Source organism: Canis lupus, chromosome 1 (assembly GCF_011100685.1).
Source record: "Canis lupus familiaris isolate Mischka breed German Shepherd chromosome 1, alternate assembly UU_Cfam_GSD_1.0, whole genome shotgun sequence".
Classification (NCBI taxonomy): domain Eukaryota; kingdom Metazoa; phylum Chordata; class Mammalia; order Carnivora; family Canidae; genus Canis; species Canis lupus.
The window spans coordinates 29,911,428-30,055,606 of NC_049222.1; the positions used below are offsets into that span (position 1 = coordinate 29,911,428).

Here is a 144,179-nt window from a genome sequence, read left to right on the forward strand (position 1 = left end):
TGAAATGTGGATAATAGTCATACCTCAACAGGGCAAATATGGGAATCCAGTGAATGTGTGTGACAAGGTAGCATGGCACTTGGCCCAGAGACAGTGTATGAGACATCACGGCCCACCTTTCTCTTTTCCCAACATCAACAATTTTCCTCCTCTTTTTCCTGGCCCCCAGTTCCAGTACACTCTGTGCACTAGCCCACTCCATCCCGACATTCCTGATGTTAGCTTTGGCTTTGTAATGGGGCAGAAGCTGAGACACTGGCTGGTAGTGGTAGATGAAGCCACATGCTACAGTTCCTCAGAGTGTATGAAACAGACAAGCTGAGGATGGTCATGCCATATAGGGGGCTTGCTGGCTGTCATGAAATGTTGAGGAACCTTAAATGGGTGCTGAGCTCCATCTCTGATTTACGTAGGACTTGGAACCTTTTGATGATCTTGAGCCCTGCCTGAAATTGGGACTAGGAAACATAGACACTGATGTGAGGTGCTCCAGGAGAAAATCGCCCTGAAAGGGAAGTATGGCAGGGGTGGGACCCATGATAAGAAGCAGGGCCGGGCCATTAGTAAGAGCCTCATTCAATTAGTGGCAAGTCGTCATAGAACAATGCAAGAAGGAATTCTGCTAGCAGATGGCCTTTGGACTTACTGCAACATCAGTTCTTCTTCAGGACTCCAGGCTGCCAGTCCACCCTGCAGAGTTTAGACTTGCCAGCCTCTATAGTCATGTGAGCCAATTTCTTAAAATAAATCTCCCTTTCCCCCATATATACATAATATGTATATGAATATATTAGATATAGATATATTATGTATACACACATGCACATAAGCACACACATGTCTTACTGGTTTTGTTTTACTGGAGAATCCTGATTTATACAATCATACTCAGTGTTTCCCAAGCTTAGTTTGCAATTCATAGAGTATACTGCTAGCCTTTCTGACCAAGCTCAGGAAAGTATGAGTGAATCTTATGATTGTCTCTTGCAACATCCATAGTGGACCTCCTCTGCTGCATAGCATTCATGAGCTTTGGGTAGAGTAGAGTCTACTCCTCATTCTAGGCCCACCTACATTACACAGGGTAATATTCATTACTCAAATTCACCAGTTTAAATGGAAATCTTATCCCAAAACACTCTCCCAGAAACATCCAGAATAATGTTTAACCAATTATCTGACCACTGTGGCCCAAACAACTTAATACATCAAATTAACAATTTCAACTACTCTATTTGTTCTGCAAAAGGGAAAAGATGCCCATTTTTTGACAAGATAGATACTGAGATAAGATAGACCTAACACTCTCTCAGGATAATGCCATCCACTGGGACGTAGGTTTTCCCCACCCATTCAGTTGTCGGCTTAATATGGGCAGAACTGGGTCGTGCGTCCTATTGGCATTTGAGGGTACTTGTCTCTGAGTGGGCTAAAGAAAGAAGTAGGGTCTGGCACAAAACCATATTCCCAGAAGCAGGCCTGGGAGAGTAAGAAGAGCCCTAACTATGCAGTCAGGTAGTTAAACTTGGCTCCAACTACCTCTGGGAAGCAAAACATCCAGGAAAAGGCAAATTAGCAAAATCCACTCAGGAAGAAGGCAGTTAATATCTGGCACAGTTTTTGCACACATTCTAGGCACAGGAAAACTGGAACTCAGATGTGACATTCAGGAGATGAATGGGCTCCATTTCTGACTGAGTGAGGATGAAGACAAAGTGCCCAGTCCTTAGCCCCTTGGTGGTGGTACTCAAACTCATGGGAAGCAGATTTCGAATGTATCTCTTACCAGTGCCTCAAAATTTCAGCAACTCAGTAGTTTCATTATAAAATGGGTATTGTAATGATGATAGTATTAAATTTATTTTCATATTTCTTTCAGGAAAAGGAATGAGAATACATAAATAACAATCTTTTGATGGTAAAAATGGTTCTCATTTTCTCTGTGGAAAAAATTGGGGAGGTTTTAAATCAGAGCATGGAAGTTTAAACAGCTAGTAGCGATGAGTTTCCTTTTTAGAAGGTGTTAAATTCTAATCATTACTTGATCATCACTTGAAAGGATTTGTTTTCTCAACTCTGTGGTTTAAAATGTGTGTGTTAATTAGTCAGCAGTGATGAGGAGCTGGGGAGTTTGCTTAACCATAATTGTAGTTTTTAGCTACAATACTCGATAGAAAACTCACATTGCTTTAGTCCAGATTACTGTCAACAGACTATTCTAGGTGGAAGAGTCTGGAAAAAAAAAGTGGACTGGATATATGATCTATTTTTAAAAGATGAAGATTTGGATTTAAAAAAATCTGTAAACCCAGTCCAGTTTTGAAGCAATGAAACGAAATAAAGATTAAAACCTCAAAAGATGTCTTAGAAGTCTAGACTTGCCAATAGCTGCATGTGGCTACCAAGCACTTTTAATGTGGCTCATCCAAACAGAGAGGTGCTGGAGGAGGAAATCCACTCTGGATGTGGAAGACTCAGTACAAAAGAAAAAAATAAAACATATCATTAATATTTTTAAAGTATTGATTACATGTTGAAGATCATATTTTGAATGTATTGAGTTACATAAAATGTTATCAAAATTAATTACACCTGTTCGTACCTTTTCATACTTACTTAATGTTGGAAAGCTTAAAATCACATATGTGGCTCCCATTAATATCCACAGGACTAAACAGTGATGTCATTCAATCCTGGCATCTTCTCTGCATAGGTGGGGTCACCATGTTGGTCTCAGAGCCTTCTGCTGGGATCCTGCAACAGGCTGCCACCCGCTGCCCAGTCCCTCCTCGCTCACCCTGTCAGCTGTCTTCCCGCTCAGATCCTCCTGGATCAGCGCGTCCGCTGCGCTGCCTGCCTGGGTTCCTCTGCAACACCATGAAGCTTTGACATCATCCATTGTTTTAGTCCAAAAATAGAGTTTGGTGGGAAGGATACCAGGGCATCTCAGGAGGTCCAAAGACTGGGCCTTGGGAAACGAGGCAGGGACGAGGACAGCCCCGTGGGCTACTCGGGACGGTTATTTCATTGTTTTAACATTTCCACGCACGTGGTGAAAGAAGCCACTGGATGGCTTCTGATTTTTACCCATGAGGCAGTTCAGAGACACATTCTGATTCTAAGGGGGAGGGATCCCTGAGTGGCTGGGTGGTTGAGGGTCTGCCTTTGGCTCAGGGTGTGATCCGGGTCCCCAGATCCCCAGATCAAGTCCCACATCTGGCTCCCCAGGGGGAGCTTGCCTCTCTCTCTGTGTCTCTCATGAATAAATAAATAAAATCTTTAAAAAAAACAAAAAACAAACACAAGTCCTAAAGGGGGGAGGTCTAGCTTGGGGCCCTGGTCTAGTACTGTATCTAAGAATCCTTTTAATTTTTCACGTTGCAGTTGGCCTGAGCATAGGGTCATCTCACAAAACTGACTGACAACAATAGTAACAGGAACTTGTTTATCTTAAAGTTTAGGAAGTACTTTTAAACAGCCATTTTAGGGGATCCCCAGGTGGCTCAGCGGTTTGGCACCTGCCTTTGACCCAGGGCGTGATCCTGGAGTCCCGGGATCAAGTCTCAGGTCTGGCTCCCTGTAGGGAGCCTGCTTCTCCCTCTACCTGTGTCTCTGCCTCTCTCTCTCTCTCTGTCTCTCATGAATAAATAAAAATCTTTAAAAATAAACAGCCATTTTATTACTGAATTCTCCCAACTACCAGCTGTAGGTAGTACCAATACTGTTTGTTCTCATTCTATAGACATGGAAACAGAAGTGCAGACCAACTGACTTTCCGAAAGTCCCAAGCCAGGTGATCTGGTTGACTCACCCTGAAGGCTGGGCTCTTGATCATGTGTCTAGGACGCTTTGCACTCTTGCATGTTTCTGACTAGTCTCTCTTCCCAGAAAAACCCCTTTAGCTCTAATCTTGCAGAAAGCATGTCTTTAAAAGTTGTCAAATAATCTTGTCTGCTTTTCATCAAAGGGGCTTTGGACACAGGAGGAGGAAAGTGGTGAGTCATACTAAAGAGATGAGTCATTGTTTCAAGATTGAGGAAGCAAAGATTTGTATCTTGGGGACTTTTCAGGAGGATGATGAGTGTCTTGATATTAAAAACAAATAAGTGAAGGAAGGGAGGAAACGAATTTTTATTCTGAAACTAAACAGTTCAAGTTTTTATTTTCCCTTCTTCCTTCTGATGCACATTCTTCTTACTACATTTCCCACTTGCCACATTTCTTACTAATTTTAACGATTTCTTATTAAAAATGCCCGAAGTTGTAGTTTACTTTCCATACCACCCCCTCCACTAACTAGCTCTCGAGAGGTGCTTGCACATGTGCTTTACAAGGCAGTTTTTTGAGTCTTTTCCAACTAACCTTCAGGTCTGGTCTTAACTAAATAAACCTCACTCAGGTTTATCATTTTTGTCTTCCTTTTCTGTTTGGCTCTTCTTCAGTATTCTACCCACTTGCAAGAAAGAGTTCTAAAAGGCATCGTTATCTACTGGCCAGGAAGGAAAGAATGATGAATTTTCCCACCAGTAGACGCACATTGATGAGTCAAATTCATAGCCTACTCTTCTGTGTGTGTATGCCTCTTAAACATTTTCTTGACAGCCTTTCAATGTTTGGGGAGGGGGTCGTATTTAGTACTATCTGTGAGAATCTGGAGAACTAGTTAGTATTAAGGTCTTGTTAGGTAAGAAGTGGATATTAGCAGTAGAAGGACCACCACAGGCAGAATCTCACGTGCTCAGAGGGGAATGATGGAGACATGAGCTAGAGGCAAGGACCTAGATAAATGTGCTACACATTAAAAGCTCTGGAGCACAATGTCCTGACCTTGTGGCTTCCAAGACCTTGGACCTGGCAGATCAAGGAGTCACAGGAGCAGAATATGCATTCTCTTTATTCACCTCTTCCCCAGAGTAACCCTTAGACTCATTAAAATGCATTTGCATTGCAGTACAGCCCTCCCTTCCCTCATTGAGAAAGGCTGCCATAATGATTCCAGTACAAATATTATAGAGTCAATACAAACTCCTTCCCAATCTGTGGGAGGAGTTTCCCAAATGTTTGGAAGCAGCCTCCAGTAGAGACTACTCCACTGTTCCTCCCAGCTCCTCCCAACTCAGAGACCCAATAACATCCAATCCCAAAACAACCAGAGGCTGGTTCTACCTCTGAACCTACCTGCTCTTCCACCTTAAGAGGATAGGTTTGCTTTGATAAACTGCTTTGTGCTTGCTACTTTGCTTCTGGCTCTCTTTATTGGAGTAAAGATCCCAACATAAATCTCCTGGGAAATCCAAGGATGGAGACCTCCAGACAGTCTGAACTGTTCATGTTTTACTTGGTTGCTTGCTGTAGTGGGATGAATTAAGATCTCTATTGAGAAAATAGATTAATTGGACAATATTATGTTTGGCCATAGTTTTATGAAGATTTCTAGGATCTTTAAAATATCCAATTTGTCTCTTTCTGGAAGAAAGCTATAATACTTAAAAAAAAAAACTTTCAATGAATTATACACACAGAAAAGCATACAGAAGAAAACATTATTCATTTCAAAAACTGAATATACTAAGTAACCAAGACCCAGAAGAAAAAGAACATTACAGTACCCTAGAATTCCCCTCATGCTACCTGCCTGAAAGAGAAAGAAAAAAAAAAATGGTTTAGAAATTAGCTTAAATATGGTAGCTTCCAAAATGTAGGTTATATCACTATAGATTAAATCTTTGATTTAAAACTGTATTCACTTCCCGGATTGACTTATCTTCCAGATATTTTAGGTATCTTGGAATTTCTAAATGATCAATCTTACAATCTCTTGTTATTACCAGCCTTAGTTTTAAAATGTCAGCTATAGATGGGGTGCATGGGTGGCTCAGTCAGTAAAGCATCTAACTTTGGCTCAGGTCATGATCTTGGGGTCTTGGTATGGAGCCCCACATTGGGCTCCCTGCTCAGTGAGGAGTCTGGTTGTCCACCCACTCATTCTTTCTCTCTTTTTCTCAAATAAATAATTTTTTTTTTTTTAAAGTCTGCTATAGATTGTCACTATAAAGCCTAGCCACCTCTGTTCCTTAGCAGTTATTCATTGTCTCCTATGCCAAACTGCTCCCTGAAGTCTCTGGGTCTCAATCTTTTCTTTCTCTAGCCCAAGAAGAACCACTGTCCCGACATCTGACACCAGAGATGGGCTTTGTCTGTGTTTGTACTTTACATAAATGGAATTGAACTATATGTATTCTCTCGTGTCTAGCTTTTTTCAGTAACCATCAATCATTTTTAAAAATGTCTTTTGATGTTATTTCAATACATTCTTATATAGAAAGCCTAAAGTGTACAGAGAAGCATAAAGAAACAAAAATAATAAGCATAATCTTGCCTCCTGTAGAGAACCACTATGAAGACTTTTAACTATTCTTACCAATTCTTTTTACATGAAATATTTTAAAAATTTACATCTTAGCTGTGAAATGCTAAAAAATTTATATAGCTAAGATGTACTGAGTACTCAACTTTGAATTCTACCTTATTTTGGCTTAATATTATATTTTAGCATTTTTTTCATTAATGATTCTTCATAAATATTGTTTTTAAAGATTGGATATTCTTATTCCATAAATGAACCATCATGTATACTCATTCTTCAGAGGAAATCTTTAGATTGTTTTTAACCAACAAATGTGGCAGTTGACATTTTAATACATAAGTCTTTTCCTGCACTTCTGACTATAGGTAGATACCTAGATGTAAAGTCACTTGCCAAACTGTCTGAATGCTCTAGATGTACTTGATAAATATTTCCAAAAATATTTTCAGGAATATTGAACAAATTTATACTCCTAGAAGCAACATATAAAAGTGTCTTTTCTGTGCATCCTTATTAGCATCACTCCTTATATCACTAAGAAAGATTTCTGGTTTAAGGGGAAAAAATTGAGTTCATTCAATCTTCGAGGAGGTGAATATTTTCTCACATGTTTACTTGCCACTTGTGCTTTTTTCTGGTACAAAATCAATTCATTTCCTTTGTTTCATTGTATTATTTGTTTACCATGATTAGTGTATTTGTATTATTTCTCACTATTTTATCTCAGAAAGGAAGGGGTCACTGTCTCCAGTCAGAGACTGAGGGAAAGGGTCTGGCATAGAAGACCATAAGCAACTTCCAGGGAAGGAGGTGGCTAGACTTGTGACAATCTGTTGTCAACAGTGAAAGCCTAAGGCTGGTAATAACAAGAGATTCTAAGACGGGGCATTCAGAAATTCTAAGATACTCAAGAGAAGTGAACACCATTTTTTTTTTTTAATTTATTCATGAGAGACACACAGAGAGAGAGACAGAGACACAGGCAGAGGAAGAAGCAGGTTCCATACAGGGAGCCCGATGTGGGACTTGATCCTGGGACTCCAGGATCATGCCCTGGGCCAAAGGCAGACATTAAACCACTGCGCCACCCTAGCATCCTGTGAGCACCATTTTTAATCAAAGATTTAGTCTAGGGGTTCCCTGGGTGGCGCAGTGGTTTAGCCCCTGCCTTTGGCCCAGGGTGTGGTCCTGGAGACCCTGGATCGAGCCCCACGTCGGGCTCCTGGCATGGACCCTGCTTCTTCCTCTGCCTCTCTCTCTGCCTCTCTCTCTGTGTCTATCATGAATAAATAAATAAAATCTTAAAAAAAAAAAAAAAGATTTAGTCTATAGCTATACAACCTTCCCCATTGTGGAAGGTATCATTTCTAAACTAATTTATTGCTATTTAGAGTAGTAAGCTGCTAGCACCTTTCAGTGTGTTCTTTCTCTTATGTCAGTTATGCTTGGGTGCTGTTATTCTTCAAGTTTGTACTAATTGAGGTGTCCTCCATATGCTATACCGTGGGAGCCACACACAGCCTGCTTTTGCAGTTCAACATCATATATCAGAAGTTTCACACATAGCAAACTGATTGATTAAAGGTGGTTAAAGGAGATTCTCTCTCAGATTTTATTTTTTGCCACTGGATCTCACAAATATTTGCTTTGATGATTCTGTATGGAGAATTCTAACTTTAATGACTAGTTTGAACTCCTACCTTAAATACTTTGAATAGAAAATTCTATAGTTAGATGTGAAGGTAAATTTGTCCTATGTTCCTCTTGATGCCAAATCAATTTTTAAAACGTTTTATTGCAAATTTTCTTCTTTCTTTTTACAGCTGTGTTATTTCATCCAGAAATGTATGTAGGTTCTTAATTCTTACCTGTGTGTTTTGGAAATTGGAAAGAGGGCGATATGAGCTTCAGATTCAAGTCAAATATTTACCCTCTGCTTCAGGCTATAAAAGAAATTTAAATTCATATGTTTCATAAATTGGTGCACACTTATTATATGCCAGTTACTGTTCTGGCTACTAGGGATAAAGCAGTGCATAAAACTGGGTCACCTGCGTAGCTCAATCAGTTAAACATCCCACTCTTGGTCATGATCTCAGGTCATGATCTCATCTCAGGGTTGTTGGGTTGAGCCCCACATTGGGCTCTGGGCTCAGAGGGAAGTCTGTATTAAGATTCTCTCCTTCCACCCCTCCCCCAGCTCCTTCACGCATGCTCTCACTCAAATAAATAAATCTTAAAACAAAAACAAAGTACAAGCTCCCATGGAACTTTCTTTCTAAAATCAAATTGATTGAGATCCCTGGGTGGCTCAGCAGTTTAGTGCCTGCATTCGGCCCAGGGCGTGATCCTGCAGACCCGGGATCAAGTCCCACATCAGGCTCTCTGCCTGGAGCCTGCTTCTCCCTCTGCCTGTGTCTCTGCCTCTCTCTCTCTCTCTGTGCATCTGTCATGAATAAATAAATAAAATCTTTAAAAAAAAATCAAGTTGATTGAATTATCCTTTACATGAAGTAAAATCTGCCACTTTCAGGTGTACAGCTCTATGATTTTGACAAACCTATACAATTATGTAACTACTACCACAATCAAATTATAGTATATTTTTCGTCATTGAAATCAAAAGCCCCTTTATATTCACACCCTCTTCCAACCCCTAGCCCTTGGTAAACACTGATCTGTTTTCGGCCTCTACAGTTTAGCTTCTTCCTAAATGCCATATTAAAGCCAACATTCAGTGTGTAGCTTTTTGTTTGGCTTTTTTCACCTGCATAATGCTTTGAGATTCATCCATGTTGTTGCATGTATCAGGAATTTGTCCTTTCTACTCTCGAGCAGGATTCTAGTTCATGAATGTACAACAATACATTTATCTGTTTGCCATTTGATGGTCATTTATGTTGTCTCCAGTTTGGGGTTATTGCAAGTGAAGCTGCTGGAAACATTCCCTGACAGGTTATTTTGTGTGGACATATGTTTTAGTTTCTTTTGGGGTAAGTACTTTAAGAATGGGAGTGCTGGATAGCCTGGGTGGCTCAGCGATTTAGTGCCACCTTCGGCCTAGAGCATGATCCTGGAGACCCGGGATCCAGTCCCACGCCACGTCGGGCTCCCTGCATGGAGCCTGCTTCTCCCTCTGTCTCTGCCTCTCTCTGTGTCTCTCATGAATAGAAAAATAAAATCTAAAAAAAAAAAAAAAAAAAGGAATGGAACTGCTGATGATATGTGATGTATTTGTTTAACTTTGTAACAAACTGCTAAACTATTTTCTGAGTTGGCCAAACTATTTTGCATTCCCACCAGGGGTGAATGAGAGCTCCAGCTGTTCCTAATTCCTACCAGTGCCCTTGCCAGTATAAGTTTGTTTTTATTTTACTTTAACCAGTATAATAGATGTGTGAGCTTACATTTTACTGGAAAGCACCAGTCTTTTGCCAAGTTAATCAGTGTTGGTATTATTCAATATCCCACACTTCCTCCTAGATTGAAAGAGATTCAATCAATCCACTAGGTTATAACAAATAGAGGAGCCCAATCATCCTGACCAGTGGTTCTCATCGTGGGTTCTCTTCTGTGGAGTTCAGGTAGAGCTTTGCTGTTCACCTACACTTAGGGGTATGCTGTGTTTTAGGAAGGCACACTCATGCACTGAGCTGGGGAAGTGGGTGAGAGAACCAAAGGGCCTGGGGAATCCCTGAGGAAAGCTTTGTTCCAAGATGACTAATTAGGATGGGTTGCCAGCAAGGAGACCAGAAATGGAAACCTACTTTCTGAAGGTACACGGTATCCAGTCCTGAGCTAACAGAGGTCTGAAGTAGTTTGTAGTGTTGGTTAAGACTGAATATGACCAAAACAAAACAAAGTCCACCAAAAAAGGAATGGGTATGGATACAATAAAAAGATAATCTAAATTAGTAGCTGACTATTGGTGTGGGGGCAAATGAATGAGTTGATGTGCTTGATGTTTCCCATTTAAATGATAAGGAGAATGATCCCAATAGCAAAGTGAAACAGCATTTCATAAAGTTACCGTCTTGCTAAATCCAATGGTCAGGCAGTCCTTCAGATGCCTTTCACTGACTTATCAGAAAAACAGACCTAGGTCAATTGACATACCAGACCCTCCCTTTGTTCTTTTCTTAACCTTGAGATGCTACTCCCTGGTGAGTCCTGGGTAACACTGCCTGTTCCTTTGTTTCTTCTCTGCTGGTTCCTCCTCATGGACTCCACCTCGGAATATTTTACATCTTTAGCCAGAACTTTTCCTTGGGCCTGACTTGCATATCTAACTACCTACTGAACACCTGTGTTCTGGTGTCTAACAGGTATCTCAAACGTAGCACATCCACAGCCAGATTCCTGGTCTTTACAATCCCCAACCTGTGTCTCCTGCACTTGATCTCTTTTATTCCAGAAGCTCAGGCCCCAAATCATGAGATCAACTTTGACTTCTCTTCCTCTCAGATCTACATCACTCTCATCAGCACGTGTTTTTGGCTTTCCCTTTAAAATGTGCCCAGAACCTGACCATTTCTATCTGCTTCTGCTGCTATCATTATGGGCTGAGTCATCTGCTCTAGAAATCTTATTTTCCTCACCCATAAAAAGGGGATAACAATTAATAATGATATTAATGTAAAGAAGTACAGCATCTTGTGCATAGTAAATAAAAGTTTATTACCTCTATAACTTACAGAAACAAGTATTCCTTATAAAAATATATATATAAAGCTACATTTCAAAAAAAATTGTCCCTTTTCCATAGTCACAAAGTCAAATCTATTATTTTTAGTTGCTCCTTTAAGGATATGATTGTTTATCCTGTCATTGTGGTTTGAGGGGAAGTTGCACAACCTACTTGATTTGTGCTGACCATTTAAGAAATTTCTGACTTGTTATGAGGAGTCAAACATTTCTGAAGAACCTAAAGCATGGCTTAAAAACAGGAATTTCAGAGCATTAAGAGTTAGCATGTTTTTATTTTTTTAATTTTTTAAATTTATTTATTTATTTATTTATTTATTTATTTATTTATTTATTTGAGTTAGAATGTTTTTAAATTAGTGTTGAGCTGTTCTTTTTCTTTAGAATAGAATGAGAAATACTTTGGGTTGGCAGCACATTCCTCTGATTTCAGAGAGTGGAACAGGCAATTTTTCTTATCTCCTTTGCGTCTAAGGGGAGGCCTCAAATGCTGACACTGGGTTTCCTTTATTAAAAACTAGAGAACGGTTTTGTTATCTATTATTGGATAGAAAGATCTATATTTGGAGAACTTTTTTTTTTAATTAGCCATAGTTGTCAAGAAAGAGAGTCTATAAATGTTTTTATTCAAACTTCCTGAAACTTTCATTTCAGAAGATATGAGGTGCAGATTTTAGAAAGATATACAACATAAATTTTCTGTCAGATGCTAAAGAAATCTTTTTTCTTTTTAAAGATTTTATTTATTTATTCATTAGAATACAGAGAGAGAGAGAGAGAGAGAGAGAGAGAGAGGCAGAGACAGGCAGAGTGAGAAGCAGGCTCCCTGCAGGGAGCCCAATGTGGGACTTGATCTCAGGACTCCAGGATCATACCTTGAGCTAAAGGCAGACGCTTAACCACTAAGCCACCCAGGTGCCCCAGAAGTCTTTTTATTTATTTATTTATTTATTTATTTATTTATTTATTTACTTACTTACTTTTGAGAGAGAGAGAGAGAGAGAAGAGACAGGGAGAGAGAGAGAGAATTGCAGGAGGGGCAGAGGGAGAGGGAGAAAGAGAACCTGAAGCAGACTCCATCCTGAGTGTGGAGCCCCATTCTGCCAATCTGAGGACCCTGGATCATGACCCAAACCAAAATCAAGAGTCAGATGATTAACCAACTGAGCCATCCAGGCACCCCAAGAAGTCTTTATTATTGACTCATTATTCCTAGGGTATGAGTTGTTTTTCTGGTCATGATTTAAAAAAAAAAAAGAAGAATGTTCACTAACCCAACCTTTTTCTCAGCAATCCTTGTGAAACTGACTGCCTTTAGAAGATTAGAATGTGGGACACAAATAAGCTACTTAAAGTGATGGTAACTGGCTATGAAAGAGCTCCACATCTAGCTGGAGATGACAGTGTAGGACTGTTTATTCTTACATTGCCTAGTATGCCCTGTCAAATATTTGAGGGAACAAACCATAGAACTATGTTGGTTTCTTAGAAGTTCTTTGTGTGTGTGGATTTTCTTGGCTGGCTATGATGATCGCTATTACTCTATGTTCACTGGAATTTACCAGCTCAGTGTCAGGAATGTATATTGAAAGGAGGATATGCCAGAATCAATTGTGCCTTGGTTCAAGGTCCAAATGAACAGTCACCATACTAGAGCTATGATTCAGATAAGAGCTCTGCATTTTTCCTGTTATAGATTTCTAAGGAAATCATAGACCTTTAAGAATAAACACAGTTATTATCATTATGATTAAAAAATATGAGAACAAGAATCAAAGAAATACAAATACTTCAATATAATTAACATTCTCTTCCTTGTTTCATAAGTACTGGTTTTCTATTCATTCTTCATTTCGTCATTGAACAAATACTTTAAAAATTCCTTTCTGAATCTCAATACTTCCTGTGCCCCAAACTCTCACATGTTATGCAATTCAGGCTTTGAGAATTCTACCCAATTCTTGGGGCAAAATACCTAACATTTTTCTTGCAACTTTCTGACTGCTGAATATTAAAATTCTTGCCTATTTTTCCAGCCCTCCCTCAAGGCTTACTTCTAAGGTAATTTTCAGAGGTTCTCATTCTCTCTCATGGAAATTTCTGTTTTTCTTTGATCCCACGGGGAAGTAAAAGAGAGATTGTATCTGCCTATGAAGAGCTTTACAGTAGCCTGGATAAAACCTTATAGGTAATGTCTCCCTAATCAGGAAATATTTTCTTTCATCTCTCAACCTCAGCCCCTGCTTTATTATTTTCTTAATGTACATTGAATAGTCTTCCTAGCCATCTCTCTCAGAGGCGGGCTAGATAGAAAACACATAGTAATAACAAATCCTCATCTTAAAAAGCATTTTTAAGTACTACCAGGGGCTCCTGGGTGGCACAGTTGGTTGAGTGTCTGGTTCTTGACTTGGATTCAAGTCATCATCTCAGGATCATGGGATCAAGCCCCTGAGTTGGGCTCCAAGCTGAATGTGGTATCTGCTTGAGAGTCTTTCTCCCTCTCTCTCTTCCTCCCTGCTCTTTCTCTCTCAAATAAGTAAATGAAATCTTGAAGAAGAAAAGTATATTTAAGCCTACTCTTTTTAAACAGTAAGATTTGAAAACATATTTAAGAGATATCACCATATTGGCCCATTTGATTATGTAAAGGCAGATACAATCTCTCTTTTACTTCCCTATGGGGGAAGTATATTGTATATTTCACTTATGTATTTATTACCTTTCTCCTCTCCAGTTTTGTCTGTTTTTGTTAGCTTCTGTATTCTCACCACCTAGAATAGTACACATAAAAGACATTAAAAGATTTGAGTGGGTAAATTAATGTCTTTTCCTTCCTTTGTACCTCCTAAAGGTATTAATGGTCATACCATATTGTATTGTGTTTAAAAGATGGTTTTGAATGAGAAATAAGAGGTTCCAAATAAAAGACTCCTATATTTTAGCAATCACAAAAAGATTTAATTATTTAGTAGATATATCTTTATGTTCTGAGAATTCTGCACAGAAAAACTTAATAAGATATACTTATTTTATATGTCATATGAATATAACATTTCATCACAAAAAAGAAATTTGTGGGGCACCCTGGTGGCTCAAACATCTGACTCTTGGTTTCACCTCGGGTCACAATCTCATGAATGTGAGATTGAGCCCCACATCAGGCTCTGTGCTTAGCTTGGAGTCTGCTTTAGATTCTCTTTCCCTCTCCCACTTGTGCTTTCTCTCTCTCTAAAATAAATAAATAAAATCTTAAAAAATGAAAAAGAAATTTATACAAGAGGTAGAAGTTCTGGATTTTAGGCCTAGCTTTTCCTTAATTATGTCCAGAACCACGAGCAAATTTACTTTTATTCTCTGGACTTGGTTCCATTAACAGTGTCCACAGACTGTATTAAATAGCTCCAGTGTCTTCACTTTGGCATGTTCTCATTGCACCCTCATCATATATCTGTCTATCCCCTCTATCACAGCATATTGAACATATCTGCTTCAGTATTTTTTCCCATTAAATTTAAGAAACATGGAGTCTCCTTCATAAAAATAATAGCTATTTTTTTTAGTGCTTTTAAATGTTCTATTCTACCTAATTCAATATTTTTAAGAAAACCATTGAATAGATATATCTAACTCCCTTTTATAGAAGAGAAAATTTAAAACTTTGAAAACTTAATCAACATGCCCCAGATCTGGAATTCCAACATCTGGACACATCTGGAATTCCAACCTGTACTCTGACTCCAAAGTCTCTGCTCTTATACTAGACTCCAAAGTCTCTGCTTATACTAGACTCTACTGCCTCTCTAAGAGATGATTATGTACTGAATTCCCATGAAATGCAAAATACCAATATATTAATTGTTAGCCTGAGAACAACCTTGCAGAGTAGATATTATTATCCTCAGCCTTCATCCTATCAATCAGATAACTGATGCTCAGAGTTGAAAAATAGTCTCCTCAACCATGCAACTAGTACATTCTGAGTAGTCTAATACTTTTTTCTGCAAATTATCATAAGGTTAGTTGATATTTATATGTTTCTTCATCCTCTACCCACTCATGTTCCCTTTGCCTTTTGCCAGGACCTTAGGCTGGTTGGAATTCTTTGTATGGTTGAATGATTTTTTTATTTGGTTGAGTATTTTTTACCATTGTGCCTAAATGGTCTGAGCCCTGAGTCATCTGATCTCTGTTGAGTTGTTCTAGGCTTGCATAAAATTTGTCACTGAATATGAAAATTCTGACAGTTGTTCCCTCCTCCGTCCCCAAGTGATTGGCAGGGTCTGAGTTGAGTTGATGTGTTTCAGGAAAGAGATTGCACTTGTAAGCATACCTTAACTTTGAGTCATTCCACATGTGATTATATTTAGGATAATCAAGCCATTCTCCAGGACCCATGTATCTCCTATACAAGCCAGGCAAGTGAATCAAGTAGGGGTGTCATAGGAGTCTCCATCCAACCCCTATGTTTTCCCAAGTCTTTGATGGTGGGTGGCACTGATCTCTGTAATTTTGTTAGGGGTATGCTATTGTTTTCAGTTGTTATTTTGGAAGGAAGAGGCAGTCAGTGGGGTTCCCACTTAGTTTAGTCTTTTCTATGGCAATATCCCTTACTTCATGGTTGGAGGATGTGAGTAGAAGTCTTTTTTTTTTTTTTTTTTTTTTTTTTTTTAGTCGAAGTCTTTCAACTAGGTACTCAGAAACTAGAGAAATCATCACAGTTCGAGTTTGTAGACTATTTGAGACCAATTCAGGCCAAGATTTCATTTTCATCTGCCTCTTTGACATCTTTGACAGATAGACAAGAGAGGGATTCTGGTTCCATAGTGATTGGGGTCAGCTCAGATTCCGTCTAATAATGGGTTCCAGTTTCCCAGTACTTAGTCATCCTGGTAAAGGACAACATACTTCTTTGTTGAAGATTTAGGAAGAACATATATAGGGCATAATTACAGTGATAAAAAAAGTATTTCCTCAAGGAAACTCTATCACCTCTTCGTTGAAGGGCCGCTGATTCTATAAGTGGCTCAGATCTGAGAGCTGGATGTGAGACCATGATTCTTATTTGTAGCAGCTCAAGTTAGGTTCACTAGTCCTAAAGGCTTATTTTATTTTTTTAATGCACAAATATAAATGTATAGATACATGTATTCTGCAAAATATCTTGCAGATTGCCCACAGATCTGTTTTTTAAATTTATTTAAATAGTATTGTACTAGTGATCTTTTTTCATTACATTTAAAATTCAATATTCCACATTCCTTCTCACTGTAGCATGACATTCATAACAAAAACATACCAGATTTCAGTCATCTGTTCCCCCGGTATTGGACATCTTTAATGCTAACTTTCTGCTCTGTAGAGGTGTCCCTGCATGCAGGCCCCTTGTCTGTGGGCCTGTGTGGAGGCTTCTGTAGGACTACCCCAGAAGTAGGACTGCCTGTTCATGGGACCTGCTGAGTGCTCTCCTGAATGGCTTTAACAGTGCATTTCCACATGTGATGCATAAACATTCCTGTTTCTCCATTTTTACTAAAACTTGACATTTTCTGATTACCTGATTTTTATCTATCTGATGTTTATTTATCTATCTAAATTTACTTAAGGCTTGAGTTCATTCAGCTTGCATGTCGACAACAAATCGTAAGATTTGGCTTCTATATACTTGTTAGTCTCCTGTATTTCCCCTTCTGTAAATTGCATCATATCCTTTGTCTTTTTATTTTGTTTCCTGTCATTGATTTGTTCAGATTCCTTCTCTGTTCTAGTCATAAATCCCTTTTAGACTTTAGGTATATTTTCTCCCATTCTATCACCAATGAGTTTATCTCATATGTACTCTGTGGGAAAGAAATCCTTAATTTTAATGTAAGTTAATCTATCCATTTTTTATTTTATCTTATGACTTGTAATATGTGGATCTCATTTAAAATATTTCTTCTGACTTTAAGTCTGCAAAAATATTCTCCTATATTTTTTTCTGTTCCCTTTATAGTTTTCCTTTCATAGTTAGTTTTTTAAACATCTGGAGCTAACCTTATGTTTGACATACAGTAGGAATCTACTTTTCTTCTTGTAAAAAGCCAATTTTACCAACATCATCTACTAAATGATCCATCGTTTCTATACTGATTATATTTAAGTATATATGAAGGTCTGTTCCTGAGCTTTCTATTCTGCTGCTGTGCCTTTTTTAAAAGCTGTTACCATGACTTTATAGTATGCTTATCATCTCTTAGGGAGAAGCCCCTCACTTTGCTCTATTTTTTTTTCAAAACTGTTTTAGATATGCACAATCTTTTATTCTTTCATATACATTTTTAAAAATCAGTTTGTTGGACTCTTCAAAAATAACCAGCTAGAACTTTGATTGGAATGGCATTAGATCGGTTTGAGGAAAAATGACATCTTAATAATGTTAAATTGACTTATCTGTGATGTCCTTTATTTTATTTTTTTTTAAATTTTTTAAAAATTTATTTATGATAGTCATACAGAGAGAGAGAGAGGCAGAGGGAGAAGCAGGCTCCATGCACCGGGAGCCCGACATGGGATTCGATCCCAGGCCTCCAGGATCGCACCCTAGGCCAAAGGCAGGCACCAAACCGCTGTGCCACCCAGGGATCCCCTGTGATGTCCTTTAATAGAATTCTTCAGGGATGCCTGGGTTGCTCAGCAGTTGGGCACTTGTCTTTGGCTCAGGGCGTGATCCTGGAGTCTTGGGATCGAGTCCTGAATCAGGCTCACTGCATGGAGCCTGCTTTTGCCTCTACCTGTGCCTCGCCTCTCTTTCTTTTTCTCTCTCTCTCTGTGTCTCTCATGAAAAAATGAATAAATAAAATCTTAAAAAAAAAAAAAGAACTCTCCATTTTTTCTCCAGATAAAACTTCTTTGCTATCTTTATTGCTCTGTTATTTTCAATTTTATTTCTCTTTGGTAATTGCTCATGGAAAGGAATGTAAATTGACCTTGTTTCTGGCACCTTACTAAGTCCTGTTATTTCCTACAGTCCATCTGTTGATTATGTAGGTTTTTAAATATGGTATCACTTGCAAGTAATCGCAGTTTCACTTCTTCTGTTCAATCCTTAAACCAGAGTTCCTTATCTCGCTACATTGGCTAAAGCCTTGGGTACTGAATCCAAAAGAAGCTATGATAGAGTGTTGCTCCTGATCTTAACATTTTAAAGCATCCAAAGTTTCTCCATTAAGTCAGATATATGTTAAAGGTTTTTGCTTGATGATCTTTTTTCACTTAAGGAAGTCCTCCATATTCTTAGTTTTCTGAGATTTTAAAAAATAATAGGTAGATGTTGAATGTTTAAGATGCATCTATTTTATAGCCTCTGCCACATAAGCTTACATCACATTCCTCTGGCATATTTTATCCATTCCTTCTACCAATAATGGATGCCTGTGCTGGCTTCATGACACCACAAATGGTTTTCTACAGCACATCCTTGAACAGGTACCCTAGGTGCCTGCCTATGTGTGAGTTTTCCCCAAAGTCTTTGTAAGATGTTGTCTGTCTTATGCATTCTTAAAAAAAAAATATATATATATATATATATATATATTTATATATATATAAACCCTCAATTTTGTTAATATTTTGTTGCTTTTTGCTGTATTTTGTGATTTTCTAAATATGTCTTTTTCTTTCATTTATTCATTTGTATTTACTTTTCTCCCTCCCAGCTGGCTTCTTGAATTTGAGATATTTCATCTTTTTTGATAAGTGAGCTTAAGCTGTTTTCATTTATTATAAATACTGTTGCATTAAGTCTTATTTTTGTGATGGTTTGGAAAACAATCTAGCTTTATCACGTAAAGTTAAACATTTGCATAACCCATTCCAGCCATTTCACTCTTAGTTGCATGCACATAAGAAGCTTCAATACCTGTGAATCTGGGGAAAAAACAAAAAACAGTATTAGAACCTTAGGTTATAATAACAAATAATTTGTAAACAAATCAAATGTTCATCTGCCAGACAGTGGATAAATAAACTATGATATGTTTTCACAATAGACTAGTACATTACACTGGAAATGAATCAGATACAACTGCATGCAATAATATGAATGAATTTTAAGAACATAGTGTTGAATCAACAGTTCAAACCAAAAAGACAACACATATTATAATACCCTTTGTATAAAATTCAAAATAGTTAAAATTACATAGCAAAATATTTATGCATTTTTGTGTTTTTAGTTTACATATACTAATGTAGAACAGAAAAAGCAAGGGAAGCATGAACATAAAATTCAAGATAGCTATTCCCTCTAAGAGAAGATAGAGATAAGATATGGCAAGACCAAACAGGAGGGTGTAGATTATTTACAATGTTCTAGTTTGTGGGTGATGGTTATGGGTATTCATAATATTTTCAAAAAAGTATATAGACAGATACATGTTTTAAAATACTGAGGAGGGTCATGTAGAATGATGAGTATATATCATGATTAATCCAATTAAATATGCTTGAGGTCTTAAAAGAAAACAACAAATACAACCCCTCCCCTGGACATATAAATCTCTAAGAATCTTTGATTAAAATGTTAGGTAAAACCAAGGTGGTAAGAAGTAGTAGGATGTAGGAGTAGAATAAAAAAAAAAAGTGCCTTGCTCAAGGGAAACAAATGGATCTTGATAAAGAAATTGAACAGGGAAAAATAAACACAAACAGAACTACACACCTTAGAATATAAGAGGTGCTCCCTGGAGAGACAAAAATATGTGCAAATTTCTGATCAAGGAAGCTTAAACTATCTAGTAAAAAACCATAAAAGAAATAAAAGGAAACAAAAATATGGGGATCCCTGGGTGGCGCAGCGGTTTGGCGCCTGCCTTTGCCCCAGGGCGTGATCCTGGAGACCCGGGATCGAATCCCACATCGGGCTCCCGGTGCATGGAGCCTGCTTCTCCCTCTGCCTGTGTCTCTGCCTCTCTCTCTCTCTGTATCTGTCATAAATAAATAAAATATTAAAAAAAAATATGGCTAATAAAAAGTATGAAATACGACCACAGAAAAAGTTCTAGTATAAGAGTAATTACAATACATTTAAAATTCTCAAACTTACTGCTCTAAACCCACATATTTTGTTGCAAAAAAAGGATAAAGAAAAGTTGAAAGGGATGAATGGAAAGAGATACACCAGGAACACATGAAATTAAAGGAAGCTGAGGTAACAACTTTAGGTTAAGACAGAATTTAAGACAAGAGACATCCAAAGGGTCAGAGAGACATTAATATGGGAAAAGGGAACCTTAGATCAAGAAGATGTGACAGCCATACGTGCACCAATCAGATTCTTGTCAAAATACATAAAGGAACAATGGATCAATTTGGGAGAAGCGCTTGGACCTTGCAGTATTGTTATTTACCCTGGAAGCTAATGTTGCCTTAACTGCTTGGTATGGGGGTGGGGGGTGGGGCTCCACCCCTAGCTTTTGCCCTTCCAAGTGCATTCAAAGAGGGAATGCCCCATGCTTACTTTCCTCAGCCTGGAGTATTCTGATGTGAGGTCACCTTTATTGTGTCCCCAACTACCATTACCCTAACTCCCAGGGGACTTCCCTGAGCCTCAGCCCAGCACTGCCCTTTCCCCAAAGGCGCCTCTCCTGGGCTGTCATCTCCTGTCCCCTTGGAGTGTTGCAGCAGGGCTGAAGGATAAATGATATGGAGGTAGCAGGTCTGCTTATGCTTGCTGCCATTTAACCCCATGGCAACTGGTTCCTTGCCTGTTCTGATGTGACACCACAGCTCCTAACAAATGCTGTGGACCCTGACTGGTAATGATCCAGCCAAGAATCCAGGGGCAGAGAACAGGGGACCACAGGAAAGTGGCCTGCTCTGTGGCCTTTGGTCTCTTCTATTCCTATGCTAGGATCCTGCCCCTTTTGGCTTGATTGGGACTATTCCAAGTCTTTCTCTTCTCATCAGTCCACTCTTTTTTTCACTATGGTCTTTCTGGGCTCAATCTGCTACACAGTGATGGCTTCAATTCATCATCTTCTGAAGAACTAGAATTCATTACGTGTCTTCGCTTCCTTACAAATAATAACTGATTAAAATATGTTCGTGGCAACATTGACCTGCCCTGTCTCACCTAACTCCCAAATTCATTATGAGGGACAAGTATATTTTAAAAATATAACGCACTGTACTTAAATCAGTATGATTTAGCACATAATAATCACTCAGCTAGTAACCACTAAATAAATATTGATTGGATGAGTGATATGAGTAGTTTGCATGCCACGATTACAAATTATTTCCTAGCATTACAGTTGTTATACTTTTTCAGAGAGAAGAAAGAATTACTTCAGGTGAATTTTGACCGAGTCTTTTAACACACTTAGTTGTAGTTTGGGATTTGTCATTTCAAAACATTGTAACTTCTCAATTTGACCAAAATATGCCAATTGTTTGTGAGCGGAGCTTTGTAAAATTGAATGCAGAAGTTTTGATCATGAGGCAAAAACTCTCTCACCCTGTTTTAAAGAAAATTCACATGCCCTTCTTGGTGATACTCTAGGAAGAAAAAGGAGAAGTGCTTTCTGGGACTGAATTTTCTTTACCCTTGTTTTCTCTCTCCTTGCAAGAGTGGATCAAGTCCTCATTTATTTGGCAAGCAAAGCATACTCCATAATTTCCAAATAATGAGTAAAATTTGTCACATATACATCTGATACCTTAAATCTGTGGATCTAGTCTCAGTTAAAAACAAAGAATGTCTATATCCCAGGTGCCTGGGTGGCTCAGTTGATTAAATGTCTGTCTTCAGCTTAGGTCATGATCCCAGGGTCCTGGGACTGAGCTCTGCATAGGCTCCCTGCTCAGTGGGAAGTCCACTCCCCTCTGTCCCTCCCCCAACTCGTGTTCTCTCCTGCTCATTCTGCTCTCTCTCTCTGTATCAAGTAAATTAAAAAAAAAAAAAAAAAAGTCTATATTCTATGAATTCACCAGGAAACTCAGTTTTGAGTTGACCTAGTTATCTCATGCAATAAATGCCATCCAGGGGGTGCCTGGGTGGCACAGTGGGTTAAGCTCTGATTCTTGGTTTTGGGTCCTGGATAGTGAGATAGAGCCCATCCTTGGTTCTGCACACAGCTCAGAGTCTGCTTGAGTTTCTCTCTCCCTCTGTCCTCTCTCCCCCACTGTTTGCCCTAGTTCTCTCTCTCCTTCCCTCTCAAATAAATAAATACATCTTAAAAAAAAAAAAAAAAACTGCCACTCAGGTACTTGATGTGTGAGAACACATCTTTTTAAATAAAATATTAACCATTTATACTTTGTAAGATTTCACTCCTAGCCCTTTATCCAATTAGATCACTATAATTTAAATTATTTGGTCTGAATTAGTGTAACTCTTTATAAAATTGCCTTTACTAATGTAACAATATTGTTGTCTTTGGTGTTCTTGAATGTTGACATGAGAAATGGTCCTGTGGAATTAAGGTTTCTGCACCCTTTTAGAAGTCTGTGCTGCAAGGGATTAATAATCTAGCAAGAGCTACCATTCAGAGTACATTGTATAACTTAGGTGAATGCTTTAGTTGGTTTAATTCTCACTGCAAACTTGCTAAATCGATATTATAATCCCCCTTATATAAATGAGAAAACAAGTCCAACTTAAACAACTTGTTCACAGCACACAGGATTCAAACCTAGGCCCATTTGATCTTGAAGTCTGAGACCCTAACCTATGTTTTTGCAGTATTATTATGCTTCTCCGTTTCCCTAAGGCAAGGATTCCAGGGGTCAGTTATTCTTTTAATTTTTATTTATTTTTTAAAAAGATCTTTAAAATTTATTCATGAGAGACACACACAGAGAAGCAGAGACATAGGCAGAGAGCAAAGCAGGCTCCATGCAGGGAGCCCGATGTGGGACTCAATCCTGGGACTCCAGAATCATGCCCTGGGCCGAAGGCAGGCACTCAACCACTGAGCCACCCAGGTGTCCCCAGAGGTGATTTATTCTTATAAATTGACAAGAGAGGATCTGCAGGAGGGATGAGCTACACTCTAGAGCTAGGGGTTTGCTTGAGTTGTCAAGGCATAAATAGGATGATCTATGGCACATGCAAGTTTGCCTGGAAATTCTGAGAATCCTTTTGCTTGGAAGCTAAATAAAGACTGGATTTTGCAACCAAGCATGCTGGGGACTCAAGTATTTTTGACTTGGATATTAAAGGGAAACTTGGTTTCAATAGCCAGATGGGTGGGATATTTAGATGAGAATGAAATAAGCCTTATTGTGTAGATACCTTCAGTTTGCCTTTCACCTTGACCTCCTTGGTTCACTCTGCCCCATGTGCTCCGCTCTGACCTGCATGGCCTCAACCTTGTCTCCATTGCCTTCACCAGCTGGTTTTGGCCAATGGGACACTGAATTAACTTTTTTCTACATACTACCCCTACCTTGTAAGTAATCCCATTAGTAATTTCGTCTCAAATTAATTTGAGTGTGCCTTCTGTTTCCTTTAAGGACCCAACCAACTCTGTGTTCATCATCCCCTTGTTTGTTCAAAAACACAATCTCCAGTTTGAGTCAGTTTCTTTTTTATATGTTCTATTGTTATATGTTTAGTAGCTAGTCCAGAAATTTTAACATTTATATTTAACAAATCTCAACTTAGATTAGACCTTTACCTTTCCTTTAAACACCAGCATCTTAAAATGCTTAACCCCTGATTACTGCTTTCCCAACTTCAAGGCTACTTTTTGCAGCATTTTGGTTCTGTCTTATTTTTATACTTGCAAAATTAGACATTGTTGATATTATTATTTTATGTAATCAATGAGTCTCTACACTTAGCTACATGTCTATTATATTCTTCACTCACCATTCCATCATCCATCTGAGATCTTTCTTCTAGAACTGAAGTTAGTTAGGTTCTAACAGAGTACGTGGAGGCCAAAAACAAGGGAGTCATGGACAGCTAGTGGGAAAGTCAGAGGCCTACCCTGGCAGCACTCCACAGAAAACTAAATCAAAACAGACAAACCCAACACAGGGGTGGGGGTGGGGGGAGTGTGGTGTGTGCCCTAACAGGAAATCCCTGATCAAACAAGGAAGAAAAGGCACACAACCCTGCTTCTAAGAAATCCCCGCCCAGAGTAATGAACACTCCACATGAATAAAAGATAGAAACCCAAACCCCAGGGCCACAGCTCTCTTACCTTAACTCGCCCACTCTCACATCTCTGGAATGTATTTTTGATGTGGGATACAAAGGCAGAGGGAAATGTAGCTAAAATTAAATATCCTTTTAACCTGCAGCCTATTGACATATACTTGAAATAGGCAGATTATAACATTCCTCCAGCATCCTGTGAGTCTTCTTTAGTATATGAAAGTCCTTTTGGAACTTCCCCTATCTTTACTTCCCCCAACCCTGAGGTATATAATCAGTTGTTCCTCACAATCCTGGGGCAGCAGGAGGCAGCAGGAGGCAGCAGGAGGCAGCAGGCAGCAGGCAGCTTCGGCAGCAACTCTTTCTGCCCATGGGTCCTGTCCCCATGCTTTAATAAAAACCACCTTTTTTTGCACCAAAGATGTCCCAAGAATTCTTTCTTGGCCATCAGCTCCAAATCCCAATGACACTACTCCAAAAAACTACATTACTTTTACTTTAATGAAATCTCTCACTTGTATGCTTTGTCACATCAGTCCTTCCTTGAATTCTTTCTCATGATGAGACCAAGAACCTTTGTCAACATGTTAAGGACCAGCTAGGTCCAGGCCTCAGGGCCCAAGGTCTTCCCAGTTCACCTAGCAACGGGATCATTTTCCCTCTTCTGAAAGAATATACTTCAGAAGTTCTTAGTAAAGTTCTGTTATTAGTAAAGCCCATCTTTACTTGTCTGTGTTATTATTTTGCTCTTGTTCTTGAAAGATAGTTTAACTGAGTATAAAATTTTTTTTAGCTCTTTTAAGATGGAGGTAAATCTCTTTTGGGAGGGCTACTTTTGGTTGTTTTGGATGTTCTTTTGTTTCAATACATTTTCAATAGATGTAGATTTCTTTTTATTTATCTTGCTGGAAATTTCCTGGAGTCTCTGAATCTGAGAATTGTTTTTTTTTTTTTTAATTTTTTTTTAAAATTTTTATTTATTTATGATAGGCACACAGTGAGAGAGAGAGAGGCAGAGACACAGGCAGAGGGAGAAGCAGGCTCCATGCACCGGGAGCCTGACGTGGGATTTGATCCTGGGTCTCCAGGATCACGCCCTGGGCCAAAGGCAGGCGCTAAACTGCTGCGCCACCCAGGGATCCCTGAGAATTGTTTTCTATCAATTCCAAAGATTTCTTAGCCAGTATCTCTTCAAATTTTTTCCACTTATCCTATTGCCTCATTCTGAAAAACTGATTTAATATACTTTATATTTTCTCATCTATGACCTGAAACTGTCAAATTCTCTTTTAATTTCCACCCCATCATTTTCTAGCTGTGTTCAGGTAGTCTGTTTTTCTGTGTCTAATGTGTTCAGTCAATTCATTGAGTTTCTAACTTAAGATATTACCTTTTACTTTGTTGTTTTCTAAAGATTATTTACTTATTTATATACTTACTTATTTACTTATTTACTTATTCATGAGAGACACAGAGTGAGAGAGGTAGAGACACAGGCAGAGGGAGAGGGAGAAGCAGGGTCCATGCTGGGAGCCCAATGTGGGACTTGATCCGGGGACCCTAGGATCATGCCCTGAACCAAAGGCAGACGCTTAACTGCTGAACCACCCAGGTGTTCCAGATATTATCTTTTACAGTTTACATTTTCTATTTGGTTATTTTCAAATCTGCTTGGTCATTTTCATAGCCTCTTATTTCTTCATCTCAATTTCAATTCCCTCTATTATTTCCTTAAAACATACTGAACATACGTATTTGATATCCTGTATTCAATAATACCATTATTAGCAGACATTCTGTGTCTTATCTGCAGTTTGTTATTCCTTCTGACTCTTGTGTATTATAGCTTGGTTTCTTGATGGCCTGAGATAATGCCTGTCCAATCATGCCCACTGGAAAATTTTTTTGTGGGAATTCCTTCATGTCTGGATTTAAAGTGAGTTCTCTAAGAGCATATATATCCTTAGTTCTGCTAAGAACCTTAGTATTCTACCAACCTAGAGATTTTTTTTAAATTTTTTTTTTAATTTTTATTTATTTATGATAGTCACAGAGAGAGAGAGAGAGGCAGAGACATAGGTAGAGGGAGAAGCAGGCTCCATGCACCGGGAGCCCGATGTGGGATTCGATCCCGGGTCTCCAGAATCGCGCCCTGGGCCAAAGGCGGGCGCCAAACCGCTGCGCCACCCAGGGATCCCCCCAGCCTAGAGATTTTTAACTAAGTTTTCAGGTTGGATTACCAGAAACACAGATTATTTGAATTTTAATTCTCAAAACTCATGTAAGCATCAGTTTAGGGTAGGAATTTTCTGAAGAGACTCTTTCCTCTTTTTTTCCTATCCCTTCTTTTCTCCCTTCATTTCTCTTCATTTCGTGTTTCTCCTTACATTCTCTCTCTTTCTTTTCCTATATCTCTAAATTCTTACTCTTCCTTTCTTCCTCGCTCTCTTCCTTTTCTTTTTTTTCCCTTCCTGCTCCACAGCTATAATTGGCAACTAGCCCTAGCACCTAGCTCTGCAGAATTTTTTTGCCCCCTTGTTAGCCTCCCTTTATGCTTTATGCGGGGGTCTTCAATCTGATTAATTTGAACCCCAGACTACATTCCCTAGGCCACCAGGATTAGCAATATACTCTTAGCATAAATACCACGTTAACTCTGTTGTTTGGGGGCTCGAAGGATTCTTACTATCCCACGTGTCCAACCATTCATTTAAAAAGATGGGCTTTTTGTTTTGTTTTGTTGTTTTAAAAAGATTGTATTTATTTATTTGAAAGAGAAAGAAAAAGCACGAGTTGGGGGAGGGGCAGAGACAGGGAGAAGCAGACTCCATGCTGAGCAGGGAGCCTGATGCGGGGCTTGATACCGAGACCCTGAGATCATGACCTGAGCTGAAGACAGATGCTTAACTGACCCAGGCGCCCCTAAAAGGATGTTTTCAATGTAATTGTTTTGCACTGGGATTTTTTTCTTCTATATAGTGAAAGAGAGCAGAATATGCCACCCCCCAATGCACCTCTTTAGGATAAGGATTATCCTAATATCTTATGATTATTTTTAAGCAAAAGCAGAAACAAGAGAAGTTCTGAAAACCAAATGCAAGTTACCTTTCTATAAGAGAAATTTGCATTTATAAGGGAAATCTCCATTTGTAAGAGTGTCTTCCTCTCTGCACCAGGAGGAGGACAGATGATTAACAAGTCTAGAAAGTCTTATTAATGACAAGGTAGAGACTTAAATCTGCCTGACAACCATACACTTGTTTATTGAACTTTTCCTGACAATCTCCCATTATTTGGTCCCGGCTCATTTCCCACCCACCAATCTTCTTTTGTCTCTAGCTGGAGACAGTATAAGGTGATGATGGTTTGGGACATTTAGGGGAATTACTCAGTTTTTTTCCTTGTATACATGTTTTTAAACTTCTGTTTGTTTTTCTTCTATTAATCTGTCTTTTACTACAGGAATGTCTCAGCCAAGAACTTAGGAGGGTAGAGGGAAAATTATTTTTCATCTTCTATAATAGGTAACTTATGCCATTTGGCTAGAAATGGAGGTGCAATGAACAATATGATATTTTTAAAACTTTAGTAAAGCAATGAAATAAAGAAATGAAAATCTTTGGTTTAAATATTTCAATTTAAAAATTTAAAATAACTAACCACTTTTTTTGGTAGTGAACAAAGACTGTCTTAAAAATCTGATTTTATCTATCACAGAAGCCATAGCCCTAGAGTGTCAATTATTCAGAAAAGACAGAGGGTTTATACTGGCACGGAATTTCAGGGCTAGAGGCTATGTGGATAAAACATTGAGGAAAATTATTTCTCTTATGCAATTTTTCTAAAACTGCATTGAATTAATAGCAAAATTCTTTGAAGTGAGCAGTCTCACAGCCTGTAATGTTGGTGGATTTACTTCCTGAATTCTGTTTACTTAATCTTAATGACAATGCCTCTTAGAATGAAGGTTAAAAAAAACAAATTTATTAAATTGCAGATGTGAATTCCCTATTGATAGTAATTTTTATCTCTTTTTATCCCTTGCTTGATGAGAAAAAAGCCTCCCAAATTTTCAAGTTTGATGGTTTTTCAGTAAAAGGGCAAATACTAAGTACAATTTCCTGCCTAACTAGGTGTGTTTGTTAGCGACACTAATGACTAGTTAGTGTCTTTGGAAGAAAAATTGTTACCATCTTTGGAAAAACTCTGAAAAAGTTTCATTTTTCTTGAGTCTCTTGTGCATTGCTTTATAATTTCCTTTAAAAAGAGGACACAGGAACCATCACAGTATTAAAATAGTAGATTTTCGTTGTACTAACAATTTTGTGTCAGGTGCTCTTTATTTTCTTATAACTATGCAGGGTAGATATTATTATATTCAGGAAATATGGATCCTAAAGGTTAAGTCATTTGTCCAAGGTAACACAAGTTATTAAGTAGTCCACTTAGGATGTGAACATGTCTTTTATTCGCATAACACCATATCTTGCCTTTTAATTACAACTCACACTCTAATTATATTTGCATCTCTGATATTTGAATAATGTCTGTGCTGGCAATGACCTGAAAATTCCATGAGGGTGGGATTCACGTATATTTGATCTGCAGTTGTATTCCTGCTGTTCTATGTAGTGCTCCACATGGAAAAGGCACTTTAACATCTATTTGTTGAATGAAAGAATAAATGAACTCATATTTATTGAGCACCTACTAGATGCTTTGTGATAGGCACTATGGCAAGCTTAAAGAACCTATGAAAAATATTCTCTGATTTAGTTTACTCTATAGTAAGGGAAAAAAGAAATGCAATACACAGCTGGGAGTTACGCATACAGTTTTGGAGATCAGACATTGTTTAGGAGAGAAAAAACTTTCAGATGGTGGGATTAAAGAAAATTTAGTGATGAAGTTTTTGGGGTTTTTTTGTTTTTAAATATTTTACTTATTTATTACTGAGAGACACACAGAGAGAGGCAGAGACATAAGCAGAGGAAGAAGCAGGCTCCCCATGGGAGTCCAAAGCAGAATTGGATCGGTCCGGGAACCCGACCTGAGCCAAAGGCAGATGCTCAACTACTGACTGAGCCATTCAGGTGCCCCTAGAGATGATGTTTTGAGTGCAGCATGTACAAAAGATGTATGTCGAAATCTGCCTTTGAAAACTCTACTGTCAATTATCTAAGAAGGCATTTGCATTGGTGCAAGATCAGTTTTTTCCTTAAATTGAGATATAATTGATATAGAACACTATATTAGTTTCAAGTGGACAATATAATGATTTATATTTGTACATATTGCTAAATAATCACCACAGTAAGTCTAGATAACATCCATCATTACACAGTTTAAATTTTTTTCTTGTGATGAGAACTTTTAAGATATAATCTCTTAACATTCAAAAATATACAATAAAATATTAACTATAGTAACCGTTTTGTATATTATATCCCCAGGATTTTCTTTCTTTCATCTTATCTTGTCCTTTTCCATGGTATTCAAATCCTTTCATTGTGATTTAATTGCACAGTGCGTGAATAATCTCACAGAAAGAACAAATTCAGGTGAGCTGTTGAAATCTTTACCTCACATAGTCTAATATAATTTTAACTTTGGTTTTTTTAATGGAATAAATTTAGAAGGGTATCAGACTTGGAGGTATGTCTCTGTTCATCTCTTGTGTCTCTAACTGTTCATTCTCAGAATCTTTTGTAAGCTCATCTTCTTCCTCTTCATTATTTTATTCTTCAGTTACTATTGTGGTCCATTACGATTTTCATAGTCCATGCTCTCTGGATAATTTACTTCCAATGTTTAATTTCTTAATTTGAAATTTGCATTTTGGATGAATTTAAAAAACAAAGAATGTATACTTTTAAAATGGTAATAATAATGATGATTTATCATAATAAAGAATGTTGTCTAATATCAAAGTGAATACACTTCCAGACTCGAATTCCAGCTCTATCATTTGCAAGCATTGTGACTTGGATAAATTATTCAAACTCTCTAAACATTAGTTTTCTTAGCTGTAAAATGTGATAGCAGCATGCATGGCACATGATTGCTACAGAGATTAACTCAATGAACATAAGAGTTTCCTCATAGTTTCTGGCACTTAGGAAGTAATAACTAGTAGAAGTTATTATACAGCATATAATTTCAACAATGCCTTTTTATTGGCACCTCCCCAGTCAATAGTTGTAATTCAGGGCCCTCTGCTGAACTTCCAACACGGCTATCTGACTGCCAGTGGTATGCACAGGCATCAACCTCTCTGTGGCTAAACATGTCTATAATTAAGCTCTCCTATCTCAGTGGCATCCTGTTACTCAGGCCTGTTACTCAGACAGAAAATCTTTCCCTTAATCTCCCTAAATAAACTGATAACCACCTTCTGGAGATTTTACCTATCTAGCTATGCCTCATTAACCTCTGCCTTCCTTTTAGGGCATTCTCCACACCTCCTTGTCTCCCTGCATTCATACTCAATCTGCAGAGTGGAGTGACTGCAGTTTTTTGTGTTAGCCATGCCCAGATTCATGGCTCAGGTTAATATCTGCCTGCAATGCCACCCTCCTTCATATTCCCAGAGTCACCTCCTTCCCACCTTCTTTGCCTGGTGGATACTTTCTTATCCTTCAAGATGTGGTTTAATCATTACCTCCTTTTATGAACCTCTCCCCAAGTGTAGACATGACATGGTGACCATCATGCCCTCAATACTTCAAGATAGGGATGCCTGGGTGGGCTCAGGGGTTGAGCATTTGCCTTTGGCCCAGGTCATGGTCCTGCAACCCTGAGCTTGAGTCCTGCATCAGGGTCCCCACAGGGAGCCTGCTTCTCCCTCTGCCTATGTTTCTGCCTCTCTTGTGTGTCTCTTATGAATAAATAAATAAAATCTTAGAAAAAAATAAAAAAAAAATACTTCAAGATACTGCCAATACTTTATAGCCTTGTCTTCACTGCTAGACTGCGACCAGGTTTTTCATTCCTGTGTCCAAAGGAATACTTCCTGGAATAAAGATATTTGTTAGATAAGTGCTTTTTCAAAAATGAAATAAAATCACTGAAAACTATTCAATTCATATTGAAACTCTGATTGTGAAATAGATAGTAAATATTTATAGTTTCTCTGAGCAGAAGGTTCTCCATTGCATGTGTAGATATAGTTAAAACGCAACTTACTCTGTTTACACTGTATAAAATAAAATTTCCACTGTACTTGTGAAGCTATACAGTGTCTTTTATATGTCATTCTGTAAATATTTATTTAATATATGCAATGGGCTAGACACTTGTGGGCTTTTAAAAAGTATTTGGTGAAGTATAGGTGAAAAAGATGAAAGTATTTAAACTTTCAGTTATAAACTAAAAAGCCACAGGCATTTAAAAATTTTTGTCATTTTCTAGACTCTCAAAGAAGATAAAGGCTAGACTAGCTGTTATCACTGTCAGGCCTGTCTAGAGACCATATCTTCCTGCCAGTACTAAATCACTCAACTCTGAGTTCCCGTTAAAACCCTTCTTATAGAGGCACCTGGGTGGCTCAGTGGTCGAGCATTTGCCTTTGGCTCAGGGTGTGATCCCCGGGTTCTGGGATCCAGTTCCGCATCGGGCTCCCCACATGGAGCCTGCTTCTCCCTCTATCTATGTCTCTGCCTCTCTCTGTTCTCTCATGAATAAATAAATTAAAATCTTAAAAAAAAAAAAAAAAAAAAAAACCCTTCCTCACAGCTGACTCTGCTCCTCAGACAAAAACTAGAGCCCAGGCAAAAGACATGAACAGAAATTTCACAGAGAAAAAAAAAAAAGAAATTTCACAGAGGAAGACATAGACATGGCCAACAAGTACATGAGAAAATGCTCCGCATCACTTGCCATCAGGGAAATACAAATCAAAACCACAATGAGATACCACCTCACACCAGTGAGAATGGCAAAAATTAACAAGACAGGAAACCACAAATGTTGGAGAGGATGTGGAGAAAGGGGAACCCTCTTGCACTGTTGGTGGGAATGTGAACTGGTGCAGCCACTCTGGAAAACTGTGTGGAGGTTCCTCAAAGAGTTAAAAATAGATCTGCCCTACGACCCAGCAATTGCACTGCTGGGGATTTACCTCAAAGATACAGATGCAGTGAAACGGCGGGACACCTGCACCCCTGCACCCCCATGTTTATAGTAGCCAAACTATAGCCAAACTGTAGAAGGAGCCTCGGCGTCCATCGAAAGATGAATGGATACAGAAGCTGTGGTCTATGCATACAATGGAATATTACTCAGCCATTAGGAACGACAAATACCCACCATTTGCTTCGACATGGATAGAACTGGAGGGTATTATGCTGAATGAAATAAGTCAATCGGAGAAGGACAAACATTACATGGTCTGATTCATTTGGGGAATATAAAAAATAGTGAAAGGGAATAAAGGGGAAAGGAGTGAAAATATCAGAGAGGGTGACAGAGCATGAAAGACTCCTAACTCTGGGAAATGAACAAGGGGTAGTGGAAGGGAAGGTGGGCGGGGGGCTGGGGTGACTGGGTGGCGGGCACTGAGGGGGGCACTTGACGGGATGAGCACTGGGTGATATGCTACATGTTGGCAAATTGAGCTCCAATTAAAAAAAAAAACAAAAACACTAGAGCCCAGGACATGTCCTCTCTGCTTTGGGGTCAGTGATGTTCTTGCTCTGCTGCAGTGGACCTTTTCTCTCCAGGGTCTCCACGGTCCTGAGGCTGAGAAGTCCCCCAGTGAAACACGTTTTCTTTCTGGACTAACACTCTTCCCTTCTAACTCCACTGGATTCATTTCCTTCTGTTGTTCTAACAAATTACTACAAACATAGTGGCTTTAAAAACAGTGTTATAGTTCTGGAGGTCCAAAGTCTAAAATGGGTTTCAATGGATTAAAAGCAACGGGTATAGGTAAGCCTTGTTCCTTTCTGGAGGCACTAGGGGAGAATTAGTTGCCTTGCCTTTCCAGCTTCTACCAGCCACTCATAGTCCTTGGTGCATGACCTTCTTCCTCCTTTAAAAGCAGCAAATGGGGATCCCTGGGTGGCGCAGCGGTTTGGCGCCTGCCTTTGGCCCAGGGCGCGATCCTGGAGACCCGGGATCGAATCCCACGTCGGGCTCCCAGTGCATGGAGCCTGCTTCTCCCTCTGCCTGTGTCTCTGCCTCTCTCTCTCTCTCTCTGTATGACTATCATAGATAAATAAAAAAATTAAAATAAAAAAAATAAAAGCAGCAAATGCAGAGTGAATCTTCACATTGTATTACTCTGATCTCTTCTCCCACCCTCTTCTACTTTTAAGGATTACATCATGATTATATTGGCCCACCTGAATAATCCATACTAATCTCCCTATCTCAAGGTCCTTAATTTTATCAACATCTGCAAAATTCCTTTTGCCGTGTAACATATTTACAGATTCTGACATCAGGATGTGGATTTTTCTTAGTGGGGGAGGAGCATTATGCTGCCTACCACACCCACAATTTTTCACCCAGGTGTGCATACAGCAATCTAATTATTCTCCATCCTATATCAATTCGTTCATTCAATTAGATAGCTTTGGTTACAAAGATTAGTTAAAACAGCACCATTCATGGTCTAATATAAAATATACATAGCTCAAGCAAATAATTACAAAGCCATGTGACAGTGTTATATTAAAAGAATTTCAGAGTAAAGAAAGATCAGTGAGAAAACAGTGTTAAGCTGCCCTTGAATGAGACAGGAAATAGAAATGTAGGATAGGTTCCTTAGGGGAAGCTTCTTTAGGTAGAATCTTGACGAAAATGTGTGGAATTTGCCTAAATAGACGAAAGAGGGGATGTTAGATAGGACAACATGTACAAATGTGCTAGACTTTGAAAAAAAATGTGTGTGGCTTAGGGAACTGAAATTTGTTTTGTATCCCTAAAGCAGCACTGTCCAATCCATGTTTCTGCAATGGTGGAGATGTTCTATATCTGTGGTGTCCATCATGGCTGCCACTGGCCACATGTGCCTCTTGAGCACTTGAGATGTGGCTAATTGACAGCAGGACTAAATTATTAATTTAATTTAATTTTACTTAACCTGAACTTAAAGAGTCATATGTGACTAGTGATTACCATATTATCAGCACAACTGCAGAGCATAGGGTATCTCAGAGAATAATGGGAGGAGATAGGTCTGGTAGGTGAGTGGGGATCAGATTACTGGAGGCCTTATTTTGCTACACAGGAAATTATAAGTTTATCTTTAGAGATGTGTTTTTCAAATTGTGTTTCATGGAGACCAGTGGTTCTGTGGAGGTTACTCAGAGCTGCTGCCAAGATATTGGCAGAAGTGGGGCAGATCCAGGAAGGCAGAAGGGGTACATGGAGGCCTGCTCCTCCTCTTCCCATCAACCCATCTTATGCATCTCCTTCAACTGAGCAGCTCCAGTTTTAAAAGTTAAATATTTGGGGATTTTGAGGAGGGCACCTGGGTGGCTCAGTTGGTTAAGGGTTTACCTTTGGCTCAGGTCATGATCTCACGGTCCTAGGTTTGAGCCCTAAGTTGGGTTCTCTGCTCAGTGGGGAGTCTGCTTCTTCTTCCCTCTCTGCTCCTTCTCCCCCCGCACTTGTGTTCTCTCTCTCTCTCAAATAAATAAATAAATAAATAACCTTTAAAAAGTATATTGGGGGTACCTGGGTGGCAGAGTCAGTTAAGTGTCTGTCTTTGGCTCAGGTCATGATCCTAAGGTCCTGAGATGGAGTCCCAAGTCAGCCTCCTTGTTCAGCAGGAAGTCTGCTCCTCCTTCTCCCTCTCCCTCTCCTTTTCTTGGCTTGTGTTCTATTCTCTCTTTCTCTCTCTCTCAAATAAATAAAAAATATTAAAATACATATATATATAAATATATACATATTTATATATGTGTATGTATAATATATAAATATATATATTACATATATATGGATTTTGTATACAGTATAGGGGATGACTGCTTTAAGGGATAGTGAAAATGAGGTGACAGATTTGCATTTTTGATGGATCACTCTAGCTAGAGGTTGGATTTCGACTGTAAAGAAAAGACTAAAGGCAGAGAGAAGAATGGAGGGTTGGCTTTATAATAGTCTGGACAAGAGATGGTACTGTCTGAACAAAGCAGTTGCTGAAGTGGCAGTGGGGAGTAGAGACAGATTTCAAGGGGACTCAAAAGGAGTATTAGATAGACTACAGTGTACAACTGTATATTGGGATTAAGAAAGAGAAAAGAGTCTCTGATCACTGCTAGTTTTCTGCTACAAGGGAATGAGTGAATAGAGGGGTCTAGGAAATATAGGAAGAGAAAAAAGAGAAAAAAATGATCATCCAAGACCGATTTACATCTCAAACTATTCACTACCTGAGGACATCATGGCTAATAAATTGAAAGCCCGAGGTAGGTGGGCTACTGATTACAGACTGAGCCTTTACAAGCTGAGCTGGAGTGTGGGCAGCACCCTGCTATAAGAGGGAAGGGGCAGAAATGGCTTTGAGAACATGTTGTACTTCAAAGGATTGACATTCTTCACATCAGCAATACACAAGAGAGGTGTTTTCCGGGTAGCCTTTGGACCTTCAAAACAGAAATTCAGCTGAGAGACCTGAGTGGGGTTCAGGAGTGTACATTTTCAACAATTCACCAGGTTATTTTTATACACCTTGGGGTTGAAAATCCGCATCTCTAGAGATGGTTTGCATAGACTTCCTGCCCTTTGAACAAGATAGAAACTTAGATCAGGGTAGAGATTTTGAGAGTCAAGTACCAGGATAATTTTAAGTACCTGGCGATCCTTGACCTGATAGGTACAACTGTCTTCACTAGTGAAGCATCAGGAGGGACTGTTCAGGACCTAAGGGAGTGTGAGAACAGTCTGGGCCCACAGCACAAAGTGGAGTAGGGACGGTGTTCTTGATGTATGAGTGGAACTAATTTTTTTTGCAAGTAAGCACATGTGAATCACACAAGGAAGATGAACTTCATAGGGAAGCAGAAATCCTGCATGAGCTGGAGGGAACAGTTGCCAAGGAAGTGTGTATCATTTCTGTTAATATGACCTCATCTGCATGCCCAGCTGGTGAGGCCTGGATGAAATCAGGTTACAAGCATAGATGAGGAAGCTGAGATTCACAAACTATAGGTCTGTTCTTATGTGCTGTCCAAGGTAAAGAGGCTACTTAGTGGAATTCTAACTCAGGACTGTTTAACTTCAAAACCTGAGATTTTGCCATAGTTCTCCTATGTGATGATGAATTCAGACTTTTTCTGATTGTTTTGAAAATAATTGGAAAGTGGGACATTCTCTGGTTTTGAACTTAATTGTTTTGTTTGTTCTTGGCAAAGCTTCCACTGATGTAACTCAGGAAGCTTCTACAGCCAAATTCAGAATAGTGTTTTCAAATGGAATGGGTGGGAAGCTTATTCATTACTGATAAAGAATTGAGTACAGATACTCTTTGCTTAAATTACTTTTATTAGTTTTTCTAACAATTCTCATGGAAATCATTTATTAATGTAATTCTTTAAAATTTTTTTTGTTTTTAAATTCAATTAAGTTAACATACAATTTTAGTTTCAGGGGTTGAATTTAGTGATTCATCAGTAGCATATAATACCCAGTGTTCATCACTTTACAAGCCCTCCTTAATGCCCATCACCCAGTTACCCTATTCCCCAACCCCCTCCCCTCCGGCAACCCTGTATGTTTCCTAGAGTTAAGAGTATTAATGCAATTCTTGTGTAAAAGGAAGAGATAAGCAAAAAGGAATTCAGACCCAAGAAGTCAGTTAATAAATTTAAATGCTTAAATATAGAGCTACCATTACAAGTTTGCCATGTAGCCTGTCAATCTTAGAAAAAAGGAAAGCCTTGTGTTTCAAATGATGAGAAGCAAAGACTTTTTAGTTCTATGAAACAATTGACCACTTCCCTGAAAAAGTTTTAAGATTTCTCGAGACAAGATGAATCATAACAAGTTATCTGAATACACTTCAGTTTTGAATAAGCATATAGCTCAAGGCAAAATGGTGGTTTTACTAACATGAAAAAAGAAGAAGTTTTCAGAAATGAGGCTTATCAAAAAATTGTCAAGAACTAATGAGTACAGGCTTTCTTTTGGTGGTCACAGAAATGCTCTGGAATTAGACATTCTGGAGTTAGATGGTTTCATAACTGTGAATCTACTAAAACCACTGAATTTTACATTTTAACAGGATGAATTTTATGCTATGTGAGTTATATCTCAGTAAAGCTATTGCTAAATAAAATAGTAATAAGAGGACATAAAAAGATTTAGTCATAACACACACACCTCTTTATGGAACTAAAAGTTTTTAAATAAAAAATTAAAAGATGAGATAGTCACTGTTGAAAACCAAATTAGTTACCTGGGAGACTTTTTTTCCTAAATCTTAAGAGACAGAAAATATATGAAGAAAAGGAAATCATGTCAAAAAAAATTAAAAACTTGAAAGTTGTAACTAAAAAACCACATAAATCACAAATTTCCAGAAGAACAAAACTTATGGTTGTAAAATTCGCATGGAAATGCAAGAAGTCCAGAATAGCTAGAACAATCTTGAGAAAGAACAATATTGGAGGACTCACACTTTCTTCAAAACTGACTTCAAAGCTACAGTAATCAAGACAGTGTTGTGTTACTTTGAGGAAAGACATATAGACCAATGCAATACAACTGAGAGTCCAAAAATAAACCTACACATCTATGATCAATTGATTTTAGACAAGAGTGTCAAGACAATTCAATGTGGGAAAGAATAGTCTTTCCAAAAATGGTGCAGAGACACTAGAGATCTACATGCAAAAGAATGGACTTGGACTTCTATTTCATGTCATATACAAAAATTAACTCAAAATAGTCCACAGACCTAAATGAAAGCACTAAAACTATAAAAATCTTAAAATATAGGATGAAATCTTTGCAACTGATTTAATCAATGATTTCCTAAGTATGACACAACAAGCACAGCAACAAAGGAAAAAATAAACTGTGTTATATTGGAACTTAAAAATTTCATGCTGCAAGTGATACCATCAAAAAGGGAAGACAGTCTACAGAATTGAGAAAATATTTTTAAGTAATACGGCTGATAAAAGACTTTACTTAGAATATACAAAGAACTTTAATAACTCAACAGTAAAAAGACAGCCCAATTAAAAAAGGTCTAAGCAGTTGAATAGATATTTTTAAAGAAGACATATAAATGGCTAAGAAACACATGAAAAAATGCTCAACATTGTTAATCATTAGGGAAATAAATTAAAACCACATCTACTAGGATGGCTTTAAGAAAAAGATAAGATGTGGGGAAATTGGAAAACTCCTACATTACTGGTGGAATTATAAGATAATGCAGCCACTTTGGAAAAGAGTTTGGCAGTTCCTCATGAAGTTAAACATGGACTTACCATATTATCCAGAAATTCCGCTCTTAGCCATGAATATCTAGGAGAAATGGAAACGTATGTCCACATAAAGTTTTGTATACTGGTGTTCATAGCAGCATTATTTATAATAGCGCAAATTGGAAATGGCCTAAATGTTTATCAACTGATGGATTCATGGATAAATAAATAAAATGTGGTGTGTCTATACAAATGGAATAGTATCTGGAAACAAAAGGAATACAGTACTGATACATGCTACATGGTGGATAAACCTTGAAATCATGTTAGACAAAAGAAACTGGCCACAAAAGACTACCTATTATGTGATTAGCATTTATAGGAATACCTCACTTTATTGCACTTTGCTTTATTAAGCTTTGCAGATATGTCTTTTACAAATTGAAAGTTTATGGCGACCTTGTATTAAGCAAGAATATTGGTGCCATTTTTCTTTTTTTTAATATATTTTTTAAATTTATTTTTATTCGAGAGAGAGAGAGAGAGAAGCAGAAACACAGGTAGAGGGAGAAGCAGGCTCCATGCCGGGAGACCAATGCGGGACTCGATCCCGGGACTCCAGGATCACGCCCTGGGCCAAAGGCAGGCGCCAAACCGCAGAGCCACCCAGGGATCCCTTGGTGCTATTTTTCTTTCTTTTTTTTTTTAATTAATCACTTAATTAATTAATTAATTAATTAATTAATTAATTATTTTTTTATTTATGATAGTCACAGAGAGAGAGAGAGAGGCAGAGACACAGGCAGAGGGAGAAGCAGGCTCCATGCACCGGGAGCCCGATGTGGGATTCGATCCCGGGTCTCCAGGATCGCGCCCTGGGCCAAAGGCAGGCGCCAAACCGCTGCGCCACCCAGGGATCGCAGTGCTATTTTTCAATAGCATTTGCTCGCCTTGCGTCTCTATGTCACATTTCAGCAACTCTTGCAATATTTCAAACTTTTGCATTATTTTTATATTTGTTATGGTGACCTATGATCAGTGATCTTTGGTGCTGCTCTTATAATTAATTGTTTGGGGGTGCCACTAACCATGCCCGTGATCAAAAACCTACTTGATAAGTCATATATGTTCTAATTGTTCTACCAACTGGCCATATCTTTGTGTCTCCCTCTCCTTGGGCCCCTCTATTCCCGAGACACAACAATATTGAAGTTAGGCCAATTAATAAGCCTACAATGGCCTCTTGGCATTCATGTGAAGAGTCACATGTTTTTCACTTTAAATCAAAAGCTAGAAATGATCAAGCTTAGTGAGGAAGGCACATCAAAAGCTGAGACAGGCTAAAAGCTAGGCCTTTTGTGACAATTAGCCAAGTGGAAAATGTAAAGGGGAAATTTCTGGAGGAAATTAAAAGTGCTACTCTACTGAATATATGAATGACAAGGAAGCCAAATAGCCTTACTGCTGATAACAGAGAAAGTTTGAGTGATTGGATAAAAGATCAAACTGGACACAACATTCCCTTGAGCCAAAGCCTAATCCAGAGCAAGGCTCTAACTCTCTTCAAGTCTATGAAGGCTGCAAGAATTAGAAACTGTAGAGGAAGTCTGAAGCTAGCAGAGGTTGGTTCATCATATTTAAGGAGAGAAGCTGTTTCCATAACAGTAAAGTGCAAGGTGAAGCAGCAAGTGCTGATGTAGAAGCTGAAGCAAGTTCTCCAGAAGGTCTGGCTATGGTCATTCATGAGGGTGGCTACACCCAACAGATTTTCAACATGAATGAAACAGCTTTATATGGGAAGAAGTTGCCATCTAGAATTTTATAGCTAGAGAGAAGTCAGTATCTGGCTTCAAAGCTTCAAGGGTCAGGCTACCTCTCTAGTTAGGGTAAAGCTGCTGGGGACTTTAAGTTGAAGCCGGTGCTCATTCACCATTCTGAAAATTCGAGGGCACTTAAGAATGACACTAAATCAACTCTGCTCTGTAAATGAAACAGCAAAGCCTGGATGACAGCACATCTGTTTACAACACGGTTTACTGAGTATTTTAGGTCCACTGTTGAGATCTGCTCCTCAGAAAAAAAGATTCCTTTCAAAATATTACTGCTCACTGACAATGCGCCTGGTCACCCAAGAGCTCTGATGGAGATGTATAATGAGATAGAGCTGTTTTCATGCCTGCTAACACAACAGCCATTCTACAGCCTGGGGATTAAGGAGTCATTTTGACTTTCAAGTCTTATTATTTAAGAAACATGTTTTGTAAGGCTGAAACTGCCCTACATAGTGATTCCTCTGATGGGTCTGACTAAGGTAAATTTTAAAACCTCTGGAAAGAATTCACCATTGTAAATGCCATTAAGAACATTTGTGATTTGTAGGAAGAGGTCAAAATATCAATATGAACAGGAGTTTGGAAGAAGTGAGTTCCAGCCCTCATGGATGACTGTGAAGGATTCAGGACTTCCATGGAGAGAGTAACCACAGATGTGGAAATAGCAGGAGAACTAAAATTAGAAGTGAAGCCTGAAGATGGTGCTGAGTTCTTGTGATCTCCCGATAAAACTTGAATGAATGGAAAGTTCCTTCTTACAGTTTCTTGAGATGAGATCTACTCCTCATAAAGATACCATGAAAATTGTTGAAGTAACAACAAAAGATTTAGAATATTATATAAACCTAGCTGATAAAGCAGTAGCAGGGTTTGAGGGGATTGACTCCCATTTTGAAAACAAGCTCTACTGAGGGTAAAATGCTATGAAACAGTATCACATGCTACAGAGAAATAATTTGTGACAGGAAAGGTCAATGGATGTGACCAACTTCACTGTTGTGTGATTTTAATCACCACAGCCACCTCAGCCTTCAGCAACCACTGCCCTGCTCAGTCAGCAGCTGTCAACATGGAGGCAAGAACCTTAATTGGCAGAAAGATTATGAGTCACTGAAAACTCAGATGCTTGTTACCATCTTCCAACAATAAGGCTTTTTTTTTTAAATTAAGGTATGTATATTGTTTCTTTAGACATAATACTTTTAGACTACAGCATAGTATAAACATCACTTTTAATGTACTGGAAATCAAAACACTCATTTGACCCACTTTATTGCAATATTCTCTTCATTGTAGTGGTCTGGAACCAAATCCACAATATCTCCAAGGTATGCCCAAGTATGGAATGTCCAGAGTAGGAAAATCTATAGAGATAGAAAAGAGATTAATGGGTTCCTAGGGCCAAGGTGGGGGGAGAGGGAAATGGGGAGTGATTGCTAATGAGTATAGTGTTTTTGTGGGGGAAGGCAGTGATGAAAGTGTTCTAAAGTTGGGTTGTAAAGATGGTGTACACGTCTGTGAATATATATAAAAATATTATATTGTATACTTTATGAAATTATATATTAAAAATGCTTTTGAATTTTATGGTATGTGACATATCTCAATCAAGAAGTTACAAAAAAACTTTAAGGAAACTGACAGTTCTACAAATTATGCAGTTATTTCAATTTCCAGAATTCCTTTACTTAAAATTCCTATGACTTGTTAATTCCCCAGATCCCTAGGCCAGATGATAACAAATTTGTGCTTAACTAGGAACTCCCTGGACACACTCCAGATGGAACTCCTAAGTGGGGCAGGGAGCCTTGGAAACTCTATTGTTTTTTGATCAACAAAATTGACTGAAAGAATTATTACTTCAGAAACACAGGCTTTCTGCTAGACCGAATCTTTCAAAGGATAATTTTGATAGGGGAAATTACTAACGGGTGGTGGAAGCATTGTAAAAGTTAGCAAGACCGGCAGGAGGTACTACCAGAACACACGTGCAAATGGCAGGCAGTAATTGGGCACCTACTATTTGCCAGAGGTTATTAGGCACTAGAAAGAGATGGCTACAGGCTGAGTTTCTGCTCACAGTCTAGGGAAAAAAACAAACACAATCAATATGATATGTGAGTGCTGTAGGGAGAAAAAGCCAGGAGCTAAGGACAGAGAGGAGCACAGGGAAGACTCTTGGGAGGAGCTTCTAAGAAACAATTAGCACTGGGGAGTGTTTAAAAGAAACAGACCCAAAATGGAGTCACTTCTGCTAAGCCCACTTCACCAAACTGAAGCGAATACCTAACCTAATTGCAATTTCAACCTTCCTTGGCAATGTAGTCTTTTAACTGGCCAATCTGGAATTTTCTGGTCAATACCAATGATGTAATCCACCACATAGACCCTTTTGCCTGAAATAATCTTTTTTTTTTTTTTTTGGCTTCTTCGTCCTACCTTTAAAAGCCCCTCCCTCCCTCCTTTTCTTTCCTTCCTTCCTTCCTTCCTTCCTTCCTTCCTTCCTTCCTTCCTTCCTTCCTTCCTTCCTTCCCTCCTTCCTTCCCTCCTTCCTTCCTTTTTTCGGTAGCTCCTTAGAGCTCCTTTCTACTTGCTAGATGGGATGCTGCCCAATAGATGAAGCATTCAACAAAGTAAATCAGATCTTTATAATTTATTCAGTTGCTCTTTTAACAGGAGAGTGTAGCTGAGAAGCACAGGCATCTAGGCTGTGCATTCCAGGGAGAAAAAGGTCCTGTGAGCAGGGAGAGACAATGAGCAAATACACAAAAGTTTGTTCTTTTCTGTGATGCCATGTTTGTTTCTTTGAGGAAGGAACTGTTTTAAGAGACAAAGTATCTGAGCTGAAGGAAGTGTCTGATTCAGTGTGATTTCCTCCTTAAGAAATACCATATCAGAGGACTGCTAAGAAACAATGGTAGTGTTCCTTCTTTCATCTTTTTTCACATTGAGGTAATTTAAAAAACCAGAAGTCTTCACCACAGGAACAGCAACATGTTTTTTAAACTTAACAATTTTTGCATTCCCTTAAAAAATCCTTCTATTTCAAACATATACAGAGAGTGTAACAAAGCACCATATTCCTGCCAAAAAAGCAGAAATATTGTATACTTTATATATTTTGTATTAGTATTTGTTTTCTGTTCCTTAAATGGAATTTCTATTTACCATGACAGCTGCTGTATTTACCTCACATATTTTCATAGGTCATGAAATGTTTCTGACAAATGTACTTTCTTTTTGCCTCAGTTTTAATAGCTGAGAAATTACAGACTTAGAATAGAGATGATCTTTAATTGTCTTCCAGCTTTAACATTGTTCTAAGAGGAGAGCCCTTTTCCGCCTTGTAATAACAGCTGTACTCCACCAGATGTCAATGCAACATAGCAACCTACTTTTGTTGGTCACTTTTGCCTCTTAGATACAGGAGTTAAAATCAGGGGAATAATAGTAAGTGTTACTTATTTATTTTTGTTAAAAGTTCAATGCAAAATACTCTCCTTTAAAAAAAGATGATAAATAGCCCTGTTGTCCTCAAAAGCTATAAGCATAAATGTAATAGAGTTAATATTTTCAGAGGTTTCATCTTCCCATTGTTTAAAAGTTCAGTCCCACTTCCAAAATCAACACTTGTAGATTATGTCCTATTCGATGAGTAAATGGCATAAACAACTGAAAATAAATTATTTGGTCACTAAATAACACTTAAAATTTAGTCTGCTTAAGAAAATAATATTCAATACAACAGAGATTATGGTCTTACCAAACAGTTTAATGTTTAGAGTTAAATTACAAATTAAGTGTGAAATTATATGTTAATTACTTATTAAATTATTAATTTAATAATCTGCTCTGTGGCAGATTTCTAAATCCCTTGTGATAAATTCATAGTTATTCGGCCGATAGAAATAAACATCTTATTTCCCACTCTCTTAAAGAAAAGGATGATGATAAAAAAGTTTTTTAGATATAGAATGATACCATGTTTAATTCAGAATGTTGGAAAAGGTTTTTGCTTTTTTTTTTTTCATTAAAACTTAAAGTGTAGCAGTGTGAGAAAATTTCTGGTGTTCCAATTAGTTTTTTAAAATTCTCTTTTGCTTATGTGCTGTTATAAATAATATACTTAACATGTTTGAATTTCAAGCAAACACTCACATACAGATGTAAAAAAAGCATGTAGCCCTTTCTAACCAGGAATTGTGAAAACCGAGAATTGTGAAAACTAGGAAAAATACAACATTAGAAAGAATAATACTAATCGTTTCTCAGTTCCCTAAGCCAGCAATGATCAGGGTTACAATAGAAGGTGAGGCAAATTTATTGAGGTGACTTGATAAATAAAAGATTCATTTTGCCTTAATTACCTTAACTATTTGAGTTTATGTTGCAATCTCAGTTAAAAATAAGTTGCTGATAAGAAAGTCTTCAATTTAGAATGATTTATTGCCAGGTACCTTTAGAATGGTAATTTATATTCACTGAGAGTACTTTCTACTTGCTTCAACAAATCTAAATCTGTGTTTTACATTCTTTTCTTGGTGAAATCCTTTTTAAAATGGTCACTGATTTAATAAAATGGCATAATCAATTGTACAATTACTATAATATCAACAATCTCTGGCCCTAACACAGGAAGGAGAGATTTAGTGATTTCCTTCCATAGGAAATTCCTCCTCCCCGCAATGGTTTACAAAGGGTTCCCCGCGGTCATGATTGGTTATGTTTTAGGGACAAAGCAACCCCAGAGGCAGGCCTGGACAGAGTGGCGATGAGGGCAGGGCACTCTGCCCTGCCAGGTCCGCTGCTGGCATCTTCATGCAGGAGCCAGTTCTGAGGGGTAAAAGTGGCCTAACAAAACTTTGTTTAAGGTGAAAATTACAGGTGCACCTCAGAGGCTCAGTGATTGACCATCTACCTTTGGCTCAGATCCTGGGGTCCTGGGACTGAGTCCTGCATCAGGCTCCCTGCATGGAGCCTGCTTCTCCCTCTGCCTGTGTCTCTGCCTGTGTCTCTCATGAATAAACAAATAAAATCTTTAAAAAAAAAAAAAAAAGTGAAAACTACAGTGAGGCTCAGGGACAAGTCTGTATGAAGATGACTGTAGTGTTTGTATTTATTTATACCTGATTTGCTTGCAAAGAGTTTGAAGTATCAAAAGATGAAGAAAAAGAAACAGGATAGAATGGAGTTTCCAGGGGCTGTGGGTTGGGGTAATTGGGAGATTTTAGTCAAACTTGCAGTTAGAAGATGAATATATTCCGGAGATTTAATGCACAGCATTGTGATTATAGTCAAGGATACTGTGTTATATACTTGAAAGTCACTAAGAAACTGCATCTGTTGTTGCAAATGTTGTCTCCCCCAAAATAAAATTGATAATATAATTGATATGTGTCATCAGAGAGGTGTTGGCTAAGCTAGGGTGATAATCATATTACAATGAATAAGTGCATCAAATCAACACATTGTATACCTTATACTTACAAAATGTTATGTATCTCTTATATCTCATTTTTAAAAGATAAACTAAAAAATGAATGGTGGGGAAGAAGTCAGTGGAGAACTAAATCAGTATTAGGTTTTATGAAAACTCGTTTCATAAGGGAAAAGCAGTGATCATCTGTAGCTACCACATTACCTTACAACAGAAAATTAATGTAAATCTTTGAATGAATGCTATTTAAACTTGATTTAATGCAACTGTTTATTGTGATATTGTGATATATATGAATATATATCTATAATAGCAACCTATCGCTGTCTATATCTGTTTATCTTCTGCCTGGCTGTGTTACCTTAATTGCTACCCCAAGAACTGCAGTGTATAAAACAGTCATATTTTTAAAAAATTTAAAGAAATTCCATAACTGTAAAAGGAGTATAGGAGTATAGTATTGTAGGATATTTGGAAAATACAAAGAAGAAAATAAAAATTATACTTAAGCTTGCCAATATTTTGGTTTATTTCCGTTTGTAATGTTTATTTATTTTAGTAATTATACAAATATAAATTCGAGTCTTGGATTTTCATTTAACATTGTATCATGAATAATTTGAAGTCTTTAAACATGTCTTGGAAGCATCATTATAATGGCTGCATAATATTCTACCATATTCATGTATTATAAAACACAATTTATTTTGTTCTACCCGTTGGACATTTTGATTATTGCTACCTTTCACTATTATAAATAACACTGCAATAAACATCTTTGCAAATACATCTGTGAACTTATCTCTGATTTATTTCATTAGAAGTAGAATTATTGACTTAAGGACTATGAATATTTTTGAGATATTGTCAGTTTGCTTTCTTAATGTTAATATTAATTTACATCTTCACAAAAATGCATGAGTAGCTTTTTAGTGAATATTGAGAATTAACATTTAAAGTCTATCTTGTCAATTGTACAGATTATAAGCAGTATCTTGTGGCTCTATTGCATGTTTCTCTAGCAGTGAATTTGGTAATTTTTAATGTATTTGTTGTAATTAATGTTTTTCAATCAAGAATTATCTATTCATGCTTTTTTATTAGAATAATAATGATTTTTAGGGCTTTTTATTGTGAATTAAGGGTAGCTACCCTTTGTCAAAACTGTTTTTACCCAACTAAATGTTTGCTTTATATTTTGTTTGTAGTTTTGTGCTTGTTTGTTATAACGTACAGAAGTTTTAATTTTATTATATTATTTTTCCCTTAGTTACCTCTTTCATTGCCTTTATCTTAGAAAAATCCCTTTTTACCCTCATACTAGTTAAAAAGACACATCTGTTCTCACCTAGTCTTTTAGAGTTTCATTGTTTACACTGAGATCTTTAATAAATCCATTAGTATTGTGTAAGTTAAATGCTTAGTTATTTTTCAATAGGTAATTTTCCAAAAGTCTTTGCTGAATAAATCATCTATCTCTTTTGTATTTGTTTATGATGCTTCTTCACAACATTTTTTTCTCATATGTTAGGATTTTTTCAAACTGTTTTGCTTTATTAATCTATGTCTTAATTCTTGTATAATACCATACCACTTATATTGAAATATTATAAAACTTTTAAACATATTGCTTTTTTCTTGTTTTAGTTCAAGTATTATTAGGCTATTGTTGTTTTTTATTTTTCCTGAATCATTTTGGAAACTGTCCCCCATTTTGGATAAAATCTCATTGCCATGTTATTTTTATTTGGTTTCATTAACATAGAAGAATTAATTTAGGAGGAATTACAGTCATGCATTATTCTAACCATAAATATGAAGTGTTTCTAACATTTTCAGCTTACCTTTTATTATTGCTCTATAAAAGTTTATAGTTTTCTGTAAATAGGTCCTGCTTACATCTTGTAGGGTTATTCCTAGGCATTATATGTCATCCCATGGCTATTGATATTTGTATGTTTATTTTATATCCGTTCACGTCACTGTACTCTAAGGGCTATTTTGATTTTTTTTGATGATCTGTGTATAAAATTAGATTATATGCAAAGAATGATAATCTATGTAGATTATTAAAGCCTATTAAGATACACTTTGACAATATAATCAAAACATGATTTGAATTTATTCACTAGTATTCACTAGTTTTTATTTTGTATTTTAGAGTAAAATAAGAGTTTAACAAAAAAGTTTTATTCTTATATAATACTTTTTCCTTGAATATGATTGAAGTAGATTAAGAAACCTGGAATTAAAAAATTTTTTTTGAAGATTTTATTTATTCACTTATGAAAGACACAGAGACACAGGCAGAGGGAGAAGCAGGCTCCATGCAGAGAGCCTGATGTGGGACTCGATCCTGGGTCTCCAGGATCATACCCTGAGCCAAAGGCAGATGCTCAACCTCTGAGCCACCCAGGTGTCTGTCCCCAAGAAATCTGGAATTTTTAAAGACTAAAATGTAGTTATGTATATATTTGTGATATCATAATACTCAAAGCACTAGAAACGTTAATTTAAATATTTTATTCAACAGAATAAGACTAAAATTACAATAAAATAAATTGTGATTGTATTCAGCATTATCATGGTCTTCTACAAATAAAATATAAATAAATTCTGCATTTAGTTAAGAATATCTTTGTTAACTAGCTAATTTTTTAAAGTCAACTATTTTTCACATAAAATCTTTGGCAACATAATCCATGTATCTTACTTGGGCAGAAAGGTTCTTGAAAGTATAAACATGAACAGCCCACAACATAGATACTACAAATGCATTTTGAGCTAAAATAATCTAAGAAAAAAAAACAACAACACTGTGAAATAAAACAAATTGTCTCTATTTTATATAGTGAAGTTATATTTATTTTAGATGTGAGAAAAATCTATTTTGATAAATTTATAATCAAAATGAAACATACCTCAAGGTGACTTTTGCAATAAATTTGCTTTTTAAAAAACAGTAGTTTGATATATTTAATCATAGATCATTCACTAGATTTAAAATTTTCCTTTTAATGTATATTCATACTTAAAAGAAATTTGTATTATTGTGCAAAATTGATATTTTCTCCCAAAAGTGATAAAATACTAAGTGCCAGATTTAGTTAATATTATGCTAAGGGCAGTTTACTAGAGTACATTGACTGAAAATAAATAAATTTGACAAGCACTCAAAGAAAACTCTGAATGAACAATATTCAGAAAGATTCTTAAATAAATTGCTGTAAAAGGGTATATATTAGTAAATCATTTTGTATTATATCTTGATGAACTATGAAAGATTGAGATCTCTAATAAATTGGTAAAATAAAGATAATTCTAGATGCATTTATATGAGAATAATTTTTTTGATTCATGAATATAATTTCATAATTAAGATTTCTATATGCTTAATAATGTAAAAATGATAGAGCTTGATTCTTATCCTTCTGATTACTTACAGAAAAACATTGTTTACTGAAAATAGAATTTGTAAATATTTATATATTTGTGCATTCTCTGGTGCAAAATGTATTTTTTACATTTTTTTTAAGATTTTATTTTTTAAGATTTTTTTTAAGATTTTATTTTTTAAGATTTATTTTTATTTTATTTTATATTTTTACTCATGAGAGACACAGAGACAGAGAGGGAGGCAGAGACACAGGCAGAGGGAGAAGCAGGACCCATGCAGGGAGCCCGATGTGGGACTCGATCCTGGTTCTCCAGGATCACACCCTGGGCTGAAAGTGGCGCCAAACCGCTGAGCCACCCGGGCTGCCCTATGTTTTGCATTTTTAATAAACTGTCTGATTTCCATTTTTTGGCCATTGGGGTTTTGGATGTGGAGATCACTATTATTTTACTAGGGTTAAAAACAAAATAATAAAAAAATTCAACACTGCATTTGTATCTTCTCAATAAAACAAAGCCATGTGCTTATTTGCACAAAGAGATGGAGCCAATTAATTTGAGTTCAGTTTAGAGATACTTCACAAAACTGTAAATCTCACAGACAAAACCACAGTGTTGCTATATTTCATACTAAATTGTTGCAGTGATTATTATCAGCATAAAATAGGTAATCTTAAGTGATTTTCATTTTGAATAGTATCCTATATATTAATACATATTTTATATATAACATATTACATATAATAATAGTAACATATTTGAAATATATAGAGATAAAATTTATCTTAAAATATAAATAACTAGCACAAAGAAATACTCCAATTATACAGGTAAAGAGTTAGAGTTCTTATTTTAATTCAAATACCTTCAAGAGGTAAAACCAAACAAAACTCCTTCAATTACATTAAATTCATATCATGAATTCAAATTCAAACCACAGAATTTACATTCACACTGCATACCATTGCAATGCATATCACTACATTTCAAATTTATTTTCAAAAGGTTTAAATTGCTAGGAAAAAAATTTATAGCTAATTATATTCATAATGGATTGTAAATAGAATAACATAAGTAAGTTCTTTCTAAATCAACATGCTTTTAATTTATTATATAGTTCTTGAACTCCAAAAGTCTTTTAAAGTTTTATATTTTATCTCCATTTAAACGCACTTTAAAGGGTTTTGTTTGCTTTTTTTGCGTTTTTGTTCATCATTCGTAAGCAGTTTTGATTCAAAGGGTTATTAGAAATGTAGTGAACTCTACTTATAGCTTGATTTTTAACAATATATGAAATTTAATAAGTCAAATAAAAAGCATCAGATGAAGAATAGTGCTACAGAAAGAGCTCTACCCTTCAAAACAGATCTGAGTTCTATACTGGCTGAGAGATTTTGGATAAATCACTTAATCTGAGTCCCAGTATATTTTCAAACATATTCATATGCATTTCATACACAGATGATGATAGACAATTATTAAGATTACATCTATCTACAGTTTTGCAAATTTTAGATTTATTGACTTTTTGCCCTTGAAAGAAATCTAAGTCTATAAGACTTAGCTAGTATTACTTTTGCTTTTACTGAGAATTTTGAAATAGATATTCAATACAGAGCATGCCTTTATTTAGGTCTGTATTTATTCTTAGAAGAAATTTGAAGGATTTTACAGTTGGAAGGCCTGAGACCAGCCTAGTTTATCAACCTAGCTAGTCTCTAAAGTTTCCTGGAGCCCTGGAATTATCCTAGATGGGAACATTTTTCGGGTGCTTGTGAGTTACTGTGGAAAATAGGTAGGGAGAGAAGGATTGATAGTGCTGGGCTAAACTGAGGACTCATTTGCTTGGTTAGTGTCCATATGAACAAGAATTTTGATTTAAAAGAGGTTTTAGAATCTTTGTGGGAAAAACAAGGCTAATTTCATCTGGAAGACTGATCTGAGCCTGTTCGTGTAAGTGGATAGCAACCTAAAAAAGTGAGGTATACAAGACTTGGGTATCTGCTTGGATTGAAAGATGTGTTTATATTACAACTTTGTATCATTTGATAACCTTTCTGATTGGGCTTGTTTCAGAACACTGAAGAACTAGGAGAGGGATCCATTAAGTTGATTTTTCTATCTGTAGTCTTCCAAATGTAACAGACTGTGGGTAGCATAGATTATGTTTCCCCATAAAATCAGCCATGAATTTTAAACAAATTAACCCTTAAGCTTCTCCACACATCCCCAAATCCATTGTGAATATTAAGGAGTATTGTCCCCCATTGCTTCTGTGAAACGTGCTGCTCCCTTTGGGGAAAACTCTAAATTTGCACTCATGCAGATCTTTTCTACCATTTTTGTTTTAATCAACTTTTAGAAATTATTATATTATATAATATCTTTCTGTCTTGAAAACAATTTTATTTTATCAATTTAGAGAACACCTGATTAGATTTTAGCTGTTTCCCTGATGTGATTTTCCTCTCAAGTACAAATCGAGTCTTCATGTAGTATTTGTTTTACAAGAATCGTGGACTCCAGCCTTCCAGAGTGAGTTTTAGAAAGTAGCTAAATGGGGTTCTTGTATAGATTTAACATACATGTTCAGGACATGCAAATGAATTGTAGTCCAATTAACCACTTGGGGGAAAAAAAAAACAGCCCTAAATATCCTGTTAATGAACTGCATTCAAGCCATAAAAAGACGTTCCATCATGATGGGATTATAAAGATCCTGCCCTTAATTATGAGTTGTAAAAGCCACTTTCAGGTAGAAATAAAGAGGGTAACAGTTGTTCAATTAGAGGTGAACATTCATCTAGGAGGGAGAAAAGCCTTTCTGTGGTAAGACCCAGAAATCTTGTTTTTCTGCTAATGCGATTTCATACATTTTTGTTGCACGGTGGGCTGAGCAGCATTCCTGGTCTGTTGCCTCGGATGGGAATTGTTCAGCATCATGTCACACATAGCTGTGCCCCGAGTCCTCATGCTGAGCGGTGAACTGATCCCATGGTTGTAGTGACAGTTGCAGGAGAAAGCAGGCGCATGCTGATTCATTCCCAGCCTGCTCTTCCCATCTCTGCCTCCAGCCTAGCATCCTTTTCAGGTTTATTCATGAGCTCATCACTAGGGTAGAAAAAAAACTTTATTTGCATTATAACATTACATTTAAAAGCTATAAATTACTCAGAGCTATAAATACTGCCCCCTGGTAACCACCACCTCTCATAAAATCGGTGTTTGTGCACATGCATGCGTGAATATGTTCTTTGGATTTTCTCTCTACAACTTACATCTTACAACTCTACTAGATCTTTAACATTCTGAAACCTAGCAGTTAAAAGAGTGATAATTTTGCTTTGCTTTCTTTAAATGGAGAGTAAAGAATTCGGACTTCTTTGAAACAAGCTGTGATTCTGTGTGAAGCGTGGCAACAAGGCTCACTTCAGTTGGAAACCGTCATCATTCCATAAAAAAATGTTGCAATATAATGTATCTGGAAAGTTAAAAACCAGAAGGCCATTTCTGTTCTGTGGTGTCCAACAGAGACATAGGCAACTGAACTGATAATTTTTCACCAGCTTTTCCTCCCTGGGATATTTGTCAAGAAGTGCTTAATACCCAGCCCAGACTTTAAATCATCAAAATAATAATTCCTGCTGATCAAATATTTTCAGGAAGTGAAGAGTGGATACTTTGAGAAGAGCCAAAACTTTTTCTCAGGTTGCATACAAGGATAATCATGACCGTGTATCTCCCTCTCACTGTAAAAGAGAAAATCCTTTAGTCTTTTACTTAGACATGTCTACAAACTTGAACTTGCAGAAAAGCCTTGTGTCCTCTGCATCCAGTGGCTCAGGCACTGGAGCTGCTGCTGTGTACAAGTGAGGGGTTGGCTGTTAGATCATTAGGTCTTTGGAGCAGGCTGAGTTAGGGGTGCAGTGGGGGTGACCCAGGGTAGGGTTGGCCCAAACCTCTTTCTCCAAAGTAAAGCACACGGTGTGTACATTATTAATTATAGAGTAAATATGAACTACAACTTCAGGAAGATTATAGGCCAATCTTCTCTTTTAAAAATAACATAATCACATCCTTTCTCTGGTGTTGTCTGTATGTTCTAGGAAATCTCAAGTCTGACTGGAACCCTTCTTGCTTGGTCCCAAGAAAAGATCCATCAGATCAGTCATCTTGTGTCCCTCCAAAAATCCAAAAGTTTGTGATACAGTGCTTCTCAGTTTATATTTGGAGGAGGGACAAGTGCAGGTATGAATCTCAGGCTATAAGCAGGTAGGGAGGAGCCTTATGTATAACTGAAATGGACTTCATTGTAAATGCCTCATTCTTTTGTGTAGTAGAAAGTAAATTCAGTCAATTTAGGATGTTCCCTCCTTCCTTTAGTATCGTGCCACATCCTGATTTTCTTCAGGGCACAAAGACAAGATCCCCTACTCCCTCAGCATTCTAGAAGCAGGAAGCCCTCGCTTGCCTTTCTGCGGCCCCACTCATTCCCTGCGGGGCCTGGGGGAAATGCAGCAGTTTCAGGGTTGCTCTCTGGACTCACCGCACAGGTCTTTTTTTTTTTCTTTCTGTTCTTGCACCTTTCTGGTCACAGGAATCTTAGGGCCTGATGCTTGACCCCCCGGGTTCACAAGGGAAGGCACAGTCCTGATTTTAGAGTTTCCGAACCTATCCGAGGGTAGAGCACTAAGGGCTCACCATCATGCTCGCTGTGTTGCTCCCTTTCCTCAAATCAGGGATCCGCTTAGAGTCTCTTCAGGACCTGAGTATGCATGGCTTAAAAGCCAAACATAGGGGGTGTCATCCCTTCTAGAAAGCCATAAGAAATGTGGCCATCTTTAAGCTAAGTAAAGGGAGAAGAACTGGGAATGAAACAAAATCCAAAGAAACAATGATTATTCTGCCACTTTTTGATAGACTAAAACAAATTTCCTCTGGAAGGTTGCTTATCAAAAACATCATTTGATTGCTATTAGTGACTTCCCGTCTGTGTTCTGAAGGAAGTGGGGGAGGTGAGGTGTTAAGGCGGGTGGTGGTGGGGAGGGGATCACACTTATCAAGAAGAGGAATGAAATGTAAGAAATGTAGAGAGGACACAGTTAGAGACCCTGCTGAGAACAGCCATTTGCCTCAGGTAAAGTGCGCTGGAGGCGAGGTCCACATTGGGCCACTGTCTATCTGGCCTTCTGTGTTGCCCTGAGGAGTTCCCCCAAACTGTCCTGAAGGTGATGAGACAACTGGTGGGTTCAGGCAAGAAAGGGTCTTAATGAGATTTGTGGTTGGAAATTCCAGTTTGGTCATCATGCAGGATAGGAAGTTGGGGGCAAAATGGAAGAAGTTAGGAATCTTCCTTGGTGAATTAGCTAATCTAAGACTGGAATGAAGGTATGAATGAATCTAACCACTGGAATGAAGGTAAGAAGGCAATTTGAGAAATGAGGTGAAGGAGGAAGAGACTGAGTGAAGGAGAGGCAGAGTTAGGGGTACCCTTCCTGGAACTTTCCCAGTCAAGGGGAACTTGAGATAACAGACCTGGTCCCTGAGCAAAGAGCTAGAGGTCCTAGGGATGCAGAACCTAACACCCAGGAATGAAATCCTGTGCCAGGAAATGTTAGTGGGGTTTTTTTCCCTTGCTTCCCTCCTTCCTTTGACATACTGCTTTTCCTTCATTGTGAGTGGTGTCCGTTGTCTCAGGGGATGAATGATACAGCTGAAATAAGGCTTTTTAAACTCTGAAGGCTCTTGAGTCTCAAAAGTTTAAGCCCAGAATATCCCAGGACATCAAGTTTATTTAAAACATTAGATTTAGATCAATGAATGGCAACCAAAATAGTCTTTTGGCACAGATTTAGTTAAGAATATTTGGGCTAGGGGAGAAAAAGTGTAGGAAGGGGACTACTGGATGTTGGGTGTGTCTAGAAGGACATCACACATGCTGTGTTCTCTGACTCTCAGATATGACAATTTCCACCCCGTCCTGTCCCAAGCTAAGTCCTCAAGGTGGGATGGATACATGACTGTACCCCTGGAGAGACAGGAGCGGCCTTGGAGCACAACACACTATGGCTTGCTTTCAGGATAGAGCCCAGAGAGGGGATAAGCCACGTAGATTTTCCCTCTATTTAACATGTGTGGAGTGGGAGAAGTAGAGATGGCTGCATGTGTAGACGGGTAGGATAGCATCAAGGATAGCATTTTTCCACATCCTGTCTGGCATAGGGAGAGATCACATACTCCCAATGCTCCCCAGAGTACACACTGTCTTCTGCACGTCTTTATTTTCCCATGGGAAGTTGGGAGAGGGGAGGCAGGGGCAGTTATTTCAGGCGAGGCTGAAATAACTGAGGCTACCTGCAATTGACACTGATTGAAATTGTTTAGTTATAAAGGCTGAAGTAAATTACATTTCTTGAACGCTTGGCTTTGTTCCACGGGGAGGAGTATCAGGCATAAGAGTTCATTAGAAATGACAAGAAACAAAATAACTGGAGACAGTGGGATAGAGCAACCAGATGAATAGGAAGGAAGATGATGGAGGCCAGGGAGACTCCCTAAGATGTTGTGGCAGGACAATTCCAGCAGGTATTGAGCAATGAGGCTTCTTCTTCTGGTTTGGGTGCCCAGGGAGGATGATGACGGCCCTCACTAACGCAGAAAAGTACAAGAGGCAGAGCAGATGGCAGATGTATAAGGGCGAGGGTGAGACCACTTTGAACATGTTGAATTGGGAGAATTCAAGTGGGGCTGGCTTGTAGTATATGTGGTCAACGTAGGTGTGTAGTAGGGTTACAGTGTTGAGTCTCTGGGATGGAAGACATGATGAACACAAGATGATCTGGGGCAAGTGCAGACACTATCAGGAGGGCCAAGATCAGGACCTGGAGGCCACCAGAGGGTTTGTTGAAAGAAGATGAGCCTGCAAAAGAGATTGAAAAATAGAGTCACAGTTGACTGTAACAGGGAGGAGAGAGCCATAGCTGAAGAAGGATTTCTTAACATGTGGGAAGATACTCACACAATCTTGCAGATTGAGGGGACAAGAGCATATGCTGGATCGGTGGGTATGAAGGAGAGACAGCGAAGGAGGTCCCCAAGGGGCTCGGGCTCACAGCGTCAGGAGAAGGTTACTGGGCACAGGGGTGTCTCCTTTCCTGCGGTGGGAAGGGAGGGATGGTAGAAATGGAGACATGCAGAAAAGCTCCAGGGGGAGATGCTGAGACATTCTGGCTGGATGTGCTCTTATTTTTTCTGTGAAGTATTTGTAAGTGGGACAGGAAGCTGAAAGTCCCTTGAGCTTCTCAAGGGAAGTGTCAGAAGCCACAACCGGATCTCTGAGCACCTCAATTTTGAGATTTCCTGAAGCTACAGATGCAGTCTAGGTGTGGGCACTGAGAAGCCAGATCCCAAATTTAATCAGGGTCGAAGCTTTGTTGGGCATGTAGGTGTCTAGTGAAAAGAATGGTGCTAAGGGAGGAAAACAGGTTTCTGGCAAGGTCATGATTTTCTAGCTCAGCTAAAAATTGCATTAGTTTTTTTTTTTTTTTTTTTTACTGTTTCCAAAGGGTATGCAGGACCTGTGGATGTCTTACCATACAATCCTGACTCAAAGAAACCAGCAGTGATAATGGAATCCATTTTTCCTGTATTGGGGAGAAACATCCTTGCTCTTTTGAATGCATAAATGGAAAGCCTAAAACAAGGACTATATGTAAACATTTTTATTAGGGAAGAGAAAACGTTAATTCAACCTTAATACTGGTCTGATACAATTGTGTTCTAACTTCTTATCATCTTTCAATAGGGAATCAACTGTAAGTAGTTTTGTGAAGAATTGAGGTAGAACGACATGAAGGCACAAAAGCATCTGCTGACCATCACAAGTGATGGAAGGAAAGAGACTCCTTGTACCACCAATGCCAGTGGAAGGCAGGAATGTCAGCCAGGAGGAAAGTAGCTCTGGTTTATAGCAGATAATCCCCCCTCCCCCCAAATACAGCTAAACATGACTTAGAATGAATGAAGAAAGAGATTATGCTTTTAATTTTTAAAATTAGCCACAGGTCTCAATTGCATCATACTCCGCTTTTCCATTTGCATTGATGCTCTATAATCTAAACCAGTGGAAACCTTACTATGAGCTTTCCATGGAGGGTCAGACTATGCTCGGGTACTTCTCTTTTATTTATTTGTCTATCTATCGATATCTCTCTATCTATCTATCTATCTATCTATCATCTATCTCATCTATTTATCTATCTTCTATCTATCCTTTTATTTAGTTGGGATTCAGGCCACAATTTCAAAAACAACTATATAAAAAAGTAAGAAAAAGAAGAGACATAATTAATTAAAAAAAGCAAATATATACATGGTGCTTAATATCAGAAATTTGGCATTTGCTGCTGTTGGAAACGTAATAGAACTCTGTGTTTTTTAGAAGTCACATACACATATTTCTTATTGCCTAATAAGAAGTATTTACAATCTTCTGCAGAGAAACATAGCCCTAATCCTAATTTCAGAAAGGAGTGCATTAGTTTATGTCCTTATAAATGGGTATTAAGTAAGATAACATATTTTTCCTGAGATTGAAACTTTGTTTAAATCCACAGTCTCAGGGATGCCTGGGTGGCTCAGTGGTTGAGCCAGCTCAGGTCGTGATCCTGGAATCCTGGAATCCTGGGATAGAGTACCTGCATCGGGCTCCCAGCAGGGACCTGTTTCTCCCTCTGCCTCCCTCTCTGTGTTTCTCATGAATAAGTAAATAAAATCTTTAAAAAAAATCTTCAGTATCAAGCCATTAAATGCATTTCTCAGAATGCTGAAGTAAATGATATTTGTATATTGTCTACTGGTTTCCAAAAAGCTGGTTTTAGAAATAAGGATGGAGAGTGAAACTCTAGAATCTCGGAGGACCTAGAGTAATAATTAGTAGTAGTTAACATGCACATTGCTCTACATATTTGCCATCCATATACTGTGTTTTGCATATTTTATCTCATGTAATAATCATATCACCTTATAGTGAAAGTATCAGCTTCATTTTCTGTTGAGGAAAACAAGATTCAAAGAAGTCAGAAAACTGTCACCAGCTGTAGCTTTTAAAAGACAGCCAGAATTTCACCCAAGACAGGCTGGTCCCAGGGCTTGAGCTTTAACCCACTGGAGGTACTGTCCTTTACACTGTACTTCTCAATTTTCACATGCTGCCTGATGCACTGGGTCATAATCATTTCACAATTTAATTTTCTCACAAGTAGCTTAAGTGTTCATTATTATGTATAGTAAATTAAAGAATTTATCTCAAATATTTTATTATGAAAGGAGACTTGTAGTTTCATGTATTCAGGACTATCTCTCCTTCTTGCTGAGGTGAACTGGCTACAAAAGTGCTTGGAAAGGCCAATATTTTGAAAGTTACAAAGAGTAGACCTTAAAAGTTCTCATAACAAGAAAAACATTTTGTAACTATGTATGATGATGGATGTTAACTGCACTTATTGTGTGATCATTTTGCAGTATATACAAATATCAAATCATTATGTTGTATACCTAAAACTAATATAATGTTGTATGTCAATTATACCTCAAAAATAAACAAAGAACAGCTACTTTTTTTTTTTTTTTTTTTTTTTTAGTGAGAGAGAGCAGGAGTTGGTGGGGAGGGGCAGAGAGGGAGAGAGAATCTTAAGCAGGCTCCACACTCATCACAAAGTCCAGTGCAGGGCTCAGTCTCATGACCCTGAGATCATGATCTGAGTAGAAATCAAGAGTTGGATGCTTACCCAGTGGAGCTACGTAGGTGCCCCAAGAGCACTTAATTCTTAAGGGCCGATCTAATAGAAGATTATAATGTGTGTCTTCATCATTGAAAATGATTCCTATGTTACCCTTTGACAGATTTGGAATGCATTTATCAATTTAACTGGTGGCCTAAGTAAATTTTTAACAGAGGAAGAATTAGGATGGTATTATGCATCAATTTTGCTTTATTTGAAATTAAAATCTCATTTTGTTATGAGGCTGTTTCTGTGCACTTTAATTTATATAATGCTTAATAACTTTGGAAGAAATGTTGATTAAAAGTGTTCATAGTAAGAATACATATTGATCCTGGTAGCCTATAAGATCAAAAGCTAAAGAAACATCAAATAAATGGTTATTTTTAAAGCCAGGAACAAGAGAAAGATAGCCAATATCTTCACTTTTATTCTGGGCAATGTTATAAGACAAGAAAACGTAATAAGGAATGTAAGAAGTAGGAAGGAAAAGACAACTATTCCTATATTTAGAGAATATGATTGTCTAAGTAATATATCCAAGATAATCTACATTAAAATTTAAAAAGTAATACATATATTCTTGTATTTTAGATCAGTTTGCAAAAAAAAATTGCATTCCTATATGACAGTAAAAGACAATAAAGAAATGTGATAGAAGAAATAGCCAATTCAAAACAGCAATTAATACTAGAAGGAGTCTAGCATAAATCTAATAAAATATATGAAAGATTTTTATGGAGCAAAATAAAACACTGTTGAAATCTCTAAAGGTATCTCTACAGAGTATGAGAGATGTACCATGTATGTGGGTGGACAGTCACAATAACTTAACTGAAACTTCATTTGTGAAGATTTATTCTCAAATTCAATGTGATTTTAGTCAACATTTCCATAAGACTTCTCATGAATTTTGATAAGTTGATCAAAAAATATATGAAAGAGTAAAGACCAGGTATAGCCAAAACTATTTTAAAGATAAAAGTAAAGTGTCAGAAATTTCCTTACCAAATATTAAGATTTGTTATAAACCTATAATAATAAAGACACTTGATACTGACACAGGGAAAAATTATTAGGGAAAGATATAGAGAGAAACCAAGATACAAATGGAAATTTGGTACATGATAGAAGTGCTATTATAAATTAATGGGAAATAGGTAGAATTTTCAATCACTGGAACTAAGAAAATTGGAACTATTCTCATTGGAAAAAACATAGTTGGATACCTACTTCTTTCATACACAATAATAAATTCATATGGATTAAAGACTGTATATGAGAAGCAAAAATTTTAAACATTTAGACATCTTTATAGTCTCTAGATAAGAAAAAAAGCAATAACATTGGCAACAAATTAACATTTGTCCTTTGACTGAGGTTTTCTATTCTAAATTTACATACTGAAGAGATTTTTACCCAACTGCTCTGGAGGCTTACATAAAAATATTTGTTGCTTCATCATTTGTATTAATAATAGTGGTGACTTGAAGAGAATCTTAGTCCATTGGGATGCTATAATAAAATACCATAGACCGGGTGGCTTACAAACAGCAGACATTTAATTCTCACAGTAGTGGAGGCTGGCAAGTCCAAGATCAAGGTGCCAGCAAATTTAGTGTCTCATGATAGACCACTTTCTGGTTGTCTTTTTGATGTGTCCTCACATAGCAGAAGAAGGGGTGAGAAAGCACTCTAGGGTCTCTTTTAAAAGGGCACCAATTCCATTCATGAAGGCTCCACTTTCATGACCTGATTATCTCCTAAAGGCCTTACCTCCAAATACTATCACATTGGAGAATAAGTTTCAGCATATGAATTTAGGGGAATACAAACATTCAGGCCATAGCAGAATCTAAATATTCACCAAGAGGAACATAGATTTAAAAACTTGTGTTCTTGTCATCCAACAGAGTGATATAACAGAGTGAATTAGAGAAACATATATCAATAGGGATGATTTCCCCAAATATAATGCTGCGGGCGGGGCTGGGGGGAACAAACAGTAGACTAACAGAGTATGAGGTCATAAAAGTTAAAAACATATAAAACAATCCTATACGTTGTTTAAAAATGCATATATATGTAGTGAAAATATCCTTAAGAATGATATAAGACTAAATAACTGCCATCAGGAGGAAGAAAAAGGAATGGAACTGGGAAAGGAGTAACAAAGATTCCAATTGTGTCTGTAATATTGTAGTTCTTTTTAAAAAATCTCAACTAAGTATGATAAAATGGTGAGATGAGAAAGTTGGCTAACATGTCTTGTTTATACTTTAATTATTCTCAGTACTTTTCAATACACTAGAAATATTTTTAAATAAATATTTTTTTTAAAAAAAATGATTTTATTTATCTATTCATGAGAGAGAGAGAGGCAGAGACATAGGCAAAGGGAGAAGCAGGCTCCATGCAGGGAACCCAATATGGAACTCGATTCTGGGACTCCAGGATCATGCCCCGGGCCAAAGGCAGATGCTCAACCACTGAGCCACCTAGGGATCCCCTAGAAATATCTTTTTTTTTTTTTTAGAAATATCTTATAATAAAAATGATCAATTAGTAATTTTTCTTTCCAAAAAATGGGAATAATAAATGATTTTGGCTATTCTTATGGTTGTTATAAAAATGAATTTGGATAAATAAAATTATAACCATTCTAACGGGTCTCTGCTGGAATGCTATTGTGGTTTCAATTTGCCTTTTCCTAATGATTAGTAGTATTTAAGTATATTTCCATGTATTTATTAATTTTGAGTATATCTTCTGTGGTAAAATACTTATTTTTAAAAAATGAATTTGAGGGCACCTGGGTGGCTCAGTTGGTTAAGTGTTGGACTTTTGCTTTGGGATCAGGTCATGATCTCAGGGTCATAAGATCCAGCCCCTCATTGAGCCCCACACTGGGCTCCACACTCAGTACATAGTCTACTTGGGATTCTCTCTTTCCCTTCTCCTCTGCCCCTCCCCCTGCTTGTGCACTCTCTGTATCTCTCTCAAATAAATAAATACATAAATAAAATATTTTTAAAAAATGAACTTGGACAACAATTGTGAATATACTACAAAGGGTCCTACAGTTGCTGCTATTACATGAATTGCCAATAAAATCATGATTCAAAAATAAAATTCAATTATTACCATTATGAGTCCCATATTTTTTACCTCATTAAAAGCAATACGTGTAGCAATAATTACTGAAATTAGAAAATGTAACAATGATCACTAATGTAACATGTTTGTTGGAGACTGCTATGGCTATGGGTAATATTTTAATAGGATCCAGGGCTTCCCATCAGGCTACAAAGTACACTGTGAATGATTGTTTCATATGTTAGAAAAGCATCCACTTTATTCTATTATAGCTCAAATCATATTCTTATATTAATTTCTGCTTCCTTAGATTACCTAATCCCTCTCTTTCATTCCTATGTATAAATAAAGCTTATTGGGAAAGTGTCTTCTTACATCCTTATAGTTAGATGATTACATTATGGAAATGAAATGCTGAGTTCTGAGAATAAGCCTGAGATCTTGCAAGTTCTTACATGTTACTTGCTAATTAAGAGTCAGTGAAAGTTAGAATTAAGTCTATAGGCAGGAGTGGATATACAAAGAAAATACAGTAAATCTTATTAACTATTGTATTTCCAGGTGAAGTTTTTGAGATGATACAATTTTATTTTTTTATATGAAAGATATGCTGTTTTTCATATAACCCAAGAAGTGGACAAAAGATTAATGAAGATACGGTTTCTACTATGGAGGAATTTAAAAATTAAGCAAAAAGGTACTGCAAGCTAGACATCCACATATAAAGATGACCCCTACCTCTCAACATATATAAAACTTAAAGTGGATCAAAGACTTAAGTATGAGAGCTAAATGTGTAAAACTCTTAGAAGAAAACATGGGTTTAAATAATCTTGCATTAGGCAATGATTTCTAAAGCCCAGGAAACCAAAGGAAAAAATTCATAATTGGATTTCATCTAAATTAAAAACATTTGTACTTCAGAAGACTCCATTAATAAAGTGAAAAGACAATTTGTAGAATGGGAGAACATATTTGTAAGTCATATACCTGATAGGGGAGCTTGATTCAGAATATATAAATAACTATTATAACTTAATAAAAAGATGACTAATTCAGAAAATGGGCAAAGTATTTGAATAGACATTTCTCCAAAGGAGATATACAAATGGCCAGTAAGCATATAAAAACTTGCTGTACATCATTAGTCATTAGAGAAGTGCAAATCAAAATCATAATGACAAAAATCATAATGAGATATCACCTCACACCGATTAGGAAGGCTATGATGATATTTTAAAAAAGGAACAATAACAAATATTGGCAAGATATGAAGAAATTGGGAGTATAAAATGGTACACTTTGGAAGACAGTCTGGCAACTCCTTAAAAAGCTAAACCATATGACCCAACAATTCTACTTCTAGGTATGTACTCAAGAGCATTGAATATGTATGTCTACATAAAAACTTGTATGTGGATGTTCACAAGCAGCATTATTCATAATATTGCAAAAGTAGAAAGAACTCAACTGTCCATCAGTGGATGGACAAACAAAATGTGGTATCTCAATACAATGGAATAATTCTCTGCCATAAAAAGGAATTAAATATTGATACATAACACAACATGGATAAACCTTGAAAACATTATGCTGAGTGAGAGAAGCCAGACACAAGGCCACATAATGTATGATTCCATTATATGAAATGTCCAGAATAGGCAAATTCATAGAGAAAGAAAGTAAACTAGTCAGTGGCTGCCTGGAACTAGGAAGAGGGGAGGATAGGGAGTGATGGCTAATGGTATGAGGTGATCAAATGTTTTGGAATTAGATAGCAGTGATTGTTGTACAACCTTGTGCTCGCTTCGGCAGCACATATACTAAGATTGTTGTACAACCATGTGAATATATTAAAACCCATGATCTTTATAATTTAAAAGGGAGAGGGTAGGAAAGAGGTGAGAGACAGAAAGAGCTACATGGGAGAAGTGGTCAGGGAACTACTTTTGAAAGACCCGAGATAGCTAATACTCAATTGAAAAATTGTGCTTCTCTGATGTTAAAATCTCTATTTCTCCAAACTGTCAGGCAAGTCTGGTTCCCACCCCCTTACTCCCCCACACCCATGTGCACAACAGGAAAACTCTCTCCGAAAGATTAATGAGGACACGATTTTATTTACTCTAACAGGACTCCGAACAGAGTCCGGTGTATAACAGGCACTTGATAAAAGTGTGCTGAATGAATAGGTAAATACTTGTATGAACAGGCTTGATTTAATCCCACGATGATTTTGATCCCTATACATGTGTGAATGTGCAGAGATTAGATTTATTTGCACTTCACGTTCTCAGTACACCTAGCAGCCCTATCCTCAAAATTATGCTTTTAGAATACTATGATAATTTGTGAGAAGTGTCAGTACCCACACAATTTGTGGAGACTCTTGGTAATGAAACATAGGACCATGAAAAATGAAATAAACATTCAGTTTTTAGCTAATAAAGAATGATTAGGAAAAAAACTTAAAAGAAGTATAGGATTCTTGAAATAATAGTGTAGGAGAATCTCCCTTATAATATTAAAACGATGTAACACTATTTTTTGTGCAGATGAAGAAATAATTGAAGAGAAATCCTATCAGAGTAGGTTAGTGTTAGAAGTGGACATCCTCTAGAAATTTTTAAGAGATAGACTTCACAAATATTTACATGAAATTTAAATTACAATAATCATGCTTTATATATTTAAAATATTTTAAGATTATACTTTGTGCTATTTTAGGACTGCCTCAATAATTTTTCTCTCATGAGCTTTTGATCCTGCTGACTGTGTTTTGCTTTCTACAGTCCATTTTTATAATATAACCCTTGAGATAGACAAGACATCACTAAAGATATTATCTTTCTGGGGAGGTTAAAAAAGAGTTGATATTAGTTAGAAATAATTAGAAAAAAGAAATCTGCATCTCCAAATGGAGTTCTGAGAAAATTTCTGAAAGAATCTGAGTTACATCTACTTATCCCCTGATGACAGCTAATCCTGGTGAGGGTGATGGCAGGGTTAGTCTGGTTTATTCTCATATGCCCAGAGACTAAATGAAGTGACCAAAAAGAAAAAAGAGTGTACAACTGTAGCCATCCCAACAAATGAAAATGACTAACTGAATAAAGGGAAGAAAACAATATTGCCACTCATTCAGAAAATATTGAGGACCTACTATGTGCCAAGCATTGCCCAGAAATGAACTGAATAAATAAAATCATGCCCTGATGGGGTTTTCATGTTGTAGGCTCCCTTTTGCTACCCAATTATTACTAGAACTCCAAGAGAAGAATGGGGATAAATGAGGGGGACATCCAGTGGGTCTGAATCTGCCATTGTGGGCCAATGGCCAGAGGGGCCTGGGATCAAGAGGGAAGGAGAAGGAATGGAAATCCTAGGAAAGTCTGCAGACAGATCTAAATTGGCTAGCTACCTGGGCAGTCATCTCCCTTACTAAGCTCAAGTGACTATTAATGAGGCCCAAGGGATGAAATTACAGTACCTCTCCCCACCCATTTCCTACAAAACATAAGAAGGAAGTGATTGCTCTCTCCCAAGAGCCTTCACAGGGGCAGAATTTCAAGGTTGTTGCAGTGAGAGGTACTTTAAAGGAGGTATCAGAAGATTTGGGTTCTAGTGTAGATTGTATTGCTAACTAACCATTTACTGGTGTGTGAAATGAGAAGTTTAACTTATATAATCACTAAGGTCTCTCAGTCTGAACTGTTTATGTTAGCTCACTAAAAGCAGAAAAAAGGATCTCTGATTTGTGTGCACACGTTCTTTGATCCAAAACTCAAATCTTTACATAATGGTTACTAATAGAATAAATGAATAGGGCATGGGAAATCCTTTTTATAATAGAATGCCTAATATTCCTACATATAAGAATATAAGTTGAAATACTCCAAATTAAGTTTTGTTATTACTTAAAGTTTATAACATGAAAAGTCAAAATAAGGTTTTTTTTTTTTAAAGATTTTATTTATTTATTCATAGAGACACAGAGAGAGAGAGAGAGAGGCAGAGACACAGACAGAGGGAGAAGCAGGCTCCACGCAGGGAGCCTGACGTGAGACTCAATCCTGGGTCTCCAGGATCACACCCTTGGCTGCAGGAGGCGCTAAACTGCTGCACCACCGGGGCTGCCCTCAAAATAAGTTTTTAATCTAAAACCAATCCCGAGGTCCTGGGATCGAGTTCCACATTAGGCTCTCCACAGAGAGCCTGCTTCTCCCTTTGCCTATGTCTTTGTGTTTCTCATGAATAAATAAAAAAAATTTTTTTAAAGAAATCAATAGTTTATAAAAGTTTTGTAAATACACAAGGTTTCTTAAGAACCAATGATAACATTCTAAAAAAAATATTTTGTACAATATGGTTGTGATGCTAGTGGGTGAAATATCCCTTGGAATTCTCTCCCCATCATAAACCCTCACTTTCTTCAAAGTCTACCTCAAGTCCTAATTCCTCTGCGACATCTCCAATTACTCAAGTCAACACCAAGTTTTTCTTTATGGGTGAGATTCTATTACATTTAGTATTACTATTCTATAACATAGCACTTAAGACTATTTTAGATGATTTCTGTTTCATAGGATCAATTATTTCTTCACAAGATGCTTATAAACTCTTTAAAGGTAATAACCTTGTCTTTGGCGTGGTTGTTACGTCTGCTTTGGGAAGTCCATTAGTAAGGCTGATAGAGCAAATACCTGAAGGGAAAAGAACATAGAATGTCATAAATGTAGAAGTTAGAAATCGCCTAAATTCCACCCTCTGACCACACAAACCACATCCCTTACTAGTGTGGCTATGTCAATCTTTTACTGGACTATAAGCAACTTTGAAGATAAAAGTTATTTTCTACTCATCTCAACCGTCTCTCCTCTTCACTTTGCACCAACCACTCTGTCCATATCATCCCACTAAAAAGCCTACCAAAGTGTTTCACAACAACTAGAGAATTTATCCCAAAGAGCCATTTACTATGAAATGAGTTCCGGGGTACCTGGATGGTTCAGTCGGTTAGGTGTCTGTCTTTGGCTCAGGTCATGATCCTAGGGTCCACTCAGCCTGCTTCTTCCTCTCCTCCCTGCTTGTTCTCTCTCTCACTATCTCTGTCTCTCTCTCTCAAAGAAATAAATAAAATCTTAAAAAAAAAAAAAAAAGAAGAAGAAAGAATGAAATGAGTCCCAGTGATAGGTAGATCCAACACCTGGAGCACATTCTGGCTTGACTGCCTTTCCTAAGTGTAGAAGACCATGCGTGATGCTTGGTGAGAAAATCAATTTCCAATCATTGCCCTTCCTCCCCACATCCAACTGAAAAATATGAACCAACACAAACAAATAAAATATGTCTCTCTCAAGACAGGGCACTGGAACTCTTGCAAATGGAGCCCAACTTGTCTATTCTGTAAACTGAATAGTTTCAGATAGGATCAGACACTTTCAGCAAAGTTCTGTCTGGGTCTGCCAGATTGAATGGTCCTACTCTGTGATCAGAAGAGCTTGTAGGAATCTACCCCTGCTTGGGCCAGCAGTAATAGGTCTACAACTAACTGGGGACGTTACTTAATTTTATTTATTTACTGGACAGAATTAATCAGTTCTGTTACATTTTTATATTTTTTATGTTTTGTCAATGTCAATTCCATCTGTAATATGTCCTTTTCAAGACTCATTCTGTGTGCTTTATCTTATCTTCTTTCTGCAATCTGTGGGTTTTAAGCTCTATTAGCTGAGCTTCTTAGAATTGAGGAAGTTGAGAAGTTGCATGAGCCGCAACAGTTGGCATAATGTGTCAGAGGACAGAGAAATGCAATCCAACAAACACTTACTGGGCACTTATTTTATGCAAGGTGCTGTGTTAGCTGTTTGAACAGAAGGTTGAGCAAGGTACAGGTCCTGCCCTTAAAGAACTCACAATCTGTTTGCAGGAGATGTATATGTGTAGGCACGCATATACACACATGCACAGAACTAATACCAGTTAGAGTACTCCAAGTAATTCACTAGAGGGATAAGCAAGTGCTGAGAGAAGATAAAAGTAAAAATTCATTCTGATTGAGAGTGTTAGGAACTAGGAAGGTTAATATTCAGATACAACTTAAGACAAATAGACTTTCTCTTTTTTTAAGATTTTATTTATTTATTCATGACAGACACAGAGGCAGAGACATAGGCAATGGGAGAAGCAGATCACAACCTGAGCTGAAGGCAGATGCTCAACCACTAAGCCACCCAAGCACTTCCAAACTATTGATTTCAATGGGGTGGTTGAGTAAAAGGGGTAAGAAACTAGAGTTTCAAAAGCTCATTAAAAAGTTATTTTTCCTGCAGAAAATTCAATTACAAGTTTTTTACATGTGTGCTTTGCCATAAAGCTAAAACAATAAAGTGTTTAATCAAAACTTAGAAAACAATAATCAAATGTTATAGAGAATAATAAAATAACACTTTAAGACCAGAACAAAATCAGTGAATTATAAACTATTATTTACAATCTGTTTTTTTAATCCTAAATTAAAATAACATGGTTTAAAAAAACACATACACGCATAAAATGAAAACAAAGAAAACCAGCATAGCTCCTGGCCTCAACTAGCTTGTAGACCCTCAGACAAAGTAGCTAACGTGTTCTTAGGCAGCTCTTTTCTCAGGCACACAGTGCCAATATCTGATCAAGCTCACATTCTAATCAATTGGCATGGAATGCAATGAATGCAATGAATCAATGGAATTATATCCAATTCTCATTTTGAAAATTTAAGCTGTAAGAGAAATGCCATGTTTGAATAGCAACCATAACTTTACCAGATTTGTAAGTGCTTTCAAACATGTCACTTGGTGGATCCCCACTCACACTGCCTGCCTGTGTGTGGTAGGTAGACTTCTAAGATGGGCCCCCAATGATCCCTGCCTACTGATAGTCACGTCTTCTGTAATCCCCTCCTCGTGAATGCAGACTGGACCTGGGGACTTGCCTCTAGCCAATAAAATAGGGCAAAGCAGTAGGATATCACTTCTGTAATTAGATTACAAAAGATTGTGAGTTTTGTTTTGTTGGTAGACTCTCTCATTGGCTTTATTTTTTTTTTAATTTTTTTTATTATTATTTATGATAGTCACAGAGAGAAAGAGAGAGGCAGAGACATAGGCAGAGGGAGAAGCAGGCTCCATGCACCGGGAGCCCGACGTGGGATTCGATCCTGGGTCTCCAGGATCGCGCCCTGGGCCAAAGGCAGGCGCTTAACTGCTGCGCCACCCAGGGATCCCTCTCATTGGCTTTAAAGCTAGCTGCCATATTATACAGGCCACATGGCAAAGGAAGGAGGGCAGCTTTTGACCAATAGCCAGTGAGGAGCTGAGGTCCTCAGTCCAGTAACTAGAGAAGATCCGAATTCTTCCAACCATCATGTAAATGAACTTGGAAATAAATCTTTCCCCAGTTGAGCCTTCAGATTGCCTTGGCTGCAGCCAGTGAGAGACCCTGATGCAGAAGACTCAGATAACAATCTCTGGATTCCAGTGGAAAATTTTATTATAAACTTGTATTGTTCTAAGCTACCAAGTATTGGTTGGAGTAATTTGTTATACAGAGTAGGGAAGGAAAAACTTAACTTTCTTCCACTTCATTCCTAAGTTTTCCAGCTGAGACTCTGGAAATGAGACTGACAAAAACAGATTAACAAGAGAAAAACAAACAGAAGTTTATTAACATGTGCACTGAACTTGTGCACTAGAGCACTCAGTGATGGGCAACTCAAAGGGTGGTTAGAATTTGGGCTTATATAGAATCTTAACAAAGAACAATACTTTTTTTTTTTTTTTTTTTAGAGAAATGACAAGACAAAGGAAAAGGACTTTGAGCTTCCAAGGCTGGTACATTGTGGGCAGGCAAATAATGATAGATAAGGGCAAAGTGGTAAGGTTTTTTTATGTAGATTTCTCTGGAAGGGGGACACCTTTATACATTTACTTCCTTCTTTAAGGCAAATAGGGAGAGGACAGAGAGCTTTTCTTGTATCTACTTCTCACTTGCCTTCAGCTCAAAGTAATCCTTATGCTAAAGTGAAATATTTTGGGGTGGCATATTCTGCTACCCTTCACCAGCAACAGATAATTAATGTGATAACTAATGTGTACTCTGTGATATAGTAGGAGATGTTTATATCTCCACTTTACAACCTGACAAATATGGCTCAGAGACATTAGATAACTAGTGTTCTGCAGTGAGAAGCTGCCACCAGAATGATTGTGATTCTCAGCCAAGTAGAGTGGCATTGGTCCCTCACACTAGTGATCTTGCACACAAATGTGGCACATATGGACTGTGTGACAATGTCAATCTCTAGTTACTTTTCTTTCCTCTTTATCCACTAGTGCCCATTACATTAGTCACTACATTACATAATCATTACATTATTAATCTACAATTGCGAGGAGTATTGGAAGATTCTGGGATGCTGTATTTGGATCAAGCTCACCTCGTTGTGTTTGGTGATAGCCATGCACCTTATATTTGTGCTCTTGTGTAACACTGCGGGAAATGAGGGTGTTGAGACCATAGATTCCGGAATCAGGCATGCTTAGATTCAAATATATGCCATTTTATGGATATTTGTAATGTTACCAAATGCCTCTGTACATCAGTTTCTACATCTAAGAAACAGAAATAATAAAAATGGAGATTTTTACCTGGAAGTGTTATGAAGATTCCATCAGGTAACACATAAAGCCCTGATACATAAACATCAAATGTCAGTTTCTCCTTGAGCCTGTCTGCCCTTCATGTGGCCAAAGATGTCCATGCATCTTGTTATTCTGAGAAGCACTTGTCTATTGGAAAAGCCTGAGTATTTTAGAAGTTATAATTTTTAAAATTTTAACTTATGAGGACACCTGGGTGGCTCAGCCAGTTAAGTGCCTTCCTTTGACTCGGGTCATGATCCCAGGGTCCTGCTCAGTGGAGAGCCTGCTTCTCCCTCCCCTCCCTCATGCTATCTCTGTCTCACTTTCTCTCAAATAAATAAATAAATAAAATCATAAAAAAGTTTTTAAACTTATAGCCCTCCTAAATTTATCTTTATTCCCAAATAACACTTTCTCAAAGCAATTGAAACTGAATGAATATCTGATGGGCCAAATGCCTCTAATTTTAAGGACTGTGCAATCATAAATCATATGGACACTGAAGATCTTGCTGTAAATAAGAGTAGAGAATGCACAGACTAAGAATGTGGGCTCTGAAGTCAGTCTTCCTGGATCGAATTCTCTGCCAAATACTAGCTTGGTGACGTTGAGCTCTGCCATTTGACAAATGAATAATATAAGGGTACTTATTCATAGGGGAGTGTAGTGAGGATTGAATGAATTCAACTTTGTTATGTGCTGTTAAAAAGAAAGTTTAAATGATCTTATTAACTTTATTCAACAGTTCATGAATTGGGCAGCATCCTATCCAGCAGATAGAAAGGTGCTAAAGAGCTATACAAAATAAAAGAATTCTATAAGCAGAAGGGTTGGAACAGGAAGCCATACTAGGCCATAAAGTGGATAGTTAATGAAAGGTTATTTCCCTTTAGTGGATGACCAGGAGTCTATCAGGCAGATTACCTAATAAATGCTGACCCGACAATTCCTAATGGACTGGTTTAAGATTCCATTTCTCAGACACCTAAAACTCTGATTCAGTTTCAGTTTGGTGATGTGTTGCTTAGCATAAGCAACTCCATTTTAGGTCTGTTGTCTTATTTTTAAAGGTGTGTAGTACATGATCTTCAGCAGAAGAGTCGAAAAGCACACTTGTGAAGAGAAGTTTTGTTTTATAAGGTTTATTTGGGGTGTATACTTGGCATTTTGCCTGGAGGTAAATGATGTTTTTTTCTAGGCAGACTTTAATGGGTCTTGCTCAAAGCAATAGACATGAAGCCGCTTATGAAATCATACCTTATTTTGAATAGATTTAAAAATTGAATTATTGAGTTGTTCAAAACCCTGGCCTGTGAACTTCTAACCCCTATATAACCAATGAAACTGTCCAAAGACAAGATTTTAAAATTTAATTTGTCAAAGGTAGTTCTTTTTCAGTTTGCTTTGCTTTCTAAGAGGCAAGGGTAGACTCTGGTCAGAGTATTTCTTTTATCATGGCAAGGAAATGTTGAGTTACTCCTGTTGATCTCACTAACCCGACTGTAGCTCTCTAAGGAATCCGGTAGCTTTTCCTGAGAACATAGAGCCTGCCCGGCAGGGAGAGTAAAAAGTACGTCTGTCGCTCAGCCTCCTTTGTCAACAGCCAGCCTCTGGCCTTGGGAACCAAGTGGCAGCAGTTTGCAAATGTATATGCTTGGCGGAAGCCTGCCGATCCCTTTGTCCTTGAACCACGGGTGGCCTAATAGAGAAGCCTGAGTGTGTCATCCCTGACTACCCTAGTTTCCAGGAAGGAACACGATGGGTAACTTTTCCAATGATATCTAATGTGAACATTGAGAATTTAACCCATTCTCATTCTAGGTACAAGTAACTAGTTCTACGTGCTCTCCTACAAACCTACTGCTCAAACAGCCAGGTGGATACAGATTTTTTTTTAGTTGAAGTGTAATTGGCATATGATATTATCTTAGTTTCAGGTGTAAAGCATGATACATTTATATACATTTGGAAGTGATCATCCAACTACCATCTGTCACCATACAAAGTTGCTACAATACTATTGACTATATTCTCTATGCCATGTATTATATCTCTGCGGCATTTGTTTTCTAACTGGAAGTTTATACCTTTGAATCTCCTTTCCCAATTTTGCTCATTTCCCCATCCTATTCCCCTCTGGCAACTTCCAGATTGTTTTTGGTATCTTTGAGTCAGTTCCTATTTTGTTTTTTGGATTCCACATATAAGTAAAATCATACAGTACTTGCCTTTCTCTGACTTATTCCACTTAGTAGGAAGGTCCATCCTACTAGGTCCATCCAAGTTGTTGCAACTGGTAAGATTTCTTTCTTTTTTATGGCTGAGCAATACTGTGTGCATGTGTTTATGTGTGTATATTTGTATGTGTGCCAAACATCTTCTTTATCCATTCATCTTTTTTTTTTTTTTTTTTTTTTTTTTTTACAGATCCTGACGCAGGTTTATTTGTACAAATAGCACAGGAGGACACCAGGCCCATGCAGACAGAAGCCCAGGGGTCATACCAGTCCTTCCGTCCTCACACTGGCAGGCAGAAGCCTCTACACTGGAGCCTTTGTGGGGGCCTGGGCACCTTTGGGAGCCTGCGCTGCAGGAGTAGAAGCAGGAGCCAGAGCTGGGGTGGCAGCTGCAGCCTGGTCCTTGGTTTGAGCCTTGGCCTTGGCCTTTGGCCGGCAGAGCCTGAGACCTTTGGCAATGCAGGCACGAGCACGTTTCCCGACCTTGGGGTGAGTGATGTAGGCCAGTCGATTGAGCTTGCGGCTGCCGCCCTTTGGAATCTTGGGCTTAACCTCCTTGGGCTTGACAAGGGCCTTGATAGCCTCAGCACGCGCAGTCATGGCCTTGGCATTGTTGGCCTGTATCTTCTTCAGGCCCTTCTTGTGCTTCTTGGCAAAGTGCATGTTCCTCAGGAACTTGGGGTCTACCCCCTTAAGAGATCCGTATCTTCGTGACCGGGGTTTCTTGATGCCATTTCTGTGCCATTTTCGTGACTGGTTGTGCATGGTGTGGTTCTTGGACTTGGCCATGTCTGCACCAAAGCCCGCAGCTCCCCCTATCCATTCATCTATTAATGGACAGTTAGGTTGCGTCCAAAGCTTGGCTATTATAAATCAAGCTGCAATGAACATAGGAGTGTATATATCCTTTTGAATTAGAGTTTTCATTTTCTTCAGGTAAATACTCAGAAGTGGAATTGCTGAATCATATGGTAGTTCTGTTTTTAATTTTTTGAGGAACCTTCATACTGTTTTCCACAGGGGCTGCACTACTTTGCATTCCTACCAACAGTGCACGAGGGCTCCCTTTTCTCCATATCCTCATCATCACTTGTTATTTTTGTCTTTTTGACTTTAGCCATTCTAACAGGTGTGGGATGTTATGTCATTGTGGTTTTGATTTGCATTTTCCCCATGAATGTAATATTGAGCGTCTATTCATGTCTATTGGCCTTCTGTATATCTTCTTTGGAGAAATGTCTATCCAGGTCTTCTGCCTACTTTTTAATTGGGTTAATTTTTTTTGATATGCAGTTGTGTGGGTTCTTTATATATTTTGGATATTAACCCCTTGTCAGTTAAATCATCTGCAAATATTCTCTCCCATTCCATAGGCTGTCTTTTCTTTTTTTCTGGTTTCCTTTGCTGGAAACAGATGTCACACCAGTTTTGAAGGCTGAGCTTCTGCAGAGTGTGGACAAGTGTTTCTAATCCTCTTTTGTGTCACCTCCCACCTCCTGACTCTTACAACTTTCCTCTTGGCTGGTTTATTACAACTCCTTTGGAAAGTGATCAAATCAACACTATTACTTTTACTGTATCCTAATGACTAGAAATTTTTCTGCCAAATTGTTTCATGGATGTGTTTCCCCTTGTCCAAGGGCTTAGGAAGCACATCCATGGAAAAAGAGATGAAGCTATTTCCCATCAGTGGGTATAGTTTCATGCTCTGCGATGCCATCTTCAACAACACATGATCTCCAGAAAAGTCATTTTGGGGGAGCTCACTCTATTTCTACTTTGTTTTGAACTTAGCTGTGAGTAAAATGCCTTTCTTTTCCACCCCTCCCTGAGGCAGACAGTAGAAGGATTCACCAATCCCTCACTACTTTCTAATCTGGGCATAATGAACAGATGTACTTTCCCAACTGCTCGAGTGTAGATTTGGTCTTGTAATTCACCAAGGCTAATGAAATAGGAATAGAAGTGGTATGTGTAGAAAGGGGTGAGAAGAAAACTTTTCCTCTGTCACCTTAGGTTCTGAAGGTTGGGGAGATGCAAATTAGCTGACAACAGACCAGGAGAGAAGACAAGGTTTCTTCAGATCTGCATGAATACAGAGGCAGGTGGCAATTATCAGTCACCTGCTGAATAGCTGGAAGCAAATATTGGTATAGCAAAAATGTGTGGGAGGAGGTGAGAGCTTCAATGGAAAATGGGAGAGACTCTACTGGGTTCTTTAATGCCACTGGAGAGCGGAATTCACACTTCCCAGGGCTAAAGGTCAGTCTTTTTCCTCACAGAAAACTCCCTTGGCAGGGATTGATGGCAACTGTGTTTTGGGGGAGTATCTGCTTAAGTGTAGGCAATGCTTCTTTCTGTGGCTACCGATTGTTCAGATGGGTTTCAGTTAAAAGTAATTTTAGTCTCTTCAAAAGCACCTAACTGCTGGCGCAAGACCTCCTTCCTGGCCATGCAGATTGTGGGAGTGAATGCCTGGTCTGCAGGTGCATGGCTGAGTCATCCTAAGGGCACAGGAAGCTTGAAGAACATCTAGGCTACAGCAGACTCCATGTGGAACACAAACCAACCGACTCAGCTTAGTTTAAGCCACCAAAATGTATTGTTTGCAACTTCTTTGAACACACCTACCAATGAAAGATTAGTTCTTAAAGTTTCCAGTTGGCAAATTTGTCTTATAATTCAATTTCTTACCTTCCAGATTAAGAATAAGTTCTTAGTAACTATAAGGCTAATGCTCTTCTTGATCACATACCTTCCTTTGACTTAAAATATTCAAAATTTAAAAGAAATGCTATAATGTAAATAATATAATTTGTATTCTTCAGGAATGGTGAGAGGTTCCTATATGTTTGTATGTTTGCTCTCAAACTGTATTTAACAAGTGATGGATTAATGTTTGGATGTAACAAACCCTTAGTCTACAGGTAACCTTTTCTTGCTATTACATGAGCTGGAAACAGGCCCTTGCCTGAAATGGGGCTTGCTATTTGGCCACTGGAGGTTTTTTCCTTAGCCTTAAAGCCTTTGCTGCTGTGAGACTTCTGTTCAGTTGTGAGTGAGCTCAGTGGGACTGCATTATTCATTCATTCATTCATTCATTCACTCATTCATCCCACAAATAGTTCTATAAATGGTCACTATATGCCAGCCATTGAGTTAGGCTATTGGTTACTTGTGAGTAATAAGAGAAACCCTCTGACCTCCAGGCATTCAAAATTTAGGAAAGGAGACTGTCATGTAGACTGATAATAATAATAATACAAGGTGGTGGTAAGCCTGGAGACAGTAGTTTGTGGAAGAACAAAGAATTGACAGCTGTCATCATCATCTCAGGTATATGTGTGAGGGAATGAACAAAGAAGCCTTCTTAGAGGACATGATACCTATCTGAAAAAAAAAGAAAAGAAAAGAAACCATCCTTTAGGAGAGGAGGGCTGGGGCTGAGTGAGCAAGGGAAACCGTTTAGTCATTATGGATGTACCCAATTAGTGTAGGTACAAGATTGTGGGATGGGGTAAGCATATATTAAGGCAGAAGGAATGATAACGGGCAGAAGACAGATAGTGTAGAGACAGATTTTGCTTGCTCCATAAATTGTCAAAGGTCCAGAAAGGATTAAGCAGAAAGGTAGGTAATCTGTAGGCATTCTGGGTGGTAGTGGGGGCAGAGAAACTAGGGGGAAAGAGAAGGGACAAATCTCTCAGGGATATCTTGGCTCTTCTGAGTAGTTAGAGCAAGGTGTACTCTTACTTGTAGTGGGCTGGTGGTTGGTCTCTGGGGTCAGTAGCATTGGTGGCCTTTCCAGGCTTCCGTGGTTTGGAGGATCATAGGTAGAACGTAATTACTGAACTTAAGTAATTAAAAACTTAATCACTACAAATTAATTCTAGCCTTCATTCACTTACACTGCATGGCCATACCAGTGTATTGCTGACAAATGGCTGTAGTCCAGTAAAAGCATACCAGGAAAGAGTTCTCTGGATCTCTTGTGTTCCTTGTGACCTGTGAACCAAGCCACTGACAGTTCCAGTTCTTGGTCTGGACTATCTTTGCAAAGGTGTTTGCATAGGAAATAGACTTGGAAGATGGCCACAGTGTTTCTCTCCCCAGAGCTGAGGGCAGATTTGTTTGCTGTTGGGTATAATATCATCTCTCTCTGGGGCTAATGATTCGACAGGTTTTGGTTTGTTTGTTTGTTTGTTTGTTTTAAGGTATTATTTATTTATTCATGAGAGATACACAGGGAGAGGCAGAGACATAGGCAGGGGGAGAAGCAGGCGTCTCACTGGGAGCCTGATGCAGGACTCAATCCCAGGACCCCAGGATCACTACCTGAGCCAAAGGCGGACGCTCAACCACTGAGCCACCCAGGTGCCCCAGGGCAGGTTTGCTTTAAAAAAAAAAAAAAAAAGAAAGAAAAGGTTTCCTGAGCTTGGAACTCCTCAGCTGTATTGCAAATCCATTCCATGTGCAACATGCCCTTAAGCCACCTTCATTTATGACTACAGCAAGATTTAGGAGATTAGAGCATTGATATGAACATGAAAGTTCATGCTGCCTGTTGTGCTAGCACACATAGAGTCTTTTGTCTCAAACTCAGAGGCTCATGTCTTTACTATCATACGTGAAACTGTGGAAGCCAAGATTGTGCATGTCAGGTAAAAATCTCAGACTCTTCACAGTTCTTGACAGATAGGATTTTGGAGTAGGAGCCAAACTGCCGCAGGATCATCATAAGGATGCCTTTGACCAATGCAGCTGCAGTTAGACATTGTCTGGGCAGATTGACTTTCTGGTTTTCCCACTACCTGCTATATATTGATAATAAACCTGACAAGCTTCTATCACTCAGAAAGTCATTGTTCATGGAATTGATTATATTTACAATTTGACAAGTATGTACCAGTTAAAAAACATAAGGACATAAAGTAAAGATCTAATTATATTTTGTTCAAATTCTTTTTGATTTTTTTTTAAATTTATGATAGTCACACACACACACACACACACACACACACACACACACACACAGGCAGAGACACAGGCAGAGGGAGAAGCAGGCTCCATGCACCGGGAGCCTGACGTGGGATTCAATCCCGCGTCTCCAGGATCACGCCCTGGGCCAAAGGCAGGCACTAAACCACTGCGCCACCCAGGGATCCCTCAAATTCTTTTTGAGTTCAATTTTTCCTCCATTTCTGTTCAAAGTTTAGATGAGTAGATAAATAAATATTTATAAAAATTAAAAATTAAGATATATGTACATTTGCCATTTTGCTTTTCATATTAGAAGTTGAAAGAATAGGTTGAATTGAGCATGGGCTGGAGATCTGTGAAAAGCAGATTTTCCTTTAACATTAACAGTCACTAAAATATACCAAGGAAAATATGCAACAATGGAATATATGAGACTTGTTTTGTGTTGTTACACTTTTCTTTGGGAGAAATTCTGGGCTTATGAAAGAGAATGAAATAAACATTAGCTTATTGGAGAGGCATCAAAATATTTGGATAAGAGCACAGATGATGGAGATAAGCTGCCTGTATTTGAATTCCGGCTCTGTCACTTACTAGCTGTGTGCTCTTAAGCCAGTTACTTCTCTATGCCTCAGTTTACTCATTTGTAAGATGGGGATAATAGTACATAACTCATAGGGTTTTTGTGAGAACTGAGTATATACACATAACTGTGATTAGAACAGTGTCTGGCATAAGAGCACACCATGAGTGTTTAGCATTATTACATATTTTTATTGTTGGTGTGTAAACTAAGACCACTGTTTCATATCACTACTAAGAATAAGACTTCAAATAGCCATTATTTAATTTCTTCTCCTCCCATTTAAAAAATTGTTAACTTGCTTACAAATAACTACCGGTATGGGCTCTCTGGCATATAGCTCTCGGGCATTCTAAATATTCCATGATGAGTATGTTGGGCCAAATAGATAAAACAGTAGTTAGTTTCCTTTATAGAGTTGAGGGGTTTTGACCCTAATAACCTATCATTCAATACAGTTTGATTGAATATCTATGTGCAAAATTATATTCTGGACATCTTTAGTTCAAAAAGGTTGTTTCCTATGAACTAGCAGAAACCCTCTTTATTAGCTCTGATGGCATAGAGAGCACTGGGTTGATAGTGTAAGTAATTATTTTGTGATTCATAATTATAGGGTTTTAGGTCCTGCTCCCCGTATATTTCAGAATACCTACTGCTTTATCTTTAACTGGTTGATTAAGAGTCAGCATGTTCTTATTTATTTTTAGGATTTGAGGAACTCTTTGATCAGAAACCTTTTTTTTTAAATTTATTTTGCAACCTAACTTCCTCTCTGGGTCTCATATGGCATAGTCTATATTTTAACCCTGGCTTCCTTCCTTTCTGCATTTTATAGTGTCTGACTCTGCAGGACTATTTACCCAGTAAATGGTGTTCACTGATCGGTAATCTATGATTTCAGTTATTCTGGAACAAATTTAGAACTACTGCATGTATAGATCCTTGACAACAGCCTGGCATGAAAATCCTGAAGGACATCCTTTAAAAAAAGTTAGGTAGATAGATCAGTTGATCGATCAGATACTTTGTAAGTAAAATCTTGCTTAATAATGTGAAATTGTACTTAAATTGTAAGTAAATTGTACTTACTTTGTAAGTAAAATCTCGCTTAATAATGTGAAATTGTACTTAAAGCACCCAGCTGTTAGGATTCCAATAGCTATAAGAGCAGCTCAATTGTCAAACCCAAGAATTATGAGTAATATATACAATGTTTTATGCTGGGTTAGGTCTAAGGTTATATGTAGATGTTGCTTAGCCTAATATTTCCCCCAAGGCAAACTGTAGCAATTTAGGCCAAACTGGAAAGTTTAATTCTGTTGGCACCTGAAGCAGAGGTTAAGGCATTAAACATTTGGAATTTATAGGGGGAAAAAAAGGCCACAGCAAGTTACATTTCTCAACCATTTTTGTACATTTTAATTATGTCAAAAATAATTTTAACCACTTTGTTTTCCTTATAAGAAGTACACAGTGATTTAAAAAGAGCATAGTCTTTTTATCTATATCAATATGTAAAAGGACATTTGTACACAGGCATCGTTCCTACAACTTCCCCAGACTATTAGGCTGATGTTTATTCTCCAATGTTCTGCGATACTGGTGGGATCTGTTTTCTATTTACAGTGGTGAGGTATTTTGAAAAATTGTCTAGTTCCATTTCCTTGTTTTTATAGACAGTGAAAGAAAGGCTCAGAGACATAAAATTAACCCACTTAGAGTCATTGAAAAATAAGAAAGAATAATGTAAAATCACACCACTAGGAAAGATTCCTTCATAATTAATTTGAAAATTCCATGTCTAATCTGGAACTAAATATATCCTGTAAAAGAAAATTCCTTGAATACCATGGATAATGCATTCTAATATCTAACAACCTTCTCGTCAGAAGTGTCATTCTTGAGTGTAATAACCTCTTTTCATGCAAATTAAGCTTATTTCCCCTTGTTCGATGCTTAATAGAGATGGATGATAGTCACTTCAATATTACAGTCACATACATGTGTATTAAAATATTTTTCAATATTAACTTATTCTCCATTATTTTCTTTGCATGCACTAAAGAATCCAACATCTTTAATTTTTTAGCTTGTCTTTGTTTCCCTTTTCCAGTTGCTGAGCCAGAAATCTGGATATCATGATTCACTCCTCTATTTTTTTTCTTCACTTTCACCTCCAATGAATTACTAAGGCCCTTTTACTTTTACTTTCCAAATAGTCCTCGATGCTCCCAACTTTAGTGTCTCTACTCTAATTTAAGCCACAATCATTTCTCACCTTGGTTATCACTCTTTATCTGATCCATTAGTCAACAATTACTGTGAAAAGAAGCAACTCCCAAATCTTCGTTGTTTAGCAAAGCAAATATTTATTTCGTACTAATCTTACATGAGGTCTGCAGGTTAACCTTGGGTTTCTCTAGGATTGGCAAGGCTCCACCTATCTTCTCATTCTGGGAAACAGGCTGAAGAAGCAGCCCTTATCTGGGGTTTACTAGTCTCATGGTCAAGGGTAGAAAAACAAGGCAGATAGAGCCATATCACACAAACTTAAAGCTTCTGCTTGGCAGAAGCATATGTCATGTCCACTAAGATTCTGTTGGCCAAAGTGAATTTCTTGGCCAAGCTCAAAGTCTTTGGGATCAGGAAACATACTGTGCCCACAGATGAATGTGACAAGTGTAGAGAGGGAATAAACATTATGAACAAATAATGAATCTGCCACATTTGGTAACCTATGCCTATGGTGAGTTGCTCTCCAATTCAACCTCCACCCTATCTATCTCACAAACAGGATCCCACAATACTCCACAGCCTTGGGATTATTAAAAGCTGGGGTGAGGAAAGAATTAGCAATCTCCTCTCTGTATTTATTGAGAGATCAATAAAATTATCTGGAAGAGGAGAGGAAAAGGAAAGCATCCTTGACGCTGAGCGTTCCAGAGAATAAGCAACTGAATGCTCTACTGACTAGTTTCTTCTTTTTCTAATACTGTAGAACTGTGCAGACAGCTTTTTATTAGAGTGTCTCAGTTGTAGCACAATGATTTGTTTTATTGTCCATATCTCCCTTACCCTGTACAACTGTGAACTTCTTGTCAGCAGAAATCATCTCTTTCATCTTTGATTACCCAGCACTTAGCACCGTACCTTGAACATAGTAGGCACTCAAAACACTTGAGGGCCATGTGCTTGTTTTCAAAAAAGTCCAGTTTAGATCACTGGGTCCTTTTGATGATTCTGCTAGTCTGAGACCAATGGACAGTGGCTGGCAAACTGACTGTAATTATCTAGATCTTGTCCCATGAACATTCTGGAACCACTACTTGTCTAAGCTCTTGTTGAAGTGTCCTTATTTCCTCTCTTCACTTCAAAAAATCACTGCTTCTCCAACTCATTTAGGTATTTAAAATATGGGTATGTTTTCCTAATCTGGCAGCATCTGTGAACCTAAAGGAACTCATTATTCTACCCTTCTTACGAATACTTAATACCACGTCCAAACTTGACCTTTGATTTGCATATTCGACAGTCCAGCTTTAGAATTTAATCCACATGTTCTCCATTTCTTACAAGATAAAAGGTTGAGTGTCTTACTGAGTTTCTCATTCCAGGCCCTTCACACCCCATTGCCCCCTCCGTGTGTAGCTTTCTCGCCCTGTACCTCCCTCCACATGCCACAAGCCTCTGCCAATTATGTCTCTTTGCCTTTCTGCAAACACATTCTGCTCTTCCACACCTCTGGGCTTTGCTTTTGCTGATCCCATTTGCTGGGAAGCTCTCCTCCTTTGCCTCTTCTAGGAAAATCCTACTCATATTTCAAGGTTATACTCTGTGAAGAGGTCACTAAATCTACCTTTAGTGCTAGATAGTTGTCAAATGGATAAATGAATCAATGAATGAGTTCTCTGCGTGACAGCTGAGATTTATTTCATATTAATTTGCAACTTCTATATTCTATAGGGGCTATAACTTTATTTTAAAAATTGTTTTGATTTGGGATTTGGATTAATCAATTCTATTTGTCCTTTTCGTATTCTAATTCTTTAGTCACCTTTTTTCAGTAACATAATGAAAATTTAATGGCATATTTTTTTAGGTAGTCCTCATTTTTCTTCACATAGGTTATCTTAATTTTATAAGCTGTTTATAAGCTCAGTGCTGGTTGAAGCTCTTGTGTTTATTTATTTTTGTACACATTTAGTTTCCATCTTCTGAAAACTCAAAACCTAAAATGGACATCATTCTTTCTTAAAAGTCTTAATATGATAGATATGCCTGTAATATTGTATGGATTTCAAGGAAATACCAAATACATCTCTCTTTTAGAATTGCAGATGGGTTATTATTATAAAAAATAAAAGGAAAATATAGAATCTTTTAAGAAGATGGGATAAGAGGAAGGAATCAGTATCTGACTTACACTCCAGCAGAGAAGCTGATGACCGGGTAACAAAAAGAGAACTTCTGGAAGTCTCAGTTCCGATTGAGACATCTTATGCCTGAATTCTGGAACCAAACACTCTTGGTCTGAATTTCAGCTCCACTCCTTTGCTGGAGCAAGTGATTGAAGCTCTTGCTGTAAATTTCCTAAGCTGTAAGATTGGGGGTAATAGCAATGTGCACATCACAGGGTCGTTATGGGGACCAAATGAGTTAATATACGTAAAAGACTTAAAACAGTGCTGGGCACATTTAAGTGCAATTAAAGCGTTACTGGTTCTGCTTTGAAGTTTCTTCCACTTTTTAAAAAAGTTGGAATAAAAAAATCCTCAGTCTTACATTTCTGTTAGAAATGTTACATTCTGTTTTAACTGGGAAAACAAAACAGTGTGAAGCCTTGAGATTTGGAATAGATGCAGCTAACGACCCTACCTTCCCTTCATTTTCGCCCCTCTCCCACCCACAACCTTTTGAGTATGCTGCCCTCTGGTGGTCAACCAGAAGCGTTATATGGCTCACTCAGTTTGATTCCTGCCATAATCTTCCTTGTCTCCCCCTTCCTGTAATTTAAATGTTAGTTTAGCCGAAGTTAAAGTATTTTCCTCTGGGCATTACTTAAAACGCAGTTGTTAAATCACAGAAACGTATAGATTTCAACAATTGAGTGATAATTAAATACAGTCATTTTGGGGGAATGGTTAAAAATTATTAAAAATTAATGTAAGCAATTGTAAAATGCACTGCCAGTCTTTTTATTAATATGCTTGAAAGTCATATAAATAGTAGCCAAGTATCTTGTTTGATCTGAGGATCAAGTAGATACCTCTTTGACATTGGTTTAGGCAATCCTTTTAGAAAAAAATAATTGTCAATGCTGGTACAGATGTTATATTTCACATTGAAATTTAAAATCTTATATTAAAATTTTATTATTTTGGCAAAATGTTATCCAGAATTGAGGAGACAAAAATTGTAGTTATTAAAATTAGAACTTATGGATATGTACAAGTCTATGCATATTATAGGTTTTGCTTTTTTTTTTTTTATTATTATCAAAGCATCTTTCGTCAATGCCCAAACTGCCTAAGCCCTATTTCTTTAAGAATCTCATTTCACAGGCATATATTTCCAAAGAGTGTTATCGAAAACCGTTCTTTGCTAATTCTTTAGAAAATTTCCAAAACTCTGGAATGTAGCTTGATAAAGTCAGTTCATCTCTGCTGTATGAACTGTTATGTAATTTCCAGCACCAAAAAAGGAACATCAGAAGATCAGTGACTATTTATTTACACATTTGTTATTGTTTCTACTTGAGAATAAAGAATGAGTTTGAACTCTAAAAGCTGAGCCTGCAGGAAGCCCCATCAGTCTCTCCACACTTCTGCTGTCATTCCTATTGTAGGGGAAACATTATTCAAACCACAGGCACCAAACTCCCAGGTAACTGAAACCAGCAGGAAGCTCTGTTTGATATCAAGTATGTTCTTTATCAACCTTTTTGTTGTGATGGGAAGAAATGAACTAACTTTACTTTTATCTTGCCCTGTTTTAACATAACCCAGTAGGTGAAAGCTTTATTGGTGTGCCTTGGTGAAACTCTTTGATATATACTGACTTTGCTGTCGTAAATTTTCCATATAAAAAAATTAATGTTTCTTTCATCCATCTGTATCAACCAGAAAGTATTTCGTGTTCATATGTTTTTATTAAAAGTGCATTTAAAATTTTGCTAGTAGGAATTACCATGGAAAACACAACTTGATTTTTCTTATTAGAATCTGGTGACAGAAACCCTTTTGCCTTCAAAAGACGGAGATCCAGACGTAACAATGTGATCCTGCACTTTGGGGTCAATGTTGTAGGCTCTGCTGAATATTTAGTCTCAATGCTTTTCTGTATTAGAAGGACTTGTGTAAGACAAGAAAATGAAGTTTCTTTATTTGTTTCCTCCACAAGTAGTTGGTTTTCAATGAGGAAGCTAGTGGTGCTTGTACTATGGAGTTCACTAACAAAGGTAATTCTAATGCTTGTTTTTGACACACCATTTAACCATATATGAAATCTACTCTGTTCTTTGTAGAATGCTATTTGTGTAATCTTGTTTGGATTCAGTGTCCATGTTTTCCAGGGGAAAAACCCAAAGAATAAACATAGAAGCTTGATGCAACACACAGATTTAGAATGATCTTAACCTCACGACTTTATCTTTTCTGTAGTGTTTTCTGTGAAGCACAGTCTATTTTGGATGTTGGGTTTGTTAGAGATCTCCAGATTTCAGATAACCTGAGGCAAGGAATTTAGACTCTAGCAAAAAGAAAAAAAGTAACATGAGGAAACTTTTACTATTTTATTTGAGCCCAACATTTAAGATTTTATAGTATTTTTCTCAATTTAAAACTTATAAGTAATTAGAATACTAATTATTTCAGGGCTTTTTTCATTCTGGTATTAGAGTTATTACATATATTTAAACACTTAAGGAACACCTGGGATGCCTGTGTGCCTCAGTGGTTTAGTGCCTGCCTTTGGCCCTGTGATCCTGGAGTCCCGGGATCGAATCCCACATCTGGCTCCCTGGGTGGAGCCTGCTTCTCCCTCTGCCTGTGTCTCCGTCTCTCTCTGTGTGTGTCTCTCATGAATAAATAAATAAAATCTTAAAAAAAAAAACAAACACTTAATTTTCTCACACAGAACCATTGTAACCCCACAGTTCAGAATGAAGGTACTGAACAAATTTCCATTTGACATCACTACCAGAATATTTACAGTCTATTAAAGAAAAGGAATCATTACAAAGAAAGAGGAATGTTTTTGTTTTTTTTTTTTTTAATTGGATTTTTCATTTTAAAACAGACTGTCTTGGGACGCCTGGGTGGCTCAGCTGTTGAGCATCTGCCTTCAGCTCAGAGCATGATCCCGGGGTCTGGGATCAAGTCTCACATCGGGCTCCTCTCAGGGAGCCTGCTTCTCCCTCTACCTCTCTCTCTGTGTGTCTGTCATGAATAAATAAATAAAACCTTTAAAAAATAGACTGTTTCGATCTCTGTGGTATTGGCATTTGGGGATGAATAATTCTTTGTCGTAGGGGGCAGCCCTGTGCATTGCAGAATATTTAGCAGCATTCCTGGTCTCTTTTCCCAGATGCCAGTAAAGTCTCTTCCTCTTTGTTACAACCAAAACCATCTCTAGCCATTGCCTGATGTCCTCCTGAGGGACTAAATTCATGCCCCGCCCTCCAGCAGAACTGTTACTTTAAACAATAAACCGTGCTCCCCATTACTTTTCTTCCAACATCTCCAGTCAGGGGATTGCGTTTTCCACGACTTCCAAGACCACATGTTAAGATATATAATCACAAGCTCTGTGTCTTCTTAGTTTTCTACTTCTTTTCCATTCCTCACCTCTACCTGTAGCATATTTCCCTGTGAATTCATACATGTTGTAGCTAAATCTTCGTCTTATTATAGTGGCTCTCAAGGGAGGAACAAAGACTGAATGGGACAATGTAAAGTATATAGCCAGAGAGCCCAACAGACTGGTGTTTCTTTTCTTTTTTTTTTTTTTTTTTTAAGATTTTTATTTACTTATTCATGAGAGACAAAGAGAAAAAGAGAGAGAGAGAGGCTGACATACAGGCAGAAGGAGAAGCAGGCTCCATGCAGGGAGCTTGACGTGGACTCCATCCCGGGTCTCCAGGAACAGGCCCTGGGCTGGAGGTGGCGCTACACCACTGAGCCCCCCACCCCCACCCCTGTGTGTGGTTTCTGATTACTCTCTCTAAGCCTCAATTAGTTTGTCCTTGACAGGATGACCATGTGCTTCATAGGTGTCATAGAATTTCAAGAAGGAACAGAGCTTAAAGGAAACTAATTTGTAGGTCACTTACTTGTTGACAGGCATGAAGTAAGGGCTGTATTTAGGTGATCTCACTATGTATTTCCAACATCGAAGTCCCCATTATACATATAAAGAAACTGAGGTTCTGGAAAACTAAATAACTTCCACAAGGTCACACAGGTGTTAAGCAGAGAAGCCAGTTGAGCTTTCAAGGTACCCACACATTTCATAAGCAGTTCCTAAAACAAGGCAAGTTCTCAGATATTATTTATCTGCTTGTGTTAAGGAGGGCCAGTTTGTTGAAGTTTTACTCCATCAAAAGACAAATCTAACAAAGTATTAAACACTGTCCCATAATAATTCAAAATGTTCTAGTGAATTTAGAATTATCCTCAGAGTCCCATTCCTTCTTATCTTCTTGGTAAGTTTTGTATTAACCTTAATTCAAGGAGCTGGGAGGTTTATGCAGATGAAAGTTAAGCATATTTGCAAGAACGAGTGTTTGCTTCTGTGGCTCTTTCTCAGTTGCTTTCACATTTGTGTCCTGTTTTTAAACACTAGCAGCGTGTAGCAAACAGATGCAAAAGTAGATCTGTGACAGAATCCTTGAGGTGTTGGAAGTGAACTTTCGATACATCTGTTTTTGAAGGAAACAGGTGTAAATAGCTCTAAGAGTTGAAAGCAAATTACGTTTTTCAGATCAAAAAATATATTTTCAAGTAGGCAGGAACTCTGAGCAGGAGGGAGATAAAAGAAAAAAATCAGATGGCTGCATTTTCTCAGGGAACTTTTTATTTTGATTGTTTCTATTGGAGCATGATATGAAAACTTCTTGGTATTGGGGGCCAAGTGCAGAGCAAGTAATAAAGTTCCATGGCCTTCCCTAGAGCAGGGATCCATGTTGGAACAATTCCCTGAAGTATGCCTCTTCACCTTCCCACTGGCATTCCTACGGGCGAGAACCTTCAGGAGATCTCAGCCCAAGTATATCTATGGCCACAGGAAACAGCGGAATGCTTTACCAGCAGCAAACTACTGGAAGGACGGACCAGGGCACCAAGGGGCAACATGGAGGCCTCGTTTTCCACCTGGATTTTTCCGCCTGCCTATTCCACGTTGTCTCTTTGCATTCTTGCAGCTCTAAAAATTACAATTTTATTCCTAGATTTATGTAATCCCAGAGCTGGACATCTTCAACATTCAGAGCTTAAAAAAAGACTTTTTAAAGACTCTTTAAAGTTTATGCAATCTTTTATCCTGGAGAAAAAAAAATTCTGTAGAAAACAACTGAAAGAAGTGGATCCCCTGTGGTCAAAGCTGGCTGTGCAGGGCTGCAGCTCACCCCATTGTACACCCACTCAGATGTGCTCCCCTTGAGCACCACTGGGGCTCCTGGAAGCACTGCTCCTAATCCCTAGATGGTAGAGAGCCCTGAGTGGTGTGAAAACCGCTGCTAGTACGTCTGCGTGGGATGCCTAAGGACACCAGGGTCTCCTGACCCTGTCTTTCTGCACCCAATCAGGTAGAGGCACCGAATCAGGTAGAGGTTCATTGGCCACCAGACCAGCTCAGCTGGGACTTCAGACCTTTTCATGCCGAGTGCATCAGGGTTCAGGACGGTGGCGTATGCAAAACTACATTCTGGTGGCTTTCATATTGGTCATTGGGTCTTCTGTAAATGCTTCCTAGAGTTTTGGTTACAACCATAGCCATAAAACATCCTACCAAATAGCTTTTAGAACTATTTGGAAGTTTGCATTTTAAAATGCTGCTTATAACTTATCCAGTTCTTACGATATTCCTTTTGTGGGGCAACATTTGTATTTATTTACCCATTATAGAGAAGGGAAGGCAAAGGCTAACAGGGTAAAAATCTCCAACAAGTGGAGGCCATGTCAGATCATGAATTCTGAGTGATTTTCTAATATTAGGTTCAAACGGCACTTATGAATATTTTTAATTTGTGAAAAACAATTATGCTGCCAGTTGACATTGGTAACCACGGAGACCAAAATTTAATAAGATAGAGAACATACCAAACAAGAGAGAAAAATGTGTGAAAAATTAAAATGACAAACTGAGGTGGGTAGGGTGCTGTAAAGTCTGTTTATGCAGTCTATGATGGAGCCAAATGAAATATGGCCTCAACTCACCAGAAAAGAATTTCAAATTTTTATAGAAATCCACTTCATAAATATAAAATTATACTTTTATATTTCCATGTGCCATTTTTCTATAAATTTTAATATTTGTGGTCTATGTTTTCAACTACCGCTTATTTTCCTTATGCTTGAATTTCGATGGCTCTGAATATAGAATTGTCAGATTTCAAAAGTTCTGAATGAATTTCCTTAATCTCAAATCAAACTTGCCACTATCGTATTTTTGGCAAGGCATAAAAGACAGGTATTGGTTTGCTTTCCAGTAACAATAATTCATCTCATTTGTTAGCAGGACTTAGAGATCCACCACGACAGGAAGTAGTTCAGTGTTTATAATATTATTTCCCTTTTCATGTCTGTGATTCTGAAATCCCTCCTGACGTGACATAAAGTGAGCAAATGTATTTTCAATCACAACAGTAACCGTATACTTATGAGGACATCGCTGGAATAGAAGTGCTGTGTGTGTGCGTGTGTTTTCTTAACTCTAACATCATTCCAAACATATCAGGGATTTTGGAGAGTCTGATAGAGTGAAACGCTGTGAACATCCTGCTGTGATGGTCCAGCACACACTCGGAGAACCTGATTAACAGCTTGACCAGACAGCCTCTGGCACCCATAGCCAGTGGCTCTGGCCGCCGCTCCCGGGCATGAGAAGTGGGTTCTTCCCAAAAGCAAACAACCTTCGACCTACAGTCTTCATTTGGGCCCATCAGGTCAACAGTTGTTTCACAGAACACGGGCAATTGTCTTTCTCCTTGTGTCAGAAGCCTCTTGAAACATTATACGAGGATAATTAAGTGGTGAATAAGGGTCAATGTGGACAAATAAATCAAACTGATAGTTTGAACACAGATTGATTGAGCAAAAACAAGGAATTCTGCTATGCCTGTTACTGCAGTGCTTGATGTTAACTGACTTTGTTAACACTGCATCCAGAGGCAGCAAGTGGGAAAGCTTTGTGTGGAATCAAAAGCTGAGCAAAGAGACACGGGATTTAATTGTCCAGCTTTATTTTTGAAATAAAGACATGCAGCGCATCCATTTAGTTGACTTTAATGGAGCATAGAAGCAAACCCATTCTTTGGCATGCTAATTGAGTTAGAAGATGCTTTCCTCTGGATAACAGAGATGCAAGAAACACCAGTGGAATCGTCAGGCTTTTAAGAAGCCCAGAGTTAAAAAATGTGATGAGAGGTTCAGTTCCTGTATCTGACGAGACAGATGAGCTCGGCAAGTACGTGTAATGTAATCCTATAAGTATTTTAAATCATGTATTACAAATCAACTAGTGGTGAATGTTTACACAGTGACAACTACTGAAATCACATTTATTAACTTAGGAAGAGCTTTTGTCAGCAAAGGGCAGCCTAGAATCAGGAAAAGAACAGGAGAAAAAGACAGAGAGAAGCCTCAGAAAGGTACTGCGTGTCTACAGAGTTGTTCTAAGAGGAAAGAATGATTAGAAAATAAATGCAAAGAAGAAATCTCTGATTGAAAATAAAGAGTTTTTTTTTTTTAACCCCAAATATGCATTGAGACGATTTTCTTTAGGTGTTGTAATTCATCTTTTCCCGGTGGCCAAATTTCAGCATCACTACTGTCCTCTTACGTTGCAGAAAGAAACACGTAGCTGAAACTATTGTTTTATGTTATGCTAATTATCCCAGTTATTCTCTAACTCTTGTTCCAACTCACCATGTGGTGTTTCTGTCAGATAGTTCAGGACACGGGATTTAATAACGTGTCACGCAGATCTTCACACGTGAACGGCATGGCCCTCTTACACGGGAACGTTGAATAGTCTCCTCTATAAAACGAAGGGAATTAAGCTGGAAACACCAACTTCTTAAAATAGAGACATTCTCTTAATTATTGCATCAGTCACTTATGGAGCAATTAATGACTTTTTCTCATAAAGAAAACCATTGTCTCATCATTCAACAGAAAAGTCACTAGAGAAAAGTGCGAGATTAACTACGTCAATTCTGTGCAGCTTCTATTTGTATTTCGATCCCTCCAAGAAGTTGGCAATACGGTAAGCAGCAAACGCGAACGGTTACTTATGAATCTAAAGACACTTGAATGGCATTTGTCTGGCAAGCACTGATTACACATCCACTCCCATCTCTGGGCATCTTTCTGCATTTTTTAAAATTTAAGCAACAGCCATAAGTACCAATAGGCTTGGGTTAATGAAAATAATGCTGTCATTAATGTTGATATAAAATAACTATCAAGAGTAAAATGTGGAGGGGGGGAGCTGGCTACTTACTTTAGGGCTCCTGAGTTTTCTCCCCCATAAATAATTTCACATAAAGAATGTAAGCGAGGCTGGTCTGTGAGCCGCCTACCCTGAGAAAGTGGGCTGAGAAAGGTGTAATGCATTATGGAGGGAGATGAAGGCGAGCTCGCACCATATCCAATCAGGCTTTTTCTTAAAGGTCAGGACATTCTGTCTGGGTCCGTTTGTGTTTTTGATTCTGCCGTTTCACTATTCAGGAGCACAATGTAACTGTCAGTCTCAATAACAGTTTCTGGCTCCACTGGCTCCACTGCTCTCGGGGTAACATACGATATTTCACATCCACAAAACAATTCGGCGTCTGCGTGGGCAAACCATATGATGACCACGGGGAGCAATATGGTCACACCCTACTGAGCACTCTTCAGGAGCCTCTGCAAAGAGCTACATCTAAAAAAGAATAAGGCCCTGCTCTTCTGTGCTTCTGCGGACTTGCCAATAGCATTTTAATGTTAAGTTTCCATCAGCAGAAGTCAAATGCAAATGCTCGTCCGCCTGCTCCATCTCAGTAGAGAAAGACAGCTTTACTGCTATGCAAAGCATTTGCAGCCCTGGGGTTCGGAAGGGGAGAGATATTAGAAATAATTTAGCACGTTAATGATGGTCTTGTCGGATTTCCCCCTTGTGTGTTTTGCTAGATTATTTATTTTTTCTTCCCAAACAAAACCAGACACCAGCTCAAATTTATAAGGGCAAAGGATGGGTTCTGGGAGTCTAGGGAGAGCAGAGAACCAATATCCTGTCTCACATAATTTTTAACCACTGAGATCTGAACTGAGCTCTGGAGAATAATGCATATGGTACATTTTCAAAGGATTTGGCCCAGAATACTACTTTTTTGACCAGCTGATTGATTTAAGTTGCAGTCCAGTCTGTTGCTTCACTCAGAGGAAGATTCAATAAAGATATTATTTACAGAAGATGACAACAGCAAAACATTAAAGAAAAGAAAAAGCTTATCATTTTAGGCACACAGATCAGTCCATTTCTCTTTTATCCAATATTTATTCTTTTATTAAAACATTTTTTTTAAAGATTTTATTTATTTGAGTGAAAGAGAGAGAGAGAGACAATGAGTGGAGGGGAGAGGGAGAGGGAAAGGGAGAGCAGACTCCTCGCTGGATTTCCTATTTCTAGTCTTGCTTTATACAAGTATCATCATAAATTCATTTTGTCAGTGAATTTATTTTTTAAGATTTTAAAAACTTATTTCTAGTTCTATGTTCATAATGCACATGGTGATTGCTTTTGCATATGCCTATTCTGTGAGAACATGAGATGATGATTATGTGGTTTCCTCTTTCTACTTGATTACAATCTATGATAACGGCCAGTGAGATTTAACCATAAATGGTGTCCTTTTGGTTTATGAGTGTATTTTTTTTTCTCAAGTAGTATTCTGCTGTCTGATGTTATGGGATTTTGTCACACAAATTTTAATTTTAGTGAATCAGTGAAATCACAATGTTGAGGCTGGAGAAGCTGGAAAACCATCCACTCTCCCTAATTTGTCTCTTGTCTTGAAATTCTACTTCATGTTTCCCTACAGTGGATACATCCATTGCCTCTAATATTAATGGAAAGTACCAGTCTCGGTGAATCTAGGCAACTCAATACTTAGTAGAGATTATAGTAAAGAGTGTTCTAAAAGTGTAGTAAGCACTAGTTGGATAAAGTCAATGAAGGAGAATCCTGTAGTTGACTGTGAAGAGGCAGTAAACCTGAGACAGGCTGCATCCTGCAAGGATAACCATCCTACTTCCCAATGACAGGGCTTCTTATGATCACCACTGAAGTTAAATACTAGGTTTGAGTGGGAGTGTGTACCACGTAGGCCTTAGAAGCTCAAAAGTGTTTAGGAGCCAGGCCAGAGCAATATAGGAGGTTTTGCTGGAGACGGTAGGGAGCCTAGTTTACCTGCCCTCGCTGAATGCCAACCTGTTGCCAGGTAGAAGTGACAATTCTAGGACTTTTGTCAGAATTCCCTTGTTTTCCCCAAAGACATTATTTGTCATGATGTACTAATGAACCATGTCCGTGAACTTCATTCAACCTGCTGGATGCCAGTATGTGATCTGGGGGCATGACAGTTAAGAGTCTTCTCAGCTGTTAATGACATCATTCATTTATGTTAAGTCTTGGGTTTGGCTGCAAGTTAATGGCAAAATGGTGAATTATTTTAACATAGGCTTTGACCTTCTTCTAAGTTTCTTTTTAAAAAAGATTTTATTTATTTATTCATGAGAGACACAAAGAGAGAAGCAGAGACACAGGTAGAAGGAGAAGCAGGCTCCCTGCTCTTGTCTCTTGTCTTGAAATTCTACTTCATGTTTCCCTACAGTGGATACATCTGTATCCAGGACTCCACGCAGGACTCGATCCCAGGACTCCAGGATCATGCCTTGAGCTGAAGACAGATGCTCAACCACTGAGCCACTCAGGACATACTGATCTAAATTTAGAGGGATTGAATGTCTTCTCTGGGAGGCAATAAAGGAAGTGGGCTGTTCAACCATCTCTTTGAGATCTTTACCACATAGCTTCCTAAGTCATTTAAAGTACACCCATTCAATTATGAATCCCCATATTATCAACATGGGGCAGACTACTGGTTATCTCCTTTAACCCTTTTTCCTTTTCCCCTGGGTACATAATTGTGTGGCTAGAGTCTGCTTTCCCACTCTCACCTGCAGGTAGATGTGATCAGGTTCTCTCCAATAGAATGCCAAAGGATGTGATGTGTGCCTTCTCATGGCCTAGAGCTTTAGGCATTGGGCCTATATGCTCTTTTTCTTTTTTACTGGCTGAATCTAGACATGGTGGTAACCCAGTTACGACCATAATAACATGCCTGAGGGGTGATGAAGCAACAGGGTGAGGAAGGATCTGAGCGTGTGAAATCTGTCAGAGCTGAACTGTCCCTCACACCTGGACCATTCACTGAGGAAGTGTTATAAGAGAGAAATAGCTTCTACCTTTTTAGAATCACTGTACTTTGGGGTCACTTTGTTACAGCAGCTTAACATTACTCCGAAGAATATATTCAAGTACATGCCTCTTAAAAAGAGTTACAAAAATATATTTTAATCCAAAAAAGAAATAAATTGTGGTTAATGTGTATCACAGTTTTCCTCCATTACCATATACAATTGAAAACTGATTATAGTCTTTCAGGGAGGGGAAAGTCCTCTAAATGAGAACTCCGTTTTACAAATTGCTGAGCATCTAAACTAATACTTATCAAATATGAGTCATACTTGTTTTCTTATGTAAGTTTTATAATGTAATAATATCTGTTTATCCTTTTATTTCTAATAAAAATGAACAATTTACTTAAGATATTTCTCTGAAGGCTGTCGAATAGAAGCTCAGCATAAATTTATTCAGTTGGTTTTAGTGACTGGCTTTATGTCTGGCAAATAGTTTAAGGGACGACCTACAATGTTTTTCTGGTCAGATCAGAGACTGTTCTTATTTGCCATCAAGTAATCAGGAATCAAGAGGAATGGAACCAGCCATTTAAAACACAATTTTATTTCTTTCTACAATTCTTATGTCTTTGGTTCCCACCAGTTCACTACCTTTCCTAAGATGAATTTCAGGTGCCAAAGGGCAAGTACGGAGGAGTCAAAATGAGAATTCACCAATTAAAATGCCAGAGCCTTTCACATTTAATTCATGTTAGAACATATGGAAACCTCTCATTGTAATCGAGACTAAACATTTCAGAATAAAGAGCCATGGGTGATACCTTATCCGTCTCCTCTACACAAACTCCCTTTCCCCATCCCACTTGGTGCATAAACAGTATATATTTGTTACATTGAAGAGGCTCAACAAATCATGTGAGGTAGGCAGTTGATGTGAGCAAGCAATGATAGCATTCAACCATTGTATTAGTTGACTGTGTTATGTATGTTACGTGTGTCACCCTGACAGGAAGAGCATCACTCAGATTCTATGCAAGTGGCCCTGATGGCCTGGCATAGGATACTACTTCTTTTCTAATCGCTGCTCTCAACTCTGTTTCCCAGAATAAAACATTTTTCATGCCTATGCTCTGTCATTGACAGTATGAACAGATGCTTTAATTCCACCAGCCTCAACAAAGCATCAATCAGAAAATCTTTTCCCAGGCCGACATGGTTTGATGACCATAGGGCATGGTGAGTTGTTCTGTTTATTTTCAATATTGGAAACAGGAGATAAGGAAACTCATTCTATCTAGAATTTTTTGAAACTCTTTTTTTTAAAACTGCTTCCTTCAAGTCCATTCTTAGTCTCTCCAATCCCTCCTGGTTCTATCAGAAGCAGACCTTTGTTGAGAGTTTTTATCATAAATAAATGTTGAATTTTGTCAAATGTGTTTTCTGCCTCTGTTGATATGATCATATGTTTTATCCTTCATTTTGTTCATATGGTATATTGCATTGACTGATTCGCAGGTGTTAAGCTATCCTTGTATCCCTGGAATAAATCCCATTTGATTGTAGTGTATGATCCTTTTAATGTATTGTTGAATTTAGTTTGCTAATTTTTAAAAATTAAGTATGCTCTATGCCCAACATGTGACCTGAACTCATAACACAGAGGTCAAGAGTCCTATGCTCTGCTGACTGAGCCAGACAGGTGCCTCCAGTTTGCCAATATTTTATTGAGGAGTTTTGCATCTATGTGTGTCAGAGATATTGGCCTGTTGTTTCTCTTCTGGTGGCATCTTTGTCTTATTTAGTTATAGGGTAATGCTGGCCTCGTAAAACAAGTTTGGAAGAGTTTCCACCACTTTTATTTTTTGGAAGGGTTTGAGAAAGATTGGTATCAATTCTTCTGTGAATGTTTGGTAGAATTAACCAGTGAAGCCCAGATGGTCCTGGCCTTTTGTTTGTTGGGAGGTTTTTGATTACTCACTCAATAACCTTACTAGTAATCAATCTGTTTAGATTTTTTATTGTCTCATGATTCAGTCTTAATAAGTTGTATGCATCTAATAGTGTATCCATTTCTTCTAGGTTGCTTAATTTGTTGGCATATTATTGTTGATAGTAATTTCTTATGATTCTTTGTATTTCTGTAGTAGCACTTGTAACATATCTCTTCTTTTTTTTTTTTGTCTTCTCTTTTTTTCTTGGTGAGTCTAACTAATGGTTCATCAACTTTGTTTATCTTTTCAAAGAATCAGCTCTTAGTTTTATTGATCTTTTCTATTGTATTTTTAGTTTCTATTTCATTTATTTCTGCACTGGTCTGTATTATTCCCTTTCTTCTAGTAACTAGGCTTCATTTGGTCTTTTACTAATTCCTTGATGTGTAAAGTTAGATTGTTTATTTGAGACGTTTCTTGTTTCCTGAGTTAGGCATTTATTGCTATAAACTTTCCTCTTACAACTGCTTTTGCTGCATTTAAAAAATTTTGGTATGTTACATTTCCACTTTTGTCTCAAGATATTTTCTGATTTCCTTCGTATTTTTTTTCTGACTCATTGGATGTTCAGTAGCATGTTGTTTAATCTTCACATATTTGTGAATTTTCTAGTTTTTTTCATGTAGCTAATTTCTAGTTTCATATCATTGTGGTCAGAAAACTCCAATAATGCTTTTCATAGAAAATGATAGTTACCTATGTATAATTTCTTTTGTATGTGGAATCTATAAATAAATAAATAAATAAATAAATAAATAAATAAATAAATCAAACACCAAATTCACAGATAGTGAACAGACTGGTGATTGCCAGAGGCAGAGGGTGTAGAGTGGGGGGAAAAAAACAGGTAAATTAGGGCTTTTTAGTTTAAATAAATCTAATAATAATAATAATAAAGAATCAGATCTCTGGCTAAATCCTCAGTGCTTTTCATTGATATATAAAGTTCCCAATTCTATACTTAAAACTACGAAAAAATACTATGAAGTATTATTTAGATAAAAGTCAAAAGTATATATTTTCTCTACTTAGAAAATGAAATTGAAATGTCTATTCAGAGTAACAAATATATACCAATTAAACAAATTCTATCAACTTTGAGGGTAGATGTTGTGACCAAAGATTACTTTCAGGTTCAAAAAGTCCTTCTTCTAGTTAACCCTAACCAGAGTTGAGCACACAGTGGTCTTGCCTGGCCCTGTGTAAGAACGTGAGTCAGAGGATGGACTTGAGAAATGAATGGCTCTAAATTCAAACCTCTGTTGTAAAATCTATCAGGTAGGTTATCTTGAGGAGTACAATGAACACATTCTAATCCCAACTTCCTTCTTTCCTATGTACCTGTGTAAGAATGAGCAGCAATAATTTCTATCTCATGGGGTTGCCACAAGTCATCAATGAAATCCTCTAAATCAGGAGCCCTGCACAGGGACAGGCAGTTATTCTGAGAGGAATGCATATTACTTCCCACCTCCTGCCAGATAAATTAATGATCCTTACTCAGTAGAGTCTTGGTGAGATTGATTATCCTTGGCCTTCTCATTTCATTGTTGGAAGCACCAAGTACTAGATGTTTCTACTTCTTCTACATTGTAGAGCAGATACTAATAAAAAGCAAAACTAAGGCTCAAATTCATAGCCTAGCCTTCCCTGATTCCTAACTCATGCTATTCAGGTTCTGGTTGCCCTTTAAGAGCTGCAGGTAAAAATACTTGTAGTCTACCCTGATATCTTTCTGATAGGAATTTTTCACTGATGTGAACTACCTGTTCTATCCAAACTAGCCTCTTTATCTCCCACAAGACATTAAAATTTTATTTTCTTTGTGTTTTTTGCTTATATAACCCATTTGTCTAGGACGACTTTACTTCTCTCTCTGCTTATAGTCTTACTAAACTGCAGCTTATTAATCTGCAGCTCACATCCTGCTTCCTTGATGAAGTTCTCTCTAATACTGTACCAGGAGTGATCTTAAGTTCTTCTCTGTTCCCAGAATGCTTATGGTTCTTTATTACTCATCTGACATTTAACATTTGCTGTCCTCTATTAAACTATTGGAGTGTGGCAGAAAAACCCTGACCTGGGTGTCAGCAGAATCCTGGACCTGACACAAAATATCACACACTCATTGTAACCTTGGTTTCCTTGTCTGTAAAACTGAGGTAATAATACTCAAGTGAATTGTTTTGACATCCAAAAGAGTGTTAAAACATTTTACAAGTAAAAAAAAAAATTACAAGTAATAAAATGTTATACAAGAGAAGGCACTGTTACTATTACAAACATGTATGTTTTATTGTTCTTCTTCCCTCAAAACACCCAGCACAGTGCCCTGAATATAATATCAATAAAATAAATGAATGAACCAACCAGGAGTTCTGGAGCCTCTTCTGCCACCTTCAGGATCTTCAGCCGGGCATCTGAATTCTGTTCACTCTTTTGTAAAATGAGAGTTTGCCTAGAGTCTAAACTGACAAGTCTCCACCCAAGGTATATGTTAGAGACACCTTGGGGAGCTTTTAAAAATGTGTATGCCTGGGTCTCACCTTAAATCAATCCAGATTCTCTGAGAGTAAGGCTCATGCATAGATATTAAAACCTTACGTTTTTAATTTTGAAAAACTACAAACTTACAAACTTTGTTGGAAAACAGAATTAAGAACTCCCCCCCCAAATCATTTAGAGCAAGTTGCCTACCTAATAATTGTCCATCACCCCTCAATACGTCAGTACAAATTTCCTATAAATAAGGACATTCTCCAACACAAATGCAAAGTAACCATCAAAATCAGATAATTAACAGGGATGCATTCAAGATCCCATTCAAATTTTATCGATTGCTTCAAAAATGTCTCTTGTAGGGGCACCCAGGTGGCTCAGTCGGTTAAGCACTCAAATCTTGGTTTCTGCTCAGGTCATGATCTCAGGGTGGTGAGATTGAACCCCTTGTCAAGGTCTGTACTCAGCGTGGAGTCTGCTTAAGATTCTTTTTCCTTCTCCCTCTGCCCCTCCCCACCTTTCTAAAATAAATAAATAGATCTTTAAAAATAAAAAAAAGGTCTCTTGTAAACTCATCTCGTTCAGAATCATACCTTGCAAGTAGTTGTCATGTCTCTTTAGTCTCCTTTAGACCAGAACAGTTCCTCAGTATTTCCTCCACTTTCATGATCTTGACATTTTTGAAGATTATAGGCCATTTAAATTGCAGAATGTCCTTCAGTTTGGGTTTGATCCTTCCTTATGATTAGATTCAAGTAATGCATGCTTGACAAGCATATTACAGAGGTGACGGTGGTTCTTCCTGTCAAGGAGGATGATTATCATTTGTTATTATTGACGAGGTTCACTAGATGGTTTGATTAGGGTAATGTCAGCTGGTTTTCCCAATTATCTTTCTCTCCTTTGTAATGAATAAATAATCTGTGGGGAGATCCTTTAAAACTATGTATTTTGTACCTTATCCAACATCAAATGCATTCTTTTATTCATATCTATAGGTTTTCACAATTTTCTGTTTTATTCAAAGGGTTTTAATACATGACTATCATTGTTTATTTTGATGCTCACTTATCCCCAGTTTGGCCAGTGGGAGTTCCATGAAGTTGGCTCCTATGTCCTTTTCACATGTTGCCATAGTTCTTTGAGCACTTCCTGCTTTCTGGCACAATAAGATGTTCCAGGCTCATCTGGCACTTTCCTTTTCCCAGCCCTGGAATCAGCCATCTCTCCAAGGATCCTTGGCTCCTTTCAATGGAGAATAGTATTTGAAGTCAGTCTCAGGGTGCTAGGTATGCTCACTGCTATCAGGCTATTGTGGCTCCTGGGCCCTTTCAGGAAACAGGCTGGGAATGTGAGAATATGAATATGTGCAAACACACACTTTGATAACTATATTTTTATCTCTATCTATATATTTGGAAACCAAGAGTTTTACATTAATTCCAATTCTAATCCAGTACAACAGGTTTATCCTAGTTTTCTCCCTTTTAGTATTTGGAACTCATTCTTATGTTCAGGAGTACAGGAATTTGAAACACCACTAATCTGGTAATTTTCTTCACTTTCCTTGACTGCCAGACAGAAAATTAAAATCACAAAATTATTAAACAAGATACATCTCTTTTTTGTAGCTTTATTATATTAAGATCCTTTAAAAATACACACACATACACACTCACACCTACACATTTAAAGCTAAGAAAAAGCACATTCTACCAGATATTTTAATTTTGCTCTTTTATAAGTTTATGGATCTGAGCCATCCTATAGCCATTTTATTGTAATTAAGGTATTACTTTCAAAGAGTAATTTTTTTCAAAATATCATAGGAAAAGTGATCTTTCTGCATTTCAAAACCAGAAGCAGCATACATAAATAAATTTGTCTCTTGTCAGGAGCAGTGGAGTGGAAGTACTCCTACAAGATGGGAAAAGTTGTGCATTCAGCAATCCGTGACGAGCACACGTTGAGGCAGACAACGCCATGCTGGAACTCTGCCTGCCTGATAGACACCCAGAGATGGGGCTATTTGTGTTGGTAAAGTTTGTATCAGTCAGAATGGAGAGGTGGCGGCAACTGTGGATGGAGACAGCCATTTGGGAATGTTCAAATCATGTTAGCTGCACTTTGTTTCACATGCAATATTCCCTTTGGTGAGATACCATATTTCCATTCAGAGATATCACACATTTCATTCACAATGTACTCATGATCCATATAATTGTAAAGAGGGTCTGAGATGACCTAATTCTTGGCATTTTCTGTTGAAGTAAATATATGATATCTTTGGAATATTGAACTGTCAATGAAAAATTTAATCATGGTTGAAAAATAAGAAAAATTTAAATTCTCCCTTAGTGAATTTGAAACTGCTATGATCATGCATATTTTACTGGATTGCCAATTTGGGTTCGTTCTTCATTACCTAAATACTTTTTGCATTTTAATAATTCCATACCTCTTATCAGTATAATTCCAAATATCCCCTGTGGTTCATTTCCTTCTCACCACTCTACCCTCTTTCTTTATAGATGGTTGAGTCTCTAGGGTATGTGCCACATGGGTGTATTTGTAGTGGATACTATCTTATGTAAACAATTATTGCTTTGGCTATTATGTCTTGGCTGCGTATTTAGTCTGCATTAATTACTAATACATCATACCATTCAATCACTCATCTGTCAATAAGATTATATTTAACCTGCTAGCTTTTCATTAGGTGGAAATCAGTCATCCCTTGGATTTTCTTTGACAGTTCTAATCAAACTTTTATTTTTAAAGATTGAGGCCAAATAATATAAATACAATTTTATTTTTAGATTTTATAGTAGATTGTTATTCAATGATAAGACTCTAAAATACTTATAAATTACATGATTCAATTAGCAGAGTCCAGTTGGTGTACTGACTTACTTGCTTAAAATATCTGTGTTTCCCTTGGGGGGTGAGAGGAGGGGGAAATAGATGTCAAGAGATTATTCTAGAAAATGACTCATCAGTAGTATGAAGCTATAAATAAATCATTTGTGAAAAGATGGAGCCATTGAACACCAAATAAATTTTCAAGTGAATAATTGGGAAATGTGGGAAAAAGTGTTTTACAAAATAAAAGAATGAGAGTGGAATTTTCTCTAAAGAGAATATATTTAGCAAAAGTGAAACTAGAATGTTACTCCTTAAGAATATTTTTTAAAGATTTATTTATTGGTTCTAGGAGCGGAGGCAGAGAGAAAGTGTAAACAGAGGGAGGGGGTAGAGAGAAAAATTCAAGCAGACTATGCTGAGCTCAGAGCCCAATGCAGGCTCAATCTCACAACCCTGAGGTCAAGACCTGAGTGGAAATCAAGAGTCTGAATCAGGCAGCTGATGGCTCAACTGATTGAGCCATCCAGGTACTCCCCCTTAAGAGCATTTTTATATAAAAACCATTTTCTGTTCATATTTAAAATGTGTATAAAATAGTTTACCTTCCTATCAATGTGTGTAAAACAGCTTACCTTTCAGTTGAATGAATCGAACAGCACAAAATTATATTGTATTAATGACCAGAGTAATGATATTACAATAAAGAGAACAAGGCTGAGAGAACAAATCTAAGAGCTTTCTATATTTTAGAAATTTCTAAACATGCATTTGAACTAAGTCTGACCTATCCAAAATAAGACAATATTCCATTTGAGGCTTGAAAAGAATTAGACATTTCTACCAAATTTTTAGATATCCTAGGAATTTCCCATCTCTGAGAGTCTTTTCTGACCTATTTAGAAAAGGAAGCACAGAGAAAGTGGCTTTGTTTATAACAAGACCTCCTTTTCTGTATAAAACCAGCTAAGTAGAGAACATTGCATCATGCATGAGAGAATCTTCCCCTGGGTGCATCTATAACTGGCTACAGAGTGCCATCCACAGACTCTAACAGATGCCCAACAGAGGAGTTCCAGGCCCTAACCTCCCTCTAGTCTCTTGTGTTAATGAGGACTCTTGATGCAGTTTAAGGCACACTAGTGAGCAGCTCTAAATCAGAGCTCGTCCTGTGGAAGGAAACTTTACAACGGGTACCGAGGCCAGTTGGTTAGAATTCCAGATGTGGGGCCTGTACCCTGCCTCTGACCAGCATCCATTTCTGTGCTCCACAGCTGGTCCATGTAAATGTGCCATATTGCCGCCCATCTGCTCAGAGAGTGCACAGTGGCACATCTCTCTCTGACAGTGGACCGTTTTATTGAATGCTATAAATATTGAAATTCATAGGCATGAAGCAGCAGATTTTTAATGTTACTTAGAGAGACATTTGAGCCACAACCTTTGGCAGAAGCATACACTGTTAGTATCTCAGTACACTGTGCACCATTTGGTTCAGAATCATGAACAACTTTTCCAGGGATTTCATGGCTCTCCAATCCCAGGTAAAATGAAGTACAGACCCTGAGGGATGATATTTAGTGTGAATGTCACCCTGCATACAATGTGCATTTGGGATATGGACTTTCCAGCCCTGTGCTGTGTTAAACCATATGTTAATGTTTTTATACTCAGAAAAGATTAGATTGGGGACCAATAAAGTTTCAAAACTACAAATAATAGGCTAACCACGGCGAAACGCGAAGCATTCCTTCAGCTGAGTTTTTTCCAAAGTCTCTGCAATTTTCATTTTTGAAATGGCAGGGCTCTATTTTGTTATAGGAAACCAGCTTATCCATATTTTATAAGCTAATATGTGCAAATTTTGTACCAGAGAGTAAACATCCTCATTAATTTGAAATTACTGGCATGTGGTCTGGATACGACATAGAAAATTACTTTGTGATATTTTTCCCCTCTTGACCAAATAATCCTAAGCAAATTTTGAGACAAAAAAGGAAGTAAATCAAAGCAGAGGAACAGAAAGGGGATTGGCTACCTGGTATGGTTTTGATTTCTGGGGTGATGTTCTTTGACCTGAATGAACGGTAAGGCAAGGCAAAGCTGTTTAAGACAAAAACAGACATGGTTTTTTATATAAAGCCCTCTTTCTTTTTCTTTCAGTTCTCTCATGAAAATGCTAAAGAAACAGAAAATGCCTTTCCAGGAATTGTCAGGGATCTAACTACAGATGCGACTCATTCATTTAGAACAGTAAGTAGTTGGAAAAGGACACAATAATGTTCCCAGTTTGGCATTTGTTTACCTCAGAGCTGCTAACAAAGCTAATGTGACAACTATTAAAAAGGAAAATACTTTCCTTGCCTAATTGATGTAAAGAATCGAAAATGATCAAAATCCAAACCGAATTTCAATTATTCTTCTGGCACGTACATTTCTCAAGACTGTGATGCTTTTTAACTTTGCTTCATTATCATTTTCCAATTGCTCTGTGGTCTTTGTATTTTTTTTTAATGGCAACTTGCGTCTTTATTACTGCAGCCGTAACATTCCAACAATAAGCTGTGTCATTTCTCAAGCATTTCCCTGAGTTCCCAATCAGCAGAGTTATGTAAGGTGGCAGGTTAATAAATGCGACACACTGAAATCATTTGTACCAGACTACCTCTCCTTCCAAGCTCTGACAGATGCTAAGTCCAGCTGGTAAAAAAAGTTTATAGGCGAGTTGGATCTGGGGTCTTCACACACTCCACAATGTTGGCTACCAATGCTTGTTTTAATGAGTCACGGATTGCCTGTTTATCTTCTGCTCCCTGCTGTTTCTGCATTTTCTCTTCCAGAACAATCCTAGAAACACATGCTGCTACAGACGCTGGAGCAATGTGTGTAGACATTTGAGCCAAATTGTTATAAAGAACTCTTTCTTCTCTGATATGAAAAAAGGAGCGAGAATTGCACATTGCCTAGCAAATCGTTATCTCAGATGTTCGCTGTGACATGCTCAATATGGCCTACCAGAAAAAGTTGGAGACATTTGCAACCTTAACAACTACACAAAATGACACTGTAATTGGCGGGTTTTGTTGTTCATGTTCTGGCTCAGCTAAAACTGCTCTAAACACTTTGTTTAATGATGTTACATTATGACAACACATGGCTTCTATACAGCAAGTCATCATGTTTAACATGCAACTACACAGGAAAAGTAGCGAGCGGCCAGGAAACGGTACCAGGAGTCGCCCTTCAAAGTTCTCACTGCAAACCAAAAATGATTAGTCCAAAGCCTCCAGATAATTCCTCTTTCTCACTAAAGGCTCACTTAAGTTGGGTTCCCAGTTCTACTGGCTTAAGGTGACTTTTTTAGGGAAACTCGGTTTGAGTGAGTGTGTTGTGAGAGGAGGTATTGCCATCACAATATTTACTATTTAACTGAGTTGTGGGAAAACAGCTTAAGAAAAAAGAAAGAGAGAAGCACATGAGTCAGATCATGCCTTAAGCAAATTGCTCACTGAGAGGCAGGTACTTTTGTTTGAACTTCAAAACAAATTTTATATATTTGTGTGTGTATACATATGTGTATGTTTTATATACATATTGTTTTATATATGTATATACACATACATATAAAAGAGTAAGTACACACTCTTCTCCAGATAAATTTGTGAGTATCGTGTTTGTCTTCATTTTAATAGTTTTGGGTCATCTCCTGAATGTCTAGCTTTTGCTGTCTTAGAAAAATACAGTGAAAATTAGATGCAACCTCTAGCTATAGATATTTGATTTATAATAGCATGGAGAGATGAGAGATGAAAAACAAATGTAAGGTAGATATATACAGTAAAAATATAGATGCAAAATAATTTTGATGGAAGGCTTCAGTTAAAAGTTATGACAGCAGGTAGGAAAATGTTTGGTGTGACACTTGTGGAAGAATTTTATATTGGGATAACTAAGTTTAGGAAAGGAAGAGTTGGACAAAGAATTAGATGTTTGGAACCTTCTGGGAGAAACCCAGTGAGGATGGCTGCTGGGTCTGTGCACAAAATAGGACATTCTGACAAGATGATCTTGTGCTCTCTTGGAAAGGCCTGGATGTCATTGTTAAAAATAATTATTTTGTAGGCACCTGGCTGGCTCAATTGGTGGAACATGTGACTCTTGATCGCAGGGTTGTAAGTGCTAGCCCCATGATGGGTATAGAGATTACTTTAAAAAAATAAAATTAGGGACGCCTGGGTGGCTCAGTGGTTGAGCATTTGCCTTCGGCTCAGGGCGTGATCCTGGAGTCCCAAGATTGAGTCCCTCATTGACTCCCTCTGAGGAGCCTGCTCTGCCTATGTCTCTGCCTCTCTCTCTCTCTTTCATGAATAAATATATGAAGTCTTAAAAAAATAAAAGAAATAAAAAAATAAAATTAGATAATGATAATTCTACACATATTCACTAAACCCACCAAATTGTACAGTTTAAAAAATGAATTAAAAAATTAATTTTGTCCAGAAGAAATTGGAAAACTGGTATGTAGATGTGATATAAAACATTTTGGAGGAGACGGAAGTAGAGGGCAGGAAATGTGAAGTCATCCAGAATTTATGCTTTGCTTGAACATTGTTTCATTACCTCCAAAAATCTGATTGGAGATCTTTTCCACATATCACTGAATGTACTTTATAGAAGGTCCCTTGTGAGAAATTATCGTTTATATTGAGTCTTAGAAAATGTTTCATATCTTTAGATAAGTCTGTGTTGTTGTTTTTTTTTTAAATAACCAAAGATGTAACGCAATGTACTATATATACCACCATCTTAGATGTCAAATAACTTGTCATGCAATTATTAAGCAGGAGTCTGAAATATTCTCTTCTTTCTGTCTCTATCAGGACATTTCTGGTACGTTTCATCTGTAAGTCAGCTCAGTGACTTTTGGAAGTAGAGAGGGTACGAAGTGGAGGTTCACAGATTTCCTCACACTGCAGGACATCGTGCAGTGAAAACGTAGCTTCTTTATTTTAAAAAAGAATTGATCGAATTTTCATTACAGTGACCTGATGCAGGAGAGAGACAACGAAACTGTATTTTAGCAAACCTCAGAATGTTTCAATAACTTAAACGCTTCCTCTTGGTGGCTTGGTCTTGTTAGGTAGACATTCAATATCTCAGAACCTGCTGGTGCTCCTTTCCAACGCGCCACCTGTGTGTTTAGGGGAGAAGCGTCTACGCGGTCTCACTTTGGAATGGAGTATGCCCGGGCGTTCTGTGCCTGGCCTCACTCGTGGCCTTCACCTGCTCTCCAGCCTGTCCCAGAAGGCTGACCCCTGCAGACTACCTCCCAGGCTTCCTTGCTGGTCGCCTTCTGTGCTGTGGTTAATGGGAGGCACCGGCAGGAGAGGAGCGTCTGGAAGGGGAGAGAAAGGAGGGTCTTTCTTCCCTGCTTCCTCCTGCTTTGGCACCACGTCTCTGGCCAAGAGACGTGGTGTTTGGAGACTGGCACCATTCCGGCTCTCCATGGCGTTGCTTTAGCCTCGCTGGTTTCCTGAGCCCTACGGGAAGAACAGTGTCCTGAAGTGGGTAGGCTCTGGGCCACCCACCGTGGCTCCCTCAACTCTGCCCCAGAAGTAATGTCTTCACCGACGCTGTCCTATCTGTGCCATCTCTCTCACCTGCGAGGCCTTGGCTGCCTCAGTGGCGTCCTTACACGTATCCCCTCGCTCTCCTCTGTGACAACCATTGGCCCTTGGCTGCTGCGTCTGTAACCAAACCCTGGGGTACACAGACATTGTTCTCTTTCAAGTGACTCCGGGCCCAGGGGTCCACCCTGGCTGACAGGGCTATTCTGGCTCCTGTTGGCCCCTCACATCCCCACTGAGTTTCTCCGTCTTTCATCCTCACTTTGGGCTTAGACTTAGATGGGGCCCTGCACTGTCGGGCTCTCTGCCCAGCGGGGAGTCTGCTTCTCCCTGTCCCCCCCCCCTACCCCGCTGTGCTCTCTCTCTCACTATGTCTGTTGCTCTGTCTCTCACAAATGAATAAATAAATCTTTTTTTTTTTTAAGTGCAAGTGCAGCACTCAGACTAGTGTAGCGGGCTCTCAAAGCATGTTTTAAGTGGTTATTACACATCATTATGATTGATTGCTACCTGCAGAGCATTTTCTGTGTAACCAGCACTGTGTTGGGCATTTTACGCACTTTAAAAAAATCTTCACTACCGGCTCTGAAAATAGAAATTATTCCAAATTTTTGAAGAGAACATTGACTCAGGCAAGAGAGCCGCAGGATAGCTGCACAATGGCACAGCTGGAGTCTGTCCCCGGGGCTGCCTGGTTCTAAGCACTGTCTTCCTTCCCTGGTCCAACTCCCCTGAGCAGCCCGTGGCCAGGATGCTGTGCGGGCGCTGCGTCCAGGGAGGGCCAGGGCCTGGCTGGCTCGACCCTCCCTTGCCTGGTGCCACGGGTTCTACAGGGTGAGCCCAGGACCGCGGGTGAAAGATGGAGCCAGGGCATGGTGGAGACCAGTGTCATGCCCGAGTGAACCAGATTTTGTCTCAAACTGCTGGGAAGCGTCAGTAGTTATTTGAAAGTCCCTCGAATTCTTCATTTTCCTGTACTTTGAGATGGTTTCTTGGCAGCCTCATCATTGGATTCCATCTTCTCCCTGCAGGGCTGTCTAAGTAGGGCCAACGTGCTCCTTTACACATAAAAGATGTTTGTGTTGCACGCAAACGATCCACGCTGTATCATACATACTTTATATAAGAGACAAGTTATCAAAATGTCCAAGGGTGCAACTTAATGAAGATAGAATTTTGAGTGTTTATTTCCCCCTCTTTTATATTTTCACAATCCACCATGGTTGATGTTTACTTGAGAAGCAGTAAGACATGGAATAATATAGACTTTGGAGTCAAGCAAATTGGGTTAAAATCTGAGATCTGTGACAATAGAATAATTTAGTAGATTCTAGAATTTTCTCAGTCTTACCATGAAATCATCTAGTCTGTCTATAGTTTTGGATTAAGATTAAGGAGTTACAAGGAATAGCATATGTGAAGCACTCAGCCTAATGCTGGCGCATCGCAATCACACTAAGCAACGTTTACAGACTGGTTCTTACAGACCAGCCACTTAACTCATTTAAAGCTCTCAACAATTCCTGTAGGGTAGGTGTATTATCAGCCTCTTCTTTCAGGTTTGAAAACTGAAGAACAGAGAGGTTACATATCCTGCCCAAGGCTACACAACGAGAAGTGAGAAACAGGAACATAAATCTAGACAATTCGGCTCCTGAAGCTTCCCTCTTAATTGTAAAGCTACAATGCTGCTACTACTATTGTTCTCAGTAATAACACTCTGCAGTAATAGACACCTAAGAGTGTGATTGATCACCTCTCTCTTTCCTTATTACCAAGAGGTTCTATTTTTATGAAATGCTTATTTTAGCATAGCTTATTTTATACGTTCAAGTTTCCACAGAAAACCTGAATGCATAGAAAGCAGTCCTGCAGGCAAGCCAGCGAATCCTTAGAGAAAAAGAAGAACCACCTGCCCCTTTTTCATCCCATTCCAGAAAGCTTTTGGATTTGTTACTTCTTCTTCATTTTCTTTTCCCCCCTCAAACCCGCAGAAGAAGTCAAAGGAACACACAGGATCTTCTTTGAATAAATATTGACTTGAGTGCAATATCTCTTATGAACAACCACATCATCGTTCCTCCTTCTGTCTTTAACTATTTTCTTTAATTCCTTTGGTCTCTGGTCTCCTATCTAAATAGGTGCTATCTGGCCTCTAGAGGAAGACACTTACCTTAACACAGTGTTCAGGGTAATTAGGCCCCAAATCATACTGTTTTGTAAAGACATCATGCTTCTTGGCAAGACATAGTGAATCAGTTGCTATTAATGGAAAAAAAAAAACTCTCCTCTAACATGGTCAGCGTATCAGAAGACCCAATGCTAGCCTACTGACTGAATCAGTGTGCTAATCTTTCATGTAAGAAATACAAAGGACAAGCATTTTCAATAATCTTGCAATTATTTACAGAAAATTTAATTTTTTCCTTCAGCATGGGAAAGTGTGTACCATCTTGACAGATGTCAAAACATCAAATTGATGTTCGTCAATTTTGACAATGAGTGTCATTCATTATTTAACAAATATTTGACAAAGGAGATAGTCCATCATCCTCACTACGTATTTGGCTAAGGGAAATTTTGATCTACACATTCCACATATTCTCTTAAAATGTGGAGTCAACACTAATCTAAAAGTTGACTTTTTTTCCAGCTACTTCTCTGTTGAAAAAAACCTGTGAGTTTTACATGAACACACAAATAATTATTTAGAGCCATTCCTGATGGCTGTGTTCTCATTTCATTTAACTATTTTAACAGTATGCTAATGACAGGAAGAAAACATACATATAAAATATTGTAAGCATCAGGACTTGGTAGGAGAGACTAAGTTTGGCTTTTGACCATGAAATCTTATTCTGTGGTTGTCTTCTTAATGGCATCTCTTGAGGCCAGTGGCTTTGAATTCTCCCAATTGTATGGGGTCACTCTGGCAGCATTGACCAAGTAGAAAATATTCAGCCAGAGGAAACAATAGTGGAAGTCACCCTTAAGCGCCCTGCCTTCTATATCGTGCAATTGACTCCAAGACTCCCCACGAAGATGTCACTGTTTGACCAGTTTGCTTTAAAACAGCTTAATTAGCTGAAAGGAAAGCTATGTCTGAGCATGTTTGTGAGAAAAAAAAAAAAAAAAAGATACCTCCTTTCAGAAAGCTCATGCTCTATCTTGTCGGAAATCTTTGGTTCTGGAACAAAACAACATTCCTTTCATATGCAATCAAGTCCCTGACAACAAATTTTCCTGGATCAGGAAATAACTAGTTTGGACTTGTGTCCATGTGGACATTTGGGTTTAGGTTCTATGTATGCGGGTCTGTGGGGGAGGCAGACACTGTCGCCTGTGGCATGGCCAGAAGGATTCTTGCCAATAGCATGTGTTTATTTCCTTTACCCAGCAAGATTTAAAACTGACATTTACTGCAAGAAGACTACATTTACTTTCTGATCAAAGTCTACTGAATTTTACTGTGATGTCAATAAAGTCAAAGTAACTCAAGTGCTAACATTGAAAAACACCCCTTATCACTTGATTCCTTTGCTTCTGATTAAAAATTTTCAAATTGTTCAAGAGAAGTGATTCAGATTTCATTCTGAGGATGGTATGGCAAGAAAAACTTTGTCATAATACTTGAAAATATTCCTGATTCAACACAGACCTTCAACAAATGTGAGCATACCATCTGCTGTTTCTGGACTTGTAGCCCGCAGTGAACAAGGGAAGGTATATTTAGGATCCCTTGGAAATTCCTTAATACAAGAGGAAATTCTCTGGCTAGGTCTGTATCACACTGGTTGTCTTTTTTTTTTTTCTTTTTTTTTTTTTTTGCACATATGTATGTGGCTAAACTCGTCTGAAAGACACAGGAAAACTGTCTTTTCATTTAACAAGGCAAATTGACAGGGGTTATTTTCATTTTGATGGGGCCAGAGGAAGCAGCTACAGAAAACTTGAACGCATGGAAAGCAATCCTGCAGGCAAGCCAGCGAATCCTTAGAGAAAAAGAAGAACCACCTGCCCCTTTTTCATCCCATTCCAGAAAGCTTTGGGATTTGTTACTTTTTCTTAATTTTCCTTTTTCCCTTCAAACCCGCAGAATAGCCGCATGTTCCAAACAATATGCTACTGTAAGAATCAAATACTTCCAAGAAGTAACCACTGCAGTGTTATCTGGCTACGCATCCTATTTCAGACACAGTTGCTCCTCTCCATAGGAATTATCTGATGAACACATACATTTCTGAGCAACAGGAATTTATTTTCATAACTTCTAAGTTATAATGAACACCAAATTCCAATCATAGTGCATTGGTTTGTTATTGTGCAGAGCTCCAATATTTGTTGTAGTTCTGTAAATACCACTGTGTGTGTGTGTGTGTGTGTGTGTGTGTGTGGCCAGTCTAACTCAAGAGAATCTAAACTGGTTTGCAAAAACCCCTAAAACGATGATGACACTCTTCCTAAAGTAACATTGGATTTTCACCTGGTACTGCATCTCCCTTTTTTATTTCTAACCAAGAGAAGGATGACTAAATTTGAAAGAAAAAAAAAAAAAGTCTGTAATTAGCAATATAAATCTTTCACCGATTTCGGGAGGTCACCAGATGAACTGATGCAGACTTCGGGCACATCTGCTCTTTTGGCAACCGCTGCCTCCTCCGAGCCTCGTCACCGGCTCCGCTGCTGGTGCGCGGCCTGCTGGGTTCGTGCTCCCGGGCCGACGGCACCGCGAGGCTGCAGCGTCCAACTCGCGCCACCGGGCCGGCGCCGGCCAGCTGCGTGCCACCTAAGGAGGCCACGGGTCCGGGGGTCCGGGGGTGCCAGGGGGCGCCGGCGCGGGAGGCTGGGATAACCTGGCGAGGCGGGGCTCCGAGGAGAGGAGCGCACGGCCCAGGGCTGGCAGGTGGCTCTCCCCAACCACCTGATCTTTTCAGAAAAGGGGTTGTGGTGCCCACAAGGTGGCATCGGTGGCGCCAACTTCAGAAGGGAGCCCTTTAGGTCTCTGGAGGTGGGGAGCTCTGTGGGCTGGCAGGGCGAGGGCAGGAAGACCATCCTGATCAAATCATTCCAACCCTGATGAAGTTGTTTCTTTTAACATGCGTGAACCACAGTGAGGAGAATGGGCAAATACTGTGGCTTGAAGTCACTGGCTATTGTCTGTGAGGCAAGAGGCCAAAGGCCAAGTGCCTTGGACAGAACTGGCTTTAAATTGGTAACAGACGCTAGACACCACACTGCCATTGAGTGTGCTGCTAGGGACATGACTGCAATTGTGAACCACTGGCCTTCCTCATGGCTCACCCTGTGATGCCCGCCTTAGGTGCCAGGCTCAGCTTCGACTGTGCATCCGCAAAATTCTGAATTGGGAATGGAATAGCAAACTTCTTCCTGTTCTTAAAAAGCTGCAAGAATATTGCCCGTATGTATAGGAACCTGGAGGGATACAGAAGTCATTTGAGGCTTTTTTGCAGGGTTGAGAGGCTGAATATAGTCTAAGTGCAGTATTCTTTACATTCATGGCCAGTTTCTTGCTTCTCATATTCTAATAGATTTCCTTTCCATTAAATAGTGATAGTTTCATCTTTTCTGTGAAACTTTCCTCCGATTAGGTAAGATCAGCAGCGTGGCTGAGTTATGCCGATACTGATATGATACACTATATTCTTCTAGACAACAATCTCTCACATTTATAAAGTACTTTAGACATTAGCTGTTTGCTGTATTATCTTCATTTTGATAACTGATAAGTGGGATTTTATGCTTGTGATTCTATGCCATCTTGCATTTAAAGATGTGTGTGTGTGTCTGTTTTATGGAGCTACTTGGTCTTAACTGAAGCTGATAACTTAACAGGCTGGTCCATCTCTGAAGGTAGAAGAGGCTAGGGTCACATTTGATGGACACTGCATTTGGGAATGAGCCTGGGGCAGGGGTGTGAAGATGAGGGCAGAGGGGAGTGGAGAAAATTTGGAGTCCTTCCAGCTGTAAAGGCCTAGAGCGGGGGTGATCCCCTGGCTGAGGATCTCCTGAGGGCATCCCACGGAGCTCTTGTGTTTTGGTATCAGGAGAAGAGAAAGAGAGGAAAAATGAGCTGCTATATTTGAAAACCACCATCTTTAACTGTTGTTTACTCCTCCCCCACCTTCTCTGATTTTCTTCTCTCCATAGACACAAAGAATTTGTGAAGACAGTTCAGACGTAACATGCTTCCGGTGTCTAGGTATTCTGGTTTTCCTTCAAGTCAAGAATATGACTAAGGCACCTACATGAACTAGGTATTTCACAAAGAAGTACACTCATAGCACAACAGATGCTATCTGTGAGTCTTTCATGTACCAGTAAAATGCTGTTTATGATATTTTCTGATGGACTATCAGATACCAAAGTTAAACATTTCTAAAGTTGGTATGTTATTTGTTTATGTTAAAGATGCCTCATTATATACCCTGATCTCTGGCTTATAATGTGATCAAAATACGATGTTTATAAATCTACTTATTGAGCTGTAACGTCTATACCCTCACTAAGAATAAGTCTTCTCTTCAGCACCTTTACCTGGGTCTCTTGTAGGTAATTGCAAAGAAAAATTCAAGAAGCTGTTAAAATTGTGGCTATGGAAGTGGCAAGGAGAAATGTGCACAGAATTTCTTTTATGGGTATTGCTTAGATGTTATTTTTTTGCTAAGACTTTACTGGTATGATTTTGTATTCAGAGTTGTTTATGATCTTTGGCTGTCTGCTCTAAAGGAAACTTGGAAAACTCCTTTTCTAAGTTTTATGGAGATGTAATAGACACTTAACACCACATAAGTTTAAGATGTACGGCTCAATGACTCGACTTTCATATATGGCGAATGGTTGAGAAAACTCAGTCTTGACTCGAGCACAAAAGTGTGACATTGTAAAATTAAGTATTTGGGGGGATGATTATATTTTTAAGGATCTTTTAAAAGATGGTTTTAACCAGCAGTTAGTTTTGTTAAGTTGAGGTCATTGTTAAATGCATTCACGCTGTCTTTTCACTGGTAAAGTTTTAGCTATGAAAAATATCTGTTAACATATAGTGGTGGATACATTTGACAGTTTTGAGACATCTCTATGCAGGTTAATAGAATAGAACATCAAACACTACTTTAACTTTCCAAGGAGCAATGCCAAAATATTTGCACTTTTGGGTATGTCTGATCTGGTAATAATTTGTATAAAATATGTGAATTGAAAAATTAAAAGGATGAAAGCTACAAAAATTATAAAAGTCCTGGGCGACTATTTATGTGTGTGTATATATATATTTATTTGTATTACTTCCTTATTAATGGTACAACACTTATTGAATAGTAAGACACTTATTTGAATACATATTTAATCTTAATAAAGGGGAACAGGTTCTTATTTTATTGCCTTTGTTGCTTATTTTTTCTCCACGTTGAATTCTTCAAATTATTTAAGATTTCTCAGTCCCTGACAGAGTCCAGTCATCTAGGGCAAGGACAGAACCTTCTTTCCTTCCAGCAAGCTAAGCATAGAAGAGACACCAAAATGTGGCTGGAGTTATTCGAGCAAGTGAACCAGGGTTTGGGGTAGAGGACCCCACGGTGTGGAGAGTACCTTATATGCAGCATGCAGTCATCTATGTGGAGCCTTCACAACCCTGGAGGGCTGGCTGGCGGTCTCCTTTCTAGGGGCTCTTGGGATCCATGTCTCAAGATAAAATGAAGGTACCTCAGGACCTAAGAGGTAAGAGCCTTTGCCTTTTTTTTTTTTTTTAACAGGTCTATATAGTTATGGTTAACATACAGTATAACATACAATGTTATATTGGTTTCAGATGAACAATATAATGATTCCACAATTTCATACATCGCCCAGTACTTGTCACAACAAATACCCTCCTTGACCCCCATCACCTATTCCACCCATCTTCCTACTCACCCCCCTGCCCCCATAACTCAAGTTTCTTCTCTATAATCTGTTTCTTGGTTTTTCTCTCTCCTTTGCTCATTTGTTTTGTTTCTTAAATTCCACATGTGAGTGAAATCATATGGTATTTGTCTTCCTCTGACTGAATTACTTCACTTAGTATTATACTCTCTAGTTCCATCCATGTCATTACAACTGGCAAGATTTCATTTTTTATGGCCGAATAATATTCCATTCTGAATAATATTCTACATCTTCTTTATCCATTCATCTATCAATGGACTCTTGGGCTGCTTCTATAATTTGGCTGTTGTAAACAATACATCGGGGTGTATATATCCCTTTGGGTTTTTGTATTTTGGTTATAAATACCCAGTAGTGCGATTATTGGATTTCAGGGTAGTTCTATTTGTAAACGTTTTGAGGACCTTCCATACTGTTTTCCACAGTGAAGAGCCTTTGCTTTTCATAATCAATCTTTCCTAAGGCACTCCAACCCCACTTCCAGTGTCTCCGATAGCAGGTTGGACTTTCTGCAACATATGGAAGGGAATTTCATTTTCCTGAGGCTTTCTTGTGATTTAAACAGAGGAGGAAATCTGTTTCCCATGCATTATCTGATGGGATGGAACTGCACAAATGATGAATAACTGGTTTGCCAGCCTAAAAACACGATTGGAAACTTAACAGGTGTCCAAGGACTCCTCTCCATTTTTGGTACTCATGCCCTTTCTCTTCTGAACTTCCAGAGAAGGATGGAAATCATACTTTGATGATGCCCACACTTGCAATGTCAGATAAATCAAAAGTCAAAAGCAAATTGATAAAGGGGCCAGGTAAGGGAGAAAAGAAAGCCACCAAAGGAACTTCTAAGGTATTGATTTCTTTCCCCTCAGATAGGTCACTCTTCAGTGTATGTAGGCTTATGGCATAATGCCTGGCACAAATGCAAAGAAGCAATTACTTTTTTTGTAGAGTGTACATGGCACTAACTGCTGAAATGACCTTGAAGATACTGTCTGCGTTTTATATGGAGAATGGAGTGGAAGATGAATCACCTGTGATGTCCCTTCTTTGCAGCAGAAAGGGAAGGCAATTAATTATCTTTTGATCTCAATCAAAGAAACGTAAGAAAAGACATTTGATGAAGATCAACCTGGAGCATACAAATCCAGCAGGTCCATAATTTCCCAAGCAGATCCCAAATGGATCTTTTAATGAGAATGTTCCTTTCATACCAGTCCAACCTCTCACAATAAGGCAGGATTTCTAGTCAAAATGTGTCTGCTGTGATGCTGACAGCTGCCCAGTGGGATGGGGTCATATAACAGCACTGCAGGCATCCAAGGGACATCGGTTCTCAACCCCTGTGTCAACCTCTAGAGTTCCCAGGGTCGGGTCAGCATCCTAAGGACGCCTGTGGTCTCATTCTGGGACACCTCTGGAGTATCCCACAGAACAGGGCCATTCTTTGCCCAGAGCGTTCCCAGACCCATTTTGTGGCTTGCTTTGTAGAGGCACACCGTGAAGCATGAGAACAAACATGACTGGGAGTGGAGGTTGGGGCCGAGATTGCCAAATCATTGAGAAGTCCTGGAAAAGACAGGCTGCTGTGGCTTTAATGGGAATTATGGATTCATACTGGAAAAGTTAGTTAGAGATAAAGAAAAGATGCCTTCTTTCTGCATCCCGTAAAATACATGGGCCACACAGAGTGCATATTCATAAGGTAGATTTTAATTTTTCAACCACTTGGAAAACACAGGATTGTAATCTGTAAGGGACATGCAAACTATTGCATTAGTACTCCCCTCTTCAAGGGTCAGATTTCAGGAAACTCTGGGCTCCAGAAAAGTAGTAAAGTAAAGGAAGGATGCCACTAGTCCCCAAAGTCTCTCATAGTTCCCTAGCCCTAGAGCTACACACTTTAGTTCCTTAGGAACTCACTGGAAGCCTTACTGTCTCTCAGTTTGGATACACTTTCCTGGTCCTAAGTAACATTGAAGAAGAGAACCTGAAGGGTGAGGGCTGGTATAGGGACAGATGATGTGACAACTAACATTCTGCTCCAGAGAAGGGGAAATTCAGGACAGAATTATGATCCGCATAAAAAAAATACACTTAGGGATGCCTGTGTGGCTCAGCAGTTGAGCATCTATCTGCCTTTGGCTCAGGTCGTGATCCTGGGGCCTTGGGATCGAGTCCCACACTGGGGTCCCTGCAGGGAGCCTGCTTCTCACTCTGCCTATGTCTCTGCCTCTCTCTGTGTGTCTCTCATGAATAAATAAATAAAATCTTTTTAAAAAAAATACACTTATTTCAAAGGAAAACTCCAAGTTACAGGGACAAGTTTAAATGGTATCACTATGTTCAATATCCTCTATTTTCAAAGGTAGAAATGTAAAATGCATATTTGAAGCAAATTTCAATGACAAATGGGGAAGAAACTAGCTTTTTGCATAAGTTGTGTGGAGTTTACATTACTGTACAATTTGCTTGTGCAGAACACGTTAATCTTTAAAGACTGATAATAAAACACTGCACTTGGACACATATAGTTGGACATTTTTAATAGCTTATTATGTTTCAAATGTTCTTTTCAGAATAAGTTAATATATAAAGTTACTAAAATGATAGTAATCACCCTAATAAGTGGCATCCAGATAACTCTGCTCTTTCAAGGCTTATATATGCAGGGTGAAAAATGTAGTATGTTCTTTTGTATAAGAAGATGCTTTTCTTCTGATCGTGGCAGAGGGCTTTGCTTTCTTGCTCATTGGAAGGCCTGTAGGAACCCATGCCACAATCCTACCTCAAAAGAACACCTCCTGGATGAAAAGCACTCCCCTACCAAAGCTAATTTCAAAGTCCAGTTTAGAAAACAGGGACAAGACCATTCAGATACACTATATAAAAAATCCAATAGAAACAAAATCACTGTCTTGAAAAGATATCTGCACCCTTCCCCATGTTCATAGCAGCATTATTTACATTAGTTAAGACATGGAAACAATATGAGTGTCCATCAATGGACAAAGTGATAGAGGAAATGACAATGGAATATTATTCAGCCATAGAGAAGGATATCTTGCCATTCCTGGCAACACAGATGAAACCTGAGGGCATTATGCTAAGTGAAATAAATCAGACAGAGAAAGATAAATACTGTATGGTCCCATTTATATGTGAACTCTAAAGAAGAAAAATAATAACCAAACTCAGATATGAAGAACAGATTGGTGGTTGCCTGAGACTGGAGGGTGGGGAGGAGGGGAGAGGGATGTGTTCAGGGTGGGTGAAAAGGCTGAAGGTGGCCAAAAGATACAAAATTCTAGTTGTAAGTTAAGTCTTGGGGGTGTAATGTACAGCATGGTGACTATAGCTAACAATACTATATTAGATATTTGGAGGTTGCTAAGAGAGGAAATGTTAAAAGTTATAACTATGTGAGGTGATGGATTCAAATTTGTTCTGGTAATCATTTCACAATATATACATATATGAAATCATTATGTTGTATACTGAAAACTAATGTTATATGCCAGTTATATATCAGTTAAAAAATAAAAAGATTGCAGAGACTTAAAAAAATCAAATGATTAGAGTAATAAATGTTGATATAAATCCCTATTCTTATTACTCCCTCCTGTCATCAGCAATGGTACTATATATGAAAGGAAGATGAAATTTCCTCATTAATCTCTTATCCAACTATGTTTTGCATATGGCAGGGATTTGAAGAAGTGCAGCATTATTTTAATCAAATGTCATTGCTTATGCTGTGGAGCATGACATGGAATTTTCTGTCTAGATCTTCTGAACTGCATAAATACTACTGAACTGATAGTGCTCACTTACTTATGGTGGCTCACCTAACATACTATTATTCCTCTAATTCTGACGGTTTGTCACAGGACTTACTAGAGTCACGACAATGTGCATATTTATTTATGCAAAATAAGAACACATTTGTCCTGTCAATGTGCTACATCTGTCAATGCTATACTCTGGTTCCAGCTCTCAGCTTGAAATGTGAAGTCTGGTTGTTATGCATGATCCTAGGTAATTTATGGGCATTAAGTGGGCCTAGGAATTTCCTTTTGTTTGAGCTGTCAAAAACTCTAACCCAAAACTCTAAACCTCCTTAGAAAATTTTTATGATGTTGAATATAGTACTAACATGAAACTGATAAGCTAGCATATAAACAAGCTGGCAAAATGAAAGAATGAACTAAAATATGTATCTACATGATATTTAACACAGAGACTTCATAATACAAAGTCTTAGGTAAGTTATCTTGTAATCTTGTTGTGTTATCTTATTGGTTTGCATTTTGTTGTGTTTTTCCTCATTCTCCCTCACCTTATACCAATCATGAGAGGCAGGTCCTTAGACTTCCCCAAATGCCTGCGTCTGATATTTTCTGTGTAGCTATTGTCTTATTTCTAGATTGTCTGTGAAATCTCCTTAACAGAAGCTTTTCCTTACCTTCTTAATAACCAACCCCTGTAGAGCCAATTGGAGGAGATTAGGTGGGCATAGGCATGTATTTTAGACCTGGAGATCATCTGAAGAGCACATCTGCTCTGGATCTCTGCTTTGGAGGCATGAGATGTATCCACTTCACAGAAGTAGTTGAAGCTTTGAGGTGACAGAAAGGAAAGGACAGCAAAATGACCACTAACGTATTTTAGATCTCTCTGTGCTTGTGTCTATACAGATAAGTTAAAGACCTCATTATTTTGGAGGTATCATGAAATCTGCCCATGGGGTGATTTTTCTAAAATGAGAATAATACCTGAATCTGCCTGCCAGAGTTGTTGAGAGTCTTTAAAGGAAGGTTATATGTAAAGCTTGGTGCCTATCTGTTATTCTAATGTGACCATGAATCATGCTTATAGGGCAGAGAGAAACAATGTCATTTAGCTATTTAAAAAATACGGGACTTTTAAACTTTTAAAACCTCCCACTGTATTGTCTCATAAATGAATAAAGTAAGGCCGAGAGGGGTCAAGTGATTTGCCAAGGTTGCCCAGGTAGTTAGGGATGGGAATGAAATGAGAGACCAAATCCCTTCATTCCTGGTTTAAGTGTTCTTTCCTTTATCTTACAATATGCTTGTTTTTAAATCCAGCATACGTAACTATGAAGACATACTCTAAGATCCTCTTTGGGAATAAATTTCATTCTTTGGGAAAATTATTAGCTTTCTGGGACCACAGGTACTTAATTCCATAAAGTGCTTCTGCAGCCAATATCAGTTCTTTTAAATTATTTGATCGGGTGGGCCAGTGTGCTTCAGAGAACCCAGTGTGCACGTCCTCTGTGTCAGAGACTGCCTGCAGCTCCTAGCTAGACACACTGTTTCCTGACCCTCCAGAAAGACCCCTTAACCAGGGATAATATATGTTTCAGAGCAAAGAGTAAACATCAACTAGCAATTGTATCTCTTTACCATCACACAGTGAATCAAGTATCTGGATTCTAGAAACAGAAGGAAGTTTGCTTGCATGTCGGCATCATGAGATTAAGGTAAGCATAGATACACTTGGGAAAGAGGAAAATAGGCCAAACTGAAGAGTGTGAGAAAATTAGCTCAGCTGATTTGACGTGAACATCTGCAGAAATTGTTAATGGGCACCGTGTCTAATTAAATCCACCAGACATAAGCATGCCTGTTATCTGTGGAACGGTGTTCTTCCCCATGCTGCACCTGTTGCTGGCAGGGTAGACTTGCATTCTATCATGTGCAGTGTTGTAAGGGTTGGAGGGAGAGAAATTTGAGGCTCTAGTCTGATGCACTTAGAGACGAGCATATCACCAGGGGAAAACAGTGTATTCCAGACTCGAGTGCAGACTGAGAGGCAGATACCCTGGGACCTCACTACTGTTCAAACCACCAGTCCAGAGCTCCTCTCAGTTCTGATGGACAGACCTGGCCTTTGGACAGTGTAGACTTCAGAGAAATATTCATGCCCTGAACTTGATTTCAAAGAAGATATTTAACCTGTTCTACTGGAGGGCAAAATGTTCAAGTTCAAATCAGTCTCCATTTGTGTACAAATGACTATTGTGCAAATAACAAATGAAATGTGTATATCCAAACCAACTAGTTTTTGACCAATGTTTCCTTGGTTATTCTACATTTGGTCAGGCATTAGTTGGTGTTTAGCCATGCCCCAAGCTGTTCCCGTGAAAAATGGTCTCCAGTAATTCAAACAGAGTGTCTCCCTATGTATGGGGTGCTGGGCTCCACCCAGTCCATTGGATTGCACCCAGTGGGTGCAAGTGGCACGGAGGAAGCAGCAGGGCACAGGGATTAATTATGCAGGCTCTGGAGTCAACCCAGGCCCCCACTTGCTAGTTACATAACTCCCCAACAAGTTACTTTAGCTCCTTAGCCTTAATTCCCTCATCTGTAAGGTGGAGAAAACAGTAGCACCCACCCCAAAGTGTACTTGTCAGGCTTGAATGAAGCAAGGGATATCAAGTGCTTAGGCACAATGAACCTGCCCATCAATTATTTTCATTAGTTACTCCTGAACAAGCCATCTCCAGCAGGTGCCACTGGTAGCTCAGTGCTCAGGTTTATCTTAAAGAGGAGAGAAATATAAACTAAAAACCAAGCCTGAGGTTGAATAGAGTTATTTCAAGACCTCTGATATTATTTAGACCCAATATGTTATTTATCCCCATTCCATATACCAATAGTCATTTTATCACATACATACCCTGCCCCTCTAAAACCTGCCACCCCTTGCACAGGTACATGTTCATGAGCTCATGTGATCTGGTGAGGTAAAAATTAGGTTGATAGACAGGGAAGTTGGGTTCTTGGTTAGATTTTCTCACTAATTCTGTTAAAATGTATGTAGTCACCACTGCTTAAATTTTTAGCTAAAGTTATGATAACAAAGGTGTACTTTAAATCTAGTATCTCTTACTCATAGCCTAATGAGGAATTAAATCCCAGGAGGAGGGAAGGTGTGGAGAACAGGTAGTAAGTAAGAATGGGATATCCAGTTCTTTTATCTTTTGTATCTATAACTACTTAAGTACCTCTTTCCCTTTCCTCATGCCCACACATGCCACTCCAGAGTGACATAACCCAGGTGAATGAGATTGTGGTGTGAAGCATTTTGTGGTCTTTGTAGGAAGTTTGGAATATAAGTGGAAGGACATGGTTTGCATGGAAATAACCTTGCAGATGACTTCAATGACTTCTGCAATAGCAAACCTCCAAGGGTGGAGAGATACTCTACAGAAGAAAACACATGAGATCACTGTAGTTGACACTGGACTCTCCAGAGAGCCTCTTAATGGATACTTTGCTATTTTTATCTCTTCATCTGCTCTTAGTTCAGCTATATTGAGATCTGAATGGTGATTAAAACAATTGTTTGAAACACAGTGTACTATTCCTGTCACAATGAAATAGAATTTTTATTTTCAGTCTGTATTTAAAATTGTATCCTTTCATTTAACAGAATTTATTCAATTAGGCTTGTACATAACATCACATCCTGTACAAAGCATCACAACCTGTGATGCTTTAAATGAACATGTTGACCTACTTTTTGTAGGCAGTTGGAACATTTATTAAATAAAATGCCAGGCAGAAAAAAAGTGGTACTGAATAAATACTACCATTCACACTCACATCTCCTCCATATCATGTCTGAAAAATTCCTTCTCAAATTAACCCCCATGGAGTAAAAGTCTGTGTAAACAGATGGACTTTGCACCTTGCCCTAAAGGTCAGCTGGCTGGAACACTGTAAGCTTGGCAGCAAATCTCTTAGTCAAGGACCTTCCCATAAGAAAAGCTTCATCTTCATCTCAATTCAAGTGACATGAACAGGACTTGGCTTCCATCATAGACACAGCATTCAGCTTGGCTTCCAAAGGATCCTGTTAGTACTGATGATGGTGGTGCCGATGATGATGGCTGGGAGGCTGTGAAGCATGTTATATCTTTCCAGACACTTTCACATGCAATCTCACAAGTGAAACGTGCAACCACACTGAGTAAGAAATGAATATGCAAAGTATATTTTTCAGGTGAAAAAATAAGACATATAATTCAATCTGGGCTCGTGAATTTCTCACATCAAAAGAACTTTAGTATGGGTTTGAATATATCTCAAAAGAATCCAATTTTGACATTTTAATGTGCAATCCAGACTAGTAAAAATACCAGCAACCCTGGTTGGGGGCTACAGAACACACAAGTCATTCAAACATAACATGCTGTGTACCCCGTTACTGACTCTGCCAGAAGAAGTAACAGGAAATATGGTCCTCATCAACAACTGGTAGGCGGTAGTGTGCTGCAGCTGCATTATTCTAAAAGAATCTGTTTTTCCCTCAAAAGAAAATTCAGGAATGTGATTATTTCCTGTCCGTCTCTTTCCTGAGTCATTGAACAAGTACCCATTTTCTACTCTCAAGTCAAAATGCTTGCTAAACTGTGTTTTAGGGAGATTACAAAGTATGTTCTGAACAGGAGAGCTTGTTGGATCTTCTCTATGACCATAGTACAATTCAAAAGAACTTTGTTCAGGATCAGCTAATTTTTTTTTTCTTTCTTTCCCTTCTTCCCCCTCATCCCCACACAACTATTGTTGGAGTGTCAAATGGGCATCTCTCTCATCTCTCAGATTGATGGCATCGTCTAGGACTTCCCACATAGACAAGATAAACGAAAGGCTTCCATGGACAGGTATGTAACTGTGGAGACAGCAGTGCCGCAGAAGAGGCCTCCAGATCAGAAAGAATGTCTGTCCCACAGTCAACTCTCTGGCTCCGAAGTCACCTTTGACATGACTTGCTGAATAGGAGTTTGTTTTCCAATTTCCATGGTTCAGCCATAGGCCATGCAAAGTAAATACTGGTAAATGAGCAACAGTAGGTTCAAAGGAACATAAGACTAGAATCCCTCCTCCTTTGGAAGACAGTTTGGGTTGCATTCACATGTGAATCAATCTGTTTAGGGTCTTTGAAGTGACTTTGATTAAGAGTTGTAGCCCAATAGTAGTGAAATGGGCAGGGTCATCAAAAGAATTGGCAGTTCCAATATGGACACTCAGCCTGTGCACCACATCCAGAAAGAGTCCCAGGTAACGGCCTTACATGCAGAATGCTTTCAGCTTCAGAAAAACAAACCAGGAACTCCTTATCCATGCACGTTGGCATAGAAGTGGGTTTTGTTTGAAATAAAGAAAATATTCCATGAGATTTCATGTTTCTACAGATCAGCTTTGAATTAAATTATTTCATAGTTCATTAAAATTTTTAAGTGCTCTTTAATAAGCAGACAGCAATAATTTTCCTTTAAAAAGCAAGCAGTTTATATATTTTCAATAGACATAATTTATCTGTTCATAAATAAAACAAAAAAATAATAATTAAATCCCCAATTTCAGAAACCACATAAAATCAAAAACTCTCTGTAATTGTATGAGAAATGCTAAAATTAATGAATATTTAAATTTTGTAAGATGGTTGATTTGTAAATTCAACAATCTTTTGGGAGAAGAAGAAAACTAGTGATTTGTTGAATGACTAAAATTTCTACTTCACCTCAAAAGAAGAACCTGGTTCCTTTGCCTTTTGTCTTTAGTTCAAGTTACTATAATATTTGCGTCTACTTCATTCATGTTTTCTTCACTTTAAAATGTCTTCTACTGCTTACTTCAACAATCTGTGGAATTACCTTTTGATTCTTAAGTAGTTTAATTTTGGAAGCCCCAAAAAGAGGAAATAGTTGAGGCCAGTAGTATAGTTGTCACAATGGAAAGAACATGGGCTTTGGGGTCAGAAGGAAATTAATAACTAAGTGACCCCTATCAGTTTCTCCTCCTTTTAGGCCTCAGTTTCACTATCTGAAAAATGGAACCGTGATACTTCTTGCTGAGTTGCTCTGAAGATTAAAGATGAAAAGTACAAACTATTAACTATATGCAGTTACTTGTTTAACAATGGCATTTATTGTTATTAAATTTCTTAGGCTTGTTTTGTGATTTTTATCAGCTCTGTTATTGGCCCAGTTTTCTTTCAGGCTGGTGCTGTTTTATCTTGGGGCAGTACTATGTTTCTATGCACATATTTCCAGTTTTCATGGGATTTGAACTATACATATACAAGTACGCAATGGATTTTTAAATTAATTTCTGCTAGGGTTTGGTCACATACTATTAATAACTGTGATAAATGTGTTCTGGAACAGTAATTTTAAATGGATGTGAAAGGCAGAACTGCATAATTATTGGCTCAAAGTAGAATGAGGACAAACACACTCCCTTCTAACAAGAATATTAATACCAAGTTGATTCAGAAGGCTCCAGAATTCTCTAGCTAGTGTGGGGGAATCGCAGTCTCCTTTCCTGTGCTGCAGAGAGCTGAAATTCATTACAGTCTCCATCTTTCTGGGAAAACTCTGGTTCTTTTCATCTATGACCAAAACAGAGCAAGTGCCACTGTTCTTAGCAAATTTTATTTTCTAAAAAAACTGAAAGATCTGTCCACATTGTAAGAAAGCAGATTGACTGATTATTTATTAGTCTTTAGGAGCTACTGAGGGTTCCAAGGGAATAATACTCTGAATAACCATGCAGCTGCTGAGCAAGTCTTACATAGCAAGCCGAAGCTTTGGCCCTCTGAGTCTACCCAGATGGGACCCCACAGAGTTGGTGGCTAAGGTCCCCCTGGGCACACAGTGTGAAGCAAACCCGGGTCAAAGGATTACCTAGGTGCATGTTCACATTGAATTTATGAAGGGTGAAGAAAGGATATTTGAAACTTTTCATAGAAAAATATGTCAGGTGAAGTCATGATTACACAATGAGTATTTCTAGAATCTCTTCCCCATGTTTGAGCTCATCTGTTTGTCCATATCAATCCCAGCTAACACACGTCATTAAGAATGTGAGTGCACTTTGTGTCAAAAACTAATTATCCTGGGCTATAACATCCTTTGCTCCCCCTGCCACCGTAAGTCTTTCCTCTACGGAATTAAAAATACCTTCTGTAATTCACAAAACACTCCTGCTAGTAGCATTTCAGTTTATTAAAGGAAATAATGCTCTTACTTTCCTCCCTTTTATCACCATCCTTCCACATGTTAAAAAAAGATTTACTTTTTTCTTTTATCCCAACACTCCTTTAAAAAGCAAAATATTCCAAATTGCCATTAAAAGTTCAGAAGGAAAGGATGAGACAATAAGGAGGAATCGTCCTTTATATGCTTTATTAATGAGATAAGAAATTTTGGGAAACTTCTCTTGATGGGGCAGAGACAAGAGTTGGGGGGAGATGCGTGAAAGAATATTTAGAGAGAAAAACTAGTAAAGCAAGAATCTGAAGAAAAAGAGCTGCCCCTCCACAGAGTAATCAATACTCAAGAGGAAAAGAAAGAATAAGAAAAGAGATTTTATGGATTGATGTGGCCTCCCATCATCTCCCGTCATCTTAGAGAATGACGAAATTTCCCACATAAGGAAGAAAAGAGGGAAGAGTGCTTTTGCCAGGTGGGGCTGTATCACAGCAATGATTGTTCTAGGCATTACCTGTAAAAAAGAAAACCATGCTTTGTTTACTTGTTCATGTGCTTCATTGGCTCAAAGAATATTTCTATTAGAGTTCTATTTGACAATTACAGTTCCCATTTCTAACTGGTAACCATTCATACTTAGTGGACATTATAAAATAACTCCTGATTCTAGTGATCCTTGATTGTTCTGGTTTTTTTAATGTTTGAATTTGAAATGTCTGATTGTGACCTACATCTTCTAACATAAATTGTTGCTTACACTGGATTTGCCTTGTGGTTCAGATGTGGCTCCATCTTACTTTGTTCAATACCTCTCTATGGTTTACAAAAGTGTCTCACATGCTTCATTTTTACAATGAGATATATGCTGATTTTGTAAGTAAGTAAACTGAGGCACAAAAGAAGTGGCCAAGTCAGGCCTTCTGGCTCCAAATATAATAATACTCCTTCCACCAACAAGTAAACAAATTAAATGTGCTGGGTATGATAGATGCCTTCCAGAAGTCCGCAAAAACACACAATGGTGATTGTTACTGGTATTGAGTGAGCAGAACTATATGACACTGTCCCAGATGTCTTACTAAAATGAACCTAAAAATGACCTCAAGGATTGGCAGGGCCACCATCCTTCAATGTGTGAATGATGTGACACCACTGATTGACACAAACCCAGCTCAGACCTCAGGAAGAGTGGGGGGAAGACAAGCCAAGTCACAATCCAAATTAGTGCAGCCGCTCCTGCAGCTCGAGGAACACAATGTGGTCTTTGACTAACCTTTCAAAGCCCCGTGTAGCTGGAGCTCTGATGGTGCTTGTTAAAGAAGAGCAGGGCGGGTCCAAGCTGACAGCCTGGAACATTGACCAACACGCTGCAACTGACGTGTAAATCACCCTCTGATTTGGGGTCTCGAACTTAGACAAGGAAATGTCATCTCCAGATTTGGCCCATCATGTGTTTATGCAGAAATAGCCCCTCTAGGTGCCTCTCTCTACCTTTGCAGACAAGTGACATACTGCTGGTTGAGATAATATTTTTGGAGTTTATTTCCAAGACTGGCTATGGTTTTAAAAATCATCCCTTTTTTCTGAAATCAAACCACAGTTTTCCCCCTGAAAATGCCACATATTTCTTTATCCAGAGGATAGGAAGTAGTGAGCCTATCTTGTCAATGGATCCCCAGATCCCCTTACCAGGCTGAAATTCTACCTTGGGGCCTTAGCAGCTGCCACTTTCAGGGCTGTCCTTGTTCTCTCTTCCAGTGCCACTTGGTTGGCCTCTTTTTCATTCAGGGAGTTTGGTTAAGATACCACAGCATCTGCAGATGTGCAGACTATCCATATGATTTACGAGTTGTCCATTTCTTTTTTTAAGAAATTTTATTGCTTGTTACTAATGAGTGAGCAAAATGAAACTAAAAGCCAGCCACAATGGATAACAACTTACCAATTTTTTAAAATATTGACTAAGAGGAAGCCAAGATGTATCTCTACCTACCTGGCCAAAAGGTACAAATTTTCTGGTGGTGGTTGGCTGGCTCAGTCAATAGAGCATGCAATTCTTGACCTCAGGGTCCTGAGTTCAAGCCCATGTTGGGCATGAGGCCTACTAAATAAATTTTAAAAATACAAACTTCCAATTATAAAATAAATAAATCATGGGGATATAATGTACAACATGGTGACTATATTGTGTTATATATTTGAAAGTTGCTAAGCAATCTTAAAAGTTCTCATCACAAGAAGACAAATTGTACCCCTAATGATGACAGAAGTTAACTATACTTATTGTGGTGAGCATTTTGCAATATATATAAATATTGCATCATTATGCTGTAAACCTGAAGCTTATATGTTTTATGCCAATTATATCTCAATAAAAATAAGTATGCATAATGTTAAGCATTTGTTTTCCCTATTTTCATTCCTATCAACATCACCAATCAAGAGTTGTCTAGAGCAGCGACTCTTATATGTGCAGATGAATTTCCTGGGTGCTTTTGATTCAGTAGGTAAGGGGTGGGGCTTGAGACTCTCCATTTCTAAGACATAGATTGCTGATGCTGACCCTGTTAGTCCAGGGACCACACTTTGGGTAGCAAGAGACTTAATGTTACTTCATAGGGATTGACCAGCTGAGAATAAGAGGGGGTGAGTATGATAAAGGTAATACAATTCAGATTGTTTTAATAATTTACAAATATCTGAAAAAACAGAGCTCATACCAATGGAAACCTAATTTTGCTTTAGGAATGCCTATTGATTTATAATCAATAAAATATCAAAATAAATTAAAGTGTGACCTAGATTTCCCAATATTCACTTTCTTTAATTTGCAAGACATAGATAATTCTTAATTCTCTTTGTGAACTTGTGGAGGCTGAGAAAATTAAGACCATTCCTCCTCAAGTTTAGTGTTAGCACAAGTACAGCCATCTCAGGCCCCTGTGAATAAGAGCTGAACTTTACAGGAGAAACCGCAGAACGCCCTTGACAGAGATGGTCCCATATCAGAACAGAGCTCAGAACGCCCTTGACAGAAAGCCCCATATCAGAATGAAAACAGAGCTTAAGAAACTCCCCCATCCTTTCCCCTATATCGGAATGAAGAAATTCCTCCACCCCCTCTGGAAATCCCCTAGATCAGCCCATAAAAACCCAGCTGTAACCCACCTCAGGGTCCAAGTCCCTGCTCCGCTGTGTCGGGTATACTTGGACCCAAACTCAAGCTTGCTAATAAACCTTCATGTACTTGCGTCGGTGTCGGCTCCTTGGTGGTTTCTCGGATTCGCAATCTTGGGCACAACAAACTAAATAGTAATATATTCTCTTAAAACTGATTGTTTGCTTAGCGAATTCAGGATGAAATTATGAAAAAGTGGGAGCTCCATTGAGGCCTATGCCACTAGGAAACTGAATGCAGCTATAGGACTTTCGTTATACCTTGAAGGACTTCCCCGAGACCACTCAGGTCAAATCAGCTTGCTGCCACCCTCCAAAGTAGAAGAGCTCTTCCCTAACAATAGCAAGTATTATTTAGAATATTGACCATATCCAAAAAGAGAAACTGTTTCAAAGAATTCCTGTTGCTGCTTCAGAAAGTAATATTTTTGATTAAATGAAATCATCATATCATCTCTGAATATTAAATTTAGTTGTCAGATATATATATATATATAGAATGCCTTGGAATTCAGATTGTTCATGTCATCTTAGTATAGAAAATAGCAACAGTGGTATTTTGTGGTAGCAGGTGAGAAGAATGTCCATAAGAAGAAAATCAATTGGGAAAAGAACAAAAATCAAGCAATGGCTATCTAGAGCAGTGCTTTCCAAGAGAACTATAATACAAGCTACAAATGCAAGCCATATAATGTAAGCCAAAAAAAGTAAAAAGAAACAGATGAAATTAACTTGGGTAATTTATTATATTTAACTTAATATATGCAAATTATCATTTCAACATATAATCATTATTAAAACCTATTAATATATTTTACTTTCTTTTTCTAAAAAATAAAATCATCAAAGTCTGGCACAAATTTTATACATACAGCATATCTCAGTTCAAACTAGCCACATTTCAAGTGCTCAGTAGCCATGTGTAGCAAGTGGTTATCACACTAGACAGTAAAGAGGTAGACTATTTCCATCATTTCAGGAATGATGGAAATTAAATTACACTGATCTAAAGTGGTGATTCTTAGCAGAGGGGCAGTCTTGCTCCATGGGAAACATCTGGCAATGTCTGGAGATATTTTTAATTGTCATTGTTGGGTGGGGAGGAACTACTGGCATCTAGTGCATACAGGCCAGGGATGTTGCTAAACGTCCTACCATGCACAAATGCTCCCCTGCCCCAAAACAAAAAAATTATCAGGCCTAAAATGTCAATAGGGCTGAGATGAAAAACCCTACCCTAGAGAATTGGTTTAATAAGAAATTATATTCTATTCTTTATAAAGGCTCTCATTCTCTCATTCATTCATTCATTCATTCAAAAACTACTAGTAGAGTTACAAATACCACTGGTCACCATATTAGTAATTTAGGCATAGAGACATCAAACATCATCAAATATGATCAATGAATGACATAAGTGTTATATTGATGTAGATATGGGGCAAAAGAAGGAGCAATCAACATGTTTATGTTTTTATCCACCACAGGCTTGACATAAAGGTCTTACATATATATAGATACGTGAAAAGGGATGATGAAGGAAAACCAAAAAAGAAAAAAGAAAAAAGAAAGAAATAAGATTCAAAATAGAGGAATTAGAAGGAAAAAGATTTTTGGAAGAAACTGAAGATTTTTTTGCTACATTGAACAACTGTGAAGGAAATGGAAAGGCAAAGTAGAGCAAAATGGAATCTAAGTAACATGTGGAGCAAAACAGAGGGAAAGGCCAGTGACATTAGTCACAACTGTCCATATTCTAATATCCTGATATCCATTTCCCCTCTCCATTCTCCACAGTCTTTCCTAAAAGATCCTCTCTACAGCTACCTCCAGCAGCAAACTTTTATTTATTTTTTTTTCCTTGAAAGTAAAAAGAACTTATTTTCTGGAAGGATGTCAAGTTACTGTATATTGTGACTGGAAGGCAGGCTGACTGGAGATAGAAAGGGTCAGTGTCTGGACGGCGATCTGTCATGAACCAAAGCCTGTCATAGATGGCCCTAGAGATGCAGACAAAGACGCATGACCATTATTTCCAGAGAGAGCCTTTAAAGCACCTTGGGGCGGCCGTTCTGCACGGGGCCCTGAGCTCCCGTATTGGACCACCTGCCAGGAGCTGTGTGTCAGGCTGACCTCTCCCAACCCAGTGTGAATAACTTCCTAGAGGTAGCCCCACATAAGGGCAGGGCTGCAAGCAGGCAAAGAAAGAGAAGAGATTTATAGCTCTAGGATATCTCCCTTTTGAAAATGAAATGGCACATTAGGGGAAAAAGGGGACTTGGCTGAAAGGACCTATCCCCAGGCATGACCAGTGCAACGTGCCTTACCCAGCCCGAAAGCTTGGGCCAGTCCAGGCAAGTCTGTAGAGAAAAGAAAGGATTGGTGTGTTTAGTAACAGACAAGCAGAGGCACCCTCAAAACTTCTCTGATCCGTTTTTTAAAAACCTTATCCAAAATGATTTTTTTCCCCCAGAAGGCAGTGTTTGCCTCAAAGTTTTAGAGAGGCCTTTCCTACAACAAGGGAGGAATCATGCCAGCATCTGGAAAGATGTTAGGTTCTACTGTCAGGTGTATTGGTATCTGGGAAAGAACTGTGTATGCCATTAAAAAACTCTTCAAAATAAAAAGAGAGCTAGGTTTGTTCTCTTTTGAGTCTTGTTTAACCCCTAAGAAATTGCTTAAACTCTTAAAAACCCTGCTGATTCTCTTAAACCCTGATGAATCTTTAAACCACTGAAAAAAATCAGCCCTTTCAAAAAATAAGATGATGGCAGGCTCCCTGATCCCGTTCCCACAAGGACATAGAGTTGCTTAGAGCCCAGTCATCTCTGCTTTTCAATAACAAGCAGCATAGTGGGGCAGTTTCAACCTCAGAAAATATCTCATTCTTGGGGGATGGTGTCTTTTCTGGAGTTTTGACAGACAAAGAGGAGGTCTGGGCAGAAAAACTGAGGTTCAATTTCAGAGTTCCACCACAGACATGTCTGAGGCTGTACCAGGGAAATCCATACACAATGAAAACACAGACAAGGGAGATTTGCACAGCTTTTAACTTAGGTAAAAAAAACATGTAATTTGTTAAGTAAGAGGGCACTAACACGTGCCACGTCACGCTGGATTTTCTTGAAAAAAAAAAACATAGTTAAAAAAATAACAAAGTTAAACTTTCAGTCAACCTGAAAATATTAGCTTTTTATGGGGGCAGGGCGGAACGAATGGAACAGCAGTGCTTTTTTTTTTTTTTTTTTTTTTTTTTTTTTTTTGATTGCCCATTTTCTGAGTCTTCTCAGAGAAAGAATGATAGGGGAGTGAGGCAGACAGGAAATAGGTATGGGGGAAAATATTTAGGAAAGTATTAAAGATACAGCACAAGTAGAAAAGGCTGGCCTCTACGACTTGTGGCCAAAATATATGTCAGGTCGCAATGATAAATGTTGTTTTTCTGGGATTGAACTTTGAAATTTTTTAATAGGAGAAAAAAATGCAAATGAGTCAGTAGCATATGGATAGACAACACAGACTGAAGCGACGTTTTATCATTTCTTATTCTGAAGTGGCTAATACTTTTCACGAAGTTGCACAGGTTCAGAAAAGGAGATTTTAATTATAGAAAATTTTCTTCTTTAAACTATAAAACAATATTTTCGAGAAAAAAGAGAAAGGCTGGACCTCAAGCATAAGATCAGAGATCAGGATCTATGAGACATAATGGTCTTTATTAACCAAACTCTTGACAGAAAGCAGGGCATAGAATAAAGTATGAGAGATTTAAGAATGAGTTTCACATGTGGATTTAAACTCCCAATGTTTATAAAATGACCTTCATTGAATTTTTTTTCCTTTTATTGAACAAAAAATTCTACCATCAAACTTCAAAATTTTCCCCATCTGGTTTTTAATTATCTCGATTTCTTCTTTATCATTGATTAAGATCATTTTGACCAACTAAAGAAAATCCTCTCTCCTGTGTTGTATATCCCCTCTGACCTTTAGTCAACAATCATGTGCTTTCTAAAAGATTTTTAAATGATGATGAGGAGGACAATGATGGTGAAAAAGATAATAGGATACTTAATATCTTCTTTTCTGAAGTTGGTGGATGCTAGTTCAAACCTGTAACAGATTCTACTTCTCTATCATTAATTCTTTCCATCACAATTTCAAATAATTATATCTGGTCCCCAAATAGAAAAACTGGTATCAAAAAGTGTCAGTTCTCTTGATGTCCTGGGTTTTATGTTGGGATGTAAATGGTGGGGGAAATGGTGACTCCATTAATAATAATTTATTTTCCCAAATGAAAATCCAGGGAGACCTTACTGTACTTAATACTCTCTCTTTTTCTCTCTCATGGTATAGGCAGGAATGTGGAGGGAGCGCTGACCCCCAGCATCCACACAAAGAGCATTGGACAATAAAGAAGGTCGACTCTTTCTATACAGACCTGCCTTTGTGCTCCGTGTGGGGCTTGATCCTTGCGGCCTGAGAGCTCAGTAGATGCCAGGGAGATAGATGTGATGTGTTAGCCTCATCCAGGGCAGCAGCTGAGCCACTTTCACACAGGCAAGCAGGTACAGCCGAGCCTGGTAACAGATGAGAACCCCTAGGGAGCCCTTGACTATGGAGAATGAAAAATCAAAAGAAACCATATTGGACACAGATACAAAGAGAGTCCCCTGCTCCTTTTCTCTCCTCCCTTGTTCTCTTTCTCCCCTTCGTTAGGAAACATCAATGAATGTGGAAAGCTGTCTTTCCCCTGGAAGCATTGGAGGGCACTGGGACTCCAGATGCTATTCTATGCAAATGGTTTCCATCCTTTCCTGCCTGGGGAGATGTTCTTTAACCCATCTGCATATCCATTTTCTGTCTTTTCTGGGAGATAGAGGCAAATTAAGATATGAAAATACTTTCCAGACAATTGTTTCCTCTGCTTTACTCTGGTTGAGTGGAAATGTGATCAAGTGAAGTAGAGTCGGGTTGCAGTGGCTGTCCATTTCAGGGTGTCAATGCCAGTGTCTTGGAAGGGGAGAGGGGAGGTGCCAGGAAGCAAGGTCCAGAAGGAAGTCAGTGAGGTACCAATTAAAACTTAAAAAACATTTTCCTCACATTTGGAAGTAGGGTGTGAAAGTATGTAAAAAGAGTTGGCATCAAAATTATGTAAGTACTTTCACTGTAATATAATTAAATTTGATATTTCATGGTTAGAGGTGACCCATCACTACTTCCCTATTTGCTTTCAAAATACTACAGTATGATTTAAAGGTATTTTGTTTTATTTTTCATTTTACAGTATCTTTATGAGGTAAAACCAATTTTATCATATTTGTCATATGACTGAAATTTTTTAAAAAGTGCAAAGAATGACAACCCAGTACCAGGATTCTGAGGTAAAATAAATTTTAATTGTGAGGTTAAACTACCCCTAAAAGCTGTATGTCAAAGAGGATGCCAGGCATTTCAGAGTGTGACACCTACTCTTTAGCCCGAGTTGATACTAAGTCACACTTAGAACAAAAGCTCAGATAATATTTAAATAAACTTGATATACACTAGAATGTTGAAGGGATATTGAAAGTTACTATATCACGTATTTTCTTCTTTATTAAATATGAATCTAATATCCTGATGAAATGGGACACATTTATGTTATATTTTTAAATGTAGTTTAGAGTAATTATACTGGGTTTTTACATTACTGGTAGCATTGCTGGTCTGCTATTCTAAATTGATGTTACTTAAAAGGAGTAAATAATTCACCACCAAAAAAATTAATACCTTAAAGGGGATCAGAGCTTCCTTTACCACCTTTATCTTCAAGGACATGTGCATACACACACACAAGACAGCCAATGTCTTAAAACATTATTCTAGCAGGGAGTTTGTGATATGTAAAAATCCCTTGTGCTAAAGTTAAGACACAAATAATGCTTTTACTATGAATTAGCCTATACTCCCAACCACATGTATATATGATTTTGGTATTAACACAGCAGTGTGGAGGCTTGTGTGTGTGTGTGTGTGTGTGTGTGTTTCCCTTTGAGAACACACATCTATAGTTTAGAAGAGAGCATGGTAAAGAAATCTAAATTCAGGTCCTGAATCAAATTAAATAATAATAGACTAATCTAAAGAAACAAAATATAGAACACATGTGCTTCCTCTCACACTCACTGCAGACATCAATAATCAATCATGAGACTTTACACCCTACTGCGCCTCAGAATCCTTCTCAACAATGCTACAAGGAATCACTACTATTAATCAAGCTGGCATATAGGTTTGGATAACACTCTATTTGCCCATCCCTGGACTAGACTCTTTAATCTATTTGTGCCTCGGTTTCTCTATTTCAGGGAAATGATCACAAGGATTAGAATCTTGTATGGAAAAAAAAGAATCTTGTATGGATATAGGGTTGTGAATTTCTGGAATAGAGCATCAAGAGATGATATATCTTTCTTTGTCTTTTTTCTTTAAAGTAAAAGTAAGGCAGGTAATGTTAATATAGGAGAGTTTGGGTTAACTCTATTAAAAATAAGAAGTTCCAGGGGCACTTGGGTGGCTCAGGCAGATAAGTATCTGACTCTTGATTTTGGCTCAGGTCATGATCTTGGGATCCTGGCATCAAGCCCTGTGTAGGGCTCTGAGCTCTGTGCTCAATGGGGAGTCTGCTTCTCTCCTACTTCCTTCCCCCTGCTCCACTCCCCTCCTCTCTAAAGTAAATAAATAAATCTTTAAAATAGGAAGTTACATTATTCATAGTGTAACCCTATCCATTTTTAGAATTCTATCATGGCTGCCTCACCTATGCCTTACCTCATAATATCATTGGTAATCAGATGTATAATAAATCAGAGATTTCATACAAGTAGAATTTCATAGCCAAAGAATGCTTCTCTAAATACATTTATTGCATGAAAGTATTATTGAGTCTCTTATTGAAGTCAGTATCTTCCCTAAATATATTCCTCTATAAATTAAAAAAAAAAAGACTGTTCTGTCTGGCTCCTGGGGTACTCTTCCTTCCTCTTCTTTATCTAATTAGCCCTTGTCTTATTTCATCTTGACTGAAATGCCAACACCCCCAGAAAGGCCTTTCCTTATAAGAGCCAATCCCAAGGAGATTACCAACACTCTTATTATTTTATCTTACAGCATTCTGTCCTTTTCCTCCATGGTTAGAGGAAATTAGAACTTGAAATTAGAAAAAAAAATTTTAAATAGCTATCCATCCATTACCTATTTGTCTGTCTCCCTAGCTACCTATCTATCCATCTATCTAATCTATCATCTATCTATATCTATCTAAACTTATTTAGCAGTTGTCTTCTTCAAAAGAGTAGGTACCATATTTTTGTGTTTACCACCTAAGACCCTGACTTACTCTGGAAACCTTGACTGCACGTTAGAATCACCTATGCAACTTATAAAAAATCCCTATGTCCAGGTCAAACCCCAAAAGAATTCCATCAGAGGTAGGGAAACCCAGACATTGTTGTGTTTTAAAGCTCTATCCCTTTGTGCAGCTAAGACTGAGAAATCAGTTATGTTGGGAGAAGCATCAGTGTAAATTGTCACAGCAAGCCCAAGTGTTTAGCTAAAAAATGCTAACTAATTTTAATAGTTTATTGCATAGTGACACTGTAAACAGCACTATAAGTTATGAAAGCCATGAAAAATATTAGAATCTAACCCAGCACCATCATAAAGGTCTAGGGAGTGTGGAGACAGATATACTGGCAGTGCAAGACAGTGTTTTTACTCTATGTGCCACATTCTTGTACTGGCCAATGAATGGACTGAATTCAGAAACAAAGTACTTCCTTTTTCAATGAGCCTAGCAGTTTGCCAGTGATGAGTACAAAAGCTGGGGGAGAGGTTTTATGCTCATTCACAATCGGAGCTAAGCTGGTGGGATCATATCTCTCCAAAGTGTGGCTAGAGGCGATTAGAAACAAGAGGAAGATTTAAAGCTTGATGCTTCCAAGACATTAATTGGGAGTGGGTTAGTCAATACAAATGTAGCCACCTGCCTGTAAGACATGTATTTAAAGAAAGGATTTATGCAAAGCATCTGATTGTCTTTGGCTGTGGATACCCACTGAGTCTCCAAAGCAAGGAATTGGTGAGCTTTGGGTGGGCAGCCCAGAGCTTGGCCACAGTACTCAGCACAAAAAACAACTGTTGTGGGGAGGGAGACATCACAGAATTGGTATCAGAAGAGCTGATTAGAGGCATTGCTGTGTCACTGACCCCCTTGGTAGCCACGTACAAGTTACCTATCCTCTGGATCTCATTTTTTTCAATTTTATAACTAATAATAAATTACCTAGAAGGATTGTGAGTGTCAAATGCAAGGCCCTATATAAATACTGATTGTTATCATTGCTAAGTGTCTTATAGTAGCCATCACTCTGCACCTCTAATTTTTCTGTGATACAGTATGAGTGAAACCCATTTGCCTTACTGGAATGTTACCTAGGTTACTAGATAATATCATTCTGCTGTTTTTGTAAAAAATCTTAGAAATACTACATTTTGTCAAATTATTCCATAAAGATCATTTGTGACTGGATCAGAATCATAAATTAAGCACAAGCTCTAGCCTTCTTTTCCTTTCTGAAGCCCTGAAAATAATAAAATATTTTTTAAAACTCTAACAAACCTTGGAAATAAGAAGTGATGTCTCAGGTGGATCAGAAATTCTGAAAACTCCATAAAAATGGGAAAATAGAAAATAAAATTGAATTTAAGGAGAAAACCAAAGACCAGAAAAATATACATGGAGAGATTAGTCCACAATGTAAGAACAGCCTTGAAGGTGTTCCAAGCTTGGATTTGGCACATATGGAGAGATGAATGGGACATTCAGGTGGCTGGTTGGGTATTGCAACATAGACAGTTGGACAAGCTGGCCCTTCTTTCCCTTCATGCTTGTTTCAAGAGAAAAGCAAAAGAAATGCCTTCTACAAGTGGGATCAATGGCTTTGGATATCTATGTTAGAGGGATGAAGTGGAGGCAGAGCCCAAGGTGGTTGGTAAAACTTAAGATGGATAGGAAGCCCCTACATAAAAAAGACCAACTGTTGAAGCAGCCCAAGTAGTAGCACATTCAACTCCTCCACCAAAATCACTGGAGGCTGGCTGAGATAAATGACAATGGCATTTGTAGATACAGAATTTGTAAGAGGACTACCAGACACCAAGATGAATATCCAACTAAGTTTCACCAAGTTCTTGAATAAAACCTGCACCAGATAAGAGAAGTGCTCAGCTCAGCAGGTAATTAGTAAGGCAAACCAAACAAGATATTAGAATGAGTATGATTACAACTCCCAAAGTAGATGTGAGCATATTTAGTATACTTAAAAAATCAGCTAGATATTTGAGAAATTAAGTATTTGACTGTTGAAGTTAACAGCTGGTCAAGGAGCTGAAGAGCAGAACAGAAGTAGCTGAATTAGTGAGTCAAAATTGAGATAAAGTGTTCTTTCCAATATTCTGCACTAGGTCAAAGAAATGGATAATGTGAAAGAAATAGGGAAACATGAGTAGAATAGATCCAGCAGTTTTACCTAGTGTGCATTTTAAGAAAGAGAACAGAAAAAAATATATAAAAGAAATAATAGAATGATTTGTGTAGTTTAAGAAAAAAGCGAGTTATATTAAAGGGACCCTTTGAGTGGAGGCTGGGGGATCTGGAGACACAGGTATATCACTCATATCTATAATTATGAAATATATGCCCCCACATACATAATTAAAAGTAAACATAAGGAGAAATCTCAATCATTGGGAAGGTCTCCATTAGACAAGGAGGAAAGGTACACGATCAAGATTTTCTGTCTTCATGGGTTTACACTCTTAGCTAGGAAAGGAGGATATCCGTTTATAGAGAAGTAACCACTGGTACTATCTTATCCTGGGAAGAGTCTCAGTCTTTCCAAACCAATGCACTTTCAACTCCTAGTTCCTAACTTCCATTAGAGAAGAACTAAAATTTTTTGGCCCAGGGAGCTCAGTTTTATAAAAGTGGCCTCTTAAAAATTGATTGAGTTGATTCATCTTTTTAATCTAGAACAAAGTATGATAATGTGAAACAAGAACTTTATAGCTCATTTCACTTGGCCTATTTATTCTACTCTAATGAATCTAATTTAAGGCAATCATCACAAATTTCAGAAAATGTGTATGTATACCACTCACAAAAATTAACCTGAAGTGGATTAAAGACTTAAATGTAAGACCTGACATTGTAAAACTCCTAGAAGAAAACATAGGGAAAAAGGCCCCTGACAGTGGTGTTAACAATGACTTATTTTAGAAAAGTACAAGCAACAAAAGCAAAAATAAACATTATAATTAAAAGTTTCTGCATAGCAATAAAAATAAAAATAAAAAGGTAATCTATGGAAGGGGAAAAATATTTGCAAATAATACATTTGATAAAGGGTTTAGATCTAAAATCTATAAGAAATTCATACAACTCAATAGCAAAAAAAAAAAGCAAAGAATTCAATTTAAAAATAGGCAAAGGAAATACAATGGACAAAGGAATTAAACAAAACAATCTTTTCCTTTTTTTAAAAAGATTTTATTTATTTATTCATGAGAGACACCAAGAGAGAGAGCCAGAGACATAGGCAGAGGGAGAAGCAGGCTCCATGCATGGAGCCAGATGCAGGACTCGATCCCGGGACTCTGGGATCACGCCCTGAGCTGAAGGCAGACTCTCAACCACTGAGCCACCCGGGTGTCCCAAACAAACAGCTTTTCAAAGAAGATGTACAAATAGCCAACAGGTACATGAAAAGGTGCCTAACATCACTAATCATCAGGGAAATGCCAATCAAAATCATAATGAGATAGCACCTCATACTTGCTAGGACGTCTATTACCAAAAAGACAAGAGATAAGATATATTGGTGAGGATGTAGAGAAAAGGGAAGTCTTGTGCACTGTTGTTAGGAACATAAATTGGTGAAGCCATTATGGAAAACAGTATGAAGGTTTCTCAAAAAATGAAAAACAGAACTACCATATGATACAGTAATGCCACTTCTGGCTATATATCTAAAAGAAATGAAATCAGTATCTTGAAGAAATATTTGCTCTCCCATATCATTAGAGCATTATTCCCAACAGCTAAGATATGGAAACAGGGATCCCTGGGTGGCGCAGCGGTTTGGGGCCTGCCTTTGGCCCAGGGCACGATCCTGAAGACCCAGGATCGAGTCCCACGTCGGGCTCCCGGTGCATGGAGCCTGCTTCTCTCTCTGCCTCTCTCTCTCTCTCTGTGACTATCATAAATAAATAAAAATTTAAAAAAAAAAAAAAAAAAGAAGAAGAGAGAGCAAGTCAAAGCAATAGAGTATATATAGATGTATAGAAAGATTTAAAAAAAAAAATAAGATATGGAAACAACCTAAGTTTCCATCAACAGATGAATGGGTAAAGAAAATGCTAGATATTATATATATATATATAGTGGAATATTATTCACCCATAAAAAGGAAATCCTGCTATTTATGATAACATGGATGAAACTAGAAGACATTATTCTAAGTGAAATAAACCCAGCAGAAAAAGACAAATATCATATGGTATCACTTATACATAGAATTGAAAAAAAAGTTGACTATATACAAACAGAGGTCAAATGGTTACCAGGTAGTGGTGAATGGGGTGAAATGGGGAGATATGGTCAATGGGTATAACTTGCACTTACAAGATGAGTAAGTTCTGAGGATCTAATGTGCAGCAGAGTGACTATAGCTAAGAATACTGAATTGTATACTTGAGAGGGTAGATCTTAGGCATTCTCACCAAAAAAAAGGTTAAAAAAAAAAAGAAAATGTATGTGTAAGAGATATTCATCGAGGTATTATTCATATGTAAAAAAGGGAAAATTTTATGATTAAATAAATTACAGCATATTTGCATGGAAAAATGCTATGTAGTCAGTAAAATGTTGCTGAGGAAGCTTAAATGGCATAGAAAAATGCTTTTATAAAATCTGAGATGAGAAATAAAGACAAAAAACTATAGCAGTATAGTCTCAGTTAAGTAACAACAAATACATAAATAACAACCACACAGATATATGCTTGAATCTTAGTTATTTAAAAAAAAATCTAGGTTGTTCTTAATTTGTTTTGCATTAAGTTTTTTTAAATTAGTATGTGTCAGATTTATATTTAAAAACAATCCACCCAAGTCCTAGAAATAAGAGATGTATGTTTCCTCTGAAAGCAAAATAGCATGCCACGCAAGTCATAACAGACTGCCCCAATCTCTCTTTCACTCTATTCACTCAGCTGATGCACAGTTGCACAACATGTGATTTTCTGAGCATCTCCCTGTGTCTTTGGGGAACCAACTCCCATGCTCCAAAGTGCCTAAAACCCCATCAAATTAGGTGGAACTTGCTTCCTGTTCAGATTGATGCTGTGGTGATATTACATGAATGTTTGGGATGATAAAAATGCCTCCTGTCCTAGACAGAAAGGTTTGAATATTTTTACTGCTCTCAGTCACTTAACTTTATGTGTAAATAAGAATTTTCTGATTTTTTTTTTTTTTTTTTACATAAGTCACCTAGGCCTTGGCCTAGGAACTACTCACCTATAAAATTAGTACATTTGTAATACCTGAAATAATGGCCCCCTGCTCCATTACAGGGCTTTCCCACTTTCCTCAGGTCTTATAACCTCATGACCCACTATTTTTTTTTTTAAGAGCACTGCAGGAAAAGAATGCAGTGTAGTTAATCCGGGCCAGATATTGTTTACCAAGATGGTTCACTTCTTCCTTGCATGGACATTCAAAACCAGGAAGAACATGTGACTTCTAAAAGGCAACACTTTGACTCATAAAGCTTCCCTAGGACATCCTCTTGGATTGGGTCCTCAGCATGCTCTTCCCAGGTGAAGTGCCTACTTAGACCCCTGGTAATAGCTGCATCCAGTTATACCAGCTCTATGTCTCTCCCACTGAGCACACATCATAATGATCAAATCCAGAACAAAGTGAAGCAGATGCTCCTGTTGTCCTCAAAATCTTGCTCAGGTACAATTAGAATGTCTTTCCTCTCCTATCTTTGAATTTGCATGTAATAATACTTCCAAACTCAACCAAGGGCCAGTCTCTTCTATACTGTTTATAATTTTCTCCCAGCATAATTCCTTTATAATGAGCCCCTTGTCAGTTCTGATTATGAATTTAGTCCACATTAATCTGATGATACAGCATTTCAATAAGGATGGTAAAGAAAACCACGAGCATATCACCTGCTCTGTCCTGGCCCAGTTGAGAACACAGATCTAGCAGCTGCATTGAAGTGAATGAAATTCTGTTTTCTATAATAATCTTATCTTTGGCTTTATCTTATTTTTCTATATCTTTTTTCCCTTTACCTTGATTTACATACCCATTTATTTTTACCACATTTTGTAATTGTTTATACTTGGTGGGGATGGGGAGAGGGAAAGGAAAGTATGTGAACATTTATTTATTGACATAAAGACTTCTCCAAGTCCCTAGGCAGAAGCCAGAGCTTCATGATACCTTTTGTAATCATCGACATCAGTCCAACAAATTGGACTGCTGTCCACTTATGCAAAGAAGATATATTTTAGTTTCAGAGAGAAATGGCTTGGAATGTTTTCCTCTCAATGTATGAATCTGGGAGCTCTTATCCTCTTCGAGGATTCTTTAATAAACATAATGTAAAACATGGGTAAAATGATGCATCTATGATTAGAAATAAATTTTGAAATATTAACCTGTTGGTTTTCTCAGAATTTCCTTACTAACCCTCCCCTCCCCTCCCCATACAGTGAGGGTGTTCTTTGCTCCCTTCTCTTGGGGTAATGTGGCAAAATGGAAAGAGAAAGTAAAGCATGAACTGTCAGCTTTTGAGTAAAATATTCACTTTAATATTCTTAACTCATGACAGAAATAAAAGTGTGAGAGAGAAAAATTTGGAGACATAAAATCTAAGGACATACAGGGCCAGGACATAAAATTTTTGCCATAAATAATAGGCTTAAAAAAAGGTAGGTGGTATGATCATGAGTCTTCTCATTCCAGAAGAGATGGAGATCTTTAGGATTTGGAGGAGAGAAAGAGGCAGAGTGAGAAAGCAAGATTGAGACCATGGTGAACATCCTTAACAGAAAACCATGGACTCTATTCTAGACAGGTCAAGTACCATGGTGAGATGAAGACATAGCCTCTGTTTTGGAGATCTGAAGAGCCCAAGATGGTACGCCTACCAGTCCCTCCATGTGGTCATGGTACTATAGGAGTAGAAACACTGACTCTAGACAGAAAGCCCGAGATGACCCCACTGACAGCATCTAGAAGATTCCTACACATCCTTGAGAAGAATTCTAAGTGCCTGAACAGGGATGGTGGACCTGGAAAGGTCTGTGGCCCGGTTGATCTTTTCTTCTCCCTATGCAGATTACTTTGGGACTCTTGTTGACTCCCAAGAAATACACATAATACTAATGAGGCTGTGTATGTAGTGATTAGAAGAATGAGCATCTCTGGGCCAATCTGCCTGGTCCAAATCCTAGCCCTGCCTTGTACTAGATGATAGGCATTAGAAAATATTCTTTATGGCTCAGGGCCTTGGTTTTTTCATCTATATAATGGGAAAGATAGTAACATCTATTTCATATGGCTGTGAGAGAATTAAATAAGTTCATCTATTTCAAACCTCAGTGCAGTGG

General features: G+C 38.1%; 2 long non-coding RNA genes and 1 pseudogene across 2 annotated transcripts; 1 reads left to right on the forward strand and 2 right to left on the reverse strand.

Annotated features, from left to right (window-relative positions):
* Positions 1-53,862: 53,862 nt before the first annotated feature.
* LOC102155165 lies at positions 53,863-66,871 on the reverse strand. The gene is made up of 3 exons (XR_005353055.1): positions 66,782-66,871; positions 56,286-56,421; positions 53,863-56,186 (listed from the first exon to the last, which is right to left on the reverse strand). It is a non-coding gene; the product is annotated as an uncharacterized LOC102155165 (long non-coding RNA).
* A 6,393-nt stretch (positions 66,872-73,264) lies between these two features.
* Positions 73,265-73,869, reverse strand: LOC476217 (annotated as a pseudogene).
* Positions 73,870-75,165: 1,296 nt separating this feature from the next.
* LOC111090647 lies at positions 75,166-114,629 on the forward strand. Its single transcript, XR_005353056.1, has 4 exons — positions 75,166-75,328; positions 100,698-100,955; positions 103,828-103,917; positions 113,460-114,629. It is a non-coding gene; the product is annotated as an uncharacterized LOC111090647 (long non-coding RNA).
* The last annotated feature ends 29,550 nt before the right edge of the window (positions 114,630-144,179 follow it).